Consider the following 134,968-nt stretch of genomic DNA (forward strand, 5'->3'; position numbering starts at 1 on the left):
GGGGAGCGGGAACAGGACGAGTCGGACTGGGTTGACGCACTTCCGGGTCCGCACGAGAGACAGGAGCTGGAAACCCAGGGCTATGGAGGCGCACAGTCGGTCTCGATCTTACCTCCTGCACAACCCGTCTTGGCTGGATGGAACTAGTAGCCCTGTACGAGCGGGGTGCCCGTACAGGGCAGACTGGGCTGTGCAGGGGCCTGATGGTAGCCGTGCGTAGAGCGGGAGTTGGGTAGCCTGGTCCTCGGAGGCGTACCGGCGACCAGATGCGCTGCGCAGGCATCCTCCTACCAGGCTGGATGCCCGCTCTAGCACGGCACCTGCGAGGGGCTGGAATAACGCGCACCGGACTGTGCGTGCGTATGGGTGAGATAGTGCGCTCCTCAGCGAAACATAGCGCTCTCCACCCCATACGCTCCTCCATATAACCACGGGTAGCTGGCTTCCGGCTCTTCTTACGCCTAGCCAAAAATTTTCCTGGGGGTGCCTCTCGTGCTTCTCCTTCAGCGCGTACTTGGCCTCGTACCACCGCCTCTCCGCCTTGGCTGCCTCAATTTCCCACTGCGGGCGTCGATAATCCCCAGCCTGGTGCCAAGGTCCGGCCCCGTCCAGAACTTCCTCCCAGGTCCATTTCTCCCGCCAGTCCAACTCGAATTCCCTCTGCTCCTTCTTCTGCTGCTTGGTCCTTGAGTGGTGGGTGATTCTGTCAAGGTTGTTGTCGGTGAATGAGGACCAAAACGCAGCAGGTACGTGAATGCTCATCTTGATTTTTAATTACTCTCAAAAATGAACATACCAAATAACGAAAAAACGAACACTCGACAAATAAACAGTCTGGTAAGGCACAAGGCTATACACAGAATAATCACCCACAAATCACACACACAAACACACCCTAATATATGGGACTCTCAATCAAAGGCAGATAGACAACACCTGCCTTCAACTGAGAGTCCCAACCCCAATTAACCAAACATAGAAACACACACACCAGACTAACCATAGAATACAACCACATAGACCATCAACCAAAAACCCAGAAATACTAAATCAAACACCATTTACACAAACACACCACCCCGAACCACATAAAACAAATACCCTCTGCCACGTCCTGACCAAACTACAAAAACAATTAACCTTATACTGGCCAGGACGTGACACAGCCTGATCAACTCTATACGAAGGAAATGTGTCACGCTGCATGAGGCAAATGGTGGTCACACCAGATACTGACTGGTTTTCTGATCCACGCACTTATCATTTTTTTAAGGTATCTGTGACCAACAAATGCCTATCTGTATTCCCAGTCATGTGAAATCCATAGATTAGGGCCTAATGAATGTATTTAAATTGACTGATTTCCTTATATGAATTGTAACTCAGTTCAATCTTTGAAATTATTGTATGTTGAGTATATATTTTTGTTCAGTATAAGTGACAACAATTTATTAGTTCACAATGGAATGTAAACTGAACTGTTATCTCCAAAGTCATTATTTATTTGAGGAGAAAAGAGGGGTTTCACCTAGAGCTACAAAACTGCCAGAAAGCAGAAGTGGAATTCAGCGGTTAAGGGGGTCAGTGATACAAGATCTGAACCAGGAGTCATCCGACAAAACGGCAGATATCTTGAGGGATCACATATTGCCTTGCGGTCACAATCTCACAATCGTCAGGGAGGGTGATGGAGTATGGTCTCAGGTCAGGGTGGTCTCCCGGACTCCCTCCAGTACTCTTTGGGTCCAAGAAGGGTGTCAAAAGAAGAAGAATTGGGGGGTTGGGGGAAACAAGCTAGCAGGCTGGGGAGTGAATGTGGAGGGTGGCTCTTATCAGGGCATTCATGTGAGGTCAGGCGATGCCAATCAGTTGGCCTGGAAAAGGAGAGTCAGGAGGGAGGCCCAGCTCTTATGAAGCTGGCTCCCACAAACATTCATTAGAGACCAGTTGAGAGCTCGCTCAGTTCAGAATGACCTCCAGTCAGATAAGGCTACTCCAGCACAACAATGAGCAATGAGTTATGGGAAATAGACTGGCCAAAATCTTCTGGGATTATGCTGCACGTCTTTGTTTATAACATGGAATAAATCTAATTCAACCCGTGTAGAGAAATAAAAAGGTCGATGTTTGTGTGTGTGACGTCTAATTACCAAACATTCGAGGAATATCAATAGCATATTTACTGATATGTCCAGAGCTCGGTATGTTTGAAAGTTAGCCAAATGCATATGGTAATGGTAGAATCAAGTATTGTGTGTGTGTGTATGTGTGTGTGTGTGTGTGTGTGTGCGCGCGCGCGGGCGTGCGTGCGTGAGAGAAAGAGAGTCCCTGCTGTGAATTTACACAACTAATTGCATAAAGTGCATTGCCATTATCGAAGTGCTGGGCACTGCAGTGCCAACATTTTCTATCAAGCCAATAATTAATTCCACTGACCACTCACTGTATGCTTCCAACCTACCGGAACGTTCTGGTGAAAGTGCTTAGGCGACAGGTTTGAATTCTGTGTGTGTAGGCTACTTGTTCAAATGGGTGTGGAGGAGCGGACAAGAGGGAGGGGAGGGAGGAGAGGCAGACATCGACACCTAGGCAGTGGCAGTTACATCCACAAGACGAGAGGGGATAGACGTTTCTCAATGGAGTGCGTATTTTGAACCACAGCCTGTACAGAGACCTCAGCGGGGTAGAACTATTTTTCAATCCGGTGTTGATCGTGGAGCTGCTGGAAGGCATAATTGCGCGCAAGGAATAAACATGGCCCCAAGTCAATATCTCCACGGGGCCTTGGCTGTGTTTTGTGTGACTCTAACCTGCAATGGATTTAATATAGACTCACGGTTTCCAGTTATCAAAGAAGGGAAAACCAAGGGCAGTTTCTTTGGATTTGCTGTTGCCCTGCACAAACAGACGGAAGGGTCCACGAAATACCTGTGAGTATCCGCGGTGTACCTCCTATGCAACTGTTCTATCCTCTTCAGGCGCCATACGTTGTGGCGTTCCACTGATCATTCGATTTGGATAGGTATACTTTGTTTTGAAACGAAATTAAATGAAAACGAGCTACTTAAAGTTCCATATGTTCTTGCTCTTTAAAACACTTTTCTTCCTTTCATGTGCAAGTCTTTAATATCGGAAAGGTTCCAAGTTATTTGAAACTTCAATAGTTTTTGATGTAAAGCCTGTTTAGATTAGCCTACTTTATGAAGTTCACTAGAACACCTGTCCAAAATAAACGGGTACTGGCGCCGTGTTTTATATTCTGCTGGCTGCAATCTAATAATTCAGTGCAACTTCAACATGTCAGACACCTGTCCGAACTCTGGAACCAGCGATCCTATACTTTCATTCAAGAGCCTCTTATTTGGTCAATCGTACAAAATGCTTAATTTATATAAACATACATAGCATATAATCTCATTTATCAGGCGTAAAAGAAACATAGGTTATAACATAGACTTCAGTGACCATAGCCTACTGTAGGCTGTCCTTGCGTGTACGCAATTCATGAAATATGGTCCGCCAATATCGCTACACCTTTTTGTACGGATAAAGTGTAGCCAATACCTGTATCCAGAAAATATTTAGGCAAACCCCTGAGAAGAAGCCTACATTTATATTGTTGGCCGACATTACGATCACTCACATTATTTTCCACGTTTCCTCAACTTTCTTTAATTTCAGTTAAATTGTTCTCTCTCGTTAGTAAGTGTGAGAGAAACAATGGGTTCGGTGCCTGTGGTTAAAAGCAGAACGTGCTGCTCAACGAATAAGGCTTTGTCTCATTATGATAATATGAATGGTCTTAAATGGATGATGTTGTCCCTCGTTGGCTGTCATGACAATCCATACGCGTCATTCTACACAATGGTTATTACAACGCTGTAAAATTTTAATAATAATAAACATGGCACTGATTCTTGTACCCTGATCTCATGGCACTGATTATTGCACCCTGATCTGAACAAGAGATTATAAACCATAAACAACTGCAGAACAGTTGAATAAGATCAGTACATAAATGCTTGTTACTTATTGAGTGGGCTGTGTTTTATAGCTGCAGGCAGAGACTTCACACTCACAGGGGGCACAGATTTGTCATGTTCTTTAAAAAAAAAATGGGTTGTTTCTCTGTAATTCTACTAGCCACCTAGCAATTTTATGAAGTTGGCTTTAGCTAGCCCAGATAGGTTCCCAATCTCCAAACCTCATAACTAGCTACCAAGAAGCCATTTCAGGCTATCAATCAAGTTACAGTAGCTAGCTTGTCTAACTATCTTAGCTTGTAGGCCTGCTGCCAAGGTTGGCAGACTTGAAAGCAAGCAATAACTAAATGTACTGAAAAAGACTGAAAGGAATGTGAATCTTTTACCCACTTTCATAAAAAAAAGAACCACCAGTTAGGAGGATACAGACAGCTCAAGAGGTATGCTTAGATATGCAGAAAAATATACACATATATATATATTTTTTTTTTAAATTAACCAAGAATTAAGCACAGTGATTATGGCTGTTTCAGGTTTTTGAAAAATGCTAAATTCTCTAATTTATGGACAAGGTAGCAGCTACTCTTCCTGGGGTCCAGCAAAATTAAGTTTATACAATTTTAAAAACATTACAATACATTCACAGATTTCACAACACACTGTGTGCCCTCAGGCCCCTACTCCACCACTATCACATATCTACAGTACAAAATCCATGTGTACGTGTGTATAGTGAGTATGTTATCGTGTGTGTGTGGACGCATGTGTTTGTGCATATGTTTGTGTTGCTTCACAGCCCCCGCTGTTCTATACGGAGCATTTTTATCTGTTTTTTAAATCAAATTTTACTGCTTGCCTCAGTTATTTGATGTGGAATAGAGTTCCGTGTATTTATGGCTCTATGTAGTACTGTGCGCCTTCTATAGTCTGTTCTGGACTTGAGGACTGTGAAGAGACCTCTTGTGACATGTCTTGTGGGGTATCCATGGGTGTCCGAGCTGTGCGCCAGTAGTTCAAACAGACAGCTCGGTGCATTCAACATGTCAATGCCTCTCATAAAATAGTGATGAAGTCAATCTCTCCTCCACTTTGAGCCAGGAGAGATTGACATGCATATTATTAATATTAGGTCTCTGTGTACATCCAAGGGCCAGTCGTGCTGTCCTGTTCTGAGCCAATTGCAATTTTGCTAAGTCCCTTTTTGTGGCACCTGACCACACGACTGAACAGTAGTCCAGGTGCGACAAAACTAGGGCCTGTAGGACCTGCCTTGTTGATAGTGTTGTTTAGAAGGTAGAGCAGCGCTTTGTTATGGACAGACTTCTCCCCATCTTAGCTACTGTTGTATCAATATGTTTTGACCGTGACAGTTTACAATCCACGGTTACTCCAAGCAGTTTAGTCACCTCATGTAACGGCTGTCTGGAAGAGGGGACCAAGGTGCAGGAGAGGATGTGTTCATCATTAGAATTTTAATATAAAAAAAACAAGAGAACACTACAAAAATGAACAAAAACAACAGCAAACAGTCCTGTTAGGAAAATACTCAAAACAGAAACAATTACCCACAAAACCCAAAGGAAAACATGCTCCTTATGTGTGACTCCCAATCAGCAACAGCGAGCCTCAGCTGTGCCTGATTGGGAGCCACACACACGGCCCAAAACAAAGAAATACCAAAACATAGAAAAAGGAACATAGAACGCCCACCCAATGTAACACCCTGGCCTAACCAAAATAAAGAACAAAAAAAACCCTCTCTATGGCCAGGGCGTTACACCTCAACATGCTCAATTTGCACATTATATCAAATCACATTTTATTGGTTACATACACGTGTTTAGCAAATGTTATTGTGGATGTAGCGAAATGCTTGTGTTTCTAGCTCCGACAGTGCAGTAATATCTAACAAGTAATATCTAACAATTTCACAACATATACCAAATACGCACAAATCTAAGTAAAGGAATGGAATGAAGAATATATACATATATGGACGAGCAATGTCAGAGCGGCATAGACTAAAGATATAGTAAAATAGCATAGAATACAGTATATACATATGAGATGAGTAATGCATAGACTAAGATACAGTAGAATAGCATAGAATACAGTATATACATATGAGATCAGTAATGCAAGATATGTAAACCTTATTAAAGTGACTAGTGTTCCATTTATTAAAGTGGCCAGTGATTTCAAGTCTACGTATATAGGCAGCAGCCTCTAATGTGCTAGTGATGGCTATTTAACAGTCTAAGGGCCTTGAGATAGAAGCTGTTTTTCAGTCTCTCGTTCCCAGCTTTGATGCACCGGTACTGACCTCGCCTTCTGGATGATAGCGGGGTGAACAGGCAGTGGCTCGGGTGGTTGTTGTCCTTGATGATCTTTTTGGCCTTCCTGTGACATCGGGTGCTGTAGGTGTCCTGGAGGGCAGGTAGTTTGCCCCTGGTGATGCGTTGGGCAGACCGCACTACCCTCTGGAGAGCCCTGCGGTTGCGGGCGGTACAGTTGCCATACCAGGCGGTGATACAGCCCGACAGGATGTTCTCAATTGTGCATCTGTAAAAGTTTGTGAAGGTTTTAGGTGCCAAGCCAAATTTCTTCAGCCTCCTGAGGTTGAAGAGGCGCTGTTGTGCCTTCTTCACCACACTGTCTGTGTGGGTGGACCATTTAAGTTTGTGTACGCCGAGGAAAAGCTTTCCACCTTTTCCACTGCAGTCCTGTCGATGTGAATGGGGGGGTTGTTGTCTACAAACTTGATGATTGAGTTGAATGCATGCTTGGTCATGCAGTCATGGGTGAACAGGGAGTACAGGAGAGGGCTGAGCATGCACCCTTGTGGGGCACCAGTGTTGAGGATCAATGAAGTGGAGGTGTTGTTACCTACCTTCACCAAACAGGGAGCAGCCTGTCAGGAAGTCCAGGACCCAGTTGCACAGGGCGGGGTTCGAGCTTAATGATGAGCTTGGAGGGTACTATCGTGTTGAATGCTGAGCTATAGGCAATGAACAGCATTCTTACATAGGTATTCCTCTTGTCCAGATGGGATAAGGCAGTGTGCAGTGTGATGGCGATTGCATCGTCTGTGGATCTATTGGGGTGGTAAGAAAATTGAAGTGGGTCTAGCGTGACAGGTAAGGTAGAGGTGAAATGATCCTTGACTAGTCTCTCAAAGCACTTCATGATGACAAAAGTGAGTCATTTAGTTCAGTTATCTTTGCTTTTTTAGGTACAGGAACAATGGTGGCCACATTGAAGCATGTGGGGACAGCATGCTGGGATAGGGAGAGATTGAATATGTCTGTAAACACACCAGCCAGCTGGTCTGCGCATGCTCTGAGAACGCGGCTAGGGATGCCTTCTGGGCCGGCAGCCTTGCGAGGGTTAACACGCTTAAATGTCTTACTCACGTCGGCCACGGAGAAGGAGAGCCCACAGTTCTTGGTATCGGGCCGCGTCGGTCGGTGGCACTGTGTTATCCTCAAAGCGGGTGAAGAAGGTGTTTAGCTTGTCCGGAAGCAAGACGTCAGTGTCTGCGACATGGCTGGTTTTCCATTTGTAGTCAATTTATTACAAGGTTTAGTTGAGGTTTAGGGTTTAGTGAATGATTTGTCCCAATACAATGCTTTTAGTTTTAGAAATATTTAGGACTAACTTATTCCTTGCCACCCACTCTGAAACTAACTGCAACTCTTTGTTAAGTGTTGCAGTCATTTCAGTCGCTATAGTAGCTGACATGTATAGTGCTGAGTCATCTGTGTACATAGACACACTGGCTTTCCTCATGTCATTAGTAAAGATTGAAAAAGTAAGGGGCCTAGACAGCTGCCCTGGGGAATTCCGGATTTTACCTGGATTATGTTGGAGAGGCTTCCATTAAAGAACACACTCTGTGTTCTGTTAGACAGGAAACTCTTTATCCACAATATAGCAGGGGTTGTAACGCCATAACACCAATTTGTTTTTCCAGCAAACACAATTTTTTCCAAAAGTTTACTAAGGGTTGATAACAGGCTGATTTGTCAGCTATTTGAGCCAGTAAAGGGGGCTTTACTATTCTTAGGTCGCGGAATGACTTTTGCTTCCCTCTGAGCCTGCGGGCACATACTTTCTAGTAGGCTTAAATTGAAAATGTGGCAAATAGGAGTGGCAATATCGTCCGCTATTATCCTCAATAATTTTCTATCTAAGTTGTCAGACCCCGGTGGCTTGTCATTGTTGATAGATAACAATGATTATTTCACCTCTTCCACACTCACTTTACGGAATACTAAATTACAATGCTTGTCTTTCATAATTTGGTCAGATATACTTGGATGCGTAGTGTTAGCGTTTGTTGTTGGCAGGTCATGCCTAAGTTTGCTAATCTTGCCAATTAAAAAATCATTAAAGTAGATGGCAAAATCAGTTGGTTTTGTGATGAATGAACCATCTGATTCAATGAATGATGGAGCTGAGTTTGCCTTTTCCCCCAAAATGTCATTTAAGGTGCTCCAACGCTTTTTACTATCATTCTTTATGTCATTTATCTTTGTTTTATAGTGTAGTTTCTTCTTCTTTTTATCCAGTTTATTTACATAATTTCTCAATTTGCAATACGTTTGCCAATCGGTTGTGCAGCCATACTTATATGCCATTCCTTTTGCCTCATCCCTCTCAACCATACAATTATTCAATTCCTCATCAGTCCACAGGGATTACACCGTTTTTACAGTCCTTTTCTGAATGGGTGCATGCTTATTAGTAACTGGAATAAGCAATTTCATAAATGTGTCAAGTGCAGCATCTGTTTGCTCCTCATTACACACCATTACTTTGTGCCCTTTCAGTTTTTTTGTGGTGCATGACGCCCCTGGCTGCAGGTGAAACAGGTGTGGCCAGGTGAGCTGTGTTACAGCCTGCCGCATGTCTGTGTGGTGAGTGCACTAAAGGTACTAAAAGGCATCTATGCCGAAGAAAATGTATCCTCAAGGGTTTAACTTATTATGGCAAAAGGAAAAGCAACTATTGATTTGCAGTGGAATACCATGCCATTTCTCTCACACACAAAAAGTGTTCCTTTGCTTATGTTCTCTTAAGTATGCTTTATATGCTTTGGAGTTTCTCTGTCTTGAACATGTACATTGCCTTCAGAAAGTATTCACACCCATTTACCTTTTCCACATTTTGTTGTTATTACAGCCTGACTAAAAAAATGTAGATTTATTTTGTGACTGGCCTACACACCCATAATGTCAAAGTGTACTAGAAATGTCTTGCCTACAAATTTTTACAAATTAATTGAAAATGAAAAGCTGAAATGTCTTGAGTCAATAAGTATTCAACCTCTTTGCTAAGGGAAGCCTAAATAAGTTCCGGATTTGCTTAACAAGTCACATAATAAGTTTCATGGACTCACTCTGTGTGCAATAATAGTGTTTAACATGATTTTTGAATGACTACCTCATCTCTGTACGTCACACATACACTTATCTGTAAGGTCCCTCAGTCAAGCAGTGAATTTCAAACACAGATTCAACCACAAAGACCAGGGAGGTTTTCCAATGCCTCACAAAGAAGGGCACCTATTGGTAGATGGGTACAAATAAAATAAGGTGACATTGAATATCCCTTTGAGCATGGTGAAGTTATTAATAACACTTTGGATGGGATATCAATACACCCAGTCACTACAAAGATACAGGTGTCCTTCCTAACTCAGTTGCCGTTGAGGAAGGAAACCGCTCAGGGATTTCACCATGAGGCCAATGATGACTTTAACAGTTAAATGGCTGAGATAGGAGAAAACGGAGGATGGATCAACAATATTGTAGTTACTCCACAATACTAACCTAAATGATAGAGTGAAAAGAAGGAAGCCTGTACAGAATAAAAATGTTCCAAAACATGCATCCTGTTTGCAACAAGGCACTAAAGTAATACTGCAAAAAATGTGGCAAAGCAATTAGTGTTATGTGTTATGTTTGGAGAAAATCCAATACAACAAATTACTGAGTATCACTCTCCATATTTTCAAGCATAGTGGTGGCTACATCATGTTATGGGTATGCTTGTAATTGTTAAGGACTGGGGAGTTTTTCTGGAGAAAAAATAAATGTAATGGAGGTAAGGAAAGCCTGGTTCAGTCTGCTTTCCATCAGACACGGTGAGATGAATTCACCTTTCAGCAGGAAACCTAAAACACAAGTCCAAATAAACACTGGAGTTGCATACCAAGAAGACAGTGAATGTTCGTGAGTGGCCAAGTTACAATTTTGACTTAATTCTACTTGAAAATCCCTGGCAAGACCTGAAAAGGGTTGTCTAGCACTGATCAACAACCAATTTGACAAAGCTTGAATAATTTTGAAAAGAATAATGGGGAAATGTTGCACAATCCAGGTGTGGAAAGCTCTTAGAGACTTACCCACAAAGACTCACAGCTGTAATTGCTGCCGAAGGTGCTTCTATAAAGTATTGACTCAGGGGTGTGAGTATACTTATGTAAATTAGAATTTGATTTAATTTTCAACACATTTCCTAACATTTTTAAAAACCTGTTTTAACTAGGTCATTATTGGGTAATGTGTAGATGGGTGAGAGAATTTGTATTTATTTAATACATTTTAAATTCAGGCTGTAACACAACAAAATGTGGAATAATTAAGTGTATGAATACTTTCTGAAGGCACTGTACCTTGCAGTCATTATAAAATGCAAACAGGGGTTTGACACACATTACTTTCCACATGTGCCCAGGCCATTTCACTCAACTGAGACCTTGGTTTGTGTTTTGCAATACAGTGTTCATTGGCCTTGGCCAGTAACCAATGCATGGATGTTGTTATTACCGAAGTGCTTGTATGGAGTAATTTACATAAGAAAAAGTAAGAAATAATTAGCAATTGAAATAGCATCAGCCTTCAGACTGTTCCTTTTTCATTCATTTCATTAGGATTTGTTTGCCTATTTGAATTGGTGGTTGCTTCTGTAGACAAGTTAAACTTGCTCTCTCCTAACAGCTACCTATTTGAGTCTCTAATAGATCTCCCTCGAAACAGCAAACACTGTTGTCCTTATGTGTGCTCTTTGAAGAACCCTAGACTACCTCAGTTGTATTTAGGACTTCCTCTTGCCAATTATACTGGCCATATCGTTCTGCAGCATCCACGAGAAGTTTGAGTTCTTTTGATCTCGGAGTTTTGTTTTGTACTCGTCGTAATTGCTAGTAATTTCTTGCGTGCACTAAGCAGGAAAGAAAATTGTAAACCAAGCCCTGCACTTCCTGTGAGCTAACAGTGGACGCGCCGAATTGGGAATTGATGACTCCTGCCTTCGTCCGATTAAGCCCCCACCTATCTGTTTCATGTGCTCTAAGTGGTGGATTGATGTGTTAAACTGAGAGTTTGTTCTTGGTCAGTCAATGCAATGGATGGTTGTGTCCTGCTGACACTAGATCGATGCACCGTCTTTGCTCTGGCCCCTGAGGGATGGTGTCGTCGTCCAGAAGTTGCAATATAAGAAGGGGACCACATGGCCATGGTAACGAGGCTGGAGGCCTGTGGGACTTGGTGACAAGGCCCCTGTTTGGAGCTGTAACAGATTTATCAGTGTAGAGGAGCAGAAGGAGTGGAAGACCCTTCAGCCAAAATGTCATCAATGGTTTCACCTTAGTGCGGTATTATTTACACTCTTAACCTAACTCCTTACCTTCAAAAGAGCCCATCCCACTGAAGTCATGATAGATCTATAACAATGCATAAATAAACTACAATATGTTGTGTAAGTATGTTAGATGAAATATCAGTCTTTATTCTATGCCATTCGTGCAAATAATGTGAACCAGCATGCTTTTGTAACGTAGTCTACCGTATTTACTGTAGGATAAGTTAATTTGGCATGTTTTTGGGACAATTCTGAAGAGACACAAGAATGTTTAAGTTAGGGGGATTTCAATGTCCTGTCTGTTCCATCTCTGTGTTGTCAGGGCTTTACAGTATGGGTCTGTCTAGTGTCACCACACTAAGGGCTGAGCACAAAGTTGTTCATTACACACATTTCCCCATTACTAGAGAGAGCGTGTGAATATGGGAAAAATGTGTGAGGGCTTAATAAACCAACCAATCACGACATGTATAACATTTAAAGTGGGCATTTGTGTATGTATGTCAGGTTAAAGGGTTTCGAGACAATTTGTCTCATGCAATGGAAAAAAAGAGCTGAGATGGTTTTAAAGGAGTGGTCACCAAACGTTTCTGAGCTGGGATCACTTTCTTAGTCAAAATGCAGGCCAAGATGCAGTATGGTTAAGGTTAGGGTTAGGTTTAAAATCACATTCATTTTAAAAAGATAAATTGTAGAAATAGGCGAGGTTTATAACTTTGTGGCTGTGGTAACTACTCACGACTCAGTCTCAGCGGAGAGCATCAGAGGGACCTCCTCTCACCGTTGGACCATCCCTCACCTCATCCCCCTTCGCTAATACTGACCCAAAAGGGGAAACCGTCCTCGAGCTGAGGGCGAAACTCGAGTCACACCGCATTATTTCTGGCTCATGCAGAAATTCATGTTGTTACTCCTATGACCAGAGAAGTTAAATATTCCTCACTATTAAAAATACACACAGCCGCTAATAATAACAACCCAAGGCTATCGATACACTTTGCTACTCCACTAATAATAACAACCCAAGGCTATCGATACACTTTGCTACTCCACTAATAATAACAACCCATGGCTATCGATACACTTTGCTACTCCACTAATAATAACAACCCATGGCTATCGATACACTTTGCTACTCCACTAATAATAACAACCCATGGCTATCGATACACTTTGCTACTCCACTAATAATAACAACCCAAGGCTATCGATACACTTTGCTACTCCACTAATAATAACAACCCAAGGCTATCGATACACTTTGCTACTCCACTAATAATAACAACCCATGGCTATCGATACACTTTGCTACTCCACTAATAATAACAACCCAAGGCTATCGATACACTTTGCTACTCCACTAATAATAACAACCCAAGGCTATCGATACACTTTGCTACTCCACTAATAATAACAACCCAAGGCTATCGATACACTTTGCTACTCCACTAATAATAACAACCCATGGCTATCGATACACTTTGCTACTCCACTAATAATAACAACCCAAGGCTATCGATACACTTTGCTACTCCACTAATAATAACAACCCAAGGCTATCGATACACTTTGCTACTCCACTAATAATAACAACGCAAGCCTATCAATACACTTTTCTACTCATTCATTGAAGCTGCAGTGCTGGTTGCAGCGCGAGTGGAGAAGCGCATTTCATAACAGTGTTGAATAAAAAGTGTTGATAGTGCTGAATAAAAACTTAAACATAAACTCACTCATAAAACAGCAGCTCTTTGCTGTATTCTTTGACAGTTTCTCTTTAGTCATGGTTTTAGACGTTTTGTAATCACAGTATCAACTTACTTTGCTGTGTGCTAGAAGGAAGCTGCGGAGTGCAGACACGGGGATCTGAGCAATCCGATTGGCTAGCAGTAGGCCTATACTGTAGGTGCACTTGATTTGCTCTCCAGGCACGCCGAGTAGGCGGAATTTGTATCTTCAGACACATGAAATGGTTCAAAATGGGCACACTTCGCCTACCCGGCGTGCAGGGCAGCTGAAACAAGCGCACCTACTGCTAACAGTGCGAGACAGAAAAAGGAAGGAACACAAGGCTTTATCACTGTTGTTTTTATATACATTTTTCGTGATCGACTAGGAATGCCTTGGAGTTGCCAGTTCGTGTTCGACCATTTGGTGACCACTGTTTTAAAGTGAATGCCATCATCCAGTTTGACTGATTCCAGGACAGTACTTAAACTCAGGTGAAGCAACGAGATTTGAGAGTTTCTCTGGCCATTGTGGAGAAGCTTGATGGCTATAGAGAAAACCCAGCCCCCCCCTCCCCCCAAGACAAGATCTGGTGCCTGGATAGCGTTGCACGTTCCTCACACAGTACCTGTACCTGTCTGAAGCCAAATATGGCACTCTTCCTTGCACCCTCACCCCTCCCTTCCCATCACATTCACCACCCGCTTCAAGAAGGGAGGAGGTAGCAATGCTGTCAGCTGGTCTCTGATTGGCTCCTTTCAGGCCTCTGACCCATGGTATGCTTGGAATGTTTCACCTTTCCCTGTACACTCGACTTGCCAGTTTGCAGGTTGGGACATGGATGAAATGAGTTTGGGGGGAATTCACAATTCAGCAACTCTTGGATGTGTCTTCTATCTTCTGTCTTGTTCAATCTTCAACAGTAGACAGAGAAGTTTGTCTGTCACTTCTCAACCTAGATTAAGTTTATGAACCACAGCACTCCTAAATAGGCCAATCAATGGTCATAATTCCTCAAGTCTCCAAGGCTTTTTAATCAGAGGGGAGAGGTGCAGTTTAGCCATCTCATCTCTGTCTGAGGGCCGTGGCCCCTGGCCATGAAAACTCTGCCTTTTAGTTTGATGGGGCCTTCCCCTATTGCTCTCCTCTCTTCACTGAGGTGTAAAGTACTGTAGATTGCTGTCAGACCTTTTATAGACAAACTGCAGATTCGCTAACAGATTTCCATGTTTGAAAAAGCATTGCGCTTCGGTTCAGTTCAGTTCACTTACTATACCTTCAGCAAGTATTCACTCCCCTTGACCTTATCCACATTGTTGTGTTACAGCGTGAATTTAACATTTATTCAATTGAGATCTTTTGGTCCCTGGCCTACACACAATACCCCATAATGTCAAAGTAGAATTATGTTTTTAATTGTTTTTACAAATTAATAAAAAAATGAAAAGCTGAAATATCTTGAGTCAATAAGTATTCAAGCCCTTTGTTATTGCACGCCTACATTAGGTCAGGAGTAACATTTTGCCTAACAAGTCACATAATAAGTCACATAATAATAGTGTTTAGCATAATTTTTGAATGACTACCTCATTTCTGTACCCCACACATATCGTGTCTTCAGAAAATATTCATACCCCTTGACTTATTGTAATAAGGGTCGTCTAAAGGAGACCAAAATGTGGCGTGTGAAGTGCTCATATTACTTTTTAATGAAAACACTTAGCAAAATAACAAAATGACCAACAACAGTCCCGTCAGGTACAAACAACGAAACGGAAAACAACCACCCACAAAACCCCATGAAAAACAGGCTGCCTAAGTATGGCTTCCAATCAGAGACAACGAAAAACACCTGCCTCTGATTGGAAACCATACCCGGCACCAACATAGAAAATACAACATAGAACGACAATCTAGACAACCCACATAGAAAACAGAAAACCCAAAATACATAGACAAAAACACCCCCCCTATCACGCCCTGACCAATCTACTATGGAAAAATGACCTCATTCTAAGGTCAGAACGTGACACTTATTCCACATTTTGTTGTGTTAAAGCCTGAATTCAACATGGATTAAATAGATGTTTTTTCTCACCCACCTACACCCAATACCCCATAATGACTAAAGTGAAAACATGTTTTTAGAAATGTTTGTAAATGTATTGGTTGTCTAGCAATGATCAACAACTAATTTGACAGAGCTTGGAGAATTTTTAAAGAATAATGGGCAAATGTTGCACAATCCAGGTGTGGAAAGCTCTTAGAGACGTACCCAGAAAGACTCACAGCTGTAAACGCTGCCAAAGGTGCTTCTACAAAGTATTGACTCAGGGGTGTGAATACTTACGGAAATTTGCTATTTTTGTATTTCATTTTCAGTAAATTCACAAAGATTTATAAAGACATGTTTTCCTTTTTTTCATGATAGGCTATTGTGTGTAGATGGGCGAGAGAAAAAATTCAATATAATCCAATTTCAATTCATGCAAAATGTGGAATAAGTCAAAGGGTATGAAAACTTTCTGAAGGCGCTGTGTGTCACCTCCCTCTCTCGCTGTGCTTAGGCTCTATGTAAACCAATATCAGGATGAATGGTTGTACATTACACACAACTGCCTAGCCTATTTTTTCCCATCCAATTAATTCTCTGCTGCCTGAGAACTGTAAAATATGGACTAACAAAAGAATTAGGGCAGAAAAATGTCCTTCCACATGGTGGCCAAACGAAGAAGACGGGTTTGTTGGACTTGGCTGGGCTCCAACATTTCTTCTCAGCGTTCTGGTTGTCGGCTTTGTCTTCAGAAGTAGGCCTTTCAAAGCAACAACGTCATGCCACAGTGACACGACTGGCTGATAAGTGACGCGCTGCATGTGTCCATTAGGCCCACATACATGTATGACATGATATTCCATTCAGATAATGTTTGCTGTCAAATCTTTGTGACGGAACTCATCTCAACAGCAACAAAAATTCTTCATGAGAATTGCATCAAATATATTTATGAGTCACTGAAGCTTACTCTTTATCCATGAAGTAATCTCTTGAAATAAGACCTTAATTGGAAGTCTCAGCAGCTGTGAGGTGTAAAGGATGATTCTTTGATGCAGTTTAGGGGAAGTGGGATTTATTCATGTCAATAGTTGTAGTCGTCAGTGCATTAGCCTTCTATAACTTTGGCTCTCTCTGTTGTCTAACGTTGTAGTGCATTAGGACATTGGCAAAATCCGTAAGTCAGTGCCAATGCTATTTCCAATAAATCGTTAAAAAAAGCACAGTAATGCTGAAAATGTATGGGATGTAAAGCTACTTGATCTTGTAGCATTGAATCGACAGAAGGATTTATAATTTTTCATTCCTTTAGAGTTTAGAATATGAGCAGTAATTATTAGCCTACACTCTTAGAAAAAAAGTCTCTAGAACCTAAAAGGGCTGCCCCCATAAGGAGAACCCTTTGAAGAACCCTTTTTGGTTCCAGGTAGAACCAATGATTTATATGTACTCCAGATGACTGATAGGGAACACTGTGTTGAAGCCACTGTGCCTCCCTTGGCACTCCCTACCATTGTAAAAAATATTTTGGAACCTATAGAAATGCATTTATTAATATCTACATTTGATTTTGACACATTTATTATGTTACAGACACCTTCATACTTTTAAATTATACTATGTTAGCTAAACATAAATAAATCAATGCAAATGTATACAGTACCAGTCAAAAGTTTGGACACACCTACTCATTCAAGGGTTTTTCTTTAGTTTGACTATTTTCTACATTGTAGAATAACATCAAAACTATGAAATAACACATATGGAATCATGTAGTAACAAAAAAAGTGTTAAACAAATCAAAATACATTTCAGATTTTAGATTCTTCAAAGGAGTCACCACTTTCAATATATTTTGATTTGTTTCACTCTGTATTGGTTACTACATGATTCTATATGTGTTATTTCATAGTTTTGATGTCTTCACTATTATTCTACAATGTAGAAAATATTAAAAATAAAGAAACAACCTCTCCCTGACCGAGTCTGTAATATCTACATGTGTCAAGCAGACTACCATAGTCCCCGTGGCTAAGGAAGCGAAGGTAACCTACCTAAATGATTACCGCCCCGTAGCACTCATGTCAGTAGCCATGAAGTGCTTTGAAAGGCTGGTCATGGCTCACATCAACAGCATTCTCCCGGACACCCTAGACCCACTCCAATTCGCATACCGCCCCAACAGATCCACAGATGACGCAATCTCAATCGCACTCCACACTGCCCTTTCTCACCTGGACAAAAGGAACACCTATGTGAGAATGCTATTCATTGACTACAGCTCAGCGTTCAATAACATAGTGCCCACAAAGCTCATCACTAAGCTAAGGACTTTGGCACTAAACACCTCCCTCTGCAACTGGATCCTGGATATCCTGACAGCCACCCCCAGGTGGTAAGAGTAGGCAACAACAAGTCTGCCACGCTGACCCTCAGGGGTGTGTACTTAGTCCCCACCTGTACTCCCTGTTCACCCACGACCGTGTGGCCGAACTCGACTCCAACACTGTCATTAAGTTTGCTGACGACACAACAGTGGTAGGCCTGATCACCGACAACGATGAGACAGCCTATAGGGAGGAGGTCAGAGAATTGGCAGTGTGGTGCCAGGACAACAACCTCTCCCTCAATGTGAGCAAGACAAAGGAGCTGATCATGGACTACAGGAAAAGTCGGTCCGAACAGGATCACATTAACATCGATGGGACTGTAGTGGAGCGGGTCGAGAGTTTCAAGTTCCTTGGTGTCAACATCACCAACGAACTATCATACCAAGACAGTCGTGAAGAGGGCACGACAAAACCTTTTCCCCCTCAGGAGACTGAAAAGATTTGGCATGTGTCCCCAGATCTTCAAAAGGTTCTACAGATACACCATCTAGAGCATCCTGACCAGTTGCATCACCGCCTGGTAGGGCAACTGCTCGGCATCTGACCGTAAGGCGCTACAGAAGGTAGTGTACAGCCCAGTACGTCACTGGGGCCAAGCTTCCTGCCATCCAGGACCTCTATAATAGGCAGTGTCAGAGGAAAGCCCATAGAATTGTCAGAGACTTTTCTCTGCTAGCGTACGGCAAGCGGTACCGCAGTGCCAAGTCTAGGACCAAAAGGCTCCTCAACAGCTTCTACCCCCTAGCCAATTAATGAAATCGCCCCAGGACTATTTACATTGACCTCCCTCCCTTTTGTACACTGCTGCTACTCGCTGTTTATTATCTATGCATAGTCACTTCACAAATTACCTCAACTAAGCTGTACCCCCGCACACTGACTCGGTACCGGTACCCCCTGTATATAGCCTTGTTATTGTTATTCTTATTGTGTTACTTTTTATTATAATTTTTTATATGAGTCTATTTGGTAAATATTTTCTTAACTCTTCTTGAACTGCACTGTTGGTTAAGGGTTTGTAAGTAAGCATTTCACGGTAAGGTCTACACTTGTTGTATTTGGCTCAAGTGACAAATAACGTTTGATTTGATTTGAAATCACTGCAATGAGTAGATGTGTCCAAACTTTTGACTGGTACTGTATCTTTTTAAGAACATTCCTTAAAGTATATTTTTTTGAGATTACTAATGTTAGTGTCCTCACTACACCCCCCAAAAATACTTAAATACATTTAATTGAAATACTGTAGAATTCCATTCATTCCTATGGAGGACTGCTCCTACTAGGGAGTGCCAATATGGTCGACCGGTGGCTTCAAAGTCTCTCAATGGCCAATACATAACATCATCAATCCAGGGTTTATATACAGTACATCATTGGGTTCAAACCTTTTGGTTCTAGGTAGAACCCTTTTGAGTTCTATGTAGAACACGTTACACAGAGGGTTCTACATGGGACCCAAAAGAGTTCTACCTGGATCTAAAAAGGGTTCTACCTGGAACTAAAAAGGGTTCCACCTGGAACTATAAAGGGTTCTACCTGGAACTATAAAGGGTTCTCCTATGGGGACAGCTGAAGAACCCTTTTGGAACCCTTTTTTCTAAGTGTATACCTGTCGACAAAGAATGTGTCATGTGTCTGAAGTATTATGAGTCAGAGGTTATCTACCAATGGATGTGCTTCTTGTACAGCTGAAGTATCTTCATTTGAGCCAGTTTGCTACAGTAGGAAAATAATCCTGCAGCAACAGGAAATATGAATTATTATGTGGATTATAATTAATGGATATTTTTGTAGGGGTTGCTACATTTTTATTAAAATAAAAACTTTTTTAAACCTCAAATACACTACAAGATTCAAATTAAGATCCTACATCTGTACACTTTGATTAGTTTAGACAGTATCTCATAATGGAACAAAAATGGTCTCTGTTTATGCTGGGTCAACTTTGCTGCAGTCCTATTTACTGTCATTTCCTTGCTATTTCATTGGATTTTTGAATATATTATGACTATCCATTGCAATGAACAATAATCATAATGGCATTTACGATCCGTATCAAATTGCTTAGAGATAGCATGGCATCCCTCAGTGTGTGTAGCATTAGAATGAATGACTTTCTAATAACATGTTATAATGAATGAATCCCAGCTGGTCATTAGCCCAGTATCTCTACCATGGAGAATCCCTCTAGAGGGGCTTTCACTAGGGACTACCTGCAGAGACGACTCTGCTTCTACCCTACAAACACAGGAACACGTCCTTTGTCCCCTCTCTGGTTGTATAAACAGGTTTACAAAAAGCATAGAGTTACAACTTGCCAATGGTGCCTTAGGCCCCTAATGGGGTATATATGGTCGCCAAGGGAGCAACATGCTGTCTTTCACTCTGCATGTCATTCTTCATCTCAGGAAGGGTAATGTGATATGGATGGAGAGATCCGTTTACTCTTGGCATGTCTCTCTGCACCTCTCTCTCTACATTGTACAGTTGGGAGATACTGTAGTTTGGCTATGTATGAGACGACTGGTCTGGTGGTTTCCCTTTTAATGAACACAAACAAGCTGTGTCAATATGTCTCCTGTTAAACAGTGTACAATATCAGTAGGTTACGTGCCGTCTTTATTTCAATGCTTTTCTGCAGTTATTCTTGCTAGTTGAGAACAGAAATCGAGAAACTTTCAAATGTAACTATTGTGATAGGTTAGTAGGCTACATTACATGTTTCCTGTGACAAAAACTTTGCGGTCTTCAAGTATCGTACAAAGTTCACACCGAAACGATCCATTCTATCCGCACACTCATAGCATAACGACCATTTTCAATAGCCAAACACGCTAACATGGCGTTAGCCAAGTGCAAACAGCCTTTAAATAACCCCCTGAGCCGTCCCACCTGTATCCCTCCATCATGGCTAAACACTGTGGTCAAGACAGGTTTGACCAACTCAGGGTTAACTTGCTGGAAATTCCACTATGTGAAACTTCATGGCTTTGTGGGGGCAGTGAGTGAGGTGGAAGTGGCTGCTCCTGGTTTGCTCAACGTGGGCCACTGATTTTGCGGCCTTGTAAAGATTTGAGACCTTGAGGCCAATGATCTCCCAGGTCAACCCAGAAACACATGTCCAGACTCAAGACTTGCAGCTGTGGGGGTTCTAGTCAGGGGACTAAGGTACAGTGCATGGTTGGGGTATGATTCAAACAATGTTTTTTCTGAGGTTCCCTTGGGAAAAATAAAGTTATTCTAAGTCAATAGATCAGTGTTATGCGTCTATAGTGGTAGGGTAGGGATTAGGGTCACCCTGTGACATCACTCAGTCTGGTAAAGCACTTACGTGTGAGACATAGTGGAGTGAGGTGTTCCAGTGCTTAAACCACATTCAGTGCTTGTTGTGAGGCCATTGTCACATTTGACTGTTACAGTATAAACCGGGCCAGTATAAACCGGATGCATGCGGTTTTCAGAGGAAATGGAAAGAGACTGTGACGCGGCATCCGCTTTTGGACTTTAAGAAGGTGACACCAATGATGGTGGATAAATTAATATACAGTACCAGTCAAAAGTTTGGATACACCTACTCATTCAAGGGTTTTTCTTTATTTTTACTATTTTCTACATTGTACAATAATAGTGAAGATATCAAAACTATGAAATAACACATATGGAATCATGTAGTAACCAAAAAAATGTTAAACAAATCAAAATATATTTTATATTTGAGATTCTTCAAAGTAGCCACCCTTTGCCTTGATGAAAGCTTTGCACACGCTTGGCATTCTCTCAACCAGCTTCATGAGGAATGCTTTTCCAGCAGTCTTGAAGGAGTTCCCACATATGCAGAGCACTTGTTGGCTGCTTTTCCTTCACTCTGCGGTCCAACTCATCCCAAACCATCTCAATTGGGTTGAGATCGGGTGGTTGCGGAGGCCACGTTATCTGATGCAGCACTCCATCAGCCTGAAAAAAGTTTTTAAAAAGTGAAAGAATATTCAGTTCCGGTCTACTTAACAGGGTGGGTCTCCCATAGACATCAATGCAATAGCAGCTGGGTCTGGTGTATTTAGTTCACTGACTTTCAGTGAACCAGAAAAAAACAGTGTGTGTGTGTGCATGCTTACACCCCTGTGTGTGTGTTCGTGTGTGTGCGTGCGTGTGTGTTTGTGTGTGAGTGTGTGTGTGTCTGTGTAGGCTTATGCACGTGCATGCGTATGCAGGTCTGTGACTGTGTGAAAGAGAAACCAGAGGGGGTTATTCAATGTTCCAGTCATGCGAGGCCTAACATGAACTGTTCCTCAAACATGTCTTTGTTCCGTGTCAGGGGGATAGTGTGTCATTTCCTCCTGTGATGTACAGCACCGTATTAAAACGCACGTATCCTGAACGTGTATTTCCTGTCCGATTAGATGGACCCCTCAAGGCATTGTTGACATTGATCCCAATGATGCATTAATTAATTTCCTGTATCCCCGGCTTTCACTGGACGCATTGTATGCATCCTAAATGGCACCCTATTGCCTATGTAGTGCACTATATAGGGAATAGGGTGCCATTTGGGATGACACCATTGCCTTGTATGCATATCCAAGTGTCTCCTGGAATGTTGTCTAAAATGTCTGACACCATTGTGAAGAGAGATGTTTGACAAGCGGAGTGATGTGAAAAGTGCCTCTGGAAAGAGAAGACTGGAGAAGAATTGAGAGGGGGAAGCCAACAAAATGCTTGGCCAACTCTCCCCTCAGCAACCTAGCATCAGTGGCAGTCAGCTAGCCTGGAGATATCTAGCTGAAATTTGATCTAGACCCCTGTTCAGTGGGTTTATCGAGTTCAAAAAGATCTTTGGCTGGTTTTTGGTTGCAAGAAAACTAGCATTCACAAGAAAACTAGGATTAACCAGAAAACTAGCATTCACCTTCAAATGATGATGTTATTTTGACTATATCCTGTTATAGTTACAGAGTTGTACACTATCTATACACTGCTATCTCTTGTAGTTTTTGAATGAGAAACTGTATTTCAGCCACATGCTGCCACAACAATGACTATTTAGGTGGTTCACCACTAAACACCATTCAACAACGAGGGATCATTCACAAAGTTAATGCAAGTCACTACTGAGTGCATTGATGATGTCATCACATTCATATCTGGAGGAAGTATCATGATTTCAGTGTGCCTTATCTGCATAGGGTCATTCAATTAAATAATGTGAGTGCTTTTGTGTATTTGCAATGTATTAATGAGGTTCAGGACCTTTGCTTCACTGCGATCTGGAAGGAACAAGTCAACTAAGTCAGCATTGATACCTAGTGGATCATAGGAGGTGAATAATGTTGTAGGCATGTTTGTCTGCCGACTAACCATAGTTCCAAAGGCAGCGGGTGTTTCAACTGGCCTGTTTCAACTAAACTGTTTGCCTTGTCAAGACTCATCTAAAAGCTATGTGTGTGTGCACAAAGAATGTGCTAACAGCTAGGTGTGCACACCGTGAATATTCCGCTAGCAATGTGTACCCTCGTGGGTTTGTGTGCGTTCAAAGAAAAGACAGGTATTTGCTGAAAATACATCAATTACAGAGAATATTGTGTTCAAATAGCCCCCCCACACAGAAAATACGTATTCCTTTCTCTCTCTCTCTCTCTCTCTCTCTCTCTCTCTCTCTCTCTCTCTCTCAACCACCACACACACACACACACACACACACACACACACACACACACACACACACACACACACACACACACACACACACACAACGTTTCATCTCAAGTGAGGACAGGATGCAGATGTCCCTTTCCAGTTAGGGTAGAGTCGGACTGTGTATTCCTGTAGCTAGCATTTCAGCATTACCGCTCTTTCAAAGCAGTCATTACACCATTACAAAGAGACAAATAGATTTTAAACCTTGTTCTAATGCAAAATCGAATCTGATAATTGAGTCGAGCTGAGTTCAGTATTACTACCCCATTTATTAGTTTAGCAGGTCAAATGACAACATTTTCCAGGAATTGATCTGGTCGTACTGCTCATCTATAGTGTAATTGGTTTATACTTCAAAGCCCACACACTGGTACTGTCACCTTGTTCTTTGTATACACTATCTATCTAGTTGTTGTGTTGTTTGCTGTGTCTTGCTGTGTCATCCGAAAAAATGACACACTGTTTAAAAGCTCAGCTATAGACTAATGTAGCGACCACAGTTACAACTGATAGCTGCCACTAAAATACTAATGTATGGACACATTTCATCTGAATAATTCGCAACTCAAACTCCATAGCCTTTCACAATGGATTTACAATTCTTCCAATGCGCTGTGTACACACACACACACACACACACACACACACACACACACACACACACACACACACACACACACACACACACAATACTATTATTATGTGAATATCCTTACACACACATACAGTGGCAAGAAAAAGTATGTGAACCCTTTGGAAATACCAGGATTTCTGCATAAATTGGTCATAAAATTTGATCTGATCTTCATCTCGGTCACAACAATAGACAAACACAGTCTGTTTAAACTAATAACACACAAACAATGTCTTTATTGAACACACCGTGTAAACATTCACAGTGCAGGGTGGAAAGGAATGTGAACCCTTGGATTTAATAAGTGGTTGACCCTCCTTTGGCAATAAACCAAACGTTTTCTGTAGTTGCGGATCAGACCTGAACAACGGTCAGGAGGAATTTTGGACCATTCCTCTTCACAAAACTGTTTCAGGTCAGCAATATTCATGGGATGTCTATTGTGAACTGATCTCATTTTACATATTAGTCATTTTGCAGACACTCTTATCCAGAGCGACTTACAGTAGTGAATGCATACATTTCATACATTTTTATTTTTTTTGTACTGGCCCCCCGTGGGAATCGAACCCACAACCCTGGTGTTGCACACACCATGCTGGCATTGCAAACACCATGCTCTACCAACTGAGCCACAGGGAAGCCACTTGAGGTCATGCCACAGCATCTCAATTGGGTTGAGGTCAGGACTCTGACTGGGCCACTCCAGAAGGTGTATTTTCTTCTGTTGAAGCCATTCTGTTGTTCATTTACTTCTGTGTTTTGAGGCGTTGTCCTGTTGCATCACTCTACTTCTGTTGAGCTTCAATTGGCGGACAGATAGCCTAACATTCTCCTGCAAAATGTCTTGATAAACTTGGGAATTCATTTTTCCTCCAGGTGCCCTTTTGCGAACTTCAGACGTGCAGCAATGTTTTTTTTGGACAGCAGTGGCTTCTTTTGTGGTGTCCTCCCATGAACACCATTCTTGTTTAGTGTTTTACGTATCGTAGACTCATCAACAGACATGCTAGCATGTTCCAGAGATTTCTGTAAGTCTTTAGCTGACACTCTAGGATTCTTCTTAACCTCATTGAGCATTCTGCGCTGTGCAATTGCAGTCATCTTTCCCTTACGGCCACTCCTAGGGAGAGAAGCAACAGTGCTGAACTTTCTCCCTTCATAGAAAATTTGTCTTACCGTGGACTGATGAACATCAAGGCTTTTAGAGATACTTTTGTAACCCTTTCCAGCTCTATGCAAGTCAACAATTCTTAATCTTATGTCTTTTGAGATCTTTTTTGTTCAAGCCATGGTTCACATTAGGCAATGCTTCTTGTGAATAGCAAACTCAAATTTTGTGAGTGTTTTTTATAGGGCAAGGCAGCTCTAACCAACATCTCCAATCTCGTCTCATTGATTGGACTCCAGGTCAGCTGACTCCTGACTCCAATTAGCTTTTGGGGAAGTCATTAGCCTAGAGGTTCACATACCTTTTCTAACCTACCCTGTGAATGTTAAAATGATGTATTCAATATACAATATACAAAATTCAATCATTTGTGTGTTATTAGTTTAAGCACACAATGTTTGTCTATTGTTGTGACTTAGATGAAGATCAGATCAAATTTGATGACCAATATATGCAGAAATCCAGGTAATTCCAAAGGGTTCACATACGTTTCCTTGCCACTGTATATAATACATAAGGTTCTAATGAAATTTCCATATCAACAATCGAAATGACTGAAAAATGCAGTTCAAAATGTAAAAAAATTCTTGCTTGATAATTCAAATGCATTCAAAGGGATGTTGTCTGTTCTCATGATTCAGCTGTAGCCGAACCTGGAAATTGCAAAGGAAAATGCATTTAGGCCTACCTTCGCTTGGAAATCAAGTCCATTTGTCTGGTGAACCTCTCGTGTCAGCGTTGTAGAAGTCACAGCAGAACCCTCATGTCCATTATTTTATTCTGCATGCACACAGCAGGGAGACACATCCCCAAGTCCTCCTTTGGTTCCATTTTCACACTGACACAAAAAGTCATTCCCATTCCTATTATGTCCACAAAGCAAAAGTAAATGTCCAAGATGTGTAAAAGTCTGTGTAAAAAGTATTAATTGGTAATGACGTTTCAGACAAGTGGACAGTCCAGTACTCAGTGTTCGCCTGCCTGACAGCTAGCAGTGAGGGAGATGGTGGTTGCTTGTCATGTCACGTCTTGTGTGTAGAGCTCCTGTATGTTGCCTCTGTCTGGTCTTAACTTTCATTATAGTTGACGTTCCACTCTTCGAACGCTCCAAATGGCGCGTTACATTATTCCAACTGGGAAAATAGTTTGAGGTGCAATAGTGTCCATTTGTCAGATTGTTTTTGCTAGCTAGCTAGCTTTGTTTAGTTCAAGGGAAGCGAGGGCCACATTATGTAGACACGCCCAAATGTGCACAGCTTACCCCAGGCAATACCCACGCAACATGTTTAGGCAATATGCATGCGCAGAATATGAAAGAGCCTCAATGAAGCTACTTTAAGCTAGGCGAAGCTGCGACGCTTATGCTGACCCTGTCCATTAACAGTGACTGGACTCAGGAACAGCCACGGCATCAACGATTTGAATGGATTTGAATGGCTGGAAAGGAAGGCATGAATGCCCTGGCACCTTCTGGTGCAGTTTTAGCACATTTGGGGATTTTTTGCATAAAAACCACCAGAATCATTGAGAAGAATAATGACTTAAAAAATATATAATTGTATTTCTTATTTGGCTTTTCATAACTGCTTTCTTTATTAGATTATCTCAGGGTAAGTACTTCCTACCCTGCCTACTACCCTGACTGCACATCACTGGTTGTCAATGAACACTGGGTTATCATGTAAACCTCAACGCTATGCGGGCCCTGTAAGCCTGATCTCAGACCTGCTATTGGTCCCATGACGAACAGGTACCCTGGGCTTATCTAGACAGGTGATCAATCACCTGCATATACATGCATGCTCGCACACACACATGCTCACACACACACACACACACGCACGCGCGCACAGGCACAGGCATTAGCACACACCTATGCAATCATGCGTACACACACACACACCCACTCACACTTCCAGGCTCTTCGGGCAGGGTGCCAGTCCAGCTGGGCCGATGGCTATCGTCTATCTCCACCAGACCTGTGTCATACCTTATCACGCCGCTGTTTAGACTAAAGAGAGATGGATGCACCTTGACAGGAACTATGCTCCTTTGTAGACCTGTCTCATTGGCACTGTGTGGAGCCTGGACTTGTCTTTGAAGTATTTTGCAACATTCAGATGAACAGGAGAAATGACCCAGCAATTCAAACTATTTTTGTGGTTGTAGTAGGATCTTCGTCCACAGAACGATGTCTTCTCCCAGGTATTCAAAGGCCGTAAGAAGTTTGATTTGAAGCTGAGTTGGGAGAGAATGGGCAGTGAATGAGATTATATGGCCCCATTCCAACATGTTGTAGGGGGACTGGAAGTGTGTTGGCTTAGGTGTCTGGAAGACAGAGGACTGTTTACCAAAACAAGACACCCTCCACCTTGCTTGTAGTGTCACTTTCTCCTTTGTCTGGCTATGCAGTTCTCTTTCCCCTCTATTCTCCTCTTCCTCTCCCCTCTCATTTTCCCCCATCCCCTCCTCTCCTCTCCCCCCGCCCTCTCTCTCTCCATTCTCTCTCTCACCTTTCTCCTCTCTCTTTCTCTCTGTCTCTCCCCTCTCTTCTCGACCCCTCTTTCCTTTCTCCCTCCTCCCTCCTCTGTTCTATGATGACACCTTGTCTCATGCAAGTCTGGCATAGAATGGTCATTTATGCCTCAGCAACTCTTTGTGGAAAAGGTTATCGCGTTATTTCAACCGTTTTGATAAGAATATGATTCATTCAGACACTCCTCCTCTTTCCAACTTCTTTTACTCGAAAGGGTTCAATCTGAGTCGTGGAGGTTCGGCTTTGCAGCATGATTGACATGTAAAGGCAGCATTCCTGCTTCAGCAGAGACTGTATCACAGTAAACGCTGCATATGTCGGCTCAATCTGAAATGACCTTACCATTTCTATCGCGGAATCCGTAATACAGATTGCATAGAGCCCTACATTTCAAGAATGCAGAGGTGACGCACCTTGTGGTCTACATTAAATGTTTGGTTAAGGAAGGCCAGAGGGGCACATTTCAACATGTCCTTTGAGTTGGAATGCAGCTCCAACCTCCTTGTTCCTGATCCAGAGAGAGAGTTGAGACTGTTTATTAAAAGGTGATGAGCAGAGTGGGAAATATGGGTGGCCATATTGTTTCATTTTGAATAAGCAAGAGAATATCAGTGAGTGAAGGTCAAGAATAGACAACATGCCATTGTTTTTGAGCTCGGCTGCTTACAGAATACAGTGGGTTTTATATTGCGAGACTTTGAGGGTTGTGTGTAATCTATCACCGATAAGGATAGCTACAATAATATCACAACATGCTCATGAGGAGACTATTTTTTTACTTTTTTTACAAACAATGTTTTCAGGTTCTCACATTTCTTTAATGTAGCCTATTCCTTAAAGATGGAAGGGGAAACCGGCCCATCGGTCGCCCAGTGGTTATGAAACAGAGGAGACGAGAGGAGCATCCATCATCGTAGTAAAAAAGGATCGTAATACAAACTCTGCTGTTCTATCGCATGTGCAATGATGTCCGGGGGGGGGGGGGTGTTTGTTGTTTGAAGTAACATCTTTGTTGTTGTAATATCGCTAAAAGGACAAGCAACTTTCATTAAATGCAACCGATTAGTAACTCTATTTAACTTTTCTCTGTGTTGTCTAAGGGGACTTTCAAAAACATGTCCACATCACTGGAGGCTGCTGAGGGGAGGACGGCTCATAATAATGGCTGGAACAGAGTGAATGGAACGGCATGAAACACATAGAAACCACCTGTTTGATACCATTTCACCTATCTGCTCCAGCCATTACCACGAGCCTGTCCTCCCCAAGTAAGGTGCCACCAACCTCTTGTGGTTTACATGTGAGAATTGTTATGGGTGAGAAGTCTGTCTAGCAGCAGGGTTGAATTGCCAAAATAAACAAAAGGTGACCCACGTGCTGCAGTACTGGAGATGAGGGCTAGTGAGGACATTCCGTTTTGTGGGGACGTGTCTGTGAATGAGGTCAAACTGATCCAGTATTGTTCAGTAGTGTGCTATTCCAGCAGTTCACTGGCCCTAACTTCCCATTGCCCAGATTAGCAGTTAGTGAACTCAGTGCCCCAATTCCTCACAGCTTTGGACAACAATAATGAATCCAGTGTTTTGTGTATTGTTTTGTTTACTTTCTCAAAATGAGCAAAGGTCAGCCTGGTTCCTACTTTGCCTACTGTTTTATATTGTCACCTGGGTATTGTCGAGGTCGGCTAATCCATGTAAATGGTGTTGAGTTTTCCCACAGGAATAGCACGCCCATTATTTTACATTTATAAAGGACTTAGACTTTATCCATAAGTCCTTGTGTTCACCCTTGGTGTGACTTTTCAGTTGAATATCTCCTTGGGTGGCCTTGTCTCAAGATTTAGCAGCCAGACATATATTCAAACAAGCTACTGCACATTCCAGTGTGTGGACACACACACACACACACACACACACACACACACACACACACACACACACACACACACACACACACACACACACACACACACACACACACACACACACACACAACCCTGTTGCTGCATAGTGGGCCTCTCCTCTCCTTCCTTTAAACCTAGTGCTGGGTCCTACTACAGCATATCTGTCTGGTCCCGGTCCTGCGACTGTCTGTGGAATCTCAGATACAGCCAGGCTACTGAGTGACCACCAGAGCCAAAGTCTCTCTGCCTCCCTAAGGAGCCTACAGTGTGTGAGAACACTTGTCGTAAGTCCCAGTAAGAGGCACAGTATCGAGCACAGTGTGCAGACCTGGGTCACATTGGCCCTGGTTGTCATCACCCAGGCAAGGTAATTCATTAATGGCTGATAATGCACATTGGGAGAAAGGAGGGATAATTGGCTCCCGTCGCTGTTTCAGATGAGGCAGGGGTTGCTGTTGTAGCTGGAGTATGTCAGAGCCATGTTCTTGGGAGAGGGGATGCCAGTACTTCCTGTAATGGTTGGGCGTAGGATACCCTTGCACCAGTAATCTGTCTTTATATCTCTTTCAGGGCCATGTTTATTGTATAGTCTTATGTGGGCTGAATTACCTTGGTCCATTTAGTAGTGGGAGACTTCTGTTCATTGTCACTGTATGACATGAGACAGGAGGTTTCCCCTACTCAGGTCACATGACCAGGAAAAACACCTTGACCGGTGTATGACATAGTATAGTTATGTTATGTGTAGACTGCTGTTAGTGTTCACCTTTCTAATGGGGTCCTATATGGCTCAGTTGGTAAAGCGTGGTCTTTGTAATGCCTGGATTCTGGGTTCAATTCCCAGGGCCACCTACAGCTAAAATGTGTTCACACATAACTGTAAGTTACTTTGGATAAAAGCTTCTGGGAAATGGCATATGTTATTATTGATAAACAGTAAGGTTGCCTGATGTGGGAGTGTGAGAAGGTCGGCTGGCCGTCGTGTTAAGTGAATAAACACTGAGGCCTTTGTAGGACTGGTGGTGCCAGGCACACGGTCCACAATCTCCACTTTATACACACAAACCACCCCTTAATGTTTTCACCAGTAAGACGCACAGTATGACTCGCAAGGTGAACTGTATGTTATCTGACTCATTTTTTATCACGTCTGGACGTCTTTGAAATATTCACCTGGACTATCTCACCCTCCCTTCAAATGCCTATACCTCAAATTAAATCCTGCCACTCCCCTCAAAAGCTTAAGACATTTACTTTGAAACTCTCTTTGTATTTCTCAACATAGAGCACTCTCCTTGAATGTAGGCTGTGTTCCTTCTTGGATGGCTCCTATCTCTCCACTAAGTGCAATGTATTTACTTTTACTTCTCAGTGAGGTATGAAGCCTGATATTTACATGGGTGTGAGACTTGATATTTACATGGGTATGAGACTTGATATTAACACGGGTGTGAGACTTGATATTTACATGGGTGTGAGACTTGATATTTACATGGGTATGAGACTTGATATTAACACGGGTGTGAGACTTGATATTAACATGGGTATGAGACTTGATATTTACATGGGTATGAGACTTGATATTTACATGGGTGTGAGACTTGATATTAACACGGGTGTGAGACTTGAGTTTTAACTCAAGGCACCAAAAACTCTCGACACACTTCCCGTTGAAGTCAGCGAGTTGTGCCAATAACACGACCCAATGTCACAGTCATACGGTAAACACTTTGTGAAGGTTGATTTTGGAATATGAACAGTCCTGTGCTAATTCAAAGTAAAATTCAGCAATGGAGTAGTACATTTTGACCATTGAGCTGGGACTGTTCACAACAGACCATAGTCCCCCCTCAGTGCTTTATTTCTTCATTGACAACATTGATTCATTGTTAGCATCTTAGCTAATCGCTAACCATATTTCATACAAATGTATCTCATGCTTACATACTTACTTAATTTATACAAATTAGGTTTGATAAATTGTGTGCTGACTGTGAATGCTGCGGCTAGCCACAGGGTCAGTTCCCTTGTAGATAACGCTGGCTGCTTCACAGCTTTTTTACCCTGGTGCTAATGTTGTGGCTGTCCGGGTGAGTGAAGAAAAAGACAGGGTTGGCTCCCTAAGCTGCTGTCTGTTGCGTCCAGACTTGTACCATGGTTCACGCTTTGGCTCCCCCACACTCTGATCTCCTCCCTCTGAGAAATTTTAAAGGTCATGTGGTTGCTCTCGCTCAGCCCAGAGGCTTTGTGGGTGGTTGTGGGGAAGACATGGTCAGGGTGGGCTAGAGAAGGCTGACCAAATCATTAAGAGAGGTCAAACATCTCCAGCTACGGGTCCCAAGTTGTTATACAAGATGAACAATAACTGTTTTGCTGTATCAAATAGTTTCTGTATCAAATAGTTCCGACTTCCTAGAGTGATAGTTCCTAATCGTGAATATCCATGAATTATAGCTCCTGTCATGAATGCCTATGTTCCCTATGTTGATATACAGTAGGCTATATTATAAACCTGACAGATTTTATGGCTCTGTTATATATGTCTCTGTCGTGTCTGTCTGTCTGTCTGTCTGTCTGTCTGTCTGTCTGTCTGTCTGTCTGTCTGTCTGTCTGTCTGTCTGTCTGTCTGTCTGTCTGTCTGTCTGTCTGTCTGTCTGTCTGTCTGTCTGTCTGTCTGTCTGTCTGTCTGTCTGTCTGTCTGTCTGTCTGTCTGTCTGTCTGTCTGTCTGTCTGTCTGTACTCAGTCTCCTGTCAGGAGCACCCAAGGAGAAAGCCCTGGCTCTGAGGAACGTCAATGAGACGGGCGCCATCTACTCCTGCCCTGTCACCACAGAGCTTAACGACTGCGAAAGGATGGACTTGGTCAGCTCTAGTAAGTACTGGCACTCTCACTATCACTACAGTGTCCTCTCTATATGAAAGGGTTCTCCTGGTTGAATGGGTGACATGGGGCTTGGTTGGGAGGTTCTTTAGGTGGTTAGATAAGGATGTGTTTGTTAGAACCACTGAATTATGCTTTGTATGTCATGTGTTACTGTGAAGACTGGGTTCACTCACCTGAGTAGGGATTCACCCTTGAGTGGAATTTTATATGGAATTTGCAAAATTGCAAAAACAATCCATACAAACTTGCAAAGCATTTATTGTCAGTTTCTGACACTGCTCTGTATCTAAAATAATACATTTAAAAGACACTGTAGGATAGCCTGTATTTGATATCAAGGTCTAGCTATCTCATACTTATTCCAGACCAAGCAGAATACCTCCAAAGGTAGACTCATCAAACTATCAAATTAGACAAATTTCCCCCGCTTCCCAAACCCTTAACTCTGCCCTGATTTGCTAAGCCCAACCAGCAGGTATTAACCTCTGTCATCTCTGAAAGACATGCTCCAAGTAGGAACATATTGAATAAGTCTTAATTAAAGGATATGGTAGACTGACTCACCTAGGAGGTAATTATAGCCTCAGAGGCTGAAAGTAAGAATGATAATGCACTTTTGATGTTAGTCAGTCTCTGTACATTTTTGTGGTTTCCACTTGTTCAGTCTTGATCCACATTGGATGAGACTGCTGCTGTTTTGTTGCTAGGTGTCTTACTTTCATGATGAACATCCTGTTGTTATATTTTGGGGGTTGTTCAGTTGGAACCTTAAGTTTCAAATAACAGTCAGACATTGTCATATGTATATGTCTGCTCTGTTGCCACTTTTCATGGAAGTGTAAAAAATACATGATTCATTCTTTGTCATTGAGGTAACCAGTAACTTTGTATTGATCACTTCTGATGTGACTATACAGTCATGATAATTAACAGTCGCAGAAGACAACAGTTCACAGATTTATGTTTCTATTTAAGATAAAGCATGCCCTTTAAAGCAATGAGTGTGATGTGTGTCTCCCACAGCGGACTCGTCTGAGATGGTGGAGGGGATGTGGCTGGGAGTGACTGTGGCCAGCCAGAGAGACCTGCCAGGGGGTCGAGTGCTGGTGAGAGTGGGACAACACCCTCTGGTTCTCTTTCCTCACTGAACGTGGACCGTCTCCTATCTTGAGATACTAGATGCTTATAACAAAACATTTCACACAGATCTGTCTTTGACAGTGACATCAGTTCATGATTTATGCCAAAGTTTGAGTTATGGACATCAAGTTTGTTCCTGATAAGGCTAGCCATAAGGTCAAGATAAGGTCAATTTAAGACCATAGATAAAGCATAGGCTTAGACACTAGATACGATACAATATACGATACGATATACTTTATTGTCCATTGCGAAATCTACATACAAATACACAAACACAATACACTATATACATGCAGTATGAAAAACACTGGTAAGTTAGTACATACTGTAGGTCACATATTCAGAGTCTCTGGCCTGCTGTTTGACCATGTATAGGGTTTGCATATGTTCTGTGTCCCAGTGTTCAGCTGCACTGACAGTTCAGGATTCACTACAGTGATATGGCCACAAGGTATGGGAAGAAAAGGTTGTTGTTTCGTCAATAAAGACATAATATTAAATACAAAAACGATGTTTTAATTTACATGTAAAGACAGGAAAATTCAAATGAGCAGCCCTACCCTACATTTGACATAGGTACTAAGGTTTTACAGCAAACTCATCTTATTACACCTGCTACTGTAAAACATGTCAAATTTACTCAATTATACCACTACTAGAACAAAATAGAACTCCTGCGTTGTGATGTCTAATCCGTGTCCAGGCTTGTGGGCACCGCTACGTGAAGGTGGTGCGGGGGGGCGCGGAGGAGCAGCGGCGGATGGTGGGGAAGTGCTACGTCAGGGGCAATGACCTGACCTTCGACCCCAACGACGAGTGGCAGGCCTACAGCTACGAGGTGTGCAACCCCAACTTTGACATGGAGCTGGAGGGCTTGTGCAACATGGGCATCTCGGGGGGCATGACCGACACGGACGTCTACATCGGCTCTGTGGGCAGCTACGTGTGGCAAGGTGGGCACCAAAAGGAGTTAAAGCCTCAAGACTTCTTCTGCACAGCCTGGTCTCGTAGACTAGACATAGCATAGTAAACAAGGCTTCTTCTGGAAGCTTTTCTGGAAGGTCATGGCTTAAAAGTTCATGTGAAACTGTATTGTTCTCTTTTGTCTTTGTTACCTAGGCAATGTTCATGTAACGTGGAGAGACCCTGATCCAGGAAACTCGTGGGACTCAAGTGACAAAGACTTTGGGCAACTGAACAGACGATACAGCTACATGGGTATATCAGTGACCTGGCTAGTAGAGCCATTTCTGGATTAACAGGGTAGACTAGGAAGCCTACTGTAAGGGAGTGTCTCGTGCTCTTCCATTTCAAAACGCTCTCAAACATAACCGCTCCCCCATTTAGAAAGACAAACATCTCTTTGAACATATGAATTGAAAGAGAACTAGAAAGAGGAACTACCGATGCTATCTAGATGGCGGCGCTCCGTTTAGCATAGTGGCAACTGTATCACAGGAAGTTACCTTTGACCTTTGTGTAGAATGATTTAAGGGCAATGATTAGCCCTACCTACCATAAATGGTACTGTAACATAGTTACAACATTGTTTTAATGTTGTTTTTAACACCACAGGTTACTCTGTCAATGAGGACAAGAAGCTGCTGAGTCAAGACTACTTCACGGTAGTGACGGGGTCTCCCAGAGATGAATCCAAGGGCTCAGTGATGCTGGCTAAGAAGGGCAACACAGCGCTGGTGACCGAGTTCATCATCCCAGGAGAACAAGTGGGCTCGTACTTTGGGAACAGCCTAGCTGTCACCGACCTCAACAATGACAAGTATGTCATCACTGTCCATAGGAAATCCCCAGCTTTAGTGCGTCTCTCAGTGTGCCATATGCCAAAAGCTTGATTATCTAGAACAAAACAATAGCAAACTCAGAGGCAAAAGAATAGCATATGCTAATCTTTTGAGAATAGTATTGAGAACCGTTTGTTATTCTTTTGATACGGGATTGATTGAGTTTGAATTACACTGCTCAAAAAAATAAAGGGAACACTTAAACAACACAATGAAACTCCAAGTCAATCACACTTCTGTGAAATCAAACTGTCCACTTAGGAAGCAACACTGATTGACAATACATTTCACATGCTGTTGTGCAAATGGAATAGACAACAGGTGGAAATTATTGGCAATTAGCAAGACACCCCCAATAAAGGAGTGGTTCTGCAGGTGGACCACAGACCACTTCTCAGTTCCTATGCTTCCTGGCTGATGTTTTGGTCACTTTTGAATGCTGGCGGTGCTTTCACTCTAGTGGTAGCATGAGACGGAGTCTACAACCCACACAAGTGGCTCAGGTAGTGCAGCTCATCCAGGATGGCACATCAATGCGAGCTGTGGCAAGAAGGTTTGCTGTGTCTGTCAGTGTAGTGTCCAGAGCATGGAGGTGCTACCAGGAGACAGGCCAGTACATCAGGAGACGTGGAGGAGGCCGTAGGAGGGCAACAACCCAGCAGCAGGACCGCTACCTCCGCCTTTGTGCAAGGAGGAGCAGGAGGAGTACTGCCAGAGCCCTGCAAAATGACCTCCAGCAGGCCACAAATGTGCATGTGTCTGCTCAAACGGTCAGAAACAGACTCCATGAGGGTGGTATGAGGGCCCGACGTCCACAGATGGAGGTTGTGCTTACAGCCCAACACCGTGCAGGACGTTTGGCATTTGCCAGAGAACACCAAGATTGGCAAATTCGCCACTGGCGCCCTGTGCTCTTCACAGATGAAAGCAGGTTCACACTGAGCACATGTGACAGATGTGACAGAGTCTGAAGACGCCGTGGAGAACGTTCTGCTGCCTGCAACATCCTCCAGCATGACCGGTTTGGCGGTGGGTCAGTCATGGTGTGGGGTGGCATTTCTTTGGGGGGCCGCACAGCCCTCCATGTGCTCGCCAGAGGTAGCCTGACTGCCATTAGGTACCAAGATGAGATCCTCAGACCCCTTGTGAGACCATATGCTGGTGCGGTTGGCCCTGGGTTCCTCCTAATGCAAGACAATGCTAGACCTCATGTGGCTGGAGTGTGTCAGCAGTTCCTGCAAGAGGAAGGCATTGATGCTATGGACTGGCCCGCTCGTTCCCCAGACCTGAATCCAATTGAGCACATCTGGGACATCATGTCTCGCTCCATCCACCAACGCCACGTTGCACCACAGACTGTCCAGGAGTTGGCGGATGCTTTAGTCCAGGTCTGGGAGGAGATCCCTCAGGAGACCATCCGCCACCTCATCAGGAGCATGCCCAGGCGTTGTAGGGAGGTCATACAGGCACGTGGAGGCCACACACACTACTGAGCCTCATTTTGACTTGTTTTAAGGACATTACATCAAAGTTGGATGAGCCTGTAGTGTGGTTTTCCACTTTAATTTTGAGTGTGACTCCAAATCCAGACCTCCATGGGTTGATAAATTGGATTTCCATTGATTATTTTTGTGTGATTTTGTTGTCAGCACATTCAACTATGTAAAGAAAAAAGTATTTCATAAGATTATTTCATTCATTCAGATCTAGGATGTATTTTAGTGTTCCCTTTATTTTTTTGAGCAGTATATATCACTTGATAAAATGCAAATTTACCAATAGCCCATCTGTAGCTTTTACCTCTACTATTTGGAACACACGCTCTACCTGACTGGTGATGCAGAGAATACTGTACTGTAGTGGTTGAATTGGAGAGGCTGTCCTCGTCGTTTCATCACCTCAGATACGGTATCTGACATGACATTATGGCTGAGGCATGTGTGCTCTCTCTTTCTCATAATACATGAATAAAACCTTGAGCATTTGTGTTCATGGTCTGTCAGCATGTCCGAGATTAAGATTATACTGAATAACACATTGTCAAGCAAATATTTTGGCTATACAAAAGACAAGCCAAAAGATATAAAGCATGTCATAGGCTATGTTGCCCTCTCTAAAAGCCAATAAGAATGAAGAATAATGTGGGTAAAATGGTTGGTAAACCGTATAATGATTATGATCCATGTCCTATATGCTACAATGATACAGAATGTGTACGGTTGTGTGTTAATATTTGTGTGGGGTATTTTTTATTTTCACCATCCTAGCTGGAATGACCTGATCGTAGGTGCCCCATTCTACTTTGACCGTCAGAAGGAGGAGGGAGGAGCGGTGTACGTCTTCATGAATGAGAACGGCTCTTTCCAGAAGACACCTAGCATGGTACTGAAGGGTCCTACGGCATCTGGTTTTGGATTCGCCGTGGCAGCCATTGGCGACGTCAACCAAGATGGATTCCAAGGTAGGCCTACCATAACGGGTAACCTTTTGGGCCTTGTTCAAATTCCTTAAAAGGGCATAATTCCTTCCTCCTTTACTTGAAGTAATCACTGATTTCACATGATTGGACAGGTGAACGCAAGTGCTCCACCACGTGGCTTTCACCTGTCTGGTCAATTCTAATCAGTGATTTCTACAAAGAGGGGAGGAGGAAAGATGCACTTTTAAAGAATTTGAACAGTGCGGAACTGTACCGCAATGAGGACGAACAAGAGGAAGAGGATCATGGTTAACTTCCTGATCCAAGCTCAGACTCTTATTGTTGGATGTGCCTTGTTAAATGTTACAGTCTCACCGATATCATAGAGGGAAATACCAATGGTGTAATCAGACAGGTCACAAATGGGTTATCCGGGATCCTTGGGAAGTCCCTACCCTAAACCTAACCTTAACCGTAACCCTTACCTAACCCTAACCTTAACCCTTACCTAAACCATTTCAAATGACTTAAATGGGGTGACGTCAGAGTTGGACATCCCAAGGATTTCAGATAGCAAGGAACGTCACAAATGGCTTTGCAGGCCATTAAAATCATTTCTACTGTCATGATGCTGTCACCTAGTGGCGAAATACAGCGAGCACAAGGGCTTACACTGGAACTATAGGCAGAGATCTGTAAATAATGATGAGATGCTCATGTCTCCGCCCTAACAATGGGAGTCGTTTTCCAAAAGGCGGGAAGGCAGGCGACAAGCTTAGGTCCAAAAGAAGCTCATAGAAACACATTTTGGGAGAGTAAAAGCTCTCGCTTTGCCTCTTCCTCTCTGCTCTCGCTCTGTTCTCTGCCTATCAGAGATGGTATTCTACACACTACTTACTTCATGTATTATATGCATCAAATATACAGATTATTAATTGTTTGAGCAAACTTAATTGGTCATTTTCAAAATGTATGATCATGTATTTCCAATGCCTATATTTCCTCTATAGACTTTGCAGTAGGAGCCCCATTCCATGAGACTGGGAATGTCTACATCTGGATGGGAAGCAAGAAGGGAATCTCTGAGGAGCCTAGTCAGGTACACACTGGCATACTTAGCATCAGGCAGAAGAGGCAATTGCCTCGGGCCTCACATCATCATGGGGCCTCGTGAGCTGAGCATTAAAAAAAAGTATATAATTGTATATATAATAAATAATCTGCCCTTTTAAACTAGAGATATCTGGTTTTTTGCATGGTCCGCGTCTCAATGTCGGCCTTCCGCATCTATGGTGGAAGGTGGCAGAGCTACAGCGGTGTTTGTTAGACTAGGCGACATCCTTAAAATTCTTCTCACAAAAACATCGGTAAAGTCTGAATGGTTTGGGCTACATGCGGTTTGGGCTACCCCTCTATGGAAATATGAGATTCTCACGAACACGGTGGTGTTGTCCGTTTTGCTCTATGACCCCCACAAGTGTCACGGAACTTGAATGGAAGTGAAGTGCCAAAAAATCTATGGAAGTGAATAGGGCATTTTCACTTAAAAAGTATACGGGTAAAAATGCTTTATTTATTTTCCTGATTCATTTATTTTCCTGATTTATTTTGGCCATCCTATATATCTCAGATACAGACATTTCAAAACATACTTCCTTTTGATTACATTTCTGGCTATCTTTTTTTCCATAGATGAATCTGTTATTCACTGCGTTTCTATGGGCTAATAGCAGCAAGGTCAAATAATGTTTTTAGATCTTTTTTGGGATACCTGCAGGGGTCCTAAAATTCAAAATCAAATAGCTAAATGATCCTTGGTATGACCATCTTAAAGCAATTCCATATAGCTTAGTAGAAACCTAGCCTCGGGCCCTTAGACTCTCTAGGAAGATACGATATGCATTTCTGTAGTAAAAACACAGGTGCTGCTGATAATACTGCCCTCATCGTTGAGGCAGAGGGCATATATGTGTAGCCCATGTATCTGATGCGCTCGAGCCAAAAAGAGTATGGCATGTCATACTCTTTTTGTCCAGACAGCATCAGATACATGGGCTACATATAGTAAAACAGAGGGGCGCTGTTTCGCTCGCTCCGATGCTTTCTCCAATGAGATAGTTTCAGCCATTTGCGAATTGAAGGAAAGTTGGCGGGTGCACAGTTCGGATGCTGGAATTATTTTGAATGAACGTGCGAAGGTAACCTACTTTTTGAAGTGATTTGTTTGACAATCAGATAAAAACAGGTACATTAGACTGGTTTGATTCATTTTATAGATGAATAGTTCATAGTTCATTAATATTCCCCCAGTAATGCACAATACATTATCTGCTATGAAGCCAAAAGGATGGGGAGAACAGAGTTGAATGCAGGGAAATGGGAGAAAGATACTGTATCGTAACCTATGTAGTTTTGTAACGTGTCCGTGTTGCCCCTTATAGGTTATTGAGGGGAAGTCAGTGGGTAGTGGTGGGTTCCAGACCTTTGGCTATTCCATCAGTGGAGGTATGGACATGGACGAGAACAGTTACCCTGACCTCCTGGTTGGTTCTCTGGATGACCGCATCGCTCTGCTCAGGTAAGTTGTGGACAATAAAAACAGTATGTATTGAATTGAATTGAATTGAATCAGCTAAAACTGCCATAACAAACTTGGATATATTCATCCAGGATCTTGTTTGTGTCTCACTTTATTTCATCTGTCTCTCCAGCACGTCTTCTCTTGATAGTAATATGTTTCTTTTTGTCTATGTATTCTTATTTTTTGAGTAATCTTTTGACATTGTTCATTTCCAGGGCTCGTCCAGTTATCCATCTCTCTAAGAACTTCACCGTGCTGCCAAAGATTGTAGACCCTAACCTTTGTCCCCGTGGAAACAAATCCTGGTGAGAAAGGTTCCTCTCAGATCACACTGTATTGAAGTAAATTCATGTCAACTGTTATTTTACTAATGTCTCTTCTATGTCTTCTACAGTGTGACTGTGACTGTGTGTTTCTCCTACACACTCAGCAATGGAAACAAAGATTTCAAGAAAAACATCAGTGAGTGGCATTCCCTTTCTAATACGGACTAATGCACTCGCCTTTATATGTATTTGGACAGCACAGGAGGCTGGTGAGGGGAGGTCGGCTCATAATAAGGGCCAGAACGGAGCGAATGAAATGGCATCAAACACATGGAAATCATGTGTTTGATGTATTTGATACCATTCCACCTATTCTGCTCCAGCCGTTACCACGAGCCCGTCCTCCCCAATTAAGTTGCCACCGACCTCCTGTGTTGGATAGTGAAGCTAACGTTTTAAATTTGGCTCTATACCCCAGCATTTTGGATTTGAGATCAAACGTTTCATATGAGGTGACAGTACAGAATGTTACTTTTTATTTGAGGATATTTTCATACTTATCTGTTTTACCGTTTAAAAATGAAAGACCTGCCTCCCGAGTGGTGCAGTGGTCTAAGGCACCGCATCGCAGTGCTAGCTGTGCCACCAGAGATTATGGGTTTGAGCCCAGGCTCTGTTGCAGCCGGCCGCGACCGGGAGGCCCATGGGGCAGTGCACATTTGGCCCAGCGTCGTCCGGGTTGGGGAGGGTTTGGTCGGCAGGGATATCCTTGTCTCATTGTGCACTAGTGACTCCTGTGTTGGGCTGGGTGCAGTGCATGCTGACCAGGTTGCCAGGTGTACGGTGTTTCTTCTGACACATTGGTGCAGCTGGCTTCCGGGTTGAATGTGCATTGTGTCAAGAAGCAGTGTGGCTTGGTTGGGTTGTGTTTCGGAGGACGCATGGCTCTTGACCTTTGCCTCTCCCGAGTCCGTACGGGAGTTGCAGCGATGAGACAACACTGTAACTACCAATTGGGGAGAAAAAGGGGGTACATTTTTTTTATTTTTAAATTAAATCACTTTATGTTTCTAGTCTCCCCATGTGAATAAGTCATGAGTACTTGGACAAATTCACTTACAGTTGTCACAACTGTCCTCGTCCTCAGACGAAACAGAGAAGTCCTCGTCTGAGAAAGTAGACCAATACGCAGCGAAGCTCGTGTTCATCTTAGAATTGAATTAATCAAGAACGTGAACACTATACAAAAACAAGAAACAAAGAAACACGACAGTACAACAGTCTTGCAGGCTATACGAAAAGCAATGCAAAAACAACTACCCACAACCCCAAAGAAAAACACACACCTGTTTATAGGACTCCCAATCAGAGGCAACTAGAAACACCTGCCTCCAATTGAGAGTCCAGCAACCCAACCTACACATAACACAAAACCTCTGCCATGTCCTGACCAAAACTAATACAATTACTCCCTCTGCTGGTCAGGACGTGACAGTACCCCCCCCCCCCCAAAGTTGCAGACCCTGAATGCACCTAAAAGAAAAGACAAAAACCCCCAAACACCAAAAAATATCCCCCTAAACTAAAGGGAGGGAAGGGAGGGTGGCTGCCGTCAACGACGGCACTGTGCTACACCCCCCCTCCCCAACCCACCTATATAGGAGGCGGCTCAGGTGCGGGACGTGGACCTCGCTCCACCTTCGGCATCGCCCACTTGGGTGGCGCCCCTGGCTGCGCCCGGCTGGCGGGCGGCGATGGCTGCGCCGGGCAGACGGGCCACTCCGGCTGACCCGAGCAGACGGGCCACTCCGGCTGGGCCGGAGGACAGGCGGGCCACTCGGGCTGGGCCGGAGGACAGACGGGCCACTCCTGCTGATCCGGGCAGACGGGCCACTCCGGCTGATCCGAGCAGACGGGCCACTCCGGCTGATCCGGGCAGACGGGCCACTCCGGCTGATCCGGGCAGACGGGTCACTCCGGCTGATCCGGGCAGACGGACCACTCTGGCTGATCCGGGCAGACGGGCCACTCTGGCAGCTCCTGACTGGCGGGCAGCTCTGGCGACTCCTGACTGGCGGGCAGCTCTGGCGACTCCTGACTGGCGGGCAGCTCTGGCGACTCCTGACTGGCGGGCAGCTCTGGCGGCCCCAGACTGGCGAGGCTGGGCTGACGCAGTAGATGCCTGATGCGTGGAGCTGGTACAGGACGTGCCAGCCTGGAGACACGCACCTCAAGGCTAGTGCGTGTAGCGGGGAATACTGGACCGTAGAGGCGCACTGGCGGTCTCGAGTGCAGGGTTGGCATCACCCCTTCAGGCTCGATGCTCACTCTTCCCTGGCACATGCGGGGCGCTGGTACTGCGCATGCCGGCCTGAAAATACCAGGCCTCACCACAGCACCTACCCCAAAGCACGGGACCTGTCCAGTCAGTTTATGTCCAAAAAGGGTACGGGGAGCTGGCCTGGGTCTCCAATCTCCCCCCGCCAAACAGCTCTTGTGCCCCCCCCAAAAAAATTATTGGGGCTGCCTCTCGGGCTCCCTTACCAGCCATGTTCCCCAGTCCTCGCCAGAATTCCTCCGCTGCTTGGTCCTGGTATGGTGGGTAGTTCTGTCACAACTGTCCTCGTCCTCAGACGAAACAGAGAAGTCCTTGTCTGAGAAAGTAGACCAATACGCAGCGGAGCTCGTGTTCATCTTAGAATTTAATTAATCAAGAACGTGAACAATATACAAAAACAAGAAACAAAGAAACACGACAGTACAACAGTCTTGCAGGCTATACGAAAAGCAATGCAAAAACAACTACCCACAACCCCAAAGAAAAACACACACCTGTTTATAGGACTCCCAATCAGAGGCAACTAGAAACACCTGCCTCCAATTGAGAGTCCAGCAACCCAACCTACACATAACACAAAACCTCTGCCACGTCCTGACCAAAACTAATACAATTACTCCCTCTGCTGGTCAGGACGTGACAACAGTGTAATAAAGTAGCATTTGGTCCCATGACTACATCACGCTTGTGACTCTACAAACTCTTTGGATGCATTTATTGTTTGTTTTGGTTGGGTTTTGGGTTATAATTTGCCCAATAGTAACTGAATGGTGAATGATGACTGGAGTAATTTTCTTTCTAAGTGTTTAGATAAGATGTTTCTGAACTCTTACAATTGAAACTGGGGCCTCCCGAGTGGTGCAGTGTTCTAAGGCATTGCAGTGCTAGCTGTGCCACTAGAGATCCTGGTTCGAGTCCAGGCTCTGACGCAGCCGGCCGCGACTTGGAGACAAAGCACAATTCGTCCGGGTTAGGGGAGGGTTTGGCCGGCAGGGATGTCCTTGTCCAATTGTGCTCTAGCGACTCCTGTGGCAGGCCGGGCACATGCACGCTGACTTGGTTGCCAGGTGTTTGTTGTTGTTGTTGTTGTTGTTGTTGATGATGTTGATGATGTTGTGGCTGGGTTAAGTGGGCATTGTGTCAAGAAGCGGGTTGGATTGTGTTTCGGAGGATGCATGGCTCTCAACCTTTGCCTCTCTGGAGTCCGTACGGGAGTTGCAGTGATGAGAGAAGACTGTAACAAAAAAAAAAACATGGTAAAAAATTGAAACTGGTAACGCCATGATTAAAAAAAGTCATTAATAAATAATGATTAGTCAGAGGCTTCAATAGAACATGCTAACCCCTCACCATTACCAACAAAGGGGAGGTTAGCATTTTGGGGTACGATCTAACTTTCTCACATATCATTATTCATGATTTATCCATAATCATGGTAGCATTCACATGAATGTAGAAATGTTCAGCACTTTCCACTATTGTGGAGCTGTGGTCCAGTGGCAACACTCCCAGATCCATGCAGATATGTGACTCCCAGCTGGAGACCAGAGTTCAATCCCAGTGTGCTCCCTTCCAACTTCATCTCCCACTGTTTCTACTCTGTCAATAAAGCATAACAAAAATCTTCTGTTCTTACTTAATACAAAGGTGACTTGAAAATGGCACAAGACAGTATTCACCATTGTGTTCCTACTGGGCAAAACAAACTGCAAATGTATCTAACAAGTTTGTAGAGTCACAAGCTTGATGTATTCATTGCATGCAAGCAATATGGGACCCAATAATATGCTTTTGAATACATTATAAGTGAATTTAACCTAGCGGTTAAGAGCGTTGGTTCAGTAACAGAAAGGTTGCTGGTTTGAATCCCCGAGCAGGGTAGGTGAAAAATCTGCCGATGTGCCCTTGAGCAAGGCACTTAACCCTAGTTGCTCTGGATAAGAGCGTCTGTAAAAATGTACTTATGACTTCTTTAAATGGGGAGGACTTTCATTTCTAAACTGTTAAACAGATACACTTTATGTATGAAAATACCCTCAACTAAACGCTGACCTGCTATAATGTCCCCTAATATGAAACTGGAGTATAGAGCCAAAAAAAAGAAAAAAAGCTTCACTGTCTAAATACATACGGTATGGAGGGGAATGTACGGCTGTACATCTAACTCATTTTGTTCTTCCTCCCTGTGCAGTGGTGAAGTACACAGTGGAAGCCGACATGCATCGCCGGAGCCCTCGAGTTCTCTTCCTTGTCAATAAGCTTGCCACCTACACAGGCCTCCTTACCATGCCATCTCCCAAGACCGAGTGTCAGGTGCTGGAGCTCAGACTAGAGGTAAACACTGCACACACACACACATGCATACTGTGCATTCGCAAAGTATTCAGACCCCTTGACTTTTTACACATTTTGTTACGTTACAGCCTTGTTCTAAAATGTATTACATCTTTTTTCCCCCTCATCAATCTACACACAATACCCCATAATGACAAAGCGAAAAACAGTTTTTTTGAATTTTAGCAGATTTACTTATTTACATAAGTATTCAGACCCTTTGCTATGAGACTCGAAATTGAGCTCTGGTGCATCCTGTTTCCATTGATCATCCTTGAGATGTTTCTACAACTTGATGAGAGTCCACCTGTGGTAAATTCAATTGATTGGACATGATTTGGAAAGGCACACGCCTGTCTATGTAAGGTCCCACAGTTGACAGTGCATGTCAGAGCGAAAACCAAGCCATGAGGTCGAAGGAATTGTCTGTAGAGCTACGAGACAGGATTGTGTCGAGGCACAGATCTGGGAAAGGGTACCAAAACGGAATACTTTCCAAGTGCACTGTATATGACTGCTCACACAGGCACACACACATATATATGACCACACACACACACTCATCTGTATCATCCTCTCCAGGATCCTGTGAGGGACAAACTGGAGCCGGTGGTTTTCTCCCTCAACGTTTCCCTGGATGAGCAGAAACCCAAAGTTAGGAAGGCCCTGCAGAACCTGGACTCCTACCCTGTACTGAGCCACAAACAGAAAGTGACTGAGAGGAAAGAGGTATGTTACTGACTTAGGAATAATTCCATCGAGTATGTAGTGATGAGTACGTTTTGGAACTCTTTCTCCTCCTTTGCAGATCAACTTCCAGAAGGAGTGTGGCTCAGACAACAGGTGCACCAGTAACCTGCAGCTAACAGCTACGTTTGCTAACGAGTTACTGAAGCCTTACCCCAGGTATGTGGAAAACACAGAGGAAGATATGTAAAACATGGGGTATCAGTCTGAATACGTTGAAAATTAAGTTTACTCTAATAACTGTAAATTGGAATTGAATTAATCGAGACTTGATCAAGCCCCAATCATGTAGAATAGATGGTGACAGTATCTTTGCATAGTCCATGTGTAGACACTCTACAGACTATCTACTAACCCTAACCTTAACCATTATCCTAACCCTAACTCTAACCTAAACCCTACCCGTATTCTAAAACTTACCCTATAACCCAAACCTAACTTCAGGAAGCAGTTGCTTATCAACAGATAGTCAGTTGCTCATCAACAGATAGTTTGTTGATAGTGTGACCATCTGTAGAGCATCTACAGATGGACAATCCAAATATAGTGCTGACCCCGTTAGATCTCCCCCTCCAAAAAACGGTGTGGACCACAGTGCTTCAGATTCAACACGATCTCTCTCTGGTGCAATATTTTGTACATGGCCACTAATAATTTAAGGGACCGAGTAGCGCAGGCGTCACTACATACCCGGGTTCGAACCTGAGCTGTATCACAACGGTCGTGATCGGGAGCCCCATAGGGCAGCACACAATTAAAGGATAAATGAAGGATAAATAAATAATACATCAACTGTGATGCTTGCTCTCTGTTTGTACGCAGTCAGGGGAACCACCAATTGCTGCAGTACAGCAGTAATGTGAAAAAGGTGGTGCTACTTGTGGAGATAACTAACGTGCCAGGCCCTGGAAAGGTAGCTGAGGACGCCCACCAGGCCATGCTCAACATCTCCACCCCCTCCACGCTCCGTTACTCTGGCGTGCGCTCCCATGTAAGTCCACCGGAGGGTGACAGAGGGTTAGAGGAATTCTGGCTGTTGACTTGAATTGCTCCGTTAACTGCAATTTGTCCTGTACATGTAGATAGTTGTACCATACCTATATTATGTGCAGGATACTGGTGTAGAATGCCGTGCTGGAGATACTGTTATGTGTGAGCTGGGGAATCCACTGAGGAGCAATGAGAAGGTAAGGCCACAGTGTTATTCCACATATAATTTATACAGTGCATTACATCTTTGATTTGAACCTATTGGAATATTGATTGGCGGTAGTTCAAATCTTATGACCATCCCGGGGTTTCGCAGGTCTCTCTGCAGCTCATCTTTGAAACAACAGGGATCAACCTCCAAACCAGGGAGATTGAGTCTCAGTTGCTGTTGTCCACGTAAGTAACAGGAGACATTTGTCGTCGCTCTATATCGTGAACTCGTTATCAGATTGGCAACAGTCAGTCTTTATGTCCAAGGTTGAAATATGAATAGGGTTAAGTGGATAAGCTAGCTGAATAAACACTTGTGTCGGTGTTGTTTCCCCAGGTTGAGTGAGCAGAATGACCTGTACCCTGTGTCTGTGGTCCTGTTGATAGAGACCTCCATCCAGACCTCCTTCTCCATGTAAGTGGAACTTTAGACACATGTTCCGTGTTGTCCTGATGCCGTGTGCCTGGATTCATTCAAAATGGATAGGGAGGTATAACACTGTAGCCAACTAACTTCTGTTGACCCCCTCCCTTATCCTTCTTCTTCTCTCTTCTTCTTCTTCCTCTCCTCCCCCTCTCTTAACAGAGAGAATCCCCTAGTCCAGACCTACTTCAGCGGGGAGGTGATGGGAGAATCAGCTATGAACACCACCAGTGACGTGGGCAGTCTTGTGGAATACACCTTCAAGGTGAGACACCAACACTTAGCTAACGTCAGCCATGTTGTGGGCTAACGTCAGCCATGTTGTGGGCTAGCGTCAGCCATGTTGTGGGCTAACGTCAGCCATGTTGTGGGCTAGCGAGTAATGTTTCCCTTACATTCTGACCTGTACTTCTAGGCGTAACAGTTTTGTGAGGTAATATGTGGATGGAAAGACTTTATCAATTCTTTATGTAGAACAGACATGCTTTGCTGTCACAGAATGAGGAATCCTGTCAGCTCTGTATACATTGTATTTCTATATCGATATCTGTCCTGTTGCCATGTGTCTGTCCTGTGGTGACTTTGATACCACCCTGCTACCACCAGGTGTCAGTGGAGGGAGAGCCTCTGGGTGCGCTGGGGACCCTGGCCGTAGAGTTTGAGTGGCCCTTCGAGGTGACCAGTGGGAAGTGGCTTCTCTACCTGACTGAGATCGTCACCAAGGGGACAACTGAGACACACTGTGTCCCTCCAGGGGACATCATCAATCTTCTCAACCTCACAGTGAGTTACCAGAGTCTTTCTGAGGCTCTATACAGGCCACCAAATTATATTGTATCTCTATGGCCAACTGGGACCAATGTGTTACAAAAATATGATTCAAGTAGGACTCCTCAATCTCTGTTTACAGCCACAGTTAATCAGTAATATTTGCAATAGGGAGTACTGTTTGGAACAAAACACCCAATTAAACCAGACTTGAACCTGACTCACAAGTCTAAAAGAGGCTAAATATGAATTATGGCCTAGATTCAATCAGTTCAACCATTAACCAGTGATAGCCGACACCCTCATAGCTGATGTTTTGGCGGTGTCGGAGGTGTAACTATGTTGGAGCTGTCAAATCGGTGAGCAGCTGCTCCCCAGCTAACAACAAAGGTTTCTACAACTTTAGAGAACGTTCCCATAATAGTCTCATTAGGTCATGAACTAACGTTTTCATGAGAACGTTTCCATGATGTGCAAGGAATGTTTCCAAGAGACCATTGCCTTAATGTCAAATAGAAGTTACCCAGAACGTGGTTACCATGTTCACAGAACATAAGTTATTCATGTTATAGACATGCTTCATTGGAGCGTTGCAAGAACATTCATTCGTCCAGTTTTCGGTGGGTTAGGAGAATATTCAATCAACGTCCCACCAAACATACACAGAACATGGTTGCCATGCTCTCAGAATATAAGATATTAATGTTCTAGACACATTTCATGGGAGCGTTGCAAGAACATTCATGTTTCCCCCAAAAATATCACATCTTGTTACTGTTTTTAAGCCAATCAGATCACAATTGCCTAAGGAGGAGGGATTATGGTTTCTTCTGGTCAGGGCCTAACTATACTGGCCCAATAAGCACATCCCCTAGAGATATTGTCACGCTGTATAATGGTAGGAGACAGGTGCAGGAATACGTAATCGTTTTTTTTTCTTCTCCACCCCAAAATAAAGTACGTCATGAAAATGACGGGGACGAAGCCTAACAACAAACACGTATTTATATAACACAGGGATGTAACCAAAACAAACACGTATTTATATAACACAGGGATGTAAGCAAAACAAACACGTATTTATATAACACAGGGATGTAACCAAAACAAACACGTATTTATATAACACAGGGATGTAACCAAAACAAACACGTATTTATATAACACAGGGATGTAACCAAAACAAACACGTATTTATATAACACAGGGATGTAACCAAAACAAAAGAGCGAGGTGTAAACCTCTAAATAATACAGGGGACGAGCTCCGTCAACACAAGTCCACAATAACACGTAGCACGAAAGCCGAATCAACAGAGCACAGGTACTCACAAGACCAACAGACATGGGACAATAATCGACAAGGACAATGGGGAACAGAGGGCACATATAACATACTAATCAGGGGGAATGGGAACCAGGTGTGCGTAATGAGACAAGACAGTCCAGGGTTGGTGGTAATGAATGCAGTTCAGTGACGCCTAGAAGGCCGGTGAGGTAGACCTCCGGAAGCTGGTGAACGGAATGAGCAGCAGTACCGGGGGGGGGGGGACCCGTGACAGATATCCCTTATTGGGCGTTCGTCATTGGTGCTGGTTGCCTGGGCTTGAGACCTACTAGAGGAGTCACCCTACTCTCACATTCTAGCAGTTAATGTCATTATTGGCATTTTGAATTGCATTTATCAGACATGTGGATTGTTTATATGGAAATGTTGTTAGAACACTTGGAAATATTATTCATGCATCTTTGTTTATTACTATAATGTGCATAGATATCTCCTCTTTCACACATTTCTGGAACTTTGCCTACCAGTTTTGTGTCTCTGTGCACGACCTCCTGAAGCTTTTTCAGGTTTGATGTTTCTGGACAAAGAGATCAATGCTGCCTTCACAGAGTTAGCATCCTCTTTTTCACCATAATTTCTTGGTATCCAATTGGCAGTTACAGTCTTGTCTCATCGCTACAACTCACGTACGGACTCGGGAGAGGCGAAGGTCGCACTGCTTCTTGACACAAAGCCCACTAAACACGGAAGCCAGCCGCACAATGTGTCGGAGGAAAAACCGTACACCTGGCGACCGTGTCAGCGTGCACTGAGCCCGGCCTGCCACAGGAGTCACTAGTGCGCAATGGGACAAGGACGTCCCTGCCGGCTAAACCCTCCCCTAACCTGGACAATACTCGGCCAATTCTGCGCAGCCTCATGGGTCTCCCGGTCACAACAGAGCCTGGACTTGAACCCAGGATCTCTAGTGGCACAGCTAACACTGCAATGCCTTAGACCACTGCACCACTCAGGAGGCCACAGAGTTTGCATTTGACTTAAATGTTGTTCTCTTTCACTTCGATTAACTCAAAATAATGGGAGCATTTCAACAAGGAAAAGGTTAAGCGGGATAAGAACACAGCTGCCATCTTTCTTTGACTTTCAGCTTTACGATAGCCTATTGGAAACGTGTTCGCCTACAGCATGAATTCTGTTAGTATGAGACAAGGCTTTAAAAATATATATACCACATCGGTAGAGATATGTTTCTGAAAGTAATATATGGCTTACTTGAAAAAGTAACTGTAATAACAATACAGTATTTGAAGACATGAACTCATTATAGCACTCCTACTCATAAAAGTAATACAACTAAGTAATATATTACCCCCAACATTGGTCTCAAGTGATTCTGTTGCAATTTGTCTATTTTTTTCACATTAAAACTTTGAGATGGAACTCTGTGTTGTGTATTGTTTTTGGTATAATTGGCATCATCATTGCTTGAATCGCAAATGTGAGAAAGTACAGACATGCTACTGTAAATATACACATTTCTGATATTCTGAGAATATGGCAACCATGTTCTAGGCATGTTTCTATCAGAAGCAACACTACCGCCTGAGCCGTGGTTCAGCAACCAATTAGGGGTGTTGCAGATCGAAATCCAGTGACGAGGGGCTGATGGGATTCCTTATCAGAGACGCATGTTGTTCTACACAGTATATATGTTGTGTGGATTTAACAAATACGGTCTAGAGTTCTCTAGAATTGTACCAGTTCCCATCTTTCAAAGAGAAACTAATTTTAATTAGATCAGATAGGTGTGTGTGTTGTAACTGTTGCCAAATGAATACGTGAACATCTATTGCTCAGGAAGTTAGAGTAGGGTGACTCCACTAGCGGGTCTAAAATCCAGGCCACCATCAATGACGAACAACCAAGTCACTGTGCCAATAAGGGATATCTCTACAGCATGTGCTTATTGGGCTGGGATAGTTAGGGCCTGTCCAGAAGAAACCCTAAGCCCTCCTCCTTAGGCAATTGTGTGGATCTGAAACAACTTGATAGGTGTAAGCAAAAGGGCGAATGCACTTTGAAGTAAATCTCAGCTCTGTTAAAAGTACACTGAAGAAAAAAGTTTATTGATCACAGGCATTAAAACAGGTTAATATGCCTCACCAACATTAGACAACTAAGCAGAAATGCAGAAAATGTTGAAATAAGTCAATCAAATCAATGATAAGAGAACAGTCAAATGAATTGATAACTGAAACAGACATGGTGGTGTAACAGGAAGAGCTGAAAGCTGTGAACCAAGAGGTTGTGAGTACAAATCCCAGGTGAGGACATGTTGCATAATAATTACTGTGTAAATGAACATGCACAATGTAATCATGTGTTCCAAATATGTATGTTAATAGCACTGTGTGTGTGTAGGTATCCCTGACCTTGCCAACAGACAAAAAGAACTGTGAATGGATCTATGTTTCAACAGTAACAAGGTGTGATGTGTAATTATGTTTTTTGAGGGGGAGAATATTTATTTTGGACCACGTCCTGACAACTGAAGCAAATAAATGTTCTTGCAACGTTCCCATGACACGTGTTTAGAACTTCAATATCTTACACAGCACATTCTCAGAATGTATGTTTAGTGGGACATTGATGGAATATTCTCGTAATGTTCTTGCAACATTCTCATGAAACGTGTCTAGAACATTAGTGTTGTATATTCTGGACACTCAAACATCAAGAGAACATTACGGGTAACATAACAAACATTTTCTCACTCCCTAAAATTGTTAGCTGGGTCTTGATCATTGTCACGAAGCCACACCCGTCCCACTTGCGTTAAAAGTTCAGAACAAGAAAGTGTAGGCTATATAGAAATAATGAGGTTAAAGTTGTCATAAACAAAATGATGAGGGTTTCTATCATCCTAATGGAGGTGTAGATTGCATCTCACATTCCAGTGTTCCTACTTCTAAACGAGGCTGCATTGGGTTTCTCTTAATTCGACTCCGAAGCAGCCAATGTCTGCTTTCGGTATAATGCCAGGAGACGCTTTTGGATTTGACCTCCGACACCACCAAAACAATCGCTATGCAGATGTCGGGTAGAGCAGATCTGATTGAATCGAGCCCATCCGCACCGCGGAAGTTCAGCTTTACACCATGATTGAAATTTAAAGGCAATGTTCCCACTTTCCACTAGCGGAGACTGCATTCACGATAAACGCTGCATATGTCGGCTCAATCGGAAATTATCTTTACAATTCTGTCTTGGAATTTGTACCGCTTCAGCAATACAGATTGAATAGAGCCCTGTGTCTGCACAAAGATAGACTGAAAAGGTCAATGATATTTTGAGAAGTTGTCTTGTGTCAATGATATTTTGAGAAGCAGGAGTTGTCTTTATTTCCATTCCAGTAATTACTGTTGTAACGTGATGTAATGTGCCTCTTTGTCTGTCGCCTCTCCTTCTTTGTCTCTTCCTCTTCTACCTTTTCTCTCTGTCTCCTCCTCTCCTCCTCTCCTGTCCGTCTCTCTCTCCCCAGTTGTCCAAGAACAGGAGCAAACGTCCAAAGCGAGCGGTGGAGGGCGAACACTCTCGCATCATCGAGCCGCAGGCGGTCCTTACCGTGCTGACTCCTCGTAAAGAGACCTACCTACTGGTGAGGACAGGCCATTAGACAATTTAATTATGTCCATGATCTACCAATTCTAATGCTGTGATCATGAAACCTCATCCAGAAACTTACTGTAATTTAATGGCTCTAGAAGCACCATTGATGAACCTAGTGTCTAGTGTCCGGTCCTAATTCTGGGCTTGTTTTTGTTGTGAAGGATTGTTCAAAATGGACGGCCCGCTGTGTGACCTTCACCTGTCCCTTGATCAACATGTCTACCTCTGCCAAGATCATTGTGAGGTCACGGGTGTGGAACAGCACTATGCTAGAGGTGAGAGGTCAGACGATACAGCAAGACTCTTGGACCAAAAGGGTCATATTGCCAAATCCGAATAGGGTCATGACCATACCTTTTTGGGTTGTGTGTGTTTGGCAGGACTATAAAAATGCTTTGAGGATTAAGGTTAGAGGTCAGGCCACACTGAAACTTGTGACGGACAACCCCGCCATCAAGATGGAAAATGAGACCAGAGAGGTTAGTGTCATAATGATGATGATGATGTAGACAAATGGTATTCTTAGTATGGTATGGATGATATGGATATTGATACCCTCTCCTCTCTCTCTCTCTCTCTCTCCTCTCTCTCTCTCTCTCTCTCTCTCTCTCTCTCTCTCTCTCTCTCTCTCTCTCTCTCTCTTCTTTCTTTCTTTCTTTCTTTCTTTTCCATCCTCCAGTTCATAGTGGACATTGACCCAGTCCTTGGGGTGGAAACACCTTACGAGGTTCCCCTGTGGATCATCATCGTTGCCGTGGTAGCAGGAATCCTGCTGTTAGGAGTCATCAGCATTATACTATGGAAGGTGAGAACCCTAAGGACTTTCTGATTAATAACTATACTATAACTATACTTTTTGTGGCTATCATGTTTGAATGTAAACCTGTTATGACATGTCTGTTGTACACTGCTTGCTTGAAATAGTATCCCATTTACTCCAATGCACCAGTAAAATAAATTATTCTATGCAGCCTACATTTGTGACTGCCTTTTTATATTGACTGTGATTGTATCAAGTATGTTATACTGTACCTATCATTAATACTCCATTAAACTCAACTGCGCTAGTTTTAGCATGCTAGCAACTAGCCTACAGTATGTATAAGTGCTGCCCCATTAAACCCAATAGCACTAGCTCGCTACTGTAGCCGTTAGCTTCTCCATGTAGCTCCAGTCTAACTGTACCGCGTGGTCCCCCAGTGCGGCTTCTTCAGGAGGGCCAGCAGGAGGGAGATGTACGAGGCCAAAGGCCAGAAGGCTGAGATGAAGAGCCAGCCCTCAGAGACGGAGAGGCTGACTGAGGACTACTGAGACAGGAGAGGCCCCCAATGAGGGGCCATGCTACACTCCACTAGGGCGCCTGGGTAATGCAGTCCTCCGGCCTCCACCGCGGGCAGCGTCTAGCACACTAGATGTAATGCCTTGTAGATTGTGGGATGAAGTTGGTTGTTGGCTAGTAATGTGTCGAAGGGGAATTTGGATTTCTTCCATACTAACTCTTCTTCATTGTCAATTCTAACTAGCGTTTGTGTCTCCCTTCTTTTTCAGGCTGATAGTGTGCTGTACCTAACATTTTCTACTTGTCTTTTCTACCATATTTACTAAGTATCTATTCTGCAGCATCTCTCACTCTCCTGATGATTGACTTTACTCTCTTTCCTCTTCAATCGCTTTTTTACTCTATGGGAAAATACATTTCTAACAGAAATTGTCTAACTTTGTCTAATTCCTGAGTTTAGCCTCCAGATATTCCAATTCTTACATAAAATCAACAGTTCACCACTATTTGAATATGGCTTTCCCTAATGCTGTGTTGTCTACCTGTCTGTCTTCTCAACAGCTTGGCTTCTTCAAGCGGGCCATCTACTACCGGATTATGCCAAAGTACTATGGAGTGAAAATCCGTAAGGAGGAACGCTACCAGTTTAACATGGGCTTCCAGCCAGAGGATCCAGACAAGAAGTACTGGATCACCAACTGGACAGAGATGCAACGTTACTACTACTGAAACCCTGACCTATGACCCTGAACTCTGAACTCTTGACCTCTGCCAAAGTTCAGGAGCATTGTGACGGAAGGACACAAGGGTTTTTGGGATGTCACACAACTTGGAGGGCACAGCACACAGACCAATTGTGAATACTGACCACATTGATTCTGGAACCTTTCTCCACTGTGTATAAGTCTCTGTAGATTTCATCAAAATATTTTTTGTTGTTTTTTTGGTGCAATATGCCAAATATACTGTTTCAGAAATTGCAATGTTTCAAGTATTTTGATGAAAGCAGTGTTGTACATTGAAAGAGTGTTTAAAAATCCCAGTTTGGTTGTAAATTTGATTTATTTTCCTACCACTGCATATTTAAGTACTGAAAAAAAAAAACCTTTGCATGTATATTTTTCTTCCATATGATCTATGTGCAAGTTCCTGAGCAGTCATTTTTTTTGTCGTCACTGTTTTCTTTTTTTAATCAGGTGAATGAGTCTGTAGAGAGTCTGTAAAAATTCTTAGTGAATGTACTGTTCCTTTCATATCTCTTTGTTTTAGAATGTCACTGATTGTCAGTGGTTTAGCGATGACGTCACTACGACAGTAGTTTGGGAGATTATTTTGAACTGTGCAGAGCTTTATTAATCATCAGGGTCATCTGATGTTATGACAGAACAATAACAGTGCCTTAAAAGAGATGGATTCAGTGATGACACTTTACAGTGCCTTCAGGAAGTATTCATACCCCTTGACTTATTCCACATTTTGTTGTGTTACATACTTGAAATCAAAATGGATTAAATAAATAAAGTCTCACCCATCTACTCACAAAACCCCATTATGACAACGGGGAAACATGTTTTTAGAAATGTTTGCTAATATATTGAAAATTAAATACAGAAATATCTCATTTACATAAGTATTCACACCCCTGAGTCAATACATGTTAGAATCACCTTTGGCAGCGATTACGGCTGTGAGTCTTTCTGGGTAAGTCTCAAAGAGCTTTGCACACCTGGATTTTACAATATTTGCACGTAATTATTTTTTTTTATTCTTCAAGCTCTGTCAAGTTGGTTGTTGATCACTGCTGGACAGCCATTTTCTAGTCTTGCCATAGATTTTCAAGCCGATTTAAGTCAAAACTGTAACTAGGCCACTCCAGTGTATTGTGTCTTAGGTCATGTGCTTAGCTCTATTCCGTTTCTTTTTATCCTAAAAAAACTCCATAGTCCTTGCCGATGACAAGCATACCCATAACATGATGCAGCAACCACCATGCTTGAAAAATATGTGGTACTCAGTGATGTGTTGTGTTCGTTTGCCCGAAACATAACGTTTCGTATTCGGGACATACATTTCATTTCTTTGCCAATTTTTCAGCAGTTTTACTTTAGTGCCTTATTGCAAGCACAATGCATGTTTTGGAATCTTTTTTTATTCTGTACAGGCTTCCTTCTTTTCACTCTGTCATTTAGGTTAGTATTGCGGAGAAACCACAATGTTGTTGATCCATCCTCAGTTTTCTCCTATCACAGCCATTTAACTCTGTAACTGTTTAAAAATCACCATTGGCCTCATGGTGAAATCTCTGAGCAGTTTTCTTCCTCTCCAGTAACTGAGTTAGGGAGGATGCCTGTATCTTTGTAGTGACTGGATGTATTGGTACACCATCCAATGTGTAATTAATAACTTCACCATGCTCAAAGGGATATTCAATGTCTGCTTCTTTAAATGTTAACCCATCTACTAATAGGTGCCCTTTGCTAGGCTTTGGAAAACCTCCCTGGTCTTTGTGGTTGAATCTGGGTTTGAAATTCCTTACAGATAATTGTATGTGTGGGGTACAGAGATGAGGTAGTCATTCAAAAATCTTCACGTTAAACACTATTATTGCACACGGAGTGAGTCCATGCAACTTATGTGACTTGTTAAGCAAATGTTTACTCCTCAACTTATTTAGAGTGCCATAACAAAGGGGTGGAATACTTGTTGACTCAAGAAATGTCAGCTTTTCATGTCTTAAAACATAATTCCACTTTTACATGATGTGGTATAGTGTGTAGGACAGTGACACAAAATCGAAATTGATTCAATTTTAAATTCAAGCTGTAACACAACAAAATGTGGAAAAAGTAATGGGGTGTGAATACTTTCTGAAGGCACTGTATGTCTGTGGATTGCATGCAGTACTCTCCAGTGCAAGATCAAGCAGTATAATATTGGTGCATTGCACACAGGAAAATTGTATCTGCACAGCTTTAGACAGAGGATATTTTCAGGGTTTAAAGTTAGAGTTTAAAGTCCCTGTTGTTTCCAGTAGATCTTGGATGGACAGAAAACACATTAAAGAAGGGAAACAAGAAAAATAAGTTGTATGAAAGCAGATTAGCGTTTTTTGTCATGAATCTTGTTCTGGAGGCAGCTCTGCAGAGTGGTCACTAGCTGGCACAGGCACAAAGTCATAAAATCGGAATTTAAACTTAACCTTAACCCTAACCTTAACCACACTGTTAACCATAATGCCTAACCCTAACCTTAAATTAAGACCAATTTAAGACTAATTTTTGTTTTCATTATTTTTTACAATATAGCCAATTTCGACTTTGCAGCTGCCTCCAGGACAAGACTCAGGACAGTAAACGTTTACCTGCGGTATGAAATGGCAGTACATACTGTATGTGACCCTACTAGCCCTATCCATCCTCTGCATATCTGCTTCTCGCAATGGCCCCTAAGCACTCCAGCAGGACATAGAATAGCCTAGTGGTTGCTTGTTTTTATGCTCCATCTTTGAAACAAGCCAATATTCGGTGGTGGGATGGGATGGTTGTAGTGCACTTGAATTGTGAATGACTGACGAGAGATGAACACTTCTCTAAATTAGGATTTATTTCACTGAACTGTGTGGTTTACGACAGTAGAGCGCCGGTGCCGTTGTTCTTGTTGTAATCATATAGAGGGAGTCGTAACACTGAACTTAATGTATAGGTCTTTGGCCTGATTACTGTACATGACAGCAATGTAATGTTAGCGGGCTACAGACACTACACTTAGGGCCATATTCAATCCGTATTGTGGAAATTCAACGTTACAGCGTGATTTGAATTTAAAGGCAATGCTCCCGCGTTAGCGCAGACTGCATTCACGGTAAACGCTGTACAACACAGTGTACTGTAGATTGGGAGCGTGAACAACGGGATTTGATGTATTCATATTCTCGTAGTAAGTTACCCTATGACTGCTCAAATGGAATGACTGACTGTTTGAATGACTGCATTTCTCCTGAATCATTTACATTGTAACATTTTACTTGTGTAGTTTCTTCCATCGTTCATTACTGTGCTTCATATTGTGAAGTTATGTGGAATGTTTGGTAGGAGGCAGAGCATTTCTTGTCGTGGTCAACCTGCATAACTAATGCCCACAGAGCATTTCTCAGTCAACAGAGAGTAGACAGCTACTGGAGTGTTACACAACTGTCTGTCAGCACACCAAATGGCACCCTATTCCCTACGTAGTGCACTACTTTTGACAGTGGTGGAAAGTACATAATTAAAAATACTTTAAAGTACTACTTAAGTCGTTTTTTGGGGGTATCTGTACTTTACTGTTTATATTTTTTTTTACAACTTTTACTTCACTACATTCCTAATGAAAAAAAAAATATTTTTATTCCATACATTTTCCCTGACATCCAAAAGTACTCGTTACATTTTGAATGCTTAGCAGGACAGGAATATAGTCCAATTCACTCACTTATCAAGAGAACATCCCTGGTGATCCCTACTGCCTCTGATCTGGTGGACTCAGTAAACAAAAATGCTTCATTTGTAAATGATGTCTGAGTGTTTGAGTGTCCCCCTGGCTATCAGTAAATAAATAAAAAACAAGAAAACTGTGCCGTCTGGTTTGCTTAATATCTGGAATTTGAAATGATTTATACTTTTACTTTTGATACTTATAAGTACATTTTTGTGATTACAGTTACTTTTGATACTAAATTATATTGAAAACCAAACACTTTTAGACTTTTACTCAAGTACTATTTTACTGGATAACTTTCACTTTTACTTGAGTCATTTTTTATTAAGGTATCTTTACCTTTAATCAAGTATGACAATTAGGTACTTTTTCCATCACTGCTTATGGGCCCTGGTCAAAAGTAATGCAATAAATAGGGGATAGGGTGTCATTTGGTCTGCAGGAGACAGTTGTGTAACTACTCCAGTAGCCATCACCTGAGGCACCAGAGATATTCCTCTTCTGGCTGTCTGGCCACCCCTCATAGCCTGGTTCCTCTCTAGGTTTCTTCCTAGGTTTTGGCCTTTCTAGGGAGTTTTTCCTAGAAACCGTGCTTCTACACCTGCATTGCTTGCTGTTTGGGGTTTTAGGCTGGGTTTTTGTACAGCACTTTGAGATATCAGCTGATGTAAGAAGGGCTATATAAATCAATTTGATTTGATTTGAATTTGATTTGATTCTGCAAAGAGATTCTTTAACCGGTCATCTGTAGTCGTTGCTACAGACGTTCCATTTATTTTTATTTTTTTTGCTTAAAATGTGGGGCTCAAACAGGTGGGGCTCTGCCTGAAAGACGGGTCGCCACTGTATAGTGGTGTTATTTTATACCATGCTGTGTCAATGTACTGTAATTAAACAGTTAACCTGTTAACACCCATTATTTGATTGAATATATCACTTGTTATTACCTGCACGATTAAACACATTGTTATTGTTTTATCCATCTTATCTTGCCACACAGACCCTCATTGACCAATGAATACAGAGCAAATGGACATTTCTCTTTATTCTCGAAAGACAAAGTATTGAATGATAAAATTGAATATTTCCAAAAACAATGCATACACAATGAATGACTTTACAAACAATCAGTTGAAACATTTGTTCCCCAGGCTCAGTGTTTCAACTATTACAAATAAATTACAAAACTGTTAGATTCTTTGTTCTTTGCATAGTAAAAATTATTTTGATTCCAAATTTATACAATAAATATACAAGACATCCAACATAGGGGAGAAGCAGACCAAAATAATAAACAAAACCAATCAAGATGCATGGTACAAACAAACACTGATGATGACACTGCTGTTACGGGGAAGGTGATCTTCCCATTAGAGTAATACTTGCAGCCTTACTTCAGCTCCAGCTCAGATGAGGTCAGATCTCTTCGTTTTGATTTCTTGTTCTTGTAGCCCAGGAGGATGGTGGCCACTAGGAGCACCAGGCCCAGGACCAGTAGGACCCACTGGCCTGCTGCAGCCGCTGCACCATCCAGACTCATGCCCAGAAAGTTCACTTTACCATTATCTAGAACTGGGATTGGGGTTGGGGCTGAGGGGGATGTTTCTGAGCCGTCACCTGGAAACACACACAGAGGTGAGTGATGCGAATCAGAAGACGTACTCTTATCCTGTTTCAATCTAGTACTAGGCTTAAATGAAGGAACAAGAGACGGAATGCAATATGACATTTTATGAAATAGTTTACTGATGACAGTCTGGGAGAAGGTGTTCCAATGACGAGCCTTAAAAGGAAAGATTAACCCATTTTGAATGTTATATCGTATTTGAGCATCTCTGAGTGATGTTCAATTGATTTCCAGGGTCATTTCATGTTTATCTGTGTATCTGAGCTATTCGCTATTCAAGCAGGCAGCGATACAGCAGTTATGACGAGTTTTGCGTCACATGAAAATTACCCCAGGAATGATAGAACATCGCTCTGAGATGAATAAATATTATATAACATAAAAAATGGGTTAATCTTTCATTTAAAAAAGGAAGACTCAACGATATGACATAGATGCGGAACAAAATAGCGTAGTGGGTACATTTTCCCGCAACTAAGACCGTTGAAGCGTGAGGCTCAATTTCTCTGCTGTTTGGTGTCCTGGCTACCACGCTGTGATCAGCATGAAGCGAACCCGTGCACATGCACAGCTCCTGTGTGTAAGTCTTGTATCTCGCTCATCTCAATATCTGCGGTGCTGCTCTCGGCGACGTCATTTCGCTGAGTCTACCTTTAAGGTTATTATAGCTGGTGGAGGGTTGTTGTTAACTTTTGTTGTAACACGCAACTTGTGTACGTTTGACATATAAATGCATCCCAAGATTTATGCCCATTGGTTGAGAGAGAGGAAGGTGATGATTGCATGTGTGTACCCATAGGTTAAACAACAAGCATAAGGAATATGCATTATTGTGCCGTGCTCATAGTCTAAAAGTTAAATGGGGGAATGACATTCCACACATGGCAAAGGAGAAACGAGAACATGAAACAAGACCTATGCTGATGATACCTTTGTATACATTCCCACTATGCCCGTAGAATAGGAAACAATGTGAATGACGTTGTACTTACTGGATAAAGTTAAAGAGCATTCAGCATTCAGCCTTACTGATTGAAAATTCGGAAACTACACTTAACAAAAATATACAACGCAACATGCAATCATTTCAAAGATTTTACTGAGTTGCAGTTCATAAGGAAATCAGTCAACTCAAATAAATAAATTGGATCCTAATCTGTGGATTTTACATGTCTGGGAATACAGATATGCATCTGTTGGTCACAGATACCTTAAATAAAAGGTAGGGGTGTCGATCAGAAAACCAGTCAGTATCTGGTGTGACCACCATTTCCTGTCGTACACTTCGATACAGAGCATCCCAAACATGCTCAATGGGTGACATGTCTGGTGAGTATGCAGGCTATGGAAGAACTGGGACATTTTCAGCTTCCAGGAATTGTGTACAGATCTTTGCGACATGGAGCTGGGCATTATCATGCTGAAACGAGGTGATAGTGGCAGATGAATGGCACAACAATGGGCCTCAGGATCTCGTCACGGTATCTCTGTGCATTCAAACTGCCACCAATAAAATGCAATTATGGTCTTTGTTCGTAGCTTATGCCTGCCTATACTATAACCCCACCTCCACCATGGGGCACTCTATTCACAACATTAACATCAGCAAACCGCTCACCCACATGACGCCATACACGTGGTCTGCAGTTGTGAGGCCGGTTGGACATTGGAGGCGGCTTATGGTAGAGAAATGAACATTCAATTCTCTGGCAACAGCTCTGGTGGATATTCCTGCAGTCAGCATGCAAATTGCACGCTCCCTCAAAACTTGAGACATCTGTGGCATTGTGTTGTGTAACAAAACTGCACATTTTAGAGTGGCCTTTTATTGGCACCAGCACAAGGTGAACCTGTGTAATGATCATGCCGTTTAAGGTTCTTGATATTTCACACCTGTCAGGTGTATGGATTATCTTGGCAAAGGACAAAAACTCACTAACAGGGATGTAAACAAATTTGTGCACAAAATTTGAGAGAAATAAGCTTTTTGTACGTATGGAAAATTTCTGGGATGTTTTATTTCAGCTCATAAAACATGGGACTAACACTTTATATTTTTGTTCAGTGTACATTACTTTTCAAGATTGCTTGTGACAAAACTGAGAACATTGAGACCAAGTCTTAATCTCAGAAAAACGTGGTTAATGTATAATTAGAAAGGAAAGTTTCTTATCCTTTCCGTCATTTCATCTTTGTTCAGTCAGTGTGGTCAGAGAACAGAGGTCTCTTCTGCGCTCCCCCTCTTTTCTGAAATTCCATTTTCCCCTCTATCGTGTTCTTTTCCCGTCTTTTCGACATCCCAGTCCATCTCTCTCCATTGTTTTCTCCAACTACAGGATTTCTCTCCTTCGAGTCCTGTCTCCTCGCTCTATCTAATCTCAAACTCCTCCTTTCAGCAGGAACTCATCATGAAGGATTGGAGGTATTGATTTCATTGCTAGGAGCCTCTAAACCCACTAAAAACAATGCTTCAGCCCTGACAACAGTTGTTTCTCTGCAGAGGGATTGGTTTCAGTTTAAGTACATTGGAATTTTAGTGGCTCTAATCATTGACCTATAAAAGAACTGGAGACAGCGTCAAAGATGGCTGACTGTTGTTTTCAACGTAATCTACTCAAATTCGCATACGCCGTTTCGTGGTGGCTGCCATCTGCTTTACAGAGCCCATAACGCTTGCGCACTTGCACTTAGTGTGCACTGGAGGTTAGCATGAGCAGCGATGATGTCATCACATTTTCCAAAAACACGGCAGACATCATGTCAGAAGGTGAGTGTAGCTGGTGCATGAAGTCAGACGCAGGAGAGCAAAAATGAGTGAGCAATGTACTTTACTCAAAAAATAAAAAAGGCACAAGGTAACAAATACACTTGACCAAATACAAACGGTAAATATTACGCACGGGTGAACTCAGCACCCGTTGGAAAACCAGCCATCATGAACCGAAATGAACATTGAAACAATCACACTCAAAACGTGGGGGAAACAGAGGGTTAAATACATGAACATGTAATTGGGGAATGAAAACCAGGTGTGTAGAAAACAAAGACAAAACCAATGGAAAATGAAAGGTGGATCATCGATGGCTAGAAGACCGGTGACGTCGACCGCCGCCCGAACAAGGAGAGGGACCGACTTCAGCAGAAGTCGTGACTCATCAGTTGAATATAAAATGTTAATATCTTCGGCTATGAGTAAAATATCATTAAAAAAATAAAATAAACGGCCCCAGCACAATGGTGATAACGAAAGGGTATTTTTAGGAATGTTCTAATTGGACTTCTCTATGGGGCTGGGCTGTCTATGGGAATTGTCTTTTTTTTTGGATCGACTTCAGCTAAACTGCAGTACTGAAATACTGGCCTCTGGGTACATTGGAAAGGGTGCTATTGGAAAAAATATTTAAGGAAATGTGTACTTCCATCTTGTTATCATAATGCAAATATTGAGCTTTATGTTCTTCTGGCTTTGGTCCCAAAACTGTCCAAAGTCGGCTGAACTGCTACTCTGATGAAGTGTCATTAAAAATAAGACGCTACAAGGCCTTAGTATTTTGTCACCCAACACACATCTCCAAGTCATCAAATCGTCAAGCTTAACTACTAAGCTATGACTTGTAATTTAGTACTTCAGTTAAATTAATGAACCCTAAAAAGTGTCATCAGGGGTCCATTTTGACCCCTAGAGGTTAAACAATGTCCTAATTTCGAAAAACTTTGATCCTTTGGAAATGTTAGGAGTTTGTCAAGCAACTATTTACCAACAATAAAACAATGTTTATTTATCTATTTTACCTTTATTTAACTAGGCAAGTCAGTTAAGAACAAATTTTTATTTTCAATGACAGCAGAACTGCCTTGTTCAGGGGCAGAATTACAGATTTTTACCTTGTCAGCTCGGGGATTCAATCTTGCAACCTTGCGTTTAGTAGTCCAATGCTCTAACCGCTAGGCTACCTAACCACTAGGCTACCTGAATACTGTGGTAAGATGGAGAAATTAAATATACAGTGCAGTCGGAAAAGATTCATTCCCCTTCTCTTTTTCCAAATTTCGTTACGTTACAGTCTTACTCTAAAATTGATTAAATAATATTGTTCTTAATCACTCTACACACAACACCCCATAATGACAAAGTGAAAACAGGTTTTTAGAAATGTTTGCAAATGTATTAAAAATAAAAAACTGAAATACCTTATTTACATAAGTATTCAGACCCTTTGTTATGAGACTCGAAATTGAGCTCAGGTGCATCCTGTTGATCATCCTTGAAATGTTTCTACAACTTGATTGGAGTCCAGCTGTGGTAAATTTAATTGATTGGACAGGATTTGGAAAGGCACACACCTGTCTATATAAGGTCCCACAGTTGACAGTGCATGTCAGAGGCACATGACAGCCGGCTTGGAGTTTACCAAAAGGCACCTAATGGACTCAGACCATGAGAAACAAAATTCTCTGGTCTGATGAAACCAAGATTAAACTCTTTGGCCTGAATAACAAGCGTCACGTCTGGAGGAAACCTGGCACCATCCCTACGGTGAAGCATGGTGGTGGCAGCATCATGTTGTGGGGATGTTTTTCAGCAGCAGGGACTGGGAGACTAGTCAGGGTCGAGGGAAAGATAAATGGAGCAAAGTACAGAGAGATCGTTGATGAAAACCTGCTCCAGAGCGCTCAGGACCTCAGCCTGGGGCGAAAGCTCACCTTCCAACAGGACAACGACCCTAAGCACACAGCCAAGACAACGTAGGAGTGGCTTCGGGACAACTTTCTGAATGTCCTTCAGTGGACCTGCCAGAGCCCAGACTTGAATATTTTTGAAGAGACCTGAAAATAGCTGTGCAGCAGCGCTCCCCATCAAACCAGACAGAGCTTCAGAGCTGCAGAGTAGAATGGGAGAAACTCCCCAAATACAGGTGTGCCAAGCTTGTAGCGTCATTCCCAAGAAGACTCAAGTTTGTAATTGCTGCCAAAGGTGCTTCAACAAAGTACTGAGGAAAGGGTCTGAATACTTACATAAATATATTTCAGTTTTGTATTTTTAATACATTTACAAACATTTCTAAAAACCTGTTTTTGCTTTGTCATAATGGGTTATTGTGTGTAGATTGATGCACTGTATAATCTCTCTTTAGTATACTATTGGTGCACGCTAGTATGAAAATGTGCTGAAAATGTGGAATCAATAGTCAACTGTACAAAATTTGGCACAAAGTACAGTTGAAGTCAGACATTTACATACACTTAGGTTGGAGTCATTAAAACTTGTTTTTCAACAACTCCACAAATGTCTTGTTAACAAACTATAGTTTTGGCAAGTCATGACACAAGTCATTTTTCCAACAATTCTTTACAGACAAATTATTTCACTGTATCACAATTCCAGTGGGTCACAATTCCAGTGGCTTCTGATAGGCTAATTGAAATCATTTGAGTCAATTGGAGGTGTACCTGTGGATGTATTTCAAGGCCTACCTTCAAACTCAGTGACTCTTTGCTTGACATCATGGGAAAATCAAAAGAAATCAACCAAGACCTCAGAAAAACAAATCTAGACCTCCACAAGTCTGGTTCATCCTTGGGAGCAATTTCCAAACTCCTGAAGGTACAAAGATCGTACTTTTTGGAGAAATGTCCTCTGGTCTGATGAAACAAAAATAGAACTGCTTGGCCATAATGACCATCGTTAAGTTTGGAGGAAAAAGGGGGAAGCTTGCAGCCGAACAACACCATCCTAACCGTGAATCACGGGGGTGGCAGCATCACTTTGTGGGGGTGCTTTGCTTCAGGAGGACCTGGTGCACTTCACAAAATAGATGGCATCATGAGGAGGAAAATTATGTGGATATATTGAAGCAACATCAAGACATCAGTCAGGAAGTTAAAGCTTGGTCGCAAATGGGTCTTCCAAATCGACAATGACCCCCAAGCATACTTCCAAAGTTGTGGCAAAATGGCTTAAGGACAACAAAGTCAAGGTATTAGGGTGGCCATCACAAAGCCCTGACCTCAATCCTATAGAAAATCTGTGGGCAGAACTGAAAAAGCACGTGCGCACAAGGAGGCCTACAAACCCGACTCAGTTACACCAGCTCTGTCAGGAGGAATGGGCCAAAATTAACCCAACTTATTGTGGATACTTGTGGAAGGCTACCCGAAACGTTTGACCCAAGTTAAACCATTTAAAGGCAATGCTACCAAATACTAATTGAGTGAATGTAAACTTCTGACCCACTGGGAATGTGATGAAAGAAATAAAAGCTGAAATAAATCATTCTATCTTCTATTATTCTGACATTTCACATTCTTAAAATAAAGTGGTGATCCTAACTGACCTAAGGCAGGGAATTTTTACTAGGATTAAATGTCAGGAATTGTGAAAAACTGAGTTTAAATGTATTTGGCTAAGGTGTATGTAAACTTCTAACTTCAACTGTAGATGTATGTACCCTGAAAAGATATGGACCAACCCCAGTTATGGCCCCTGGGGGGGGGGGGGGGCGTGGCAGCCACTATAAGTACAAAAGTTTACCTCTCAGCTACAGATATTCCTGTTAGCTATTGGAACCTCAGGAAAAGCTAGACTACAATAGCTTGTTGTACACTTCAAGCATTTGATTTACTACTACTAGCCTATCCAGGAGAGATTCCAGTAGTGTGGGAGTGATGAGTAGGCAGAACGCACGGTGAGCTTTCCTGAATAACTGGACATGCCACATGTGAGCATATTGGTGGCAGCATTTATTATAGGACGACTTGGGAGACTGATGATCTGGTGAACTGTCGAGAACAGACACGCAACTGATCCAAATAGTTGCGTAATCAGACCTAGGCTGTATGCCGTTTCCGCATGAAACATGCATTCAAAAAGAGGACGTTCGAGCGGTTATTCAAATTAGCCTAGTACATCACTGCAGTTTACAGTCTAGACAACAAATGTACTCACTTGATAACAATGTTGTAGCCTAGGTACAATAAATGGTATTGTCTAAAAATGTAGGACTATTCAATAGAAGAGCTTTGCGTGCCTGGGGACAGCAGAGATCTGCATGGAGGAATGCAGATTTCATAATCTGTTAACTTTTGTTTCTTGCTCTTTGACAGGTGAAATATTTATAGCCCTAATATTTAGCTAATGAATGGCCTAATAACTAGCAAATATTTAGCTTGATATTTTGGCCACACATCTCTATCTTCTCTCTTCCGGCTGTTCAATAGGCTATAGGCCACGTAAGCATAGGCCAAATGAACTGTTGGGGAAAGTTGAGGATAGAGAGTGCGTTTGTGTGATCACTGGCGTTTGGCGGTGATGATGACATTGTGGTACTGATGCATTACAAATGGTTGCCCTGGACAGCCATAGAGATGATGAGCACAGTGAAAAAGAAGATCCAAATGAATTCACAACTATAAGAAAAAATGGTAATCACTTGCAAACCACTTGAGCAATAAGGCAAGCAATGGCATGCTGTAAAATATGCGCAGGCTAAACAGCAGGCGTTTGTCGTTGAAATGTTGCATTTAAATATACGTTTCTACGTATATTATTTTTCAGTACACGTAGGCCACATGGAAGTAGCCTATTATTTTCACTTATCACTATGAAAATGCACTCACCCTGAAAGCTCTGTTTACAGTTTATTTCCGGTGGGCAGTATTATGACATGATGAAAGTATTTTCCAATAACAAGGACGCGAGGAGGCAGCAGGGTAAGTTTAGGCTATTTACTAGATTGTGCAGGTAGAAAACATGTCAGCAGGTGACTTTGAACTGCAACACCCACAGTGCACGCATGCTATATAGGGGAGTGCGCTTAACGTGCCCGTCACCACTATACCTAATACACAACAAGTATGTATATTCATATATGCATGTATGTACAGTATGCATATGTGTGTATACAGTACCAGTCAAAAGTTTGGACACACCTACTCATTGTAAGGTTCAGTATTTATTTTCTTAGTCAACCTTGTGTCCTGTTTCATTGTGTTCTTGAACGTAGCCCTGTCTTTCATTTTTGTTCTTTGTAATGAATACTCAGGGAGAAAAAGGTGTAGATTCACGCACAGAGCGCGGCAGGTGTTTAGGAATCACGGTCACAGGCAGGCAATGGTCATACACAGGTAGGCAGACAGGCAGGTGAATCAAAACTAGGACTGAAGGCTATAACTGGTTTTCACAAACGAGCTTGGAAAAGGCTTAGTAGAGTCAAAACTAACAATACTTCACAAAGACACAAACAGAATGATCTGGACTAAATAAGGAGCTGATGAGACCAGGTTAGTAACTAACACAGGTGAAATCAATGAACAAAAATGAAAGACAGGGCTACGTTCAAGAACACAAAGAAACAGGGCTATGTTCAAGAACACAACAAAAGAGAACACAAGGTTGACTAGGAAAATAAATACAGAACCTTACTCGTTCCAGGGTTTTTCTTTATTTTTACTATTTTCTACATTGTAGAATAGTGAAGACATCAAAACTATGAAATAACACATATGAAATAATGTAGTAACAAACAAAAAAGTGTTAAACTTCACCCTGAAGGCCTGGTTTCTTCAAAGTAGCCACCCTTTGCCTTGACAGCTTTGCACCCGCTTGGCATTTTCTCAACCAGCTTCATGAGGTAGTCACCTGGAATTCATTTCAATTAACCAGCGTGCCTTGTTAAATGACAGTCCATTATTTTAAGAAATGAAGGTCAGTCAATACGGAACATTTCTTGAACTTTGAAAGTTTCTTCAAGTGCAGTCGCCATCAAGCATTATGATGAAACTGGCTCTCATGAGGACCCCCACAGGAAAGGAAGACCCAGAGTTACTTCTGCTGCAGAGGATAAGTTCATTAGAGTTAACTGCACCTCAGATTGCAGCCCAAATAAACGCTTCAGAGTTCAAGTAACAGACATATCTCAACATCAACTGTTCAGAGGAGACTGTGTGTATCAGGCCTACATGGTTGAATTGCTGCAAATAAACCACTACTAAAGGACACCAATAATAAGAAGAGACTTGCTTGGGCCAAGAAACACGAGCAATGGACGTTAGACCGGAGGAAATCTATCCTTTGGTCTGTTGAGTCCAAATGTGACATTTTTGGTTCCAATCGCCGTGTCTTTGTGAGACGCAACGTAGATGAACGGATGATTTCCACATGTGTGGTTCCCACCGTGAAGCATGGAGGAGGAGGTGTGATGGTGCTTTGCTGGTGACACTGTCAGTGATGTATTTAGAATTCAAGGCATACTTAACCAGCATGGCTACCACAGCATTCTTCAGGGATACAAAATCCCATCTGGTTTGTGCTTAGTGTGACTATCATTTGTTTTTCAACAGGACAATGACCCAAAATACACCTTCAGGCTGTGTAAGGTTTGTGCTATTTGACCAAGGAGAGTGATGGAGTGCTACATCAGAATACCTGGCCTCCACAATCACCTGACCTCAACCCAATTGAGATGGTTTGGGATGAGTTGGACCGCAGAGTGAAGGAAAAGCAGCCAACAAGTGCTCAGCATATGTGGGAACTCCTTCAAGACTGTTGGAAAAGCATTCCTCATGAAGCTGATTGAGAGAATGCCAAGAGTTTGCAAAGCTGTAGTCAAGGCAAAGGGTGGCTACTTTGAAGAATCTAAAATATATTTAGATTTGTTTAAAACTTTTTTGTTTACTACATGATTCCATATGTGTTATTTTCATAGTTTTGATGTTTTCACTATTATTCTACAATGTAGAAAATAGTCAAAATTAAGGAAAACACTACTCATTCAAGGGTTATGGTCAGTACAGACCACAGAATGGCGACCTGCCAAACACTAATGGAACTTCTTGACAGATTTTTTGTTGTTGCATGGGCCTCTTTACCCAGCTGCGCATCAGCCAAGAGTTCAGAATACTGCGGTATTCACTGTGCCGCGAAAGTCCGCACATATCTTGAAGCTACCATCCTTCTTGGCCACAGGCACAATTGGTATAGCCCACAAAAGGCTGTGTTCACACAGGCAGCCCAATCTAGATTTTTTACCACTAATTGGTCTTTTGACCAATCACATCAGCTCTTTAAACATCAGATCTGATTGGTTAAAAGACCAATTAGTGAAAAAAGATCAGAATTGGGCTGCCAATCTAAATGCAGGCTTAGAGTACTCCACTGGCTTATAAACCCCCTGAGCCACCAGTTTATCCAGAGCCTCATCGATCTTCAGCTGGAGAGTGAAGGGTACTGGGTATGTTTAAAAAAAAGAAAACTTAGGTGACACCTTAGGGTCGATGCCTATGGACACAGGGACCCCCTGCCCCTGGAAAGCTTCTTATTCCTCCTTTCTACTCAAATCCAAAACGTTTTGCATGTGATAAACCCCTGTGACCTCGATGGCCAAGGCTCAAACCAGTCAGGGCCCAGTAAACTGGCACCTGAGCCCTGGATGACGAACAGGGGTAGCCTTCTGTGGTTGCCTCGATAGCTCACGTCCACAAAAATCCTACCCCGCACCTCTAACTGGACCTGTGATCATTGCCTTAACACTTCATTGTCTTGCAAAAGGTCTGGTGGCTCATCAGGCCACAATGCATGGTAAGTTTCTTCACTAATCAGTGAACATCTAGAGCCTGGGTCAGTCCTCCATTACATGCTCCAGACACTGTTGGAGAAGGACCGGGCCTTCAGGGTGAATGAAGTAGGCTGTGAAGATGGCATTTTATTGCATTTAATGCATCTTATACCTTTTTCAAATGTGATTGTTACTTGTATTTTATTTGGGTCCAAAACAGTTTCATTATTCAAACCATTCCATATGTATACCACAGGAGGTTGGTGGCAGATTAATTGGGGAGGATGGGCTCATAGTAACACCTGGAACGGCGTAAATTGAATGGTTTTGAACTCAAACATGGTTTCCATGTTTGATACCATTCACTCCATTCCAGCCATTATTGTGAACTTTCCTCAGCAGCCTCCTGTGATGTATACATTTACCATCAACTTCATCCTCAACAGTCAGTAGTTTGTCTTGTCAATTTCAGTGTGTTCAGGTGTGTTGGCCATTGCTAGTAATTGGCCATAGCTGATCTTAATTGGTTTGTGTCTTGAAAGGTGGTCTGTTTTGAACAGTGGGAAAATAAATGCTTGGAAGAGGTAGACATGCTATATACTCTGCAGGAAAGGTTTTTGTTATTTTAATTAAGCTTTTAGCATGGCCTGTGTTTTAACCTCTTTAAACCCATCTGTTCTATAAGCCTAAAATATTTATTAAATTCTGACAATCTTCATCAGTCCAGTTATTTGAACATCTTGATGTGCACGGGGTATGGCCAGCTCTGTCACATAGGTGGGCATCATCATAACTCTTTGCAGTAGGGAGGTCCGCACTCAGCAGCACAGCTCCATTTATTTTCACCATTATCAATTTCATTAGCCTCAAAACATTCCAGCCTTTCAACGTACTCCTCCCAGGAGCTATTCTTTTCATCAGCAAACTCCGCCATGATCGCGACGATAGAGGAAACTCCACTTTGGCATTTTACTCATGAATCTTCTACCATTCTAGTCTGTATCCACTTTGTCGCCAGTATTCTGTACGTGACATGAAAGTACAATCCAATAACGAGGAAGCAGCATGGTAAGTCTAGGTGATTTTCTAGATTGCAAACGTGACTGCCATGTCGGCAGGTGACTGAACATCAACACCCACGTTGTGTGTACTCCTTAACGTGCCTATCAACACTACATTTAATCCTTAAGAGTCTGATTCACCCGTCTGCCAATCTAAGTAACAGAAAACAATCCCCATCAAAATCTGTCAGTTTAAGATAAGGCGGATGCACCATGAAAAAAGTAATCTCTGTCAGCATTCTGCATCTGTGGTGGTAGATGATAGATCTATAGCGGTGGTTGTCAGACCATTAGACATCCCGAAAATCAGTCTTCTCACAAACGTCTGTAGCGTCCAAATGGTTTGGCCTACACACTAATATGACCCCTCCATGGAACGATGACTCCAACACGTCACGGGACTCGTCTGAGGGTAACCCATACAAATGAATGGAAGTATGGAGGTAGTTGTGCCAACAAAAATAAGGGGTGAAATGTGTCAAATCAAAATGATTTCCTGAACTTTCTTATCTGGCCATGTTACATTTTTGGGGGAGAATACCTAAAATTGTAAATCAAATGATTCATGGCATGACCATCTTAAAGCAAATCCATATGTTAGCTTAGTAGACCCCCCCCCCCCCCCCCCCCCCCCCCCAAAAAAGAAATACCAACTGATGCGTTGATCAGCTGATTGACAGGTGTACTGTAGAACGATAAACTTTTCTCTAGTGTGGATGCTCGCCAACGTGTATAGTTTATCGTCCTTGCTGTGGATGGCCCTTAACACAATTGATTGTGTGAGACAAATTTACAACGAACTTGACATTCCGAACAATCGCGCACTTTACCTAACGCTCCACCCACTATTCATTTGAATCAGTAAAAAGTAACCTAACGTAGCAGGTATAAAAGAAACACCTGAAACTGTTGGGGGAATTTTTTTAGAGAGATTCTCTTCTGCACTGTTCAACCAATCCAGTAAATGTGGAGGAGGAGTTAAGATGGAGTGTCGCCTTGTTAACGTCCAAAAGCAGAAGTCACATTACAAGCGCTCTTTCCATTTCCCCAGAAAACTGGATGCATCCATTTGGGTCCAGCCCCACTGAGGGTGGGTAAAACGAGACGTGCACTTCATGATAGGTCTAAAACCATTCGTCATAATTACGAGCTGTATTTCATTTAATTCAATAATTTTGGGGGGTAATTTAAACTTTTAAATGGGCTAAAAATACATAGTTTAAGTGTCATAGCAACAACAAATTCAGTCGCCAAATTTTATTTAACCATTTTATTTGGATAAAGGAGGTACGGTAGGGCAGGCCTGGCTATCAGACTTACTTGGTGGTTTCCAGTCATATTCAGGCCAGCCTCTGACCTCGCCATTCTTGTTGTTCTCTGCCTCCAGCCAATCAGTGAGAGGTTTGAAGTACTGTACCAGTGGCTTGGCGGACATGGTAGGCTCTCCAGTGATCATAGCCATCGCTTCAGGCCAGGGCTTACTAAAACCCAGCTTCATCACGTCACTGCAAAACACAGGAAATGGATGAAACAGTCATTCCAAGAGTATCAGAAAGACCGACTATTTTTCTACAGTCAAACAAATGTTTCAGATGCAAAAGTTTATATACACTATACAACACTTCCGCATATCTGAACGACAACTTCTAACACATTTACATAAACGACATCTATCACATTAAAAAGATTGACAGTGCTTGTCATGGCGATAGAATGCTACTCGTTTGAGGGTGTTCATTACTGACCCTAGAAGTTTCCCTGCCTCTTTGGAGCGATAGATATCACATTGGTGGAGAGGGCCTACATGTCCGGTGGCGTCACACAGAGCCTGATGAAACTGGAACTGGATGATGAAGCTCACGAAGTACCTGATAGGAAGACACTCCGTCACATGACGTTCCCACTGCATCCCACATACAAAACGCTCTGTTTTTATGAATGCCATCTAAATCTATTGATCGACACGATGAGAATATCGGTAAACCCAACGTAGGCCCACTTGTGTTTTTATGAACAAGACAGAAAAGTGATCAAATGAAAGTTGGTGGTTTACAGTTGAATGCTTGATTCACTGTTTTCTGTATGTGCGTTGCGCCACTGATTTCATCAAACGTTCCTTTAGCTTCCTCCCTAAGAGATGTATCCTAGTTAGAGTAATAAACCTCAGACAACGCACCTGACATAGGGCACATTAGCAGGGATGTGGAACTTTGCACCTGGGTCAAAGTCCTGCTCAGTGCGGGCCACAGGTGGACACAAGCCCTGGTACTTCATTCTGGAAGGGACAGACCGTACAAAGAAATAGTATTTTTGTTACTTTTACATAGATGAGATAGTGAATAACCCCCTTCTCCATCCTCCCTTAAAAGTATTTTTATTTTTCCATTTTTATTTTGTAGCAGTCTACCTCATGTTCCACCATTCCTTGTTGTACTCCTCTTGAGAGATGCGTCCATCAAACACTTTCCACCTCCACTGGTCCATCAAGTAACCGAAGGGCAGGAAGGCAATTTTGTCCAGGGCGATGCTCATGAGGTAATTGATCATACTCTCTGGAAATGAACAGATACATTCATGTTTAGAGTGGATAGTGCAATCACAATATAGCTAGTTAATTTATGTTCATCACACAGATTGCTTTAAAATAAAATGTTTTGTTAATGCTATGGCTGAAGCTGCACTGTCACCACATAACCCTTTTTTTCTGGTTGGCAGAAGGTCTTAGTAGTGAATTGAAATTGTCAAAGGGTTAGTTATTTTCCTCATTTATGAGAGCGAAAAACCTGGCTAGAGTCAAAACATTTCATTAGTATGCGCTCACCTGGGTTGTCCTCCACCACATCCAGTAAACCAATCTCCTTTAGATGCTTGGGAGTGGCGACGGACAGGGCCAGCACATCACCAATGGCCTCGTGGAAGCCTGGGTTGGCGCCGTCGCGGAAGGAAATAGGTTGGTCCTTGTACTGCAGGAAGTACTGCACATGACCCATCTCATGGTGCACGGTGATGAGGTCATCCATGGTTATCACGGTGCACTGTTTGATCCTGGAAATGAAGGATAAGAATTCATCATTTTAATGGTCAAAAGGGGCTGTGATCTTTGTTTTTCATGGGGAATGCTAACACATCTTGAAAGGTGAAAAACAAAGACTATGGGTGGGGGGTAGCTTGGGTGGTACTCAAACCTGCAACCAAGTACATGTCAGTTCCAATAGCCAAGTTATTAGACCAAAAGTTCCAAAGCTCTTAACAAGGTTTCTGGCATTGTAATGTTCTAAGGAAGCCACAGACTCTACGTCCCTCCAAAGTACCTGACGTCGTTGCGGTTGTAGAAGTCCCAGGCGGAGGCATGGCATACCACGTTGCGTCCATCATTGGGTTTCTCTAGCATGGACTTGGCCCAGAACTCTGGAGGCATGGGCAATAGCCCCAGAGAAGTGAAGAAGTTGTCTGACTCTTGGAACATCCTGGTGGCATTCCAGCCCTGTGGAGAAAACCCCAAAAAGGTTTCCCTGGTCCGGTCACATGGAAACTCCATAATATACAGCCCTTAAACAGAAAAACCTGCAGTGGTGACAGTCTTCTTACCTTGGCTATCATGGCTGGTGTGGCGTCTACTTGTGTGGCATCGGGGTACGGAATGGCCAAGTCCATGATGCCAGACCAGGTCTGCGCCCACATGTTGCCTGATAGGACAAGAGAAACATGGCTGTGCTGTTTTATCCATAACTGAACAAAATGTTAAACAGATAAGCTACTGTATATTCCAGCCTTGCACCACCGACAGAGCTCAAACCAGTGGATTTAGATTCAAAGCCAGGTCAATCACTAGCCTGTCACACACACTGTCACGTGCAATGCTTCTAAAAGCAAACGAAATCCAGATGATTCCCCAAAAAACATCCACAAAACAGCAGAACATCAATGGTCATACATAATGTAAAAGGAGTTTTGGCCTTTGGTGCTGAAATCCATGCTGAATTCTGACAGTCTCACCTAGAAGATGGGCAGGGATGGGTCCCTTCAGGTTGATGTGTTTGCCTCCATACTTCCTGTAGAGAGACCTGCGCACATAGGCGTGCACATTGAGATAGAGGGGCTCCAGCTCCTTCCACAGACGCTCCAGATCCTCTTCAAAGGAGGGGGTCTCGTACAGGGAGCGCCAGAACGCCCCATTGTCAGAGTGTCCTACAGTATGAACAGACAGCATTAGGGTGAGGGGGAATTCAGTGCCAGAATAGCACACAAGTAATTAGCAGAAACTGACAAGGCTTCCCCCATCACCTATTTTATTTGTGTTTGCACTTGAAACCTGCCCTCACCAATTAGAAGACAGATGCTGGCAGTTGGGAAGTTGAAATGTCTTTAGGAATGGGTCTGTTATTTTTGAAGACCTTACCGTTAAGAGCGGCAGCTTTGTTGGCCAGTTGCACATATCTCTTGTAGTCCTGTCGCAGTTCTCTGCCAGAGGCATTTCTCCAGCCCTGCCAGGCGAACAACAGCTCATTGTAGTCTCTGGACTCAGCCATGATCTTCTGGAGGTCTGAAACCAGAGATGGAGTCAAGACCAGGGACCGGTTTCCCAAAAGCATCTTAAGACTAAGTTTATCGTAAGAACCTTCATAGGAGCATCATTAAATCTCAGAGCTGTTTCCCAAAACCCTCGTTATTACACTTGCACTTAAACACTTGTAGAACAGTGTCATTAGATACATTTTTGCCCTTCTATGTCATTTTATACAGAGAAGATCTCCATAAAAAATAAAATCAAGTTGTTTCTGTCTCTCTGTGACCGCTGATAACTTCAGAAGTTGACTACAAATACAAAGTTGCCAATGTCTTTGCAATTGTTACAAACAAGTGAAGAATACAATTATGCTTCAAATAAAAACAGATGACTGCATTATACACTGTGTGTATAGAAAACATTAAGAACATGACTGACCAGGTGAAAGCCATTATCCCTTATTGATGTCAATTGTTAAATCCACTTCAAATCAGTGTAGATGAAGGGGAGATTTTTAAGCCTTGAGACAATTGAGAATGTGTGCCATTCAGAGGGTGAATGGGCAAGGCAAAAAAAGTGACTTTGAACGGGGTATGGTAGTAGGTGCCAGGCGCACCGGTTTGTGTCAAGTACTGAAACGCTGCTTGGTTTTCCACGCTCAATAGTTTCCTGTGTGCATCAAGATTTGTCCACCACCCAAAGGACATCCAGCCAATTTGACACAACTGTGAAGCATTGGAGTCAATATGGGCCAGCATCCCTGTGGAATGCTTGACACCTTGTAGAGTCCATGACGAATTGAGGCTGTTCTGACGGGCAAAAGGGGGGGGGGGAGGGGGGGGGGGGGACTGCAACTCAATATTAGGAAGGCGTTCCTAATGTTTGGTATGCTCAGTATTTCAATCATATTGAAATCAATTTCATGTTCATTCAATTGAGTTCTATTTTGCTAATGGTAGGCTCAAATGTTTTGCCTCAATACATTTCATGGTGTAACGTGCTCAATGATGTGCCATATCTACGATTTTAGTGTGTTATTATAGGGTAGGATATGCATTAGGCTAGAATAAGCTATTTGCAGCCATGTAGGTGATAATATACAGTTGAAGTCGGAAGTTTACATACACCTTAGCCAAATACATTTTAAAACTCAGTTTCACAATTCCTGACATTTAATCCTAGTAAAAATTCCCTGTTTTAGGTCAGTTAAGATCACCCCTTTTATTTTAAGAATGAGAAATGTCAGAATAATAGTGATTTATTTCAGCTTTTATTTCTTTCATCACATTCCCAGTGGCTCAGAAGTTTACATACACTCAATTAGTATTTGGTAGCATTGCCTTTAAATTGTTTAACTTGGGTCAAACGTTTCAGGTCGCCTTCCACAAGCTTTCCACAATAAGTTGAGTGAATTTTGACCCATTCCTCCTGACAGAGCTGGTGTAACTGAGTCGGGTTTGCAGGCCTCATTGCTCGCACTCGCTTTTTCAGTTCTGCCCACAAATTTTCTGTAGGATTGAGGTCAGGGCTTTGATGGCCACTCCAATACCTTGACTTTGTTGTCCTTAAGCCATTTTACCACAACTTTGGAAGTATGCTTGTGGTCAATGTCCATTTGGAAGACCCATTTGCGACCAAGCTTTAACTTCCTGACTGATGTCTTGATGTTGCTTCAATATACCCACATAATTTTCCTACCTCATGTTGCCATCTATTTTGTGAAGTGCACCAGTCCCTCCTGCAGCAAAGCACCCCCACAACATGATGCTGCCAGCCCCGTGCTTCACGGTTGGGATGGTGTTCTTTGGCTTGCAAGCCTCCCCCTTTTTCCTCCAAACATAATGATGGTCATTATGGCCAAGCAGTTCTATTTTTGTTTCATCAGACAAGAGGACATTTCTCCAAAAAGTACGATCTTTGTCCACATGTGCAGTTGCAAACCATAGTCTGGCTTTTTTTATGACGGTTTTGGAGCAGTGGCTTCTTCCTTGCTGAGCGGCCTTTCAGGTTATGTCGATATAGGACTCGTTTTATTGTGGATATAGATACTTTTGTACCCGTTTCCTCCATCATCTTCACAAGGTCCTTTTGCTGTTGTTCTGGGATTGATTTGCACTTTTCGCACCAAAGTAAGTTAATCTCTAGGAGACAGAACGCATCTCCTTCCTGAGCGGTATGACGGCTGCGTGGTCCCATGGTGTTTATACTTGCCTACTATTGTTTGTACAGATGAACGTGGTATCTTCAGGCATTTGGAAATTGCTCCCAAGCATGAACCAGACTTGTGGAGGTCAACAATTTTCTTTCTGGGGTCTTGGCTGATTTCTTTTGTTTTTCCCATGATGTCAAGCAAAGAGGCACTGAGTTTGAAGGTAGGCCTTGAAATACATCCACAGGTACACCTCCAGTTAACTCAAATGATGTCAATTAGCCTATCAGAAGCTTCTAAAGCCATGACATCATTTTCTGGAATTTCCCAAGCTGTTTAAAGGCACAGTCAACTTAGTGTGTGTAAACTTCTGACCCACTGGAATTGTGATACAGTGAAATAATCTGTCTGTAAACAATTGTTGGAACAATTACTTGTCATGCACAAAGTAGATGTCCTAACTGACTTGCCTAAACTATAGTTTGTTAACAAATTTGTGTAGTCGTTGAAAAATGTGTATGTACATTTTAGTCATTTAGCAGACGCTCTTATCCAGAGCGACTTACAGTAGTGAATGCATACATTTCATTCATTTTTTTTCTCCTGTGCTGGCCCCCCATGAGAATCAAACCCAAAACCCTGGTGTTGAAAACACCAGGTGTTGCAAACATGCTCTACCAACTGAGCTACAGGGAACTAACAGTCTGATTTAACAGTCTGATGGCCTGGAGATAGAAGCTGTTTTCAGTCTCTCCGTCCCAGCTTTGATCTCCGCCTTCTAGATGGTAATGGGGTGAACAGGCTGTGGCTCGGGTGGCTGAGGACATTGACGATCTTCTTGGCCTTCCTGTGACACCGGGTGCTGGCAGTGTGCCCCCGGTGATGCGTTGGGCTGACCGCACCACCCTCTGGAGAGCCCTGCATCTGACTTCAACTGTATCTCTTGGAGCTTATTCGTAATCAGTATTGTGGAATTATTATAATGTTACGGCAAGATGTGAATGGAGAAAGCTGATCTGAGAGCAGCTATGCCTTTCTTTGGATCCTATCAATATCAACACATGCCCTAACGACGCACTTAAAGAACGTTCTATCTGCGTGGTGTTTTGCGAAACGCATGTTTCATCTTCGGCCATTGTAAGAACAATGCATCGTTAAAACACTCATAAGCCTGCGTTCCATCGCTAAAGGGAAACCAGGCCCAGAACTCTCGAGACCCAAACCAAGACCAGACCCAGACCAAAACCCAACCTCTTGAGACCCAGAACCAGTGTATCAAGACCATGACGAGACCAATAAATGTAAAAGAACAAAATATATATATATATTTTTTTATGTAAAAGAACAATATAAACTATGGTTTTGTCTGAGACCAAGACCCAGTGTATTAGGACCCAGACCAGGACCGCAAGATCAAGACTCCATCTCTGATTGAAATCCCCTGGGAAAGTGGAATTCCTTACGAGTTAGTCATGTCACCTCTTTTGTCAACTTTTTCTCCAGATGATAGTATTTTATATATATATATATATATATGATGTAATTTTTTTTTTTTTTAAAACACTGAACCAGGCATGGGATTGGGCAAATATATTGTGTGATCTTACCTGGGTCCAGTGGATGGCAGGTCCCATTGGCTCTGCACACCTCAGCCACACTGTACTTGGTCTCCATGTTGGCCAGCAAATTGTTGTACTAAGCGAAAAACAATGACCAACGGCATAAGAACTTGCAACTGCCCAATGCGGATTCAAGTTTTGTTAATAGGCCTACTTATTAAATTGCTTTAGAATAATTTCATTAAACATTGAGGTCAATATAATGTGTGATTTAAAAAAAAAAATGTTGCTCTTGATTTAGTGTGTGAATAGGGGATCATTTGAAGGTCTTGGGTCAATAAAAGCATTCAGCTAATTCTTACCTCTTTCAGTTCCTCGTCGGGAAGTCCGGCCCTTTCAATGTCACCGAGTTTATTCAAGATACGCTTCACGGCCTCATCCTGGAAGTCTGTGGTGTCATACTTGCGGGCCTCCTTTCCGTAGGTCAGTGTGTGGTTAGACATGTCCAAATTCTTCTGCAGCTGGAGACAGAGTAAACAACACACTCGTCAAAATTGGTTTGTCCAAGCGCAAGAAATGTGCCAGAAAAGGTGCAGGTTGAGCCGTAGAATCAAGTGTGTTAGTGGTGGGCTAGAACAAAAGCCTGCTCATCCTGTAGCTCCTCCGAACCATGTTTCAGAAATACTGAGAGCAATTTGTGGGTTAGTTGCCTATGTGTACAGTATAAATGAAAGCTGCTCCATTCAGACACCAGACAACTGTTACCATGTTCTGCCTGTTCTTCTCATTGATATCAGTGTTGTAGGCCCACGATGCCTCAATGTAGGCATTCCAGACCACTTCCGCAGTGCTGTTGTACTCCTCCAGGAAATTCTTCGCCTGCACCTCATCTGCAATCATGTCTGGGTATAGAGAGAAAGGTACAAGTAAAGTAGAATCGCTTCCGTAGCTCAAGCTACATGGCTATGTGACCGTGGCCCGATTCAAACTTAAGCGAGTATAGCTTGAATTTGTATGCAAGTTCATCTTTCAATGTCACCATACACAATTTAAGAGAGAAGTAAATATATTTGTATTGATTTTCCCATGATTCAATGCACATTGTAACAATGAGAGTTCTAAATGCAATGTCCAAACAAGGGAAAAAATACCCATCACTAATAACTACAATAATCATCATGTTCGGGGCGGCAGGATAGCCTAGTGGTTAGAGCGTTGGACTAGTAACTGAAAGGTTGCAAGATTGAATCCCCGAGCTGACAAGGTACAAATCTGTCGTTCTGCCCCTGAACAAGGCACTGTTCCTAGGCCGTCATTGAAAATAAGAATTTGTTCTTAACTGACTTGCCTAGTTAAATAAAAGGTCCAAAAAAATAAAAATACAATCATTAATAATAACGATTACAACAATCACAATAATAATTGCAGTCTACAATTTCATCAAATGTAAGTGGAATCAATCAACAAAGACATTCTTGACCAACAACCAAAGTGTTCATATTATAATTATATAGATTTTTGTAACACCATAATTAGTCAGAAAAGGAACATAATGAAAAATAAAATGAATTCATAAGTATAAATAAACGAAAGATTAACGTACAAAAGGAACAAAAATTCAGAGATTTAAGACAGGTTTTCCTAAATTTGTCCTGCAATCTTCTAAGCGGAATTTGATATTTTCTTGTTTAAAGTGGATACATTTTTTTATCCATTTGCCAAGTAGGGGGACAGACTTTCAATGCAAAAGAACCATGTTGAAAATGATTGAAATATCCATTATTTTATTGAAATATCATCCTCCTTCGGTTAAACCTATTTACTGGCTCACCAATATCCTCGGGGTAGCCCTCTGGTATGGGTGGAACCCAGTTAAAGTCAGGCCAGCCCAAGGTCTCATGCATTGCTGCATTCTGTTCCTCCAACCATGTGATGATGGGACCAAAGTATTCCATCAGGGAGCTGGCGTCAATCTTGTTTGTCCCGACGGCTTCCTGGAGCACCTGTTCCCAGGGCTTGGATTCTCCGGATTTAAGGACTGTCCTGTAAGTCAGACGCACTTATAGTAAATTGGGCATGACACATTTCCCTAACTTTGTATGGTTTAGCTTTAGCAAGTCTAGGGACAATGCTCTATGATTGATTCAGGTAGGGGGAAAATATCACACAGTTCAAATTACGGTCTAAAATGTGAAAAACGATAAACGTATTTCAACAGGGTCATTAAGATATTCAATGGTCATCTTTTGTGTCTCATCGCCTCACTTGATCAGGTAACACCATAGTGTAACAGTATACATACTCTAACATTTTTCCCGCCTCCTTGGACTGGTAGATGTCACATGTGTGCAGGGGTCCTGTCTGATTGGCTGCCTGACACAGCTTATTGTGGAACTGGAACTGCAGAATGAAGCTCACAAAGTACCTGCAGGAGAGAAAACGACACAGTTAATCAAACATGTTGTCAATTTGATGGCGTTTGAGGATCGATTTTTGTATTAATGTGTATTTGTAATATTAATAGTCCCTCAGTGGTTTTTATTGTGTATGTTGAGAAATGACTATCCATCGTCCATAATAATACTGCTGTATATGGATCTGAGGAAAAAAGTGAGATGGTTTGAAAGAATTCTACCTGATGTATGGGGTGTTTCCTGGAATGTGATATTTCGCTCCAGCGTCCATGTGCTCCTCTGTGCGTTTGGTGGGAGGACATATACCCTGGTATTTTGTCCTTGAAAAGTGAACAAGGGAAGGCAAATTGACAGTGTTTTCTGAAACAGTGCATTTTATATAATGAAACTATTATTTTGGATATAAACAATTTCCCTCCACAAACTCATGTTAAATATTTTCGTGCCACTCACCTGAGGTGCCACCAGTCTGCGTTGTATCGCTCTGGGGGGGTGCGCCCACTAAACACACTCCATCTCCACTGGTCAATGAGATAGCCAAAGGGAAGGAAGGCCATCTTCTCCAAAGCCATCTTCAGCAGGTAGTTGATGTCACTCTCTACAATAAACAAGCCAATTAAATCACACACAAAAGAATAACCACAACAATAAGTAACTAAGTACCTTAGTCACTAACATGCTGACCAAACCGGATCCGCGCGTGCGTGCACCATTTTGTTCACCCACACCAGAAGCGTTCAGGACACTCAGGTTGAAATATCAAAACAAGCTCTGAACCAATTATATTCATTTGGGGACAGGTCAAAAACCACTAAACATTTATGGCAATTTAGCTAGCTAGCTTGCTGTTGCTAGCTAATTTGTCCCGGTATATAAACGTTGGGTTGTTATTTTACCTGAAATGCACAAGGTTGACAGTGTTTTTACTCCGATAATTAATCCACAGATAAAACGGTAAACCGAATTAGTTCCTCATCATCTCTCCTTCCTTCAGGCTTTTTTTCTTCTTTGGACTTCATATGGCGGCTGGCAACCAACTTTACAGCATTACTACAACCGAACGGAATTCCTCTTTCAATCACCCACGTGGGTATATGTTCCTAAAAACCAATGAGGAGATGGGAGAGGTCGGACTTGCAGCGCATTGAGCGTCACAAATAGAACCAATTTCTATTTTACGGCCTGACCATGCCGAAGGTCGCGAGCAGTGTGGGTGCAATGATTGAATAACATGTATGTGTCCATTTATTTTGCAACACGAGCGGTGTGGTCAGCATGTAAGTAACTAACTCAGTTACGTAATAACTTACTTAGGCTACTTACTTTCTTACTACTTACTCATGAATTTTCTTACTTTCCTAATGTGAGAGAGAAATGATGCACTTACCTGATGTTTGATATTAATAGTTAACAGATAGTAAGACATTTCTGTGCTACTAATGCTGTGTTTTGATGGTCTCCACTCTAGCTCCCTGCAGCTAGTCTGGGCGTATAAGAACCAGGATTCCTCTGTAAGGTCAGGCTCGAGAGTGTTGGGTCGACCAGCCTCATTATTGCAGAGCACTCATTCCATTCACGTGTGTGTGTGTGTGTGTGTGTGTGTGGTGTGACCGGCTTCTTTTTAATACGTTTTGAATAAAGTCATATCCTGATAGGGGATTGCCCTTGTCTCTCCTCATTATTAATAAGAATTTCTGTGTAAAATGTACTTACTTGGAAACACTGTACTTACTAACCACAAAAGGAAATTGTTTTATGGATTGTATATACTTCAAAACCCGGCAGCAAATAAATTGGAGCATACCGTTGTCATTGGTCGCGTTAGACAATAGGCCGATGCTGGACAGATGCTTAGGTGTGGACACAGAGAGGGACATGACATCACCAATGGCCTCGTGGAAGCCTGGGTTAGCACCGCGGCGGAAGCTTATAGGTTGTTCCTTGTACTGCAGGTAATATTCAACATGGCCCATCTCGTGGTGCACTGTGAAAAGCTGCTGCATGTTGACTGTGGTGCACTGTTTGATCCTGAATGTAAGGAAACATCACATATGAAGACACCGGAACCTTCTTTCGCATCCCCTCCCTCTCTTTTCTCCACTCCTTGAGTTCATTTCCATAACTACATTTCCACTTGCTCACCTGAAGTCCTTTCTATTGTAGAAGTCCCAGGCAGATGCATGACACACCACCTCCCGACCTTCTGGCTTCTCCAACATAGACTTGTCCCAGAAATCTTGGGGCATTTTGATGAGGCCGAGGGAGGTGAAAAACTCCTCAGCCACCCGGAACATGTGAGTAGCATTCCAGTTCTATGAGGGAAATCGTTGTATTTCAGGTATATACGGCCAAGCTAATGTTAACAGACTTCCAATGGACGAACTTTGACTTACCTGAGTTAAAGTGATTAGGAATAATTTGGTAAAAGTGATTTCAACTAGGCTAGATAAGTTTGGGCTTTTATTTTTAACAAACACTGAGTTTTTGGATGTAGTTTTTTGCTATACAGTAATGTAATTCCTTAACTTTCAACTCACAATTTCTCACTGTTCTACATGTAAACGGATCTACAGTAATAACAAAATCTCAAATTTCACCAGCTTACTTTGGCCACCATTTCATCGGTCACGTCCACATTGGGTTTGCCGGGGAAGGGGATCATCATGCCATAGATGTTATTCCAGGTTTGCGACCACATGTTTCCTGAGGAAATGAAGCCCAGGCACTTAGCATTAGCCAGAGGCTTGATAAATCTACTGGTTGAGCCTTCCTATTCAGACACTGAGCAAATACAGCTAATGCATTATAGATAGCAGCGGGGTTTCCTGGTGCATGTTTATGTTTGTCATGAATTTTGCCCTGGAGGCAGAACTGAGATTTCCGCTAGATGGGCCAGCTGCAAAGTAAAAATTGTCTGTAAAAAATTGCTTTTTGGTCTTCACTTTAGGTTAGGGTTAGCACTAGCAGTGTGGTTAAGGTTAGGGTTAGGCATTAGGGTTAGCAGTGTGGTTAAGGTTAGGTTTAAAAATCTGATTTTATGACTTTGTGGCTGTGCCAGCTAGTGACCACTCTGCAGAGCTGCCTCCAGGGCAAGATTCATGACAATAAATGCCAACCTGCTTTCCTAACACCGTCCCTTGATCAGGAAACCTCGGGGCCCGTTCTAAACTACTGAGTGGCTGACAGTAACGTATATTATAGGGCCCAGGTCAGGGTCAAGTAATAATGAAAAACTCAGGGCCCTAGCTAAAGCGAATGCTAAGCTACGATGGACTGAGTTAAAGTTTGAAAAATGGCTGATAAATCAGTGACTGGACATCGTGCATTGGCTATAAGTTAACACAGACATTTAAAGGTAAACTCACCTAGCAGGTGAGCAGGGATAGGTCCTTTAAGATTGATGTATTTCGGTCCGTAATGGTCGTAGAGCTTGCGGCGCACAAAGGCGTGAAGATTCTGGTAGAGCGGCTGCACCTGTTTGTAAATAGCCTCCAGGTCATTCTCAAAAGTCTTTGACTCGTACCACGAACGCCAGTATGCTCCAGTGTCATCGAAACCTATAGAGGACATAAACATTATGGTTATCTCCTCTCTTTCACTACAGCTATGGCCATAACTTACAATACCTGTGAAATACTGTATGTTAGAAATAGTGACACACATATGTAAGGTGAACGGGACATTCTTACCATCAGTTTTATAGGCCTTGTTGCTAAGCTCCACAAACTTTGGATACTCTGCCCTGAGTGGCACACCCGATGCATTGTGCCAACCCTCCCAAGCATACAGCAGTGTCTTGTAGCTCCGTGAGTTGGCCATGATCTCTGTCAGCTCTGTGGAGCCAAAGTCAGACGCCCTCAGTTACAGAATACAGAAACTGCTAGAGCACATAGGGGACTACTGGTTTTCCAGGTGCGTTACAGATACATCTTCTAAGAGATCAGCCTTGAGTTATGATGACGCAACAGCGGCAGAGTGGCCAAAAAACAACACATATGCCTTCAGAAAGTATTCACACACTTTTTGCACATTTTGTTGTGTTACAGCCTGAAGTAAAAAATGGATTCAATTGAGATTTTGTGTGACTGATCTACATTTTACACACACAACCCCATAATGTCAATGTGGAAGTATTTCAAAAATTAAGTATTCAACCCCTTTGTTCAGGAGTAAAAATGTTCTTAACAATTCACATAATAAGTTGCATGGACTCATTCTGTGTTCAATAATAGTGGTTAACATACAGATAATTGTATGTGTGAGGTACAGAGATGGGGTAGTCATTCAAAAAGTAAGGTCTCTTAATCGACCAGGGAGGTTTCAATGCCTTCCAAAGAAGGGCACCGATTGGTAGATGTGTAAAAATATATATTTTAAAAAGTAGACATTGAATATCCCTTTGAGCATTGTGAAGATATTAAGTAGGTTTTGGATTGTGTATCAATACACCCAGTCACTACAAAGATACAGGCATCCTTCCTAACTCAGTTGCCGGAGAGGAAGGAAACTGCTCAGGGATTTCACCATGAGGCCAATGGTGATTTTAAAACAGTTAAAGAGTTTAATGATTCTAATATGTGATAACAACATTGTAATTACTCAACAATACTAACCTAAATGACAAAGTGGAAAGAAGGAAGCCTGTACAGAATATAAAATATTCCATAACATGCATCTGTTTTGCAACAAGGCACTTAAGTAATGTGGCAAAGAAATTAACTTTTTGTCCTGAATTCAAAGCGTTATGTTTGGGGCAAATCACTGAGTACCACTTTTCATATTTTCAAGCATGGTGGGGGCCGCATCATGTTATGGGTATGCTTGTCCTCGGCAAGGGAGATTTTTAGGATCAAAATAAACGGAATACAGCTAAGCACAGACTAAATCCTATAGGAAAACCTGGTTCAGTCTGCTTTCCAACAGACACTGGGAAACAAATTCACCTTTCAGCAGGACAATAATCTAAAAATCTCAAGGCCAAATCTACACTGGAGTTGCTTACCAAGACGACATTGAATGTTTCAGTTTTGACTTGAAATCGTCTTGAAAATCTATGGCAAGGCTTGAAAATGGCTTTCTAGCAATGATCAACAACAAACTTCACAGATCTTGAAGAATTGTAAAATGAATAAATGGGCAAATATTGTACAATCCAGGTGTGCAAAGCTCTTAGTGACTTACCCAAAAGGTGTTTCTAACATGTATTGTCTCAGGGGGTGAATACTTATCTAATCATATATAAGTGTTTTACTTTTTATAAATGTTAGCCTTTTTCTTCCACTTTGACATTCAAATATTTTGTGTACTGTAGAACTTTGGCCAAAAGTTACAATTAAATCCATTTTAATCCCCCTTTGTAGCACAAAATGTGGAAGAAGTCAAGGGGTGTGAATACTTTCTGAAGGCACTGTATTTTACAGGCTGAGCATAGGAAGTGAAGGTAAGGAAAGTTGAAGGCCACTGAACAAAGTGAGTTTGGTGGGGGGGGAAAAGCAATGGCTGGGGTCCCTGTTTGTTATTATAATAACCCAAAGTGTTGTTTTGCGACACGCAACACCGGTCAGATTCTTTAGTTACCCTGGACCACATAATGTTTACATTAGTAGATTGTGAAATGAGGAATCATCTGGGGTGGAAGTGGACTCTCATTTTGGAGTGTAAACACATTAGCAGAAACCATTTCCATGAACTGGTTTGAAATGTATATTGGTGTCATAATCTTCGTCGTCTGAAGAGGAGAAATCATCAGACCAATATGTAGCGGGTATATTGCTCATCTTTGTATTTATTGAAGGTAACACACTTAAACAAAATAACGATGATAACAGTCCAGTAAGGTGCACAGCCTAAACCTGAAACAACCACCCACAAACACAAGTGAAAACAAACAGACTTAAATATGGCCTCCAATCAGCGATAACAACAAACAGCTGCCTCTGATTGGAGGTCATTGACAAAACTAACAGACATAGAAAAACTAGAAAACCACATAGAAATAGAAAACAGAACATAAACACACTAAACAAACACCCCTGCCACGCCCTGACCAAACTACAATAACAAAATAACCCCTTATACTAGTCAGGACGTGACAATTAGGGTGTCAAAATGTACACAGTGTAGCAGGCCTGTAAGAGCATTTTTGTTGATTTACGTCCATTACACTGTATAACATTGGTAAATTACTTACAGTAAGTGCAAAAGGGATTGTTTGGGTGCATTACTGAATTTTGCATGGAAATGGCTCTCACACAATCTTCTTTTGGCAATCATGATAGTTCACAATTAGTTTTTGGGCGGGCACAGCACACAGGCCAGGGTTTAAACCAACACTTAGATATTTGGGAATGACTGATGAAGTTGACGTGCTCTGCACTGTAGTCTGATGACAAGTAGCAGGACGTTTCAACATTCCTAAAGAGCTGAAATTGAACCACTTCGCCCAGAGACCTCTTCAAAGTAATTGCCCTCATGCTGTTTCTTTTTCTAACTTGATATAATATTTACCGCTTCTCTTGTCTTTCTTTTTTTGTACAACTATACCCCTCTTTGTTACTCCTTGCTAAGATGTTCCCCTACTTTTTAAAAAAAAATTATGTTTTACTGGTACTTTTGTAGTTCTGAAAGCAGCACTCACTAGCCAAAAGTATAGTCTGTTTCTGTCGCTCACACATGTAAGTCATTGCTAATTGTCATTGCTAATTGAGGTAAGACAGTAATTCTGCTCATAGATTATGCATGTAAGAACTACACATGGACACATCCAGCCCAAAGCGGGAGGTTTAAAAAATACTTTCTTAGTCGCCAAAGTACCAGAGCATATCTTTAAGTGTAAATGCATGAAGACAGCCACTCACCTGGCTCAATAGACCAGCATTCATTAGTCTTTGGACACACTTTGGCGGTAGAGTATATTTCAGACATCTTGCTTAGTATGACGTTGTACTGGGGAAATAAGGAGATTGTGAAAAGACTCAATTACTCTCTGACTTCATTCAGACCTTGCTGATGCCATCCTTCAACAGCTGAAATAAACATATTAGGTTTTATAACATCTGCTACAGATATTCTGACATTTCAGTATCACATTATACACCACATCTGAGTCTGACTCAAAGCTTGTGATAACGCTCTGATAAGATGTAGACAATAGGAGACTGACCTCATTTCTTTCTCCTGCAGGTAGGTTAGCCGCTCCCAGGATATTGATCTTCTTGAGAAGCCTCTGAAGAGTCGTGTTGAAGGTGGCCAACACAGTAGGAGAGAAGTTATCTTTGACCTTCTTCCCCCAGGCTTCTGTGAAGGCCTGCTTCATCCCATCAGATTCCACCTGTAGACACAGACCGGTGATCAGGTTATATAATCTAGCTGCCCAACAGCCCTCGCTTCACAGCATCCCGTATTTTAGGCAAAGTAGCACACGTAACTAGTAGTCACAGTCCAAGGTGAAAATAGTACGCACAGGTACCATTGGCATCCAATCACTTGGGACATTGATATATTTTGTTCAGAAAACGATTAATAACCCTAACAAAACTACTTACCAGAAACAAGGAACCCATTAACTGTAGTTGCCCTTTTTATATAATGGCCACTCACACAATCATTTTCCTACTGTATTTTTCTTATTCCCTACTTCTGGTCTAGTGTTGTTAGACTGATTGCACCAATCACAGGCAAAGGCCCACAGCATATTGAATGTTAATGGGGATCATGACAATTAGCTGTGGGGCCAGAAGGCCCTCTTTGTGGCAACAGTTAAAGCACAGGGGTTGAGTGGGAGTACAAAGCAAGAGAACCCTGACCGCCGGATCAAAAAAACAGTGCCTAATACATAAGAAGTGGAGACGACTACTGAACTGGGAAAGCACCATCGCTCACAGTTCAAGGATGGCATACAGACTATATTGTTCTCTTGCTCTTACTACTGTATTATAACGATGATACACGGGTGACACTGGAAGGCAAGGCCGCTCAGAACATCACACACAGTACATAACGTTATCCTTTCAGTTCTGACACTGACCAAAGCACATTGAAGATGCATCAAAGGGTTGAGAAGCTCTAGCTAAGCCGCCTCAGTTCACCTTGGCTTCCTGCTTCTGACAGCTGATGTTTTACCAATACTGCCAAAAACTAGACTGTCACAAACATATTAGAGTTGTTTTTATTATCAGTTTAGGGTGTTTTTACAGTATAGTGAACTTCTCACCAGCAACACAGGGTGTATGCTAACCTCAAGATGGCACACAGTCACACATGCTAACACGGATGCATTACAATGTTTCCCTTACTGTGAACATGCCACCAGCTACAGTAGTTTGTGGTTTCTGAATACTCTATCACATTTGGGGAAAACACAAAGCAACTCCTTTCCCTCCTGAGTGTTTGTTCCTAAACTGAGTAAACTGGCCTTTGTGTACTTTTGGGCGCTCTCAATGCATTGTTAATTTAACCCATTTGAGTACCCTTGTTTTTTTTTGTGCTATTAAAAAATAAATCACCTATTGAAAACCTACTAGTGCCCAAGCTGCCTTTCTCACTTTGTGTTTTCCTACAGGGAATCTGTCTACATCCACTGTGTTAGGGGTTGAAGAAGCTCCAGTCCAGTAGTTGTGTTATCTTAACCACAGAGCAAAGAGTCACTGTCAGAACACTGACTACACTGGGGCTGTCTGCAGTCACAGCCCAGGACATAGACATCCTGTCAGGAAAGTAGCTTCTGTTACTGTGATGTTTTCATTGAGGTCCAGCTTATCTGATGTGTATCTAACACCACTGATTAACAATGGGCTGAACGGAAAACTGGTAAGTGTTGAGGCCTTAACTCTGACCTTTCTCCTCCCTCTTTCTCTCTCTCAACCTCGGTTTTGCTGCCCCACACCCAACTATATTTCTATCTTTCTCTATAGGACAATAAAGATAAGGTGAAAAGCTGTTGACTGCCCTCCTCTCTCTCTCAAGGCCGTTGAATGTGTTCACTCTCTTATGAAAGTTTGCCTCCAATTCAAAGGCCCCGACTGTATAGTGTATCCAGCAAACAGGGGATGTCCTGAGGCCATTTGGCAACGTTTCCACCAGGTACCTTAACGGTTTTGGCACTACGTTATCCCTCTGACATTCTGAGAACGTTTTAAGAACATTGCATAATGGTTCCAAGGAAACGTTATGAAAGGGATCTTTGTCTAGTTCTCTGTAAGTTCCCAGGACATCATAGAGGACTGTCAGGACCTTTTTGTAGAACATTCTCAGGAAGTTTACATTTTACTAGTCCTTAGGACGTCGCGTGAAGTTGGGAACGTTCTCTGGGGGACCTTTTTCTAGTTCCCTTTTGGTCCCTTGGACGTCCCCAAGGATGTTTTTAGGACATTCTTGTTACGTTGTGTTATTGTCCCATGAAGCTCCCGTGATTGTCTCGGGTGTCCCAAACCATTATAAGTAAAGTAATGAAATGGTATCAGGGTTGTAAGGTATTACGCTGTTTAGCTAAAATAGTGTAAAGATATTGAATCAATGACAATATGATTACATTTGAAATAATCACTTAGTACTGACTATGTACCCCAATATGATTTAGGGTATGCTGATCTTTCTGCTGCGCACAAAGTCCTACCTATAATAAATCTGCACTTAACAAAAGAATGCCACCTGCACTGCTATTTAAATTAGCAGTTAATCTGACTATTCTCTCATTGATTTAATTTACTTATTTCAACAATTTGAGTTTTAGTATACTTGTCTAATGATGTTGGGCCATATGATTCTGTTTTAATGTTACTCCTGAATCACTATGTAAATATAATAGTTTGCATTCTGTGTATTTTTAACAGAGTTGAGATTTACTTTGAAGTGCAAAGTGTAGGAATTGGCCTATAGGTGAAATCAGTCATTGATACAGACGTGGTAGCGTAGCAGCCAAGAGGTTGTGAGGACATGTTAAATAATAACTACTGTAGGAATAAACTGTCATTTATGCCAATTTGGTCAAATATGTAAGTAAAAAAATGTTTTTGGGTGAAAAGCACTGTTTGGGTCCTTGACACAACAACCCAAGATCGTCCTTAAAACATCCTCGGGGACGTCCGCAGAACAGACCGGGAACTAGACAAAACCATTTTGTGACGTCCCGGGGACATCCTACCTACTCATTATTGTTTGCAGGGTAGTGTCATTGCACAAAGGGCCCAAGGGTTCACTCTTGTTAAGCCTCTCGTCAATATAAAGTTAATTTGTGAATGGGGAGGGAAAGATTTCCTTTCACGCATCAGTCAAATGTTCCCATTTTAGATTTGGATTCAGAAAAACTAGGAACCGCAGTCAATTTCAAGTGGCACTCTCAGTGTTTGGCTAAATTAAGTATCCATTTTTCTCAGAAAATCTGCATCCTCACTTTGTATGTTTTCAGATTTTCTGAGAACGAATGCTGCATTCAAACGTGCTCTATGAACGGTAAAGAAAGCCTCTTTGAAAGCAGAACACCATGGATTTGGTACCTGCTTTGACAGCTGTGGGTGCACACGTTTCATGTACTTTTTGGGTAGTTGATATTCCATCGGCGTTTCAAAGTAACTGATGGTTGCCCAAAACCAGCGGTGCTCTTTGAGAGTTGAATTTTCAGAGCCTAATTGAGATTTGTCCGGAGGGTTAATATATCTGCTGTTTGATCCTTTGCTCTCCCCGGCATGGGCTAATTTGCACTGAGATGAAATAATGTGTTCTGAGAATGCGAGGTTATCATAGGTGTGTGTGCATGCGTGCGTCCCTACGTGTGTCCACATAGAGATGCGGGGGGATATATCTAACCTAATTCAACTACCTACCATGCTTTACTATGGAACAGTATAAGAGTACATTTCGCCTCCGATTCAGAACATCAGCTTAATCCACTAGGACAAAGCTCATGTATGAGACAAGGACTGAGACAAAGATGAACTCAGTGACGTGGTAATCCCAGCCCAAGTTGAATGGAATGTTGGGGTTAACTCTTCAGTACATCCCCCCCGCCAGTCAATGTGACGGTCATGCCAATTCAGTGTCGGGGCCTGTGGGGAGGAGACTCGGAGAGAGACCTGGCAGGCTCCCCTCTGCCTGCCAGATCTTATAGAACGCAAAGCCCCTGATTCCCTTTGATCCCATCTTTGATGTGTAAGGAATAATAGCACTCATAACTGGCAACCTACCAGTCAGGCCAGAGCTTGCTTTTCTTTCACCTCACATCCTCGGCTCACTGTTGGATAGAGGAAAGCAGCGGGCATTGTGTAAGTTGACCCCGGTGACACAGGCTGGGTTCTGGAGAGGTTACACCTGTTGTGACCAACATGTGGTGGAGCCATCGTTCCATTCTAAGCCTGGCTAGTGAAGGAAAACCCTGTTGAGACAGCCGTCTGGCTAGGGAGAATAACTCTGAGGCACAGATGCTCAATGCCTGGTGTTTTGTGTGTGCTTTTATCTCTCAGAGCTACAGAATACTGCCTCACACCTCTGCAGTTTCATTGATCCCTCCAAATGCCTGGATGGCTCTACTTTTTCTCATTTTTCAGTCTCCAGCAAACATAACCAGCCCATACGATCATGCAAATGTTCTCCTGCTAGCATATGGTGAGATGGGAGGAGCAGTAAAAGATAAGCTGGTGGCAGTAGCATGCAAATGTCTCATTACTCCACTCTGAAAAGTCCCATTTAAACCACACTACAGTCTTTTATTGTTTATCTTAGGAAATCCATGTTATAAAATGTCAAGTGCATCAACCTGTGAAATTGCATTTTGTACAATGCTTGGAAAATAAGCAGGCTTCTGAACTTAATAAAAATAACTTGGCCAATTCTCCCCTCTCCACACACACCACACCCCCCTCGGGCATCATTCAAGACTCGGAGACGCTCGAACCACATGTGTTTGGGTCCTTTTGATGATTTCAGAAAACACACAAGCTGAGTTGGCAGAAATGGGAGGAACTGAGCATATCATTTTGGATGAGGATGAATAGTGTTGGTTGTAAAGCCGTGCGGGGCTCAACCCAACAAACATCCCTCTATGGGTGCTGTTGTCATACAAGGAACCAGTCCGGCCCTGGCAAACACAACTCAGTAACACTTTACAGTACCCCGATAAAGCCTTTTTTTACCAGCTATACAACATTCACAAAGCCTTTTATGAATGCCTACATAAGGGAGGATACAGTAAAGTGTTACTGTAAGGGTGGATGGTAGGCCCCTTACTTGCCCTGAATGGTTCAGGCTGTCTGGCTGGTGTTGGTTAGCAAGGAGAGGCAGGAAGTAGAATATCCAGTGCATGTTTATTTTAAGGGGATAATTCACCCAAATTACAAAATGACTCGTTGGTTTCCTTACGCTGTAAGCAGTCTATGTACAAGGTATGACAGCAATCCATCCATTGGTTTAGTTTCCCTGGCAGTGGCTGGAACTGTGGCACAAATCCCATTCAAGCCATGGGACTGATATTAGGATTTTTCGCGCATAATGTTCAAATCATCTATAAGTGACATTGGTGAGCTTCACAATACATTGGAGATCATTTCGGATGATTTGAACGTGATGCACGAAAAATGTAAATATCAGTCTGATTACAGTCTGATATGGGATTTGTGCCACAAATGCTAAAACGTTAGCATTTGGAAACAATGCCAGGGAAACTAGACCAAATCATGGTTTTCGGTCATACCTTGTCCATAGACTGCTTACAGGGTAAGGAAGCCAATATGTAATTTTCTCTTTAAGGCTCTTGGAGCAAGTGCAGGTATTTACAAAAGGTACAACTCATCCAACAAGATGCTGGACCAGGCTCAAAGTAAAGTAATGAAACTGATAGAAACTAGTCAAAAGAAGATAAAGACTGACAATCGATCAGTCGTGACTAGCCCTAGGACTCACAGCAGAGACAGATGGACATTTTGAATTCAATCTCTTATAAAGCTCTACACCTGAGCATTTATACTCTCCAGCCACTGGAAACAACAGTTTAACCCATCCAGTGGTGGATGGGTTAATAATAATAAAACATTAAAAAAAGTTATATTCCTTTCTATTTTATTCATTTGAAAGAAAGCCTGTCCTTTTAAGAGTGACTGATGTCACAGCTAGCGCAAGCTAGCAGTGTTAATTAGCCTTACTCCCAAGTTCAGTTTGCCACCTGTGGCTATGCAGAGAATCTCTGGTTTGCTAACATTATTATTCTATCTGTTTTATCCTTTACTGTGTGTGAATGCAAGAACTGCGAGTACATCATTTGTTTCCTTATGTTTCTTGACGAAGTTGTCAATGTTTTAGTCATATTTTCATCATTGTACAGAATATTATGCTAACTAAGAAACTACTGTTAGCCACATTTTGCCTGTCATCAGACTAGCTTGCTAGCTAAGTTGTAGCCATGTGTATGTTGTTTTTGAGTCATTGGATTGTTATCGCAGAGGATAAATGTTTTCTTGTTTGTGCCTTTATAATAGGCAAGTCAACCCCGTTTTCATGATTTCTGGTAGCTCATCAAAATAAATCACATGTTTTTGGACTCAATCAGCAGTTTTTTGCAGTTTTTTTTTTCAGCAGTATTTTTTTAACTAAGTAGAATACTATTGGAAATGAATGTTGAAAGTTCTATTCCTAAAACATACTGTAAGTTGAAAATGATGCTGTTGCTGCTTCCCATTGACAATAACCTTTGATAAATAGCCCGGTGTCAAAACACCGTTGTGAAGTGTCCAAATCAATAATCCGTTTGTGATATCTTAAAAACCTAAACATAAAATATACTAAATACACATACATGTGCCACAATAGTAATCATATCATTTATTTGTATTTTTACGAGCACCTTAATCTGCATATGCACCACCCATATTGATTAGCGGGGAAATCAAGTTGTATGTGCTGTTTGTAACAAACAATTCAAAAACCTAATGGAACTGGAAATATTGTGTATCACTCGTTAGAGGACAACATGCTGAAGACAACCAGCATTCTACAACGCCGTAAGACCACCAGCATGTATGACAAAATCAAAGGTACAAAACCAATGATATTGATCTGTTTTAAGCGATCGATTTTGTGTCATTGTGATCACTATTGGTTAGTGATGTTAGTATGAACGTTAGAGGTAAAAAGGATGTGGTCAAAACATGAGGTTCTGTAACGTAGTAACCCGTACTGTCTAAATAAATCAACATTTCAATTTAGGCTGATTGTGTACACACATTTCTCTCTAGTTTAACCATTCACAGAGTTAAAACTTACTCTTATGCACAATTTTAACCAGGCGCTCTAGAAAGAGCTCCCATAGTGACCGTGCAGCAAGCCTGTTCATTCGCCCTGCCTACTTTATTAGAACCCATCAAGCCATAGTATTGATAATATTCTATTCATTGTTATTTCAGACCACATTTGGATAAATACAGCTTTATTGGACAATCTCACAGCTAAATATTGCACAGAAACCTGCACATTTATGTTGAACTGTAATCAAGATTAAAGACCAGAAAACTGAAGAACAGCCTCTCTCCTGTGTCTCCTGAGCACAATCTCCATATATTTGCCTACTCACACCAGTGATAGTTCCCTGAGGTTCTCACACACCATCATAATATTGGAGTGATTCAAGGCTGCAAGTTCATTTGCAGTGTGACCAACTGAGAAATCCTATCAGATTTTGGACCCAGTCCTATTGGACTCCTATAGGATTCTAACCTATAGAATTGTATTTTATAGGATTCCAATAATTATAATCCGATATAAATCTGACAGCATTTTCTATAGGATTTTTTGACTAGGGTTGAGCCATGGGGTAAGTTAAGCAAATTGAAGACTTTTCTTCCTAGGCGTAATACAAGGCATTATTACTGGGATATGAGGTAACAGTGCCTGGTCTATGTTAAAAGTGTTTTAAAAAGTACAAAGTGTTAAGCCTGTCTTAAAATATGATTCAAATACAAACGCGGTTATGAGTGGACATGGTTTTAAAAAGGTAGTGGTAGTATTTATTTCAGTACAGACATTTGTAGGTGGCTTAACTTACCCTGTCCCGCGGCTCAACTTACGCCAAACCCAGAGAAAATTGTGCCAAGAGACCACTTTTTGGACAAGCTATGTTTTCAACACTAATGATTACATAAATTCTGATTATTTCCAGGGATACAAACATCCTAAAATATGTAGATATCTTCGTTAGAAATAATAATATTTCCCTTGACTGAGTAATGCTGAATGCAAAACAATGGCTCAACTTACCCCACTCTCCCCTAGGGTTATTTATCTTCAATGTTCAGGAACGATTTAGTTTAGATTACATAGGTATAACCTACTCAACCAAAATGAATGTTTGGTGAGGTGACCAAGCAATTATATCAACATGTATACTGTGTAATGCGACTAGTGAGGAAGCACAGTTAGCTTTCTCACAGTTACTCACAACAAACGTGTCCATAGTGGTTAGCTTTGGACTGAAGAGGCCAACAACTAAGTAGTTAAACAACTGTCAACATTTCATTCAAACACCTCTGTGTGCTGTGTGGGGGAGGGGTCCTACCTTTTTCTCAGCGTTGTGGGTTGTAATGTTGGTCTGGTATGTCCAGCTGGCCTCTTGGTTTTGGTAGATGACCAGCTCAGCGGCGGTATTGTAGGCAGTGACAAAGTCCTTGGCCCCGGCCTCTGTGGCAGGGAAGGTCCCTGGTCCCCACTCAGGTGGCAGGACAAATTGACAGAGTCCCAAGAGTGGCAGTAGCACAACCACCGCTCCCCAAAGCATTCTGGCCATTCTGGCCCTAGAGATAAGTGGAGAAGGCTAAAAATACACTTGTTGCTGTGAGAGTAGAGTAACTAACACCTTCCCAGGGTTTTTCTCATCCAAGTCTCCCTCCTGCTTCTCCTACTGCCTCTGTCGGTTCCTCAAATGCTGTGCCGCCACAGCCGGCTCCTTTTTAAGTGGCTAGCAGTCTAACCCAGCCCACACTTTTCTGCAGCCTTCCCCTTTCCACTTTCCAGCACTGCCTGCCTGCACACTTACTAACAGTACAGGAGAGTGGGGTAAGTTAGGCCAAACGGTTAGTTGAGCCACCCCTTGGGAAGATCTCAATCACATACTCCTCGCATGCTCTCGCCTCGTCTCCTTCTCAAAACCCATTGGAGGAGAAGGTCAGAGGGAAGGGACCTCTGGTTGCTCTCACCCAATGGGTTTTGAGAAGGAGACAAGGAGAGAGGATGCGAGGAGTATGGAATTGAGATTTTCCCCTACTTTCTAGGAAACCATACACAATGTTTTCATGTGATTTTTAGGAAGAGGTCATCATGTCATGGAGTCTGTGAAGGAAGAAACTACATGGAAAAAGTTGTTATAGGTTTCATGATGCTTGTATCTTAACCAAAGTACGTAGATCGTTTTAAGATTGTTTTATACATCAGTTGGGGGTCTCTATAAGTTACAATATGAGGTCCTTAACCTAGGATGAAAGTGTATCCTTGTGGCTGTGTGGGCTAATATAGTCAAAATGTTTGCATTGGGGTTGAGCCAATCGCCACCATACCCCATACAAATGATGAGTACATTTTGTCAGTTTTATGCATAGTATTTTTAGATTTCTGCATATGAACTCAATATAGCACTTTTTTTTGTTACATCATGCCCCTTCTATAGAAAAGTAAAACAAGCAGGGATCTTGAGAGCGGTAAGGAAGAAGTCCATTTGAGCAGCAGCAAGGGATGAAAAAATTTGACTGAATGACACATTGACAAAAAAAGAACCAATGTGCCTGTGTGAAAGAGAAGCTATGATAGAGTAGCAGAGGCACACAAGGTCTTATCTGATGGAGTCTGAGCTTGCTGAACATATCAAGAATCTTACAAACCAGAATTTTGCGTAGCCTCAAATGCTGAGTTCTTACGAATTGGCACATCGAAACAGCATCCCTGTCCCAGACAACTGGTCAAGAAATGGAAATTGAACAGAAAGCTTTATATCTGAAGGTAGGCATACATTTAAGATATACAATATACCACATCCCCATTCCATGAATTCAACTTTGACCTACCAGCACTTACCCCAAGGTGGCTTAACTTTAGCCTGATGACTCCCAGTAAATTATTCCGCTGCTCTTTCATTTGCTCCATACTGAAGTCTGAGAGTGCCGTAATTGAACTAGTTTGTGGTCACGAGGGGCGTTGTAAAAAAGAAAGTTGGATCATTGGATCATTTAATTGGATCATCTCTAAGCAATCGAAGAATCAAAGCCAATGATTCATTTTTTAATCGCCAATTTACCCATGTGTGTTCCCGCTCTGGCCCAAAACATTGGTTTCTGGACCAACCAATGTGTTCAGGTTCGAGAGATACTCAGATCTAGACTTATTATGGAGAAGAAACTAACGTCTGTGGGCGTGGCGTAGCGTTTGGCCAGAGCAAGGAATCTGGGTAGCCAGGCAAGCTCAACTTACTCTGTCCCTATGCTCAATTTACTCCATACCCGGTGGGCAATGTTTTCAGATTTTTCAGATTATTTCCAGGGATACACAATAGCCTGAAATACACTGAACTAAAATATTAATACAACATGTAAAGTGTTGGTCGCATGTTTCATGAGTTGAAATAAAACATTGCCGATTTTTCCATACACACAAAAAGCTTATTTCTCTCAAATGTTATACACAAATTTGTTTACATCACAGTTAGTGAGCATTTCTCTTTTGCCAAGATAATCCATCCACCTGATAGGTGTGGCATATCAAGAAGCTGATTAAACACAGGTGCACCTTGTGCTGGGGACAATAAGGCCACTCTAAGTTTTGTCGGCCTCTAACATCACCTTAGAGAATTTGGCCTCGTGGCCTCAGACCACGTTTAACCACACTAGCCCAGGACCTCCACATCCGGCTTCTTCAACTGTGGGATCGTCTGAGACCAGCCACCCGGACAGCTGATAAAACTGGGTTTGCACAACCAAATAATTTCTGCACAAACTGTCTCAGGGAGGCTCATCTGTGTGCTCGTCAACCTCACCAGGGTCTTGACCTGACTGCAGTTCGGCGTCGTAACCGACATCAGTGGGAAAATGCTCACCTTCAATGGCACGCTGGAGAAGTGTGCTCTTCATGGATGAATCCCAGTTTTAACTGTACAGATAGCAGACAGCGTGTATGGCGTTGTGTGGGCGAGTGGTTTGCTGATGTCAACGTTGTGAACAGAGTGCCCCATGGTGGCGGTGGGGTTATGGTAAGGGCAGGCATAAGCTACGGACAATGAACACAATTGCATTTTATCGATGGCAATTTGAATTCAGAGCGATACCGTGACTAGATCCTGAGGCCCATTGTCATGCCGTTCATCCACCGCCATCACCTCAAGTTTCAGCATGATAATGCACAGCCACACGTTGCAAGGATATGTACACAGTTCATGGAAGCTGAAAATGTCCCAATTCTTCCATGGCTTGCGTACTCATCGGACATGTCACCCATTGAGCATGTTTGGGATGCTCTGGATCGACGTGTATGACAGAGTGTTCCAGTTCCCGCCAATATTCAGCAACTTCGCACAGCCATTGTAGAGGAGTGGGCCAACATTCCACAGGCCACAATCAACAGCCTGATGAACTCTATGAGAAGGAGATGTCGTGCTGCATGAGGCAAATGGTGGTCACACCAGATACTGACTGGTTTTCTGATCCACTCCCCTACCTTTTTTTAAGGTATCTGTGACCAACAGATGCATATCTGTATTCCCAGTCATGTGAAATCCATAGATTGGGGCTTACTGCATTTATTTTCATTGACTGATTTCCTTATATGAAGTGTAACTTAGTAAAGTCTTTGAAATTTTTGCATGTTTCGTTTATATTTTTGTTCAGTGTACTTGTTAGCAGTTTTGGGGAAGCTACTCTGAAAATATAGATGACCAATTACTTACACTGGAAGAAGTTATGCTACACTAAAGCTACCCTTAAAAAACATTTAGTTTACTTAAAAACCTCTACGGGATTGGTCCCCCCCCTCCCCCCCCTCCCCCCTCCCCCCCCCGCGGGATGGTAGAGCTAATGTGCGCTAATGTGATTAGCATGACGTTTTAAGTAACAAGAACATTTCGGCAGAAAGCTTAAATTCTTGTTAATCTAACTGCACTGTCCAATTTACAGTAGCTATAACAGTGAAAAAAAAACATTCTATTGTTTGAGGAGAGTGCACAACAACAAAAACATTTATCACAGCAACTGGTTTGCTACATTCACCTCTGAAGGTAAATAATGTACTTACATTCAGTAATCTTTGTCATCCTGTGGATCCCAGAGATAAAATGTAGCATAGTTTTGTTTGATAAAATCCATTTTATATTCAAATGTAGGAACTGGGTTCAACAGTTTGAACCGCTGCGGTGAAAGGTGACAGAGGTAGAGCGATGTTTGTCAGACCATGAGACATCCCAAAAATCGGTCTTCTCACAAACAGTTTGGCCTACACACTAATATGAGCCCTCAATGGAAAGATGAGACTCTCATGAGCACAATGGTGCTCTCCGTTTTGGTCTTCAACAAGCGTCTTGGGACACGTCTGAAGTTGGTACAGCCAATCTGCCAACATCTGTCTGTATAGTAGCGTCCGAACAGTGGCCTATACAATAATATGACCCCTCTGTGCAAAGGAGAGACTACAAATATGTACAACTCGGTTTTGCTCTAAGATGCCCACAGGCCTCACAAGACTCGTCTGAAGGTCCCCTGACACCAGTTGAAAAAATGTATGGAAGTATATATGAAGACTGTTTAGTGACAATAATAAGGGGTTAAAAACATGTAAAAAAATGTTTCCTGATCTTTCTAATATCTCTCAGATAAAGGACAGACACTCCAGAACAAACTTCATTCAGATTTCTTTGGGGGGAACTATCTATTGTTCCAAGGCCAAATAAAACAAACTTCAAGATGTCTTAAATCAGAATCATAAAGCTAAATGGTCCTTGGTATGACCTTCATAAAACAATTCCATATAGCTCAGTAGAACCCCCCCCCCCCCCCCCTTCCCCCGGCTTAGACGGGGCTTAAGCTCTATTTGCACGGGACTAATATTACTAGAGAACGTTGGTTATGTATTTATTACCCAAGAATGTCTGTTATTCTAGAGGACAATTCAGACGGGATTCGTTTTTTCAAAACTGGCCCCTATAATTCTCCTTCCTACCGACCTACCTACCTACCTACCTACAAAACTGTCAATTTTATGACGGAAGCCTGGAGGTTATGACGGAAGCCTGGAGGTTTTTTTTCTAGGCGTGAAGACAGGTATTTCAACAGATCAGGGCGATAACTGGCTACACTGATAACTCGACTTTGGTTCCCAAGTTTGTAAACCATCTTAGGAATAGTGTCGCCATAATGTTTGAATTGAGGAAGCGTGATCATAATCATTATGATATTTTACCGATCCGCAGTTTAAGACGTCCTAAATGCCCCCCAACCTTCAGATGTGAGCTAAACAGCTCACTTGCACTTGATATGCATTTTCAGACTATGAATGAGAAAGTGAACTTGGCATTTCCAAATGTTTAGCTCAGTTGTGTACTGCTTTGTGATCTATTAACAGCAAGGGTTACATTAAATAGGTGCAATATTTGTTTTATGATGCATTTGGCGATGTTCAATTCATTTGCACAAAATTTATAAACAAAAGCATACGCTGAGAAAGTTGATACATGTAGGCCCTTCATACTTTACATTTGGAAAGTATTGAGACCACTTTAATCTTTCCACATTTTGTTACGTTACATCCTTGAGATGTTTCTACAACTTGAATGGAGTCCACCTGTGATAAATTAAATTGATTGGACATGATTTGGAAAGGGACACACCAGTCTATATAAGGTCCCACAGTCGACAGTGCATGTCAGAACAAAAACCAAGCCATGAGGTCGAATGAATTGTCCATAGAGCTCGGAGACAGGATTTTGTCGAGGCACAGATCTGGGGAAGGGTAACAAACAATTTCTGCAGAATTGACGTTCCCCAAGAACACAGTGGCCTCCATAATTTTTTAAATGGAAGGAGTTTGGAACCACCTAGACTCTTCTTAGAGCTGGCCGCCCGGCCAAACTGAGCAATCGGGGGAGAAGGGCCTTGGTCAGGGAGGTGACCAAGAACCCGATGGTCACTCTGACAGAGCTCCAAAGTTTCTCTGTGGAGATGGGAGAACCATCCAGAAGGAAAACCATCTCTGCAGCACTCCACCAATCAGGCCTTTATGGTAGAGTGGGCAGACGGAAGCCACTCCTCAGTAAAAGGTAAATGACAACCTGCTTGGAGTTTGCCAAAAGGCACCTAAAGGACTTTCAGACCATGAGAAACATGATTATCTGGTCTGATGAAAACAAGATTGAACTCTTTGGTCTAAATGCCAAGCATCACGTCTGGAGGAAACCTGGCACCATCCCTACCTTCCAACAGGACAATGACCCTAAGCACACAGCCAAGACAAGACAGGAGTGGCTTCGGGACAAGTCTCTGACTGTCCTTGAGTGGCCCAGCCAGAGCCCGGACTTGAACCCGATTGAACATCTTTGGAGAGACGTGAAAATAACTGTGCAGCAACGCTCCCCATCCAACCTGACAGAGCTTGAAAGTATCTGCAGAGAAGAATAGGAGAAACTCCCCAAATACAGGTGTGCCAAGCTTGTAGTGTCATACCCAAGAAGACTCGAGGCTGTAATCGCTGCCAAGGTGCTTCAACAAAGTACTGAGCAAAGAGTCTGAATACTTACTGTATGTAAATGTAATATTTCAGTTTAAATTATTTATACATTTGCAAAAAATTCTAAAAACCTGTTTTTGCTTTGTCATTATGGGGTATTGTGTGTAGATTGAGGGGGGAAAAACAATTTCATCCATTTTAGAATAATGGTGTAACATAACAAAATGTGGAAAGGTCAAGGGGTCTGAATACTTTCCGAATGCACTGTATGTTTCAAGTGAGAATTAGGCAGGTCTGATACCAAAGAAGAAGGCTAAAGTAGGCAAGAATTTAATATGTTTTATTTTCATTTTGCAAAAATAGTGTGTCGTTCACATGGCAACAAAGTTATTCACTACTGAAAACACAACCAAGATTTGACTTTAAACTACCACCAAGCTACAGCAAAATGTAATTCAATTACTAGTTGAACTACATGAAGTTCACTTCTCCTAAACACTTAGAAAGAATACTATATTTCCCTTGACGTAGCGGTGCTGAATGTATAAAAAATGGCTCAACATACCCCACTCTCCCCCATCTCTTTTTCGTTTTATCTATCCCTTTCCACCCCCCTGTTTTCTTCTCTCCCTCCCACCCTTCTTTCTGTCTCTCTCTTTCTTTCTTCAACGCTTCCTGGTTGGTCAGCAATAGTAATGATTGGAATGGCAAGCACTCGCACCTTTGCCCAGAGCCAAATCCTGCACCGCTGCTGTTGCAGATAGCTCAATAATCCACTGCACAGTGAGCTCGGCACTCCACACACTTCTCGCTCTCTTTTTCTCTATCTCTTCTGCTTCCTCTTTCTCTCTACAGTAAGCTGGGGATGGGAAAAGAGTGAAAAGAGAGGGGCAGAGGAGGGGGAAAGAGGGAGGGAAGAAAGCAGTGGAGGCTCTTGGGAGGAGGAAGGGGTCTACAGTAGCCTCAACAGCACTGTGTAGAGCAGCACCATGGTGTAGCCGGAGGACAGCTAGTTTGCGTCCTCCTCTGGGTACATTGACTTCAATACAAAACCTAGGAGGCTCATGGTTCTCACCCTCTTCCATAGACTTAAACAGTAATTATGACAACTTCCGGAGGACGTCCTCTAACCTAGCAGAGCTCTTGTAGCATGAACTGACATGTTATCCACCCAAACAAAGAATCAGAGAATGAATCCAGTACTGAAAGCATAAGCTACAGCTAGCTAGCACTGCAGTGCATAAATTGTGGTGAGTAGTTGACTCAAAGAGAGAGAAAGACAATAGTTTAACAGTTTTTAACAAATTCATTTCTTAAAAAATGAAGGAGAAGCAAGAGAGAGAGCTATATTTTATATTTCACTTACTTAGCTAGCAAATGCACCTAGCTAGTTTAGCCTACTCAAACAGAGAGGGGTGGTATATTACCTAGCTGGCTATGGCTATCCAACACGGGAACTCTTCCAAGTCAAGGTAAGCTTTTGGTTTGATTAATTCATTACCAACAAGGCCCGTCGGTGTAACTGCTAAACTGCTTCCTAACTGTACACTGCACTGCATGATTGTAGTGGTTTTACTAACGCGTTAGTTCTAGTAGCTATATTGACTTGACATTAGCTAATACGGTGACAAACATGTAGGCTTTGTGTAGTGGTTATGATATGATCATTTGGCTTGGAAAGGTTTTTTCGCCTGGTCACAGACAGCTGATGTTGTGCACTGAACTCCACAAGTGAAGGGAAAAGGTGAGAGGAGGAGAGAGCATAGATGCAAGACGGAATTATCCAACGATCAAAGTGCTCATGCTGTTTGTATGTGGCTACTAGGAAAGTAGGGGTGTGGAGACATGGCCATACTCGTATTCATAATCATATCCGTAAATTGACAGTCGATAGTCGGATCAGATGATGCTCATGATCAGAAAAAACTGAAACGTTTTAACAGGCTTAAATAGATGTTGGCAAAATACCTCCCTGCATGTTCTCACTGCAAAAAAAGCTGCAGATTAGGAGAAGCGCCAAGGGGTGGGTGTGTATGTGAGCTCCTCTGTGTCTGTGTGTCCTCAACTTTCCCTACCCTTGCTCCACCTGTCAATTTCTCCTCTACTTTGAGCCAGGATAGATTGACATGTATATTATGAATATTAACTCTCTGTGTACATTTAAGGGCCAGCCGTGCTGCCCTGTTCTGAGACAATTGTAATATTCCTAAATCCCTCTTTGTGACACCTGACCACACGACTTGACAGTAGTCCAAGTGCGACAAAACTAAGGACCTGCCTGTAGGATCTGCCTTGTTCATAGCGTTCTTAAGAAGGTAGAGCAGCACTTTATTATGGACAGACCTCATCCCATCTTAGCTACTGTTGCATCAATTTGTTTTGACCATGATAGTTTACAATCCAGGTTTAATCCAAACAGTTAGGTTCTGTTTGAGGGATTGGTATACATATATGTAGCTTACCGCTCTCACTGCTTGTATGCAATTGTATGTATTGATGCTTTGCTTGGACAGTGAGCTACCCTGAAGGAGCAGAGCCTATATCACAAGACTTGAATTATTCATTTGTTAATAAATGGTTAAACATTTCTATGTGGTGTTTCCTTTCTGAAGTATTGTAAGATGAGAAGTGTCTGCAACTAGTCAGCCTCAACCACCTTTAGATTTTTCTTGAAGGTAGGGTTACTTTGAAAAATGTATTGTTATAGCATGAACATTTGCAAACCCCCTGCACCTGGGAAACATAACCCCCTACAGGACTTTCACTGCACCAAATACCCTAGGTACAGACTCCTAATTATCCTTACACCTCTGAAGACTCTAACCACTTCTATGCCAGTTGGAAGAACTTAAGTGTTTTATCTCTGAACCCTCAAAAATTGGTTTCTCCACCTGTTGGATAAGGGGAACCATGGGGTGTTAACAACACTCGGTGGAGACGAGAGATCCTGACTGCCAATGTGTCCAGCCAGAGACATGCCATTAAGTTATCCTGACATTCACACCTCACAATTGTTACATCCTGCCCCCCCTCACCTCTCCCTTTCTCACAGCCCCAATCAATGAGAGAAGAAATAGACAAGATGGTGGTGTACACATTGTTGGATTACTTCATGGAGCAAAAAATATATATTTTAATAACAAAGCATACATTCAAACTGATCCCTGCAACTGGACAAGGACATTTTATGAGACTCCTGTTTATCTGTACTACACCTAACAGTACCTAACCACCTTCAAAATCTGCCATGCTTCACTCTCCGTCTGTGTCTCTGTGTCTGTAATCTCAGTCGACTGACCAGTAGACCCAGTACGCGGGTGTTGTGCGGTCTGTTCTTCCTGAGACATGACGAAGAACAAACATTAAATTACATTTATGCATGATATTCGCACACCTATTTCATGTAACATATTTCAGAATGCTAAGAACCATCATACAACAACAACCAACCCTGATTTCTTGGTTGGACTTTTTCCCCCCAAAACAAATTTGGCCTCACTTTTCGTGCGGCTTATATTTGTCCTGCTTGCCGGCATTAATGTGTAGATACCTTACAGCCCACTATTAAAACAGAAAAGACCATCATTACATTACCAAATTAACAGGACTCAAATATTAAACATTACCTACCACCAATGTGCATGTTGTAAAAGTAAACATTGAACTTATGGATAGCTCATTCTGTCTTGCTCGACAAACGGCCCTTTCCGGTGCAGTCGCTGGAGGAGTGCTGTGCTGTATCTGCTGCTATTGTTGTTGGAATAGTTGAGCTACTTGTGTCATCAGCCTGGCCACGAGTTGTTGGAAATCCATGCCCTCGTTTGGTGATGCATCGTTCCCTCGCACTAAAATAATCATGGCAGGCCCGCGGGTCCCAACAAACCTATCGTATCAATAAAAAAAATAAACAGTCAATATTGCCGCTTGTCTCCTTTGTTGTATTTTACCAGGTTTGGTTAGCTAACTTTAGCTAGCTAACATTAGGTAGCTAGCTACCAAACTATCTATTCTTCCACCAACGTTGGGTAGCTAACGTTAGCCAACTAACCTTTGGTAGCTAGCTAGTTAGCTAACTTTGCTTGCCAGCAAAGTGTCACGTCCTGACCAGCAGAGGGAGTAATTGTATTATATTTGGTCAGGACGTTGCAGAGGGGTATTTGTTTCATATGGTTCGGGTTGTGTGTGTGTTATTTAAGGGGTGTTTGGTTTATGTAGTCTGGGGTTTGAGTAATTGTTCTAGTGTTGGTTTTCTATGGTTTTCTACTCTGTCTATTTCCGTGTGGTTTGTGTGGCTCCCGATCAGGAACAGCTGTACATCGTTGTTCCTGATTGGGAGTCATATATTAGATGCTTGTTTTCACCTGGGGATTTGTGGGTAGTTGTCTTTAGCACTGCTGTTGTAAGTATAGCCTGTTAAACTGTCTTCTGTCGTTCTTTTGTTTATTGGTTTTCTCGTGTTCACATTTATTTAATAAATTAATATGATGAGCACGCAACCCGCTGCGCCTTGGTCCTCTCTACACAACGACACCCGTGACAGAACTACCCACCAAACACGGACCAAGCAGCGGAGGAGGGAGCAACGGATGGACTATCGTGAGACATGGGCATCCGCTACAAGACCATGGTGCTTGCCTACGGAGCTGTGAAGGGAACGGCACCTCCGTACCTTCAGGCTCTGATCAGGCCCTACACCCAAACAAGGGCACTGCGTTCATCCACCTCTGGCCTGCTCGCCTCCCTACCTCTGAGGAAGCACAGTTCCCGCTCAGCCCAGTCAAAACTGTTCGCTGCTCTGGCACCCCAATGGTGGAACAAGCTCCCTCACGACGCCAGGACAGCGGAGTCAATCACCACCTTCCGGAGACACCTGAAACCCCACCTCTTTAAGGAATACCTAGGATAGGATAAAGTAATCCTTCTAACCCCCCCCCCCCTAAAAGATTTAGATGCACTATTGTAAAGTGGTTGTTCCACTGGATATCATAAGGTGAATCCACCAATTTGTAAGTCGCTCTGGATAAGAGCGTCTGCTAAATGACTTAAATGTAAATGTAAATGGGCAGAACTGAGGATAAGCATTTCCAGGGCTATGGAGGAGTTAAGGGAGCCCGAGAGGCAGCCCCAATAATTTTTTTGGGGGGGCACACGGGTAGTTTGGCTGGGCGAGGATTGAGCCCCAGGCCAAATCCCCGTACCTTTTTTGGGCAACATATGACTGGACAGGTCCCGTGCTTTGGGGTGATGGGTGCTGTGGCGAGGCCCCGCATGTGCCAGGGGAAAGTGGGCATCCAGCCAGTAGGGGTGATGCCAGTCCTGCGCCTGAGACCGCCAGTGCGCCTCTACGGTCCAGTGTTTCCCGCTCCCCGCATTAGCCCTGAGGTGCGTGTCTCCAGGCTGACACGTCCAGTACCAGCACCACGCATCAAGCTTCCAGTGAGTCAGCCAGTCCAACTCAGCCTGTTCCCACTCCCCGCACTAGCCCGGAGGTGCGTGTCCCCAAACTGGCACTTCCAGTACCAGCACCACGCATCAGGCTTCCAGTGCGTCAGCCCACTCCAACTCGGCCGGTTCCTGCTCCCCGCATTAGCCCTGAGGTGCGTGTCCCCAGGCTGGTACCTCCACTACCAGCCCCACGCATCAGGCTTCCAGTGTGTCAGACCAGGCCCAAGATTCCGATGACAGTGCCTCGTCCAGAGTGTCCGGCGACAGTGCCTCGTCCAGAGTGTCCGGCGACAGTGCCTCGTCCAGAGTGTCCGGCGACAGTGCCTCGTCCAGAGTGTCCGGCGACAGTGCCTCGTCCAGAGTGTCCGGCGACAGTGCCTCGTCCAGAGTGTCCGGCGACAGTGCCTCGTCCAGAGTGTCCGGCACCAGGTGAGTCTGAACGCGACCCGGAACAGGGTGAGTCTGTCTACAGCTTTGAACCGAGTGAGTCTGCCTACAACCCAGAACCGAGTGAGTCTGCCTACGGCCCGGAGCTAAGAGACTCTGCCTACAGTCTGGAGGACAGTAGGCCAGAACCTAAGCCACCTCCAGTATAGGTGGGTGGCGGAGGGGGGGGTGTAGCACAGGTGCCGTCGTTGACGGCAGCCACCCTCCCTTCCCTCCCTTTAGTTAGGGGTTTATTTTGTTTTTTTGTTTTAAGGTGCATCCGGGGTCTGCACCTTTAGGGGGGGTACTGTCACGTCCTGACCAGCAGAGGGAGTAATTGTATTATATTTGGTCAGGACGTGGCAGAGGGGTATTTGTTTCATATGGTTCGGGTTGTGTGTGTGTTATTTAAGGGGTGTTTGGTTTATGTAGTCTGGGGTTTGAGTAATTGTTCTAGTGTTGGTTTTCTATGGTTTTCTAGTCTGTCTATTTCTGTGTGGTTTGTGTGGCTCCCGATCAGGAACAGCTGTACATCGTTGTTCCTGATTGGGAGTCATATATTAGATGCTTGTTTTCACCTGGGGATTTGTGGGTAGTTGTCTTTAGCACTGCTGTTGTAAGTATAGCCTGTTAAACTGTCTTCTGTCGTTCTTTTGTTTATTGGTTTTCTCGTGTTCACATTTATTTAATAAATTAATATGATGAGCACGCAACCCGCTGCGCCTTGGTCCTCTCTACACAACGACACCCGTGACACAAAGGTTGTGCGTGATGACGTAGTGCACATAAAAATACCTTTTGCGGTTAAATTCCCATGTACCAAAAAAAATACAAGTTAAATGGGTTTCCGTTGCATTTTCAACTCTACTGATGGTTTTCACACAAAACAATGTGCATTATATAGCGAGTGTGCCTCTCTTGTACTGGCACGTGCGCTTTAGCCAACAGCGCTATCTGCACGTATAGCGTACATGATGAGAGTACCATAACCAAAGATAGGGAAAATTGCAGGAAAGAGGCGTATTGTGTAATCGTATTATCATAAAACATTTTTCACTGAAAACGATTTTTTTGCAATTAATTTGTTCAGCGCATTTTTAAATGATTTCCTTGCAATTATTTTGTTTTTCTATCAATACTTTTGGGTTTAATAACCATGTCGCCATTTGAACGTGATCCATTAGCCTGCCGCTGCCCAAAAATGATTCTGTCCACTGTTCTGCAAATGTCCCATGAAATCATTGGGCTTTTTAGATGTGGTCACCCTAATTCCGCTGGTGGAAACATTGCTACTGCAACATGTTAACACCATCTTTTCACATGTGAGGAGAATAACAATGATTCCACATGTGAAAGTGACTGCATATCCGTGTGAAAGGAAACTGCATATCCGATTTATACACGTGAAACTGCAATTCACATGAGGCGCAAACATGTTATTCTCCTTACATGTGAAAAGGCAATAAATGTGAAAATATTGTTTCACTTGTCAAATTTAAAGGTGCTACACACAGGATATATTTTTGCATTGTAATTTCAGAAATATATCTGCTGTAATAGTGGAATGATTTTGTTTCACAGGGAGATTTGTTTTTAACGCAGCCTAGTGCTAGGTGAATTGCAACAGCGTTAGGTTGCGTTCAAAACAAATCTCCCCCTCCCCTGCACACCCTTTCCCGTAACATGGGGAGACTCGTGCTTGAGCCTTTCGGTTTTGGTACACCAGCTTTTTGTTAGTGAAAAGATATTTCACAGCGATTTTAGATGTTACAATGGCTCCCTACACTTTTCAGTGCTTTTTTTGTCACATTAACTGAAATTGAGCGAGCAGTGTAGAATTTTAGTAACCAAATAAAATAACATTTTATTAGTCACATGCGCCGAATACAACAGGTGTAGACCTTACAGTGAAATGCTTACTTACAAGCCCCTAACCAACAACGCAGTTTAAAAAATATGAATAAGAATAAGAAATAAAAGGAACAAGTAATTAAAGAGCAGCAGTAAAATAACAATAGCGACACTATATACAGGGGGTACCGGTACAGAGTCACCAGTTAGTCAAAGCAATTGAGGTAATATGTACATGTAGGTAGAGTTATTAAAGTGACTATGCATAGATAATAACAGAGAGTCGCAGCGGCAATGCAAATACTCTGAGTAGCCATTTCATTAGATGTTCAGGAGTCTTTTGGCTTCGGGGTAGAAGCTGTTTAGAAGCTTCTTGCACCGCTGGGATAATGGTGTTGATGTGAGCCATGACCAACCTTTCAAAGCACTTCATGGCTACAGACGGGAGTGCTATGGGTTGGTAGTCATTTAGGCAGGTTACCTTAGTGTTCTTGGGCACAGGGACTATGGTGGTCTGCTTAAAACATGTTGGTATTACAGACTCGGAAAGGGAGAGTTTGAAAATGTCAGTGAAGACACTTGCCAGTTGGTCAGCGCATGCTCGCAGTACACGTCCTGGTAATGCATCTGACCCTGTGGCCTTGTGAATGTTAACCTATTTAAAAGTCTTACTCACATCGGCTGCGGAGAGCGTGATCGCACAGTCGTCCAGAACAGCTGGTGCTCTCATAATTGTTTCAGTGTTATTTGCCTCGAGCGAGCATAGAAGTAGTTTAGCTTGACTGGTAGGCTCGTGTCACTGGGCAGCTCTCGGCTGTGCTACTTCCCTTTGTAGTCTGTAATGGTTTGCAAGCCCTGCCACGTTCGACGAGCGACGGAGCCGGTGTAGTACAATTCGATCTTAGTCCTGTAATGATGCTTTGCCTGTTTGATTGTTCGTCGGAGGGCATAGCGAGATTTCTTATAAGATTCCGGGTTAGAGTCCCGCTCCTTGAAAGTGGCATGGCTTGCAAACCTTCAGCTCAGTGCGGATGTTGCCTGTAATCCATGGCTTCTGGTTGGGGTATGTACGTACGGTCACTGTGGGGACGACGTCATCGATGCACTTATTGATGAAGCCAATGACTGATGTGGTGTACTCCTCAATGCCATCGGAGGAATCCTGGAACATATTCCAGTCTTTTCTAGCAAAACAGTCCTGTAGCTTAGCTTCTGCTACATCTGACCACTTTTTTATTGACCGAGTCACTGGTGCTTCCTGCTTTCATTTTTGCTTGTAAGCGGGAATCAGGAGGATAGAATTATGGTCAGATTTGCCAAATGGAGGGCAAGGGAGAGCTTTGTACGCATCTCTGTGTGTGGAGTAAAGGTGGTCTAGAGTTTTTTTCCCCTCTGGTTGCACATTTAACATGCTGATAGAAATTTGGTAAAACAGATTTAAGTTTCCCTGCATTAAGTCCCCGGCCACTAGGAGCGCCGCCTCTGGATGAGCGTTTTCCTGTCTGCTTACGGTGGAATATAGCTCATTGAGTGCGGTCTAGTGCCAGCATCGGTCTGTGGTGGTATGTAGACAGCTACGAAAAATACAGGTGAAATCTCTAGGTAGATAGTGTGGTCTACAGCTTATCATGAAATACTCTACCTCAGGCGAGCAAAACCTTGAGACTTGCTTAGATATCATGCACCAGCTATTGTTTACAAATATACATAGTCCGGCACCACTTGTCTTACCAGACGCTGCTGTTCTATCCTGCCGATACAGCGTATAACTAGCCAGCTGTATGTTGATAATGTTGTCGTTCAGCCACGACTCCGTGAAGCATAAGATATTACAGTATTTAATGTCCCGTTGGTAGTTTACTCTTCCTCGTAGGTCGTCGATTTTATTTTCCAATGACTGCATGTTAGCTAGTAGAACAGAAGGCAGTGGGGGTTTAATCAATTGCCTACGAATTCTCAGAAGGCAGCCCGACCTCCGCCCTCTTTTTCTCTGTCTTCTCTTCACGCAAATGACAGGGATTTGGGCCTGTTCCCGGGAAAGCAGTATGTACTTCACATCGGGCTCGTCGGACTCGTTAAAGGAAAAAAAGCTTCTGCCAGTTTGTGGTGAGTAATCGCTGTTCTGATGTCCAAAAGTTATTTCCGGTCATAATGACAGAGCGATATTCACATGACAATACAGCCACGAAGTCAGAACAACTTTTACAACAGATGCAGTTCCATCAGGAGAAATCAATAGGCAATATCACAGCCAATCACAACACTGGTGGGTAAGTAATACTGTGAAACTATCATTCCACTATTACTGCTGATATATTATGGACATTTTCTGAAATTCCAATTCCAAAATTATTTTTTTAAATCCTATGTGTAGCACCTTTAAACTCAACATGGGAAGACAGCTATTTCGTTTTTTGTAAGGGTACACACCCCAAGCTGATCAACAACAGTTATTTTTTACTAAACTGAGTGGAGAAAAAGAAGCCTTGAGGTCTTGAGATACCAGTACTGTAAATTTGAAGCTGATAATCCCAGCCAGTTCACCCCTGATACAAGCCAGTATTGGGCGTCCATCCATGTCTGAGGACGTCGGGAGATGACGTGGAAACCAGCCACTAGGGGCAACAGTGAGTGCTGTTACCTTTAAGGAGGTTTCAACATCGGGGGTAGGGGATGGGGGAGTTAATACCTAAACATAACCTTAAACACTTTGAAATGTTATATTAGCAATCATTTTGAAATTTGACATTTGAAAAACATGGATGAACGTCTAATTCTGGATAATCCATCAGAATTGGATCTAAGGTCAATGTTACTGGGGACAAAAAAAAGTGTCCTGGGCCAATAGTGTCAGACAGCAAGCTGGCTGTAATGATAGTGTCTGTCTACTACCGTCCATGCAAGGCAACCCCAGTCAATCCTCCCTCCAGACTCAGTGCTATAATTGAATTGGGAAGTTGTAATGGAACTCTGTGAAGCGTGGCGAAACCGTGATAGCCCTGGGCATCCAATCACTACAAATAAAAGAGGCGTAGGGTTAATGGATATGGATTGTGTGTGTGTGTGTGTGTGTGTGTGTGTGTGTGTGTGTGTGTGTGTGTGTGTGTGTGTGTGTGTGTGTGTGTGTGTGTGTGTGTGTGTGTGTGTGTGTGTGTGTGTGTGTGTGGAGGGGGGGAGGTTGTCCGAGAACCCAGTGTACACGGTTCACTCATCGACTCTTGTGGATTATGTCTCGTTTTTCTGCCCATGTCATGAGGCTATAGCAGGGATTGGAGTAAACAGAGATGTTGTGACTGTGTTTATGTCATGGTCCCCTACACTTTTTGTCATCAATTTGCTATCTTCATTGTTCCGGTGGATTATGATCACACAATACCATGGTGCACACAACGTTGAAATTCTTCTCTGACAGTGTCATCTTAGAAAACATCCAAATATCATCGGTGTCTTTTGGTATGGTTATAGTATAGTAGTAACGTAGATGATAGAAAATAGAAGTGCAACTCACTTTTATAAGGATACTGTGATCAATTCCTTAACAGAAGTTTCAGGCTCCCTGGCCCTCATCATAAAATAATTATCAAATGTATTGAGGAAGTTTAATGTCTTGGGAATACTCAAATAAATGTCCACGGATGGCTGAATTTAGATGGAATGTAGATGGTGTATATGTTCTATAATGACTATACCCAATGAGTAATATCATATCCTAGCCTCTTGGCTGTAGAAGAATCACAGCCACAGCCGTGTCCCATGCATATGGCGTTACTCAACATAGCAATGTCTGGGTACTATTTAACTTCACTTTGGCCTCGATATTAGCCTAACAATTTTTGGCAAATCAAATGTGAAACTGCACCTTATTCACAAGCCAAGAAATGATCTTACCATAACACGTGGAACCTTTCGTAACACACAGAACTACTGTATGCAAGCTTAAAAGCAATCTTTCGTAACATAGCAGCTAGAAAGTGCTTCATCGTAGCAAAGTAATCAGTGTTCAGCATAATCATAAAACAGGGCATTAATGGTTCCAAAAGGCCCGTTCTGCACTCATCAAGCTCAGAGAGCTACTGATGTAATGACTGGAGGTCAATGGGAACACAGTGAGAGGAGCATTGAAGAGAGCAACCTTGAGGTCTCACTGCATTCTCTATGGTACATCAGTGTGGTCTCTCTATAGACTGTCCCCAGCATAACAACAAGGGGTTGGTATTATAATGAGTGTTTAAGCATTCATATTTCATCACAATTCGTCATTTAAAATATGAATAATTGCTTAATTTATTCTAAATGTAGTCAGTGTTATTGTATTGTAACAAGCTCTCTGTGGGTATCCATTGCAAGGCTTATTAAACGAAGCAGAAGAACAAACACTTGCTATGAAATAACAGACATTAGTCAATGTCAGACTGTGGGGAACACTTAGTGCTGCACAAAACACTCCATTAGGAAGAAACGGGAGTATTCTTATTCAAATGAATGCATCCTCAGGGAGATACTGCACAGTATGCAGCAGTTTTACTGCTTAATGTTGAACCAGGAAAGGACCCTGACACTTTTCTTTGAGGCATCCCTGCCTCTCAATAGTCTGTCAGAGTGGAACTACAGAATATGAAACGTATAATATTTGTATGCAAATCAATTGTAATTCTCTTTGAACAATGATCGGAGACTTCATTATGATTGTTCACAATTTTTCTCAGCTACAACACCATTCAATGAGCTAAACAATCTGTAGTTCATTTCATCGCCAACCGATGTACACTGAGTATACCAAACTTCCTAATATTGAGTTTCACTCGCCCCCTCCTTTCGCCCTCAGAACAGCCTCAATTCGTCAGGACATGGACTCTACAAGGTGTCGAAAGCATTCCACAGGGATGCTGGCCTATGTTGACTCCAATGCTTCCAACTGTTTTGTCAAGTTGGCTGGATGTCCTTTGGATGACGGGAAACTGTTGAACGTGGAAAAACCCAGCAGTGTTGCAGTACTTGACACAAACCAGTGTGCCTGGCACCTACTACCATACCCTGTTCAAAGGCACTTAAATATGTTGTCTTGCCCATTCACCCTCTGACTGGCACAAATACACAATCCATGTCTCAATTGTCTCAAGGCTTAAATCCTTCTTTAACCTGTCTCCTCCCATTCATCTATACTGATTGAAATGGATTTAACAAGTGACATCTATAAGGGATCCTAGCTTTCACCTGGATTCACCTGATCAGTCTATGGCATGGAAATAGTTACATTTTTGTATACTCAGTGTATATGAGTAGGGCTGTGGCGGTCACAAAATTTCATCAGCCGGTGATTGTCAAGCAAATAACTGCCGGTCTCATGGTATTTGACCGTTAATTAACATAAACACATTTAGCATCTCCTCGCTTCCAAACATAGCCTACAAGCCACTGATGCAGATCTTTGGAACATATTTTTTGCGAAGGCTGTACACATTTCATCAGTCTCTCATTCACAATTTAACAAAGAGGTAGCCACATAGCCCAGACAGATAGGCAGGTAGGTAGGTAGCTAATGAGAAGGGACCTATTTGAACTGCTGAGGCCATTGAAGAAAATGCATTATAAGACTGACCTCTAGTGGAGGTTCAGTAGAGAAGGCTTTATCCTGTTAATGTATTTATGGACCTTGCACTTCTCCTTTCATTGGGGTCTTTGAAATAAAGACTATGTTAGAAAAATAACCAAAAAGGCGAGCCTAAGCAATGTTGTTATTTAAATAAATGAAATCGATATTTGGGGGCTGACATTAAAAACGTAGACCTATAAATGAGATAATTTCAATGTATAAAATCGTGATTATTCAAGTAGCCTAGCTTTAGGCTACCTTATTAGATGATTATCAACCGTGCTAAATCGTACGGCTGGTTTTTAAGTTCTGCCAGTAATATTAACACCGTAGCCTAGTTGGAGTCAAAACTCATACCTTGCGGTTGTTCCGCATTCAGCAGCAACTCCTTGCAGCAGCATGCCTCGCCTGTCACTTCACCTGGAGTGTATTCATAGTCGGATTCCGTTGCAAAACGTGTGGTCTATTGCAAAACGTTTTAAAACAGAAACCGTTTAGAGTTTACTCTAGGAACCAAAGTGAACCAAACAGAGAAAACTGAACGAACCGGGGAGGAACCTACCTGTACTTGTCTAATAGAAACTATCGTTTTCGTTGCGAAACGTTTTCCGTTTGGATTAAACGGTTTCCGTTAGAAAAAGTTTTGCAAAACTTCCAACTTTTTAAAACGGAATCGGAGTAATGAATGCACCCTTTTAGTCCAGCTCGCTGGCGGGACGCTTTCGTTCGTCCTCCTCGACTATTGATATAAGAACACACCCACAGAGTTTGACACACCTTTACTTTGTAGTTAACTTCTGCACATTCTTTCCGGACCGGACAAAGTCTAAAATGACGGAGCAAAATAAATCTTCAGAACTTGCTACGCAAATATTAAAAGAGGCTCCCGCGTCGAGAAAAGCGCTTATTGACAACTATAACAACCTTCACAAAGTGGCCGATTACTGTGAAAACAATTATTTAGGCCTACAGGTGAGTATTTTTTGACAATGATAACAGAATTAACTAACTGAATTATTCTAATAGGCTTAGTCTATTTATTTGTTTATTGAATATATTTTGGGGAAATTGTGAATTACTTTTACTTGCTTGCTGTGATCTTTCTCTTTCTGTCTTTGAAACAAAAACGGTACGATGCCTTCTTTATAACGTAGTTATAAAACATTTTACATTTTAATTTAAAGACTTAGGCCTACCCATTTTGAGGGAACATTGAGGCATATGAAAGGGCAAGTTGTGCACTTTTCTGTTTATCATAGTATTCTGATTGTGTCGAAAAGTATAGGAACACTGTAAGAAGTTTTGATATATCATTCCTTTGCCAAGAAAATAATCCTTGAAACATGATTAAGGATGAGGACACATGGAGGGGTTTGGAGGAGACCAAGGCTTTGACCGCTCAGGCTTTGGCCAGTGTGGCCTACCAGATCAACAGCCTAGCCACTTCTGTCCTGAGACTGCTGGACAACCAGTCCATGCAGCTGAAAGACATGGAGAACTCCCTCAACCTCCTCTCTCTGGTGAGAAACACTGCCACTTTATGCGTCAGTTAGCTCATGAGGCTACAGTACAGTATGGGGCTTTTGCTCAATAGATGAAGTACAGTACAGTACTGCGTCCCACATGGCACCTTATTCCATATCTAGTGCACTACCTCACTATATAGGTAACAGGGTGCCATTTGGGACCTAAACTCAGTGTTGTAATACCTGTGCTATCTCCCAGGCTGTAGCTATCCATCAGGAGAAGGTGTCTCGGAGAGAGATGGGAATTTTCACCACAGTAACGAAGTTGGCTTGCGCCAAATTAATGAGCCCTCCCAACGCTGGCCGGGAGCTCAAGGGTTGCTACATCAGAAGACCCATATCCTTCACCGAACTGGACACACTGGGCCACAGCTTTAACGTGAGGACAGCTGGGAGAATGTTTCCCTTATGGATACATTTATCCCATTAGACTTAGCATTGTTTTATGTTTTTCTGTAATATGATATTTATTGACTGTCCATAGATAGTAAATAGCAGTCAACATTATTGTAATTACAATTACTAGCACTTAGTTACTTGTCAGCACCTACTTACTTTGTAATTCAATCCCGGCAGAGCAATGTTATTGGGCCATCTAGATGATGACTTTAGAGCAGTAATATGGTTGTGGTGTTTTTCTCAATTTATTGTCTTCCCCAGCTCAATGAGTTGCAGCCTCGGAAAAGAACAGGGACCACAGAGAGTGTGCGGAGTACAGGGAGCTGTGGCCCTGTGGAGTGTCCCGTTGCTCCTGCTACCCAGCCTGGGGAACCCTCCTCAGCCAGTGTCAATAAGGATCTCTATAGGTAAGCACAGCGCCCGTTAGGGTGGTGATGGGATAGGACCAGTTAGCATACTGTAGTTAAACTCATCATCTGTTAGTATTACATGGCTTTAACTGTCTCAAAGATAAAGTGATACATTCATTGAATGGAACCTTCTCATTCTACCCTCCCAGGTCCAATCTTGGCATTAATGTGGCCCTACCATCGGTGCCCACCTTGCCAGTCTCCTCAAACCTCACCCAAAACTGCCCACAACCCCCTCCTGGATCCACATTTGACTCCAACATCCCACCTCCTCCTCCTCCACCACCTGGCTCCATGGGCACTGGTCCTCCTCCTCCTACACCCTCCATGACCTCATCGAATAACCTCCCTCCTCCCCCTCCTCCTACACCGAATGCATCCCCTTATGTTCCCTCTCCGCCACCCCCTCCTCCACCTCCTCCCAACTCATCAAATAGCTTCCCCCCTCCTCCTCCTCCTCCACCTGGTTCAATGGGGAATGCTCCACCTCCTCCTCCACCTCCTCCCAGCTCATCAAATAGCTTCCCCCCTCCTCCTCCTCCTCCACCTGGTTCAATGGGTAATGCTCCACCTCCTCCGCCACCTCCACCTCCTCCCAGCTCATCAAATAGCTTCCCTCCTCCTCCTCCACCTGGTTCAATGGGTAATGCTCCTCCTCCTCCTCCACCACCTCCTCCTCTCCCTGGTACCTCCACTAAGGTGCCCCCACCTCCTCCACCACCCCCACCTCCTCCTCTTCCATAACTTATATTGTTACGTGTCTTCCCGATCTACCTTCTGCTATGTAGGGATTACATGATAACATGGCACAGCAATGAATTGAACTGAATATGGCATGTAACATAAATACAGTGTGTGATCATGATTGAGTTTTATGAATATGTATAAAACAAATTTGATTTATTTCAATTTACAAGTCTATTGATGACAGGATTCTGCATTAAAGGAAGTTTTTAAATCTATATTTTGCTTTGTTGTGTTTTGCAGAAACTACCTCTTATGTCCACCAGTGTTATGTTATGGTTCTCCATTCAGTTATACAGTTATTCAGCCATTCAATTATACAGTTATTCCGTTTTACAGTTATTCATTTATACGGTTATTCAGTTATACAGTTATATATTTACTCTGTTATGCATTTGACAACGCCACACCACTACGAAGACCATACAACACAAACAGATCTGGGACCAGGCTACTATAGCCTACATATCTCTCACAAAATCCCTCCAAAAGTGCACATTCCTACCGATGTAAAGCAGCTGTGGGTCTCACTCATCCAAACTACCCCGAACGTGTCCCAACAATGCCCAGACTGCATTCCTCCGTTACATGCCTTAACGTGGACCCCTTGTTTTTCTCATTAGCCTTATATTCTTCATTTCCCTCCCTCTAATAGTCTTACACATCTATATCATATCTCTTATAAAGTATGTTTATTAATATCTCCATTTGAGTTTCCATTCCATGTGCCTCAAAGCAATTGGCTGATGTAGCCTGTGTCACAAATAGCACCCTATTCCCTATATAGTGCACTACTTTTGACCAGAGCCTATGGGTACAGTTCTGGTCAAAAGCAGTGCACTAAATAGAGAATAGGGTGCTATTTGGGACACAGGCGTAGCTTCAAAGTGTTGTGAGTCACAGATAGTACCTGACAGTAAACATGCTTAGGGTCTTTGAACAGGTCAATAAGGCTGTAAAAGTTTTCGTCTTTGCGTACTTCCTGTGACAGAGTATGAAAGCAACTCACAGGTCGACATACAGGTTGCTGTAGATTCAGAGGTCTTGGTTGTTAAGGTAAGGTGCATTTTGAATACATCTATTAATACGAAATGCAGTAATAATGTAGTAATCATTGGTGACAGGATATTGTATGACTGTTGTCTTACTCCAAATCCAAGTCTGAATGAAACATAAGTACATTAGTACATCATACAAGGTCCAAATTCATTCAGCCCAGTTCAATTATTTTAACATGGTCATGGTTGGGTAGAGGGAGGCACCATAACAACTACGCCTCTCCCTCTTTGTAACAGTGTATAAAGTGTGCTATTTAGCACCACTTTTCCATTGGATTGTAGCATTGTATTAAATGCTTGTTGACAGGGGCTTTGTAATGATCACTCTTGTCATTGGGCATTTATGGACAAAAGGGTCAAAGTTTTATACTCCAGTTTACTTGTTTTAATTTGTAAAAGAGGTCAAACTTGTACAATTTAAATGTAGCTTAGTCGGTTGTCTGTGACTTCAGGGGTGTAATCATTACTCCGATTCTGTTGCAAAATGTTTTGTTTGCTCTGTTTGCTTCCGATTGATTCTTAAACGGTAAACAGTTTCCGTAATAAATACACCCCTGATCACATCTATCTCTGCTGATCAGTGGTCAGTGGCCTGCTCAAAGTCCGCAGCGTTTGGCTTTTAGAAGAAACGTAAAGGATGCCAACTTTAGATAGATTTGTGTAATTCTTACCTAAATCTTGTGTAATCTGGGGCACCTAGAAAATGAAATTACTTCTGAGAACGTACTATGTAAGTGGTTCTGAACCGGTCACAAAAAGGGGTTGAGATGGGTTATTTCTGGGTCATGAAGCTGAGTCTGACATGGAATAGGAACTGAACATGATCGATTGACTAGCGCTGACTGTTGATTCACATAGAGCTTTTGAAAGTTCTAATAATGATGAGAAGGCTGCTGAAGAGAAATGTAAGGAATTTCCTTGAACTGTACCTTAGAATTCTCTTTTGTGTGTTCTCCGCATGGAGACAGTGGCCTGCCACAACAACAGACTGCGCATCATGCAGAATGAAAGTTGGTTACTTGATATGATAAAGTAAGTCTTTCTCTTTTTCATATTTTTTGTGATCTCCACCTCTACCAAACGGAAACAAACATACTGATGTTCCAATTAACGCACAGATGTGGATGTAATGTATTCTACACATTACAACAGTATGTGTGCAATAACATGAGGTTATATTTAAGCAATAAGGCATGAGGGGGTGTGGTATATGGCCAATATACCACGCCTAAGGGATGTTCTTAGTGGCCATATAACACAGACCCCTGAGGTGCCTTATTGCTATTATAAACTGATTACCAATAAATGTTTTGTCCTACCCATGGTATATGGTCTGATATACCACAGCTTTCAGCAAATCAGCATTCAGGTCTCGAACCACCCAGTTTATAATTTAAAAAGACAATATCCAAATATAAAAGTTTAATATAAAATGAGATGAATTTGGCGTACCAAATATAGCTATTATTTTGATCTCATGGATATTCAGTCCTTGCATCCATAGCTATGTATGTCTATGAATTTGAAAGTGGTTACATTTCTCCAGCCCCATCCCTCAGCTGTTTACCAAAACTGTGGCAGGGTGGGCGCTTTGTAGTTGTTGGAAATGCAGATTCCCCCTTTAAGTTAGCCTGCCTCTAGTCTCTTCGATATCTGAAGATTTTCTACCAAAGCATTGCAACAGACCGCCCACAAGACAAAAATAGATGCTGTATTTAGAAAAGGCTCTTTGTTATATTACTATGAAAATAATAGCAAATCTGACCTAGGGTGGTCTAGCGTTCTAAGCAGCTGCCTGGTAGGAAACTGTCCCACTGCTCATTCAGCACACTCTATTTTTACTATCTACTTCTGTCCTATCCAATAAACAAAAGATAGGTGAAAATAATTTCAAATGTACCATCACCGCAGGCCTATAATTACACCTTGTTAATGTACTGTATTAAAGCACAATGTTACACAATCCCATTCAAAAGAGCACATTCATTAGTTTGACTTGCCCAACTTCGCCTGGCCACAGAGAGACCTCTTAAAATTATGATTTAATAAAATACAGTTGAAGTCGGAAGTTTACATACACCTTAGCCAAATACATTTAAACTCAGTTTTTCACAATTCCTTACATTTAATCCTAGTAAAAATTCCCTGTTTTAGGTAAGTTAGGATCACCACTTCATTTTAAGAATGTGAAATGCCAGAATAATAGTAGAGAGAATGATTTATTTCAGCTTTTATTTCTTTCATCACATTCCCAGTGGGTCAGAAGTTTGCATACACTCAATTAGAATTTGGTAGCATAGCCTTTAAATTGTTTAATTTTGGTCAAACGTTTCAGGTAGCCTTCCACAAGCTTCCCAGAATACGTTGGGTGAATGTTGGCCCATTCCTCCTGACAGAGCTGGTGTAACTGAGTCAGGTTTGTAGGCCTCCTTGCTCGCACACGCTTTTTCAGTTCTGTCCACAGATTTTCTATAGGATTGAGGTCAGGGCTTTGTGATGGCCACTCAATACCTTGACTTTGTTGTCCTTAAGCCATTTTGCCACAACTTTAGAAGTATGCTTGGGGTCATTGTCCATTTGGAAGACCCATTTGCGACCAAGCTTTAACTTCCTGATTGACGTCTTGAGATGTTGCTTCAATATATCCACATAATTTTCCTCCTCATGATGCCATCTATTTTGTGAAGTGCACCAGTCCCTCCTGCAGTCCCTCTTGGCTTTCAAGCATCCCCCCTTTTCCTCCAAACATAACGATGGGCATTATGGCCAAACAGTTCTATTTTTGTTTCATCAGACCAGAGGACATTTCTCAAAAAAATATGATCTTTGTCCTCATGTGCAGCTGCAACCGTAGTCTGGATTTTTATGGCGGTTTTGGAGCAGTGGCTTCTTCCTTGCTGAGGGGCCTTTCAGGTTATGTCGATATAGGACTCCTTTTACTGTGGATATAGATACTTTTGTACCTGTTTCCTCCAGCATCTTCACAAGGTCCTTTGCTGTTGTTCTGGGATTGATTTGCACTTTTCGCACCAAGTAAGTTCATCTCTAGGAGACAGAACGCGTCTCCTTCCTGAGCAGTATGACGGCTGTGTGGTCCCATGGTGTTTATACTTGCATACTATTGTTTGTACAGATGAACGTGGTACCTTCAGGCATTTGGAAATTGCTCCCAAGGATGAACTAGACTTGTGGAGGTCTACAATTCTTTTATGAGGTCTTGGCTGATTTCTTTTGATTTTCCCATGATGTCAAGAAAAGAGGCACTGAGTTTGAAGGTAGACCTTGAAATACATCCACAGGTACACCTCCAATTGACTCAAATGATGTCAATTAGCCTATCAGAAGCTTCTAAAGCCATTACGTAATTTTCTGGAATTTTCCAAGCTGTTTAAAGGCACAGTCAACTTAGTGTATGTAAACTTCTGACCCACTGGAATTGTGATACAGTGAATTATAAGTGAAATAATCTGTCTGTAAACAATTGTTTGAAAAATTACTTGTGTCATGCACAAAGTAGATGTCGTAACCGACTTGCCAAAACTATAATTTGTTAACAAGTTATTTGTGGAGTGGTTGAAAAACGACTTTTAATGACTCCAACCTAACTGTATGTAAACTTCCGACTTCAACTGTACAGTACAGAGAATAGTTTTACAAAGATGTCAAAGAGCAAAACTAAGTGGCAATCCTTGTCACTTCCATGGTCATCAGTCATCATCAAACCTAAGTGTAATATATACTGTAGTTCTGGCTGTAGTAGACTGACTCCTGACTAAATCCTACATTCCTCAAACTACAATTCCCAGGTTCTTAATCACGCCTTTGATGTGCATAGCACTGTACCTGCTGTGTTGCCGTAGAAAATGGCCATGCACTCAGGAAGAAGAGCCAGATGACTCCTCTATCTATGTCATCCCTATGCATGAAGAAGAGAGGACAGAAGGACGAAGAGAGGAGCCAAGTCCCCCCAGTAGACCTCCTCGGCCCTCAAGGGCCCCAACACCTCCACCGTTACCCACGACTGTCTACAGACCTCCCTATAGAGAACTGCCGCCGTATAGCTCAGTGGATCTCATCAACCCTGCACCGCCATACACTCCGGTACGACATCACTCCACTGCTAGGTTGACCTCCTCAAACTGTCAACAGACATCTTGATAATAAAGACTTTCAGCGGCTGTCAACACTTTCCCCCATTTTGTAATTTAGGGGGGAAACATCAGCCTTGCAAAACCAGACTGAACGCTGTGCTCACTATGTTTCCCTTGAATTAGGCTAGAAATAAGAACTTGCTTTTAAAAATACGGGCAGTGCAATCTTCTAAGCAGTCTAATGACCAAACTACTAGAAACACATGATCACTTCACATTCAGTTTTTAAGTGATCTACTCCTCTTGAAGAAACAGAAACTACACACAAACAAGAGGTATCAGTGACTATGACCTTTCAACTTGGCACTAACATGAACCTGACTCCTCTCCATTGCAGTTTGACCCGAAGGACCCAGAGGACGTTCCACCTTCCTACCAAGCGGTGATAGAGGACATACCACCCATCGGCTCAGCAGTGGTGGTGTCAGATGACCTTCCGTCTGTCGGGTATCCGCTACCGCCCCCAGTCTCACCCCCCTTACTCCCAAGTCCAGGTTACGCCCAACTCCCGTTACCAAGACCCTAACATGGACGCGACATGCACAATTGAGAATTCCATTTAATCCCACAGCACTTCTGCTACAGCCTGGTCCCAGATTTGTTTGCGCTGTCTTGCCAACACCTATAGACAGCACAAACAGATTTGGGACCAGGCTATGTCTGCTATTCCCTTGCACCTCCATGGGTTCATATAGAGCTCTGAACATACATATTCAGGCCGTCCAAAGAACAATGTTGATTAATCTACGTTTTTGAGGAAACTTTGGATTTATGTGATACAGTTAGGGCCTAGAGTTGTTAGTGAAAACTCAGGTCCTGAAATACTGTATAGTGGTACATCTTATTTAAATTGAACACTTTCGTCACTGACGTGACATTGTTCTGTAAAGTATCTGGTTCGGCTTGTGTAGAGGACTGGGCCATCATGGAGTCATTGTTAATTTCGTCAACAGAAATAGTGACTAAAATAATCACCCAGGTGACTCTCTTGCTTCACCTTAACCAGTCAACACCACCAGCCTTCTAGTTAGCTAGAATACTCTTTGCTGGTTAAGAAATACAAGATGCTTTACCAAATGAAAAACAATAACAGCATTGAGTTTAACAGCAAAACAACAGTCTGGCTATGTCTTTCTCTTCCTTGAGTAGGCTATAGAAAAGTAGGCCGTCTTTGAATTTGTAGTCTTGTTCAACCCTCCCACTTTGCCCACTGCATTTCATATACAGGTTCTGTAGTCAAGTGTCCCTGTTTTCCTCAGAGAAAACAGCTTGATTTAAGCCCTTAGGGTACCATTCATAAGACATGACCCATAATACCAGCACTATGCTTTTTTATTTCTATAGTGCATTGGCGGCCGCATTTTACATTCATAAAGCATATCGCAGGCTGTTCTAAAACTAGGTTACTTGTGGACCGAATCGTTAACCACCTTGTTCAGTCATGTTACCTCATTAGCTAGCTAAAGCTAACAACCTGGGGGAACGTTCAGCAGGACGCAACGTTTTGAAACGTTCAGATATAAATATGTTCTGTAGAACAAACATTAGAAAATAAAGGAAAGCCGCACACTCTAAGAGCTCAGATGCAAAAATGTAATAACCAACGTTTCGACAGCGAAGCTGTCTTCATCAGGGTATCATCAAACACTGCGAGATGAGTCATTTATATAGTGTCAAGAGACACACAGGTGTTTGTAATCATGGCCAAGTATGGCCTAATATCATTGGTTAACTCAAATATTTAAAAAAATATCATACAAAGAACATACAAAAAGACAAACAAATGGATAGCATACGATCATAGCATTTGTAGTCTAAAATGTATCTAACAAACAATTATAATGGCAAAATCACAATTATCACAAGAATGGCTTCAGATCAAAGTCTATGTTGAGACCGAAGGGAGCAAGGGTCTTTAAATTAAAGATCCAGGCAGCCTCTCGTTTTAACAATAAATGATCAAGGTCACCCCCTCTCCTCGGGAGGGTGACATGTTCGATACCAATATAACGCAGAGACGAAATCAGATGGTTTGCTTCCAAAAAGTGGGCCGCAACTGGGTAAGTTAAGTTTTTGCACCTAATGGTGCTACGATGCTCTGAGATACGTACTTTTAATTCACGCTTTGTTTTACCCACATAATTTTTACCACAAGGACAAGTTATAAGATAAATAACTGCCTTAGTGGAACACGTAATAACACCTTTAATTGGGATAGATTTCCCTTTGATCTGAAGCCATTCTTGTGATAATTGTGATTTTGCCATTGTAATTGTTTGTTAGATACATTTTAGACTACAAATGCTATGATCGTATGCTATCCATTTGTTTGTCTTTTTGTATGTTCTTTGTATGCCATTTTTTTAAATATTTGAGTTAACCAATGATATTAGGCCATACTTGGCCATGATTACAAACACCTGTGTGTCTCTTGACACTATATAAATGACTCATCTCGCAGTGTTTGATGATACCCTGATGAAGACAGCTTCGCTGTCGAAACGTTGGTTATTAAATTTTTGCATCTGAGCTCTTAGAGTGTGCGGCTTTCCTTTATTTTCTAGTGTTCTACTCCGCTGGCCAGCACCTCGCCTTTAAAGGTGTGCGTTTCTTTTTTCTAGATTGTTCTGTAGAACAAACATGCCTCTCTGACATGTTGAATAAGAAATCATGTCGGCTCTATTCTTGGAATTTCTATCTGCAACATTCAAGAACGTTTTTCAACTGAACGTGGCCCTGGTAACATTACTAGTAGCCTACAGTGACTTCGGAAAGTATTCAGACCCCTTGACTTTTTCCAAATTTTGTTACGTAACAGCCTTTTTCTAAAATGGATTAAATAAAAAAATAATCCTCAGCAATCTACACTTAATACCCTATAATGAGAAAGTGAAAACAGTTTTTTATAAATTTTGGCAAATTTATAAAAAAAAAAACATTCATTTACATAAGTATTCAGCAACGAAATTGAGGTCAGGTGCATCCTGTTTTCATTGATCATCCTTGAAATGTTTCTACAACTTGATTGGAGTCCACCTATGGTAAATTCAATTGATTGGACATGATTTGGAAAGGCACACACCCGTCTATATAAGGTCGCAAAGTTGACAATGCATGTCATAGCAAAAACCAAGCCATGAGGTCGAAGGAATTGTCCATAGAGCTCCGAGACAGGATTGTGTCAAGGCACAAATCTGGGGAAGGGTACCAAAACATTTCTGCAGCATTGAAGGTCCCCAAGAACACAGTGGCCTCCAAGACATTTCCTAGAGCTGGCCGCCCGGCCAAACTGAGCAATAGGGGGAGAAGGGCATTGGTCAGGGAGGTAACCAAAAACCCGATGGTCTCTCTGGCAGAGCTCTAGAGTTCCTCTGTGGAGATGGGAGAACCTTCCAGAAGGACAACCATCTCTGCAGCACTCCACCAATCACGCCTTTATGGTAGAGTGGCCAGACAGAAGCCACTCCTTAGTAAAAGGCACATAACAGCCCGCTTGGAATTTGCCAATCGGCACCTAAAGACTCTCAGTCCATGAAAAAACAAGATTCTCTGGTCTGATGAAACCAAGATTGCACTCTTTGGCCTGAATGTCAAGCGTCACGAAAACCTGGAGTAAACCTGGCACCATCCCTACTGTGAAGCATGGTGGTGGCAACATCATGCTGTGGGGATGTTTTTCATTGCAGAGACTGGGAGACTAGTCAGGATCGAAGGGAAAGATGAACGGAGCAAAGTACAGAGAGATCCTTGATTAAAACAAGCTCCAGAGCGATCATGACCTCAGCCTGGGGTGAAGGTTCACCTTCCAACAGGACAACGACCCTGACAACGCAAGAGTTGCTTCGGGACAAGTCTCTCAATGTCCTGGAGTGGCCCAGCCAGAGCCCCGAACTTGAACATCTCTGAATAGACCTGAAAATAGCTGTGCCGCAACGCTCCCCATCCAACCTGACAGAGCTTGAGAGGATCTGCAGAGAAGAAAGGAAGAAACTCCCGAAATACAGGTGTGCCAAGCTTGTAGCATCATACCCAGCAGACTCAAGGCTGTAATCGCTGCCAAAGTTGCTTCAACAAAGTACTGAGTAAAGGGTCTGAATACTTACGTAAATGTGATATTTCATTTTTTTTTATACATTTGCTACAATTTCTAAAAACATGTTTTTGATTTGTCATTATGGGGTATTGTGTGTAGATTGATGAGGGAAAAAACATTTTAACAATTTTAAAATAAGTTTGTAATTTAACAAAATGTGGAAAAAGTCAAGGGGTTTGAATACTTTACGAAGGCACTGTAAATGCAACCATTTTGTGGCACAGAGAGAAAGCAAAAGGGATTGTAAACAATTTATTGAAATTCTTCTTGCCACTACACAAAATCTGACTTGGTAAATAACTATATTTTGAGTTAATGTGGACCGAGTGACTCAGACTTGAGCACTTGGACCAGGACTCAAGCACTGGGACTCTGACTTCAGCCGTAGGGACTCATGACTTACTTGTGACTTGGGACTCGATTCGGACTTGAGGTTTAGTGACTCGAATACATCACTGGGTGAAATAGTTATTAGCTCCCTTTCAAAATCATTAGCCCCTGATCTACTTTTGGACATCAGTGTGGCGTCTGTGAAACATTCATAACAATGGTAATGACACGACCGAATGATGGAGGTGCAACCCATACTCCTTTGCGGCACCATCTGGTGATTGAATCTTTCTCTCATGTCTGTTTGTTTTGTATGTAATGTGCAATATCTACGTAGGCTGAGTTAGGAATTTACATGGTCAGAGAATTCTTATACAATATCATTCTTATTTACAGTACCAGTCAAAAGTTTGGGCACACCTACTCATTCAAGGATTTTTCTATATTTTTACTACATTGTAGAATAATAGGGAAGACATCAAAATTATGAAATAACACATATGGAATCATGTAGCAACCAAAAAAGTGTTAAACGAATCAAAATATATGTTATATTTGAGATTCTTCAAAGTAGCCACCCTTTGCCTTGATGACAGCTTTGCACACTCTAGGCATTTTCTCAACCAGCTTCATGAGGAATGCTTTTCCAACAGTTTTGAAGGAGTTCTCACATATGCTGAGCACTTGTTGGCTGATTTTCCTTCACTCTGCGGTCCAACTCATCCCAAACCATCTCAATTGGATTGAGGTCAGATGATTTTTTTGACTGGTGCTGTATGTTTGTCAAATTTTCTTCTGTTGGGAAGACAATAGGATGTTATGCAGAAAAATATGTCGATAGGAACATGTTTTGTACTGTATGTTTGTCCACATGGAAATCAGTGATTTGTGTTTACTATAGGTTGAGGCAAATGTGATGTGACTACAATGAAAGGGCATTTAGTTGACAAAAATGGCCCAGTGTTTTTGTACATTTTGACAATAATTAGACTAAATAGATATTCAAATGACAAAAATGTGACTAAGACTTAATGATATTTTAGTCAAAATTACTTAGACTAGACCAAATCTAAAAAAGAGTGCCAAAATGAACACTGTATGGATGATTTTCTCTTTATCTTTTGGAAAGAGTTTCTTGCGAAGAAGGTATAATGCTGAATAAATGCACCTTTATATTTGTCATATTTTGACAAATAGTGCTGATATAAATGATATTGTTTACATTAATGTATATTATTTTGATGTATATGTAATTTCTATTCAAAATGAGAAAAAAAACGATGCAACACTTTTACTGTGCAATATGCCTCCTGTTTGTTTGTAATGCGGATAGACCACTCAAGGAAGAAGCTGCAGCAAATCTAAAAACAAAATACATTCACTCCATATAGGAGTGAAACACTGCCAAGATCCCCTTTTTTTATTTTTATTGAACCTTTATTTAACTAGTCAAGTCAGTTAAGAACAAATTCTTATTTACAATGACGGCCTACCGGGGAACAGTGGGTTAACTGCCTTGTTCAGGGGCAGAACAACAGATTTTTACTTCATCAGCTTGTGACAGATTTTTACCTTGTCAGGTAACCTTTCGGTTACTGGCCCAACACTCTAAACACCAACGCCGCCCCTTTGTCGCAGTATCTTAAATTAGTTGTTCCCAAGGTAGGCTGTGTGTGCTACCAAATTAAATTCCCTCGATTCAGAGCCGCCTCTTCTTATACGCAGACTAAAACTCACTAGAACATTTTGCCTGTGAGGTGGGGGGCCCCTCGACCAAATCTCTCTTAGGGCGCACAAAAGTTTGCTGTCTACTATAAACCCACATACGACATGGACCGCATACACTTACTTATCATTCTAAAGGACACATGCAGGTAGGCCTCGCAAAGGTATTTCAATTCATTAATCGAGACAGTACCAGTTAATGAATTGAAATACCTTTGGGATTTAAATGGTTATACAGTACCAACTGTTACGAAACCACCTAGCCAGCCGACTGCTAACGCTAAACGTGCTAGGTCTAGGGGGTGCTAGGCCTGTCTGTATGTGTGCATTAACGAGTAAGAGTATGCGGTCCATGTTGTATGTGGGTTTATAGGAGACAGCAAACTTACCGGGTCTATGGCTAGCTCCGTTCTTGCTTTTCTGACTTCAATTGCATTGGAGTCATTGAATCTCCATTTTGATTGTTGAGGGGAACTGATCAAAGCGTGACACTCTATCTAAAAACAATTTATCCTTAACTGCAATACAGTTTTGGAAAACATAAACGCTCAACTTAATTATCATCCAAAAATAACTTTACAAATACAAAAGTTACACTTACTATTAGCTGTTTTACCACAGATTGCCGCTGAGGTTTTTGTGCAACACAGCTTCAAGCCAACGTTCTTTGTGTGTTCCTCCCAAGATTCCAGGCTCAGGAAGTGTTGTAGTTCAGATAAAAAGAGTTCAACACAAAACAACTCCATGAAAATCATGTTAAAATGGCGCACAGTAAGTCTATCTTATTTTGGAGTGTTATAAAAGTAGAGTTTCTGAGGTTTCCAAAATCGCATTGCACGCTATGATTATTAACGGTTAGACAAAGCGTCAGGACTGTTGTACACATTGGCAGCGCTGTAGTCAATGGTTCGAATGAGAACCTTCTCGAGAGCTAGCTTAGTTCTGACTCCTCCAGCCCAAGAAGCTTACTGTATACTCCTTTAAGTTGTGCTGACCAAACAATGACATGCAAAAAGGAAAATACAAAAAGCGTTACCAAACAAAAGCATTTACACAAACCAACTCAGAGTAAGGCCCCACCATGCCAGGAGGCTCCTGTCCACCTCAAATCAAATTGTATTTGTCACATGCTTTGTAAACAACAGGTGTAAACTAACAGTGAAATGCTTACTTACGGACCCTTCCCAACAATGCAGAAAGAAAAATATAGTAAAAATAATAACACAAGGAATAAATAGATAATGATTAAGGATAACTTGGCTATAGACGAGGTACAAGTACTGAGTCAACTAAGCAAAATTATAGATAATAAACAGTAGCAGCAGTGTTTGTTATGAGTCAAAATAGTTATATAGTTAGATGCAGATAATCTGTGTAGCTATTTGGTTAACTATTTAGTAGTGTTATGGCTTGGGGTAGAAGCTGATTAGGGTCCTGTTGGTTACAGACTTGGTGCATTGGGTACCACTTGTCAGGCGGAAGCAGAGAGAACCGTCTGTGACTTGGGTGGCTGGAGTCTTTGACAATTTTTAGGGCCTTCCTCTGACACCGCCAGTGGTGTACTGGTCCGTACGCACTACCCTCTGTAGCGACTTGCGGTCGGATGCCAAGCAGGTGCCATGCCAATTGGTGATGCAGCCAGTCAAGATGCTGTCAATGGTGCAGCTGTAGAACGTTTTGAGGATCTGAGGGCCCATGCCAAATCATTTCAGCCTCCTGAGGGGGGAAGAGGCATTAATGTGCCTTCTTCACGACTGCATTGGTGTGTGTGGAACATGTTAAATACTTAGTGATGTGGACACCGAGGAACTTGAAGCTCTCGACCCGTTCCACTACAGCTACTTCGATGTGAATGGGTGCTCGGCCCTCCGTTTCCTGTAGTCCACCTTCAGATCCTTTTCTTGCTAAGGTTGAGGGAGAGGTTGCTGTCCTGGCAGTTCACTAACCTCCTCTTCATAGGCGGTGTCATTATTGCAGGTGATCAGGCCTACCACTATCGTGTCATCATCAAATTTAATGATGGTGTTGGAGTCGTGCGTGGCCACGCAGTCATGGGTGAACCGGGAGTACAGGAGGGGACTAAGAACACACGTTGAGGGGCCCCCGTGTTGAGGGATGACGTGGCGATTGTGTTGTTGCCTACCCTCACCACCTAGGGGCAGCCCGTCAGAAAGTCCAAGGTTGAGTTGCAGAGGAAGGTGTTCAGTCTCAGGGTCCTGAGCTTAGTGATGAGCTTGGTGGGCACTATGGTGTTGGTACAGAGGGTAGTGCATACGGTCCAGTACATCACTAAGGCCAAGCTTCCTGCCATCCAGG

The 134,968-nt window shown here is 42.4% G+C and overlaps 3 protein-coding genes and 1 non-coding gene across 4 annotated transcripts; 3 read left to right on the top strand and 1 right to left on the bottom strand.

Moving 5' to 3' along the window:
* Window positions 1-2,561: 2,561 nt before the first annotated feature.
* itga3b (integrin, alpha 3b) lies at window positions 2,562-59,495 on the top strand. Its single transcript, XM_014159019.3, has 26 exons — window positions 2,562-2,930; window positions 32,487-32,614; window positions 33,650-33,732; window positions 34,473-34,722; window positions 34,889-34,987; window positions 35,345-35,549; window positions 37,839-38,032; window positions 39,001-39,089; window positions 40,432-40,568; window positions 40,787-40,876; window positions 40,966-41,033; window positions 45,367-45,509; window positions 46,092-46,238; window positions 46,318-46,415; window positions 47,079-47,247; window positions 47,369-47,443; window positions 47,563-47,642; window positions 47,794-47,871; window positions 48,043-48,145; window positions 48,487-48,663; window positions 53,477-53,593; window positions 53,766-53,879; window positions 53,985-54,083; window positions 54,284-54,409; window positions 54,805-54,968; window positions 55,445-59,495. Exons 1-25 carry the CDS (start codon window positions 2,755-2,757, stop codon window positions 54,913-54,915), a joined length of 3,156 nt encoding a protein of 1,051 aa, XP_014014494.2. The 5' UTR covers window positions 2,562-2,754; the 3' UTR covers window positions 54,916-54,968; window positions 55,445-59,495.
* Window positions 59,496-60,386: 891 nt separating this feature from the next.
* On the bottom strand, window positions 60,387-99,250 carry LOC106579262 (angiotensin-converting enzyme). Its single transcript, XM_014159018.3, has 25 exons — window positions 98,765-99,250; window positions 90,392-90,559; window positions 90,087-90,174; window positions 86,919-87,062; window positions 86,595-86,786; window positions 85,835-85,932; window positions 85,372-85,541; window positions 85,034-85,257; window positions 83,683-83,827; window positions 83,451-83,549; window positions 83,118-83,240; window positions 82,647-82,858; window positions 81,581-81,717; window positions 81,178-81,336; window positions 80,864-80,951; window positions 77,000-77,143; window positions 76,597-76,788; window positions 76,189-76,286; window positions 75,912-76,084; window positions 75,422-75,645; window positions 75,008-75,152; window positions 74,777-74,875; window positions 74,346-74,468; window positions 73,921-74,105; window positions 60,387-60,976 (listed from the first exon to the last, which is right to left on the bottom strand). The coding sequence occupies exons 1-25, from the start codon at window positions 98,990-98,992 to the stop codon at window positions 60,750-60,752; spliced, it is 3,885 nt and encodes a 1,294-aa protein (XP_014014493.2). The 5' UTR covers window positions 98,993-99,250; the 3' UTR covers window positions 60,387-60,749.
* A 19,707-nt stretch (window positions 99,251-118,957) lies between these two features.
* abi3b (ABI family, member 3b) lies at window positions 118,958-121,513 on the top strand. The gene is made up of 5 exons (XM_014159198.3): window positions 118,958-119,188; window positions 119,569-119,736; window positions 119,942-120,121; window positions 120,403-120,548; window positions 120,701-121,513. The coding sequence occupies exons 1-5, from the start codon at window positions 119,048-119,050 to the stop codon at window positions 121,293-121,295; spliced, it is 1,230 nt and encodes a 409-aa protein (XP_014014673.1). The 5' UTR covers window positions 118,958-119,047; the 3' UTR covers window positions 121,296-121,513.
* Window positions 121,514-122,201: 688 nt separating this feature from the next.
* Window positions 122,202-128,095, top strand: LOC106579260 (uncharacterized). Its single transcript, XR_006760743.2, has 4 exons — window positions 122,202-122,351; window positions 123,318-123,385; window positions 126,160-126,454; window positions 126,842-128,095. It is a non-coding gene; the product is annotated as an uncharacterized LOC106579260 (transcript).
* The last annotated feature ends 6,873 nt before the right edge of the window (window positions 128,096-134,968 follow it).

The sequence above is a fragment of the Salmo salar genome, chromosome 19 (assembly GCF_965601325.2).
Source record: "Salmo salar chromosome 19, fSalSal1, whole genome shotgun sequence".
In the NCBI taxonomy this organism is placed as follows: Eukaryota; Metazoa; Chordata; class Actinopteri; order Salmoniformes; family Salmonidae; genus Salmo; species Salmo salar.

What these genes read in the sequence shown, in the direction of transcription:
- itga3b (XM_014159019.3), top strand. Translation starts at nt 2,755, where the DNA reads ATGGCCCCAAGTCAATATCTCCACGGGGCCTTGGCTGTGTTTTGTGTG. An exon ending in TGCCAGGGGGTCGAGTGCTG is followed by an intron (nt 33,733 to 34,472) that starts GTGAGAGTGGGA and finishes ATCCGTGTCCAG; the next exon opens with GCTTGTGGGCACCGCTACGT. An exon ending in TCTCAGTTGCTGTTGTCCAC is followed by an intron (nt 47,643 to 47,793) that starts GTAAGTAACAGG and finishes TTGTTTCCCCAG; the next exon opens with GTTGAGTGAGCAGAATGACC.
- LOC106579262 (XM_014159018.3), bottom strand. Translation starts at nt 98,992, where the DNA reads ATGGCCAGAATGCTTTGGGGAGCGGTGGTTGTGCTACTGCCACTCTTG. An exon ending in TAACGCGACCAATGACAACG is followed by an intron (nt 83,828 to 85,033) that starts GTATGCTCCAAT and finishes TGTTTATTGTAG; the next exon opens with AGAGTGACATCAACTACCTG. An exon ending in CATCCCTGCCCATCTTCTAG is followed by an intron (nt 76,287 to 76,596) that starts GTGAGACTGTCA and finishes TTGTCCTATCAG; the next exon opens with GCAACATGTGGGCGCAGACC.
- abi3b (XM_014159198.3), top strand. Translation starts at nt 119,048, where the DNA reads ATGACGGAGCAAAATAAATCTTCAGAACTTGCTACGCAAATATTAAAA. An exon ending in CCCTCAACCTCCTCTCTCTG is followed by an intron (nt 119,737 to 119,941) that starts GTGAGAAACACT and finishes GCTATCTCCCAG; the next exon opens with GCTGTAGCTATCCATCAGGA. An exon ending in CACTGGGCCACAGCTTTAAC is followed by an intron (nt 120,122 to 120,402) that starts GTGAGGACAGCT and finishes TGTCTTCCCCAG; the next exon opens with CTCAATGAGTTGCAGCCTCG.